The sequence below is a fragment of the Magnolia sinica genome, chromosome 5, assembly GCF_029962835.1.
Source record: "Magnolia sinica isolate HGM2019 chromosome 5, MsV1, whole genome shotgun sequence".
Classification (NCBI taxonomy): domain Eukaryota; kingdom Viridiplantae; phylum Streptophyta; class Magnoliopsida; order Magnoliales; family Magnoliaceae; genus Magnolia; species Magnolia sinica.
The window spans coordinates 110,083,104-110,222,426 of NC_080577.1; the positions used below are offsets into that span (position 1 = coordinate 110,083,104).

Below are 139,323 nucleotides of genomic sequence, written 5' to 3' on the forward strand. Positions count from 1 at the left end.
AATTAATAGTAACTTTTGAAAGAATTTAAAATGTAATCCAAGCCGTCAAACCACCTCTTGAGGAGATTTGAAATCCGGTTACCTTATAGTGCTAAACAATTAGAAGATATGAAATTGTCTCAAATCTCTACAAATTTATGGTGCTCAACGACTTCTAAGGAAATTCATGGATTGATTGGACACGTGATAATAAATAAACAACTTTCAAACATGATCTGCTTGACTTATTTGGGAAAATAGACATGTCATGTTGGCAGTGGTAGTGACACCACTCAGAAAATTGCATAACAAATCTGGCCACGTCTCACCACGCAATCCCATACCCGAAATGTCCACATTCAACAAAGACGGCCCACCGATCTGATTAGTCCACTTCAAGCACTGCTCAGATCTTCAACGTACTTTTCAACGCTACACGTGTGCCACGTGTAAAGTTACATGTGTGCCTTGGATCAGGTACCTCCTGGACGCGGATTTCATGGAAAGCCTTTCACGTGAAGTTCCTGCGCAAGGATATTGTGTGGGACACACCTCTATGCTAGTGAGAAATCCACTCCGTCCATCCGTCTTGCGAGCTTATTTCAAGACATCCAACCAAAAGTCAGGAGAATTCAAAACTCAAGTGGGACGCACTAGAGGAAACAGCGGGTTTTCAGCGAGCACCGTTGAAACATTACACAGGGCATAAATTTTTTATATCAGATTTGTTGTGTTTTCACTTCATCCAAGTGGGAATAACCTTATAAGCGGTTTGGATGACATATAAAAATCAATGTGGAGCCCGGAAAAGTTTCAACGGTAGGAATTTCTTTCTCCAATTTTCCTCTGGTGTGACCCACTGGAGTTTTGAAACCTCCTGAATTTTTGTTTCTAACCATGAAATGAGCTCGCAAAAGGGATGGACGGAGTGGATTTCTCATAAACATAGCGGTGGGTCCCACCGATCATCCTTGCGCGGGAACTTTGTGCGAAAGGCTTTAGCAGTAAATCCGCATCCGAAACTCCTTCACCACATTTATTCCTTTCAACAGTACTTTGACTGAGTGTGTTGGATGATACGCATGCAGCTGGAAAGTACTAAGAAATTGCTTACGTGGCCTACAAATAAAATAAACCGTTCAAATAATGTGTCCCACTTTAGATGTATCAGGAACAAAAGCCTACTCTTATCTGGTTTCTAATGATAGATTGTAGGACGGTTAGGAACGAAAGTATCCAATGGTCTTAATTTTTTTTATAAAAAACTAGTGTTCGAGAATCAGAGGTCATCATCATCTGATCAATCTGTTTTTCATAATGTGACTTAAATACAGTGGGTTCCACAATTTAGACGGTTTGATTTGGCTAACACGTGCCACCTGTACGATTTATAAGTGTCTGCGCATCAAGCATCATACGCAGCCGGAGAATCAAATAAATCCCCAATACGATTTTCGCTTTTCCAGAAAAGAATCTCTCTCTCCAAAGAAGCAGAGAGGGAGACTAAAAAAGCCGCTTCAATTGTGCTTTTCTTCAGCATCTCTCTCTTGTTAGGGTTTCTCTCCCTCTCCCCCACTCTCTCTCTATCTCTCTCTCTATCTATCTCTCTCCATCTGTTTGCAGAGGGAGAGAGGATCTCGACCGTTGGATTCGAAGATGCTCGACGTCTCGCGCGTGCAGAAAGAGCTGGTGGAATGCAATCGAGATAAATCGACGTCGGGCGTCAGCATAGAGCTCAATGGCGATGAACTCTCGCATCTCTCCGGGACGATCAGTGGGCCCGTCGCTACTCCTTACGAGGGCGGCACCTTCCAGATCGACATCCGATTGCCCGGTAACAGAAAATAATCCAATTTCTTTACTTTCTTTGTAATTTCTTGTGATTCACCATCAATAGATCGGTACCAAATTCGGAGAATTTGATTGCATTCTCGTTAACGAACCCTTTCGAGAAAGGACGAGGAGGGAGATGGGTGGAGGTGGATGTATCGACAAGATCTGGACCGTTCATCTGGTGGGTGCTGCCATTGGAGTGTCCAAAGCTAAAAATCACACTCACTGGATGATCCTAAATGTCCAAAGAGGAATTTTTTCTCATAATGCTACCTAAAAGAAATTTTTTTAGTGTCCGTTTGTAGGCCTTTCTGTGTCCTCGATCTGAAATTGTATGCGTGGCGTACTTGCACGAGGTCCTGATTGTTCATCAAGTGGTCCTTCTATGAAGGTTTGTTAGTTATAAACATGGATTGCCAGGTGGTTGGGATTGTCTGTTTGCTTTGACATCTATGGACGCTTGGGTAGCTTGTAATATTCAGGCACATGCAGCGTGGGACGTGTTGGCTTGTGGCCGGTGATCAATAAACATGGATTGGTGCACTCCCTATTATGTGCAACCAACTGCTTGATAATGCACTCGATCATTACCCTCCATGCCCAGTGGGTTCCTTGTTATTAAGTGCAACCAACCACTTGAAAATGTACTTGATCGTAACCCATTGAGCATGCATGCCTGTGTATGATTCATTCTTGTATGCTTGGTTTCCATAACCCTTCTTTGCTTGCTTGCCTCGTTGGGGTGTGTGTGTGTGTGTGTGTAGTAGTTGGGATGGAGGTTAGTATTGGGTGGGATGGTGTTCGCATTCAAGTGTTGTCATTGTGAATGTCTGCTATAGTTTCTTGAGTGCAAAGTGAAGCAGCAACATATTCAGATGTGGGAGCGAGGAAGCATCTGATTCAAAATGTATGTATAAATAGGTAGGAAGTGGGGGTGGGAGCGAGAGTCCAAAATGTGATTCAAAGAGGGTGGGAAGGATCCTGCAACTAACCATGGCTATTTTCCAAGAGCCCAGCTAAAAGAGGAAGGTCGATGCCTTGCAGGCAACTGATCCTAGAAAATTTGCCAAGCTAAGATGGCGACTATGGAACTCAGATTGGTATTTTTCTGTCGAACTTTAGATTGGCATTTTTAGAATTCTAGTATGCGGCCTGTGAGGAAAAAGCTATGTTTTCTCAATGCCACTATTTATTTGGTGATCAGAGGGTCTGGTCACTGGTCTTCAGCAGAGCTCTGGATGATGAGTCGTCAAAAGGATTAAGTAGTTGTCATGGACCGGTTGCCATGGTTTGTCCTAGGTTGTGGTGAAAGGGATAAATGGTGAAGTCTTAAGGGTAATAATATTTTCGTGATTAGCTTATTTTATGGTCATTTGGAAGGAGGGTCCAATGGGACAAACATTTCTTGCTTGGTGCACATATGGTACTATAGGGGCGCTCCTTGAGTCATTTTAAAAAATGAGAATTGGCCCTCCTTAGAGTTATTGCCTTCTGTTGTTTGCCAGGGAAAAGTTTGCTACTATTGACCATCTAAGGCATACAATATGATCATTACAAATGTTTGCTATCTCTACCTTTGAGCTGAGGAGTCAGTGGCCTATTTGTTTATGTATTGTCCTTCTCTGCAGATTATGGTGGAAAACAAATTCTCAGTCACTTGGGGTGAATTGGGTGATGCCTAGTACTATCCAGGTCAATTCGGAAGGAATGAAATAATAGGGCGTTTGTTAACTTGTTAATGTCCAAAGATGATGCTTTCCAGTGGTCAGAGGCCTGGTCATAGGTTGGGTGTCAGGGCTGGGTAATGGCAACTTTTTGATGTTTAGTGGACTCTATGGGCTATGGCTTCTAGATGATCCCTTGCAAAATTCTTTTGTCTATTGCATTTTGTGTGTTCTTTTAATAAACAATCATTGTTTTTTCCCATATTTTTTAAAAGTCTATGGTGTTGTTGTCAACATTGTGGTTTCAACTTTCTTCATTTCAGCGTCCCGAGCAGCCCTACTTGCATTAATACTGTTTTTTCCTTACAAATTCTTCAATTTAGTGTAGGGAGTTGATTATGTGATTTTATTGGAGTATATACTGCTTATCTTCTCACTGATTTTGCAAAAGAAAAGAAGAAGAGAGATTTCCAACCACTACATCGCAATTCATTTGAAAATAGGTTCATTCTAGACGTAATAAGATGCTGTCAATGTAAGCCTTTCCTCATATTTACAAATGGACTTCTAGTGTGCTGTGTGTACCATTTTATTTATTTATTTATTTTTTTTTTTTTAAGGGTTCCAAGATTTTACTTATGTATGCCTTTTTTCTTTGAGCCTTTGCTGATATTTACAAAGAGATTACTAGTGCATGTCTTTTTACTTCTCAAAGTATGTTCCCATTTCCCAATCAAGCATTTTAAGGAGGAAGGTTAAATGACTCTTTGGTGCTGACGTGGTTGATGGTTTTGCTTATTCTTTCAGATGGGTATCCATTTGAGCCTCCAAAGATGCAATTTATAACAAAAGTTTGGTATGTGCCAATCACATATTTGCATTCAACGCTCATATTTTTAGTTGTGGACTAGTTTGATTTTTTCCTTACATATTTCTGATACTTCGGAATAGCCGTTTGTTGTTAGTTGGAGCTCATTACTCATATGGTGTCTCACTTCTTGTGGAATCTGTTTGCGTATGACATGTTTTTTTCTGTTTCATATTCCACTGTTGTTCCACAAAATTGCTTAGCTTATGTGTTCTAATGTGGTCTATAGGGATTCCATTTTCTTTATTACTTTTTCTGAGAGCTTTTCTAATGGTGGATGTTGAGGCATCATAGGTGATCTGATTGGAGAAGCCTCATGCTATGTTGTTACATGTTTCTAGGGCTTTGGTTAGAGTGTAGGATGGTTTGCATTTGAATCAACACAATTTTCCCAGCAAATAAATCAGACTTTTGCTTGAGGTGGCTTGCGAGAAAGAGATTATAATCCCACAGGTATGTTGTTCTGTGGATAATCATATTGTGTGGTCACCAACTCTCATGAGAGTCCTTACTGTCGAGGAAATTAATGGATTTATCACATAGTTGGAAAGTTTGGTTACCTGTAACCTGAGAATAGCAGATAGATGGACAGCGGTGGACTCTAGAAAGAAGTGGGGCTTTCTCTGCAAGATCTTTCTATGCTCTGCTATCAGGAGATACTATTAAACAGGGTGACCATCCGATTGCTCATGTTTGGCTGCATCTGGGTCCACCTAGAGTGATTGTGTTCGGTTGATTTTTTGGGAGGGATCAAGTCCTTACCATCAACCATCTAATGAGAATAAACATGATCATTACCACTTCTGCATCTTATGTCTTGGGGATGTAGAGTTGGCGAATCACTTATTCACTGACAAAAGAGCAGCCCAAAAAGTGCGCAAAAAAAGAGCAGACACAATAAAGCTGGACAAAACGGGGAAAGGAAACACACTGATCGTAGAAGCACAGGAAACTCCATATGCAAACAGACCAGCATATATCTACAATGGGCACGCATGCACACAAGAAAAAAAGAAAAGAAAAAGAAAATAAGAAACACGGCAAAATCACCTTTTGAAAGGGAAAAGCTCATGTAAAAGGGGTGGCGCTACTTGGCTCTGATTGTTGTTTCTACCATCGAAGATTTGAAGGCCTGCACTCACAATACCTGCCTTAGCCAGATCATGAGCCTTAAAATTGTCTTCCCTTGGGATGTGATGAAATCTGACGGGCTGATTAGATCATAAATCTGTCTATTCCTTGACAATATTTGCAAGCTTCTAGAGAAATGAGCTGAAGATTGCTCAAGAGGTTGCATTAGAGTCCCTTTTGATAACATCCTGGAAAAAACTGAAGTCCACACTACAGCCATCCTGACTGCTTGAAGCAAAGGCACAGCCTCTGTTAAATATGATGAATCTTTGAAACCAACGGGCCAGAAAATTCTATCATCATTGCTTCATCAGAATCCTTCACTTAGGCTCCAATTCTCCAGCTGGCCTAGGATTACCAAAAGAACAGCCATCAAAATTGATCTTATAAGATGTTGGAAGAGAGGCTAACCAGTGCAACCCATCTTTAGATTTCTGCCAGGAGCAATTAAGAACTTCAGACCAATTGGAATGAGGATGCTGAGAAACCTCTAAGCGTAGAATTGAGCACCCCAAATGGCTAAGAGATTGACATTTGAAGTAGATAGCAAATTGCTTGTACTTGGACTGAGATTTTGCTGAAGCCTTGACGGGTAGTTTCTTTTCCTTATTTGTGGTCTCTTGGAAAGGCTTCTTCCAAGCTTGGCAGAGGGTGTGGTAGGGTTGTAGGAGGATGTCCATGTAGCACCTCGCATTGCTAGCAGGTCTTTGGTTGCTGTGGAAAGAACAAAGTAACAGAACTTACAGTAAATTTATGAGATTCACATGTGGCTGTTTTTTTTAAAAGGTAAGGAATAGGGTTCTAAGTTGGCGACAAGGATATAAACATGTCAGGGAGTCAGGGTTGCTCTAGAGAGCAAATCATTGAAGGTTTGTGGTAGGTGGGGCTAATAATATGTTCCAGATGATCTCTTGCTTTCTCAGCCTTTTTTAAAAAATGTAAATAAAATTTTGTTATGATTCATAAAAAAGTTGTATTTAAGCTTTACTTTTGTGATGGTTTGACCACTCCCAGTCAAAGACTATTTCAGGATATATTAATTCAAACTTTATCATATAAACTTATATCTATATCACCACCAGTATCAATTCATCACCAAGTCCTATTCTAACTAGTTGGGGTTAGCTACACAAATCCTGTTATGCCATTCTATCACGGAAAATATCATCAGTTTTGTCGGTGCTCAACTCTTTTCATATTCCCTCTACCCAAGTCCTTTTGGCCTTCCCCTTGCCCTTTTAGAGCCTTCAACTTGAACCAACTCACTCTTAACCAGTACAATTGTACATGGCCAAACCATCTAGGTTTCTGTCCCTCATCTAATTACCTATTGGTGCTACTCCTAAGCTCCCTTGAATGCGTTCATTCCTTTTTTTTTTTTTTTTTGAAAGATAACTTATATTAAAGAAGAAACAGGAAGAACAAGAGAGAGAAAACTGCTGAGATAGCAGAAGCTAACTAAGCCTCAAGGAAGGCTAGATCTACATTAAGCCCATCCATATGGGAAACCCATTCAGCAGTCAGACATTTAACGGAGGAAGCCACTAAGTGAGAAGGCTTCGATTCGTTGCGGAAACATTGATTGTTTCTTTCTGTCCAAATAGCCCACCAAATTGCCAAAATTACCATCCGCCATAGCCAAGATTTCAATATGCCTATTCTCACACCGTGCCAAGCCTTGATAAGCACATCCACATCTCTAGGGAAACACCAACTGACCTTGAAACAGGAGATGATGTCTGTCCAAATGGAGCAGGCAAACGGACAGTGAATGCATTCATTCCTAATTCTATCCCTTTCTTTGAACTCATCCATCTCAACATTCTCATTTCCACCACACTCATCTTATGAACATGTTGTTTCAACCTTCAAAAAACGAAGAAGAAGAAGAAGAAGAAGAGAACATGTTGTTCCTTTACTGCCCAACATTCTGTCCCATAAAACATGGCTGGTCTTGTAGCTATCCAATAAAATATCACCTTTAGTTTCATCGGTATGTGGCGCCGGCAATCACATAAAACTCCAGAGCCACATCTCCACTTCAGCCACGGCCTTAATTCTATGATAAATAAAACTTCTATCTATTTATGACACTTACTGATCCTATTTACAGTCACATTTGCAATGGACTATTGTGGGACGGATTAAGTTCCTCTAAGATCTGAAACTTGTAGAAAATGCCTAATATAATCTTGGAGAAAGAGAACTTCTGTTAGCCAGCATATTCATATCATGCACTTGATTTGAGGGGCTATGGTTGATGACCTTGACCATGAGTAGCATGCACATATCTATGCGTGATGCTTGACTGGGGCATGCGTGCAGGAAATGACATGCTTATGAGCACCCAGGCCTGTGTTCTCAATTTGATTTGCAGCTCCCTCTTTGATGTAAAATGTTTAAATTAAAGCAAAAGGTGTTAACGCCTAATTTGATTTTTTAGGTTCGAAATCACATCAAACCTAGAACTTCCAGTCGAGCCTCACCACCGTACCGCATAATAATTTAGTCGCATGATTAGGGGAAAAAAATTAGAACTTTATTCCATTCACCATCCATTCACAAAAAGAGAGTCGTTACTTGTGCATATATTATTCCCAAAACAAAAGAAACCCTATCTAACTGCAACTAATTCATTAATCTAATCCTAGCCGTCTTTTAATAAAATGTCAATGAAGAAACTGCGTCTCATTCTGGTATTCCCATTCATGAATCACTAACTGTCCATGTCACAAAATCATGGTATTGGGCCCTTCAAAAGATAACTGAATCCAATTAGGACCAATTATTTGCCATGGTGATGTTGTTTGGCACCTGCAAAAAAAAAAAGTGTTTGACACCTGAAAAGTGGTTGCCAAAATAAGCAATTGCTATGAGTGAATTTTTCCAACAAATCACTAGCTAGAATTTGTCCAAAATTAATGCAGTATAGCTTATTGAAAACCTTTTTTTTTTTTTTAAAAAGGTACCGGATGTAAATTCTATAATAAGTAGGTGGTTTTTTTTTTTTTTTTTTTATAGTGTGAAATTCCCTTTCGAAAAATGGATTTCAAAAATTCAAAATTTGAAATGCTTACGGAATCCTGCCAACAGGTTTCTAAATGGTGGGAGATAATTTCCCACCAACTTTTTGTAGTTATTGAGCTCCATCGATGTCGTGCTGTCATATGTTTCTTTTGTTAGATTTTAAAGGATCGTTGGCAGGCATCCTGTGACATGTCCTTCACACTTTGCAGTAGGGCTGCAACTTGGGTGGTTTGGGTTGGGTAGAGGGTAAACCTGGAGGACCCAACCCACAAACTGGACTGACCTGAATTCCAACCCGATGTGCCCAACCTGAACCCAACCCGAACTCCTCTATACTCAACCCAACTTGACCCACACAATCCAATCCGACCCAAATACGCATGAGCATTCCCAACCCTGGCCTAACCCGACCTGAATTTGATCAGCATGAACCCAACCCAAATTCAAATTGGGCTGGTATTTTCCAACTGGAAACCAGCCCAAGGACCTTGACAACTTCATCCGATCTGACCTGAACTTGGGTTGGGTCAATTGGGTTTGGGTTGACTCGAACCGAAGTTGCATCCCTACTTCACAGTTGAAATCAATCAAATACATTCAGCAAATAATTTTCTTCTGTTTTAATCATCGTTATATATCCATAAATCAAAATCACAAGCTGCCAGATGATTATTCCTCTGTTTTCTCCCCCCTTTTGTATTGAAGGCACCCCAACATAAGCAGTCAAAATGGAGCAATCTGCTTGGACATTTTGAAAGATCAATGGAGCCCTGCCCTCACTTTGAAAACAGCACTGCTTTCTTTACAAGCATTGCTCTCTGCTCCAGAGCCTGATGACCCTCAAGATGCTGTGGTAGCTCAGCAGGTATGTCTGGTGGTCCCCACCTCCAATTCGCTTGATTTTCTTATCTTCTTATAATGCTCTTATTAGTTTGTGTTTGTAAACTGCAGTATCTCCGTGATTACCCCACTTTTCTTGGCACAGCTCGCTACTGGACTGAGGCTTTTGCCAAAAGGGCATCAGTTGGAACTGAAGAAAAGGTAGGGGACCCTGAGAACTGATCACCTATGGCTGTTTGGTGAATTTAAAATCCTGCGCATGTTACTCTCTACACCCCCCAAAAAAGTTTGGTCACAAACCAAAAAAAAAAAAAAGAAGCAAAAAACTTTTTGTGGAAATTTCATGAAGTTGTATCCCCCACCATATATATGGATTGTGCAGGGTGATTAGGACCATTGATCTGGTGGCAAGTGGGTGTGTTGTTCTATCCTCTGACCATATAATTATGCAGGGCGACTAGGACCTGTGATCTGGAGTGCCAAGTGGATGGGCTGTGGCCCAAAAATACAGTGATTGGACAAATCCTAATTGGCTGATTGTTGTGACCATCAGTTGTTGAAAGCCAACCACTGCTCTCAGCTTTGTTTTAACAGTATATTTGCAAGCCCTTCGATTGGATAGCTTCCTTGTTCTGGTCAGCCTGATTTTTGTCCATTGCCCATATGCATATGCCACATATAAGCTGGATATGTATAAGTCTCCCAGTCGAGATCCATGAAAGTGTGTGGCTGTGCGCATCACAATAGGCATTCATGGGAATGTTTTTAATGTCATCATAACATAGGGGAAAGTTCATGTGACCCTCGACCCAAGGATATGCATGGTTATCCTTGGCAGGATAACGCAGAACATTGATTATGTGGGCCACACTGTGGATGGACTTGGCTGCCCCCTAAAATCTCTCAGTATTATACATCCCCAATCATCTATTTGTTAGGCCATTCCAATTGAGTGGGGACTCTTTTGCTTCATTCCTCTCTTGACAGTTTATTTTCAGGCAACCACTCAAGGAGATTTTGGGCCATGGTCCATCCACTTTGAGGCCCTCAGGTCAACTGTCTGGCTCATCAGACCGTGGGCCCGTGCTTGTACAAACTGAAAAGTATCATATAGTTCCTTACTGAGCACAATACCTTAGTAAAATCAGAGAATCCAATAAATCCAAACCGTTCCTGCCTACAGGTACAGAAGCTGTTAGAGATGGGATTCCCGGAGGCATTGGTGAGGGCGACTCTGGAAAGTGTTGGTGGCGACGAGAACATGGCTCTTGAAAAGCTTTGCTCATGCTAGGGCAAGAGTTGTCTCAACTTGGAATGTACAGTTTGCATGTTTGCTGCAAAAGAAAAAAGGTCTTACACGCTCTCTGCTTTATCAGTCTGTGCGCTAGTCAGCTTCTCTTAATCTCTTTGGACAGCCTAAAATTATTACTGATGTATTCAGACCAGGGAGAGAAAATCCCACGTATATTTTCTAATATCATAGATTTCATTGTCCATTCTTATTTCAGATCCATTTCATCAGTATTCAGATTGAAAAACTACATTGTTTACAAGCTTACTGTGTTACTGGGCGATTGTGGGGCCCATGCGATGCATTTCCACTATCCAACTTGTCTATCAGATACGTCACCTTGGAAAACCCCTATTACTTGATACTCTGTCTGATCCAAAACTAATGTGGGCCACAGGAAAGATGAGCTTTGAGGGAAAACCCACCCTTGAATTCCACAGGGGCTTTCCTGAGTGGCAAAACAGCCTGGATATCGGATATCCCCTCGGGTCTGAACTGAATGGCCTCGGTTATATATAAACAACACTGTTGGGCCCCCATGCTAGTCAAAGATGAGCTTTCCCTCTCGATATTTCCTCTGTTCTGTGGTCCATTTAGTTTTTGATTGATCTTATTTCTGGCTCTGAAAGTTTGCCGAGGTGACGCATCTTAACAACGGTTAGGTTTTTGAACTCACCACAACGGAGCATGCCCCTTAAAAAAAAAGAAAATGATGGCCAGGAGAAGTGGTTGGTGCCATTTTTCTTAGACATTGGATGCTCGTCTGCGGACATTTAAAAACCAATCACCCAGAATCCAAGCATTTGAGGAAATTAAATAAGATCCATGTTTCATATGGCTTTTGATTTTGCATGGCTTCCTTGTACAGCTCAGTAGCAAGCACCTGGGTTGACAAGTGAAATACTAGCTAAAGGACATGGTTGATGGTCCACTAACAAGTCCATTGAATGGAGGGTCAGGATTGCCATTCTGATGATCCCCAAGTTCATCCCATCTTATGGGTTGTTGCTATTGTTGCTCATTGTTATTGAAAATTGACATGGCGGAATACTAATTACACTGGCTTGAGTGCACTCATGTTGGACTTGCTCATCAGGCAATCTTCACTATTTGGATTCTATACAGCAGCTAAAATCATGCAGATTGGATCATCAGGTGGGCCTCCATCCGATAAACGTTTCTGATCTCACACGCATTTCAGCGAGTGCAATTGGCATCTAGTGCCGGTTTCAATTCACATTGCCAGCTACAGCCTGGGATACACCTGGCCTATTGCTATAGCCTTTGGATCTGGACTCACCTTTGGATGATCCAAAACCATTTACATGATGGGTCCCATCTCTGATTGTTGACGCTTCTCCTCTGTATATGGATGGTCTTACATAAACTTTTCTATTTCAATCTGAGAGTTCTTATGAGTCTCCTCCACAAAAGTCCTGATCTATCCTATCGCTACATTTTCTCTACGGCAAAACTCGCCACAGGTACCGTTTGATTGTTCCCAGTCCTGAGCTGGATGTTCAGTGGATGGGTGAAATACAAAAGGCACCTTCTAAAGCCTAATCCAGCTCTCCCAACATGTGTCATCTGTGTGCGAGATGAGGGCTATTCATCAGATGGTCCGGTCATTGGCTGCGCTCAAAGTTGAATATGAACCCGTTGATCAGATGGCCCGGTCATTGGCCGCGCCCAATGTTGAATATGGACCCTTGGTCAATTGGATATAACTGTCTTTTTTCTTTCATACATATAACTGTCCTTTGGGTTGTGGCGCGCATGTGCGCTGTGGGGCCAAATCAGATGGACGCGGATTTCCTGCGAATGGCTTTCGCAGGAAGTTCCAGCGCAAGGATTCCGGGTGGGGCCCACTGCTATGTTTGTGAGAAATCCACCCGTCCATCCGTTTTTCAATCTCATTCTAGGACATGTGAGAAAAAGTAAGGTGGATCAAAAACTCAAATGGGCCACAAGAGATGAAAAAGTGGGGATTTAGTTTTCACCGTTGAAATATTTATATGGCCACAAAAGTTTTGTATCCGTCTAATTTTTCGCTCTTTTCATTTCATCCCAGTAAAAATGACGTCATAAACGGTTTGGATGGCATATAAACATCAAGGTGGAGCCTAGGAAAGTTTCAACGGTAGGAGTTCCTTTCCCCACTGTTTCATCTTGTATGGCCCAGTTGAGTTTTGGATCCTCATACTTTTTGGTCACATCCTAAAATGAGCTCGAAAAATGGATGGACGGGTTGGATTTCTCATAAACATCACATTGGACCCCACCTTCCATCCCAGCACAGGAACTTCATGCCAAAGCCTTTCACAGGAAATCCGCGTCCAACTCAGATAAACTGTAGGTACAGATATCATCTTGATATAAAACTTTTGTGGACCCCAAAATGTTTCCAATGGTGGGTGTTCAATCTCCGGTTGTTTCGTGTGGTATGTTCAACATGAGTTTTGGATCTGCCGGATTTTTATGATTCTGTTCTATTGTGGTCTTTTGAAACTGATGGACGGAGTGGATTTGTCACGGAAATCTATGTGGGCCCCACAAAGCTTCCGGGGACTGACAATCCCCGTCCTGAGCAGATATGCCCGCGGTAGCATGTTATCCTCTGCCACACTGGGACCCGATTACTTACAATAAATTACGGTCCTCTTTAATAGTAGTTTGGGAAAAATAAGAAAATTAATCTTTTGTCATTTACTAAAAGCTAAGGGGTAGCTGACGTGTCTACTTTTAGACCGTCTGATCTGGATCCACCACAAATGTCGAGGCTCTAAATTCTCATTGAGAATAGATGCATACGGGTCGATCTGTATTATATACAGACGAAATCTATTCAAGCTCAGGTGAAATTTCTCACGCCTTCTTAGGCCGTAGACGTAGTGCAGCCATGGAAGCGTATGGCAAAGGAGAATACGGGTTCGTATACGTATACTTAGTACTCACACTAGAAGTTCTATGAGTATTCAATCCAGACCGTCCAATTGATGGGCTCGATTGTGAGTTAGTCCTGACCGACCATTTCTTTCCATGTCGCTCTAACGGATGGTTGGAAAGACAAATTGCAGTAGTTGAGATTCAGTAAGCAATTGTCTGTTAATTCGACGGTTTGGGTTTTCTATTGAATGAGATTATTGGGTTCCACCCCAATCAAAATGGGCCTATGTTTTGGACGGCTCTGATCGAGTTGCCTGTTATGGTAGGTGCGTTCGTACGTATCTATGCACGTTACTGCAGCTTGATGTGAATGTGTTTTCTTTCTGTTGTTAGAAAATTTTCAAATTGTGCAGAACATCCAAACCGTAGAAAGGTGGGCCATATCATTAAAGATCACCTGGGCCGAAAGTCAGATAAATCCACTCAGTCTGTGGGCTATACCTGTGGATCGGATCAGATCATCATCATGCCCATTGATTTTGACGGTGATGCCTGCTGATAAGCAGACCGTCCTAGTTTTAGTCACAAACGGTCTTCATAGTGAGTCCCACCTTTTGAACGGCTCGGATGTTGTTCAAAGGTAATGCGTTAGCAGGAATAAAGTGTTGTATGTAAAAATTCAAATACAATGTCGTATCTTAACGTTTCTGTTCCGTTTAAATTCTCTTTTATGTTTATAAAGAAATGCTCCAGTGCTATTACTGCACTCTAATCTGATAACTTTGAAAGTTCAAACAGATCGATCTGAACCGTCTGTTAGGTGAATAACAGAATTCATGTTTTCGACGAAAAAATAGAACTGATCTGATGGTATCACGTCTTTGATTTCTCCTTATTATTTATAGCCGTCCCTTTTCTAAGCCATTGATTGGATGGTTATGATTGCCTAACAAAAGTGTTTCTTTTGAATCATAAGCAATCCATGATTGCCCCTAACAACCAGCATTATCAAATTACTTTTTAGACCTATTTTTGTGTGAACAATCTTGACCGTCCATATTGAACTCCGTTGATAAAATGGTTAACTACTGTCAGAATGACTTGATCTTTTCTTGTTGCCAATGAAATGTGTATTGGACCTAATCAACAGTCTGGATCAATTGATTGCACTGGCTAATTTTCCCAATCTGGATCTAATCATGTTTTTATTAAAAATACACAGATGCAAGCATTACAAGAGGAATTGCAAAATAAGATCACCTTGTTGTGGTGAAATCTTTCCCTGTAGGCACTGCCACAACGAAACTAAGGTGTGGTTGTTTCTTATTTTCTTACTTTCTCATCTTTTCTCACTTTAATTTTCAGACATCGAAGAAAAGGGTAGTTTTGTAAAATTTACTAACGTTTGTACATTTGGCGTATGTGCTTCAGAATCTGTTGAATGGAGGCAATGGACATGAGCTGCCCAGCCATGATGTGCAACTTGTAATCAACTCCTTCCCTTTTCTTTTTCATGATTTTTATGATGCTCTGGCTATGAATGACACTTGATACTCAGGCACTCAAATGTGGTAGACCTGGCATCCATTAAATTGCACGTTCTCTCTAATAAAACTATTGGATTGGTGGACATTTATTGGACGGATGAAATGAAAAACTTCCAACGTTCTTATTTCAGCAAAAAAACGTGTCCACGACTCAATGGTTAGGATTGTTCAATCAACTGGATTTTTCGACTGTGATTTCTAATCTCTGACCGTCCATGAATTGCTGGTGGGAATCTCAACAGTGGGATGCGGATATTCAAAATTGGAGTGTTGAGATTCCTGGTCCTCTCTTTCTCAGGTGGGCCACATCTGTACCTGGAATTACAGCTGAAAGTCTGGTGGGATGGGCTAGGTTAGCGCTCAACCCTAGCCCAACCCAAGGTTCCTATACTTCAAACCCAACTCAACCCAAGCCCAATCCAAGTGAGCTTAGTCTGGTTGGTCAGGTGGATACATGTTAATATTTTTGTTATTACATTAGTCTATTATATTTCAAAACACATCTTCTTTTTTTATCTATGATTTTATTATATATATATATATATATATATATATATATATCATAGAGAATTTCATTTTTTCTTAAAAAACAAGTTAAAATACAGGACAACTACTCTTTTAAAAGTCGTGTTGGGTAGCACCCAAACTATTTAGGAGAGATAAATACAATGTATTTTGTTAGCTTGAGTAATTGGAAATAACATGGATTAACGAGGCTCAACAGCAATGGAATTTTCTATGCCTTCAACACAAATGATCTGCACTCAATTATAATTTATAAATAGCTTATATATTGACCGGGTTCAAGTTGGTTTAGACAACCCGGGACCTTAATCCAAGCCCGACCCAAGTTTTATCGGGTTGGTGTTTGTATAGTCCAAGCCCGAGACTGAACCCAATACATCCTGCCAAGCCCTACCCAACGATGGGGTCGGTCATGGGTTGGTCCGGTTGAACCCGCCAGAATTTCAGCCCTACCTGGAATCATACAATATGTTATCTTGTGACAACTGTACATTTGCCTCCACGTGATATGGTGGGCTATATATTTTGTGGGCCCCACCTTAGTGCATGGCCTCAATCTCACATTCTCCTTGCTGGAAGGTGAGTCTGATAGGATGATTGGTTTGTTTTCAGGTCATCTGTTCGAACTGTGAGCATGAGCAACCGGTTTGTTCACTTCCAAATCTAGAAGCACTTGCATACGTGCTTATGGAACGCACGTGCTTGAGATGGGCTGTTCATCAGATGGGCCCCCAAAAGCGGCTGGTCTGATTCTCAGGTGGGCACCTGACTACGAGAAAATTTCGATGTTGAAAAAGGATAACCGACGGTATACATTAGACTAACGTGATTGGCCCACCTGATCAATTGACCAGCCTGTTTTTCAGCCTATGGTACATCCACTTTGGAGAATGCCACTTGAACGGCTCGAATCTGCACACACTTCCAACAGTGGAATAGTTTGTACATTAGGGTAGTTTCGTCTTTTCACGTTGACTACGTGAATAATTTCAAAGCAGGTTGTTAGATCGTGCATGGGATGTGGAACCGTGATGGGGCATTACTTCTGCGGCATATGTAAATTCTACGACGACGATGTGAGTACTCTTTTGGCATTCTTAGTGGTAACTCGTCAACCGTACACGTGGCCTAGTTGTACGGAAACTGTACCGTTGGAATCTCTGATCCAATATCGGACGGAGCGTAGCCAAAAAAATATCGCGAGTTGTTTAACGTAGCCATCTGATTTGGCACCTGGAATTTGTACCACTCACAGTTTTGATCCTAACCATCTATTTGGCATCAATCAAATGAATGGTCTTGATTTGTTGTGCGGTGTGATATTTGAGATATGCTCAATCTGCAATGTGCCCCACAATTCGGATATTTGAATATCACTACCATTTTGAAAATGATTGTGAAATATTCTGCTCATTACTGAGTCTAGCCCAACTTTGTGATGCTTTGGACACGTGGCACAATCCAGACTGCCCATAATGTTGGCCATACCACAAAGGGCACATCATTGAACCATCTGCCCACAGGAAATATCGACCGTTGAATGTGTGCACTCATTTCTCCTTTTGGTGTCCATCTGTGGTCAAATCTAGCAGTTGGTGTTGGCGAAATTAATGAGATGGGCCTCATCTAAGGCCATGACATGCGTAGGATCCTGGATCTCAGGCCTGATTGATGAATGATCTTTGCTGCGGCTGGCCTTGAATCTGGTGCGTGAACTTCTCAGTTTCGATTCATTGTTTAGTAGGCCCACCTCATTAACAGTCAGGATCTACCCAATTATGCCACATGGACAGTATTCTTTTCATCTGCTGATGACATGGAATCCATCTCTTTCACGCAGATCTCAAAGAGGCAATTTCATTGCAGCCAATGCGGCATCTGCAGGTAATATATAGAATGCTGACATGCGGACCAGTTCTCAACATAGCTCGTGAGAATATTTATGAGAACTTATTTCAAGTGAAACGAGTGCAAGATTCGAACCATCAAGTGATGCAACAACGATAGGCTCAACTTTGGGTAAATACTCAGGAAATGGGTAATTATTACCATGAGCTTGGTTAAATACGCAGGAAATGGGTAATTATTACCGTTTCATTCGTTTGAAAATCCAGGAAACTTCTGCATTGGGTACCAGTTCAAATAGGTATTTAAAATTTTTGAACCTCAAGGTACTGTATATGATATATCAATTCTGTCCATATGTTTTACCACAATATTTTGAGGCATGAGCCAAAAAATGAGGATGATCCAGCACTCAGGTGGCCCGCACCAAAAGAATCAGTGGCCTCACAAAGTTTTTAATAGTAAGTATTCTATTCTTGTTTTCATATGGTGTGGTCCACTTGAGTTTTGGATATATCTCATTTTTTTGCCCATGCTATAAATTCAAAAGGCATAATGGATGAACAGCGTGGATAAGTGAAATGCATCACATAGGACCCGTATATATTTTGTAATGTTTTCGGATTCCTTGTCAAAAAAGTAACTAATCAAATCGGGTTCCTTATAAATACACGGGTAATTATCGTTTCACCTGGAACCGGTAAACATCCTGGGAATGGGTAATTATTACAGTTTCACTTATAGGAATTGCATTTATTGGAAACCGGTTCAAAAGTAGTAGTGTCCATTTTAGGACCATATCTTGATTTATATGATATATCTGTTCCATTCATCCATTTTATCACATCATTTTGAAATATGAGAAGAAAAATGAGTTAGATCCAACACTCAACTGGCCCATACCAAAAAAAACAATGGCCTTAGAAAGTTTTTAACGGTAATTATTTAATTCACATTTTTCTATGGCGTGGTCCACTTGAGCTTTGGATATGCCTCCTTTTTTAGCTTATATCATAAATTCATCTGACATAATGGCCGAACGGTGTAGATATATGACATGCATCATGGTGGGTAGTACAAATATTTCACAATATTTGCCATTTTTACACCTAAAAAGTAAGCCGTCAAATCAATTACGGGAAAGAGTGCGGCAATTAACGAGGGAAATATTTATTACCGCATTTCCCCGTGAATTGGAAAATCAAACACGAAACTCCCTAAGCTCAACTTTGAGAAAATTATCACTGTAGACCCCACCTTTTATCCAGCGTCTTTTATGAAGCATCCAAACCTTAACTTTCCAACTTAGACTTTTCACATACAGACAAAGCATTCGAGGGCAAAAATACCCTTGCTCTTCACTGCCATCGCTTTCACTCTCTTTAACGGATAACCCATGCGTGCATATTCAAAACACATTCCTTTCTCACTCCATTTCAACGAAAAACACTCGTAAGCACGTTTTTCTTCCCATTTCCTTACTAAAATCTCCGTTTATTATCTACATATTATCATTCTACATTTACCATTTTCCATCTTGGTTAGGGTTACGTGAAATTCTCCACATTGGTTGTAGCTGCAATCTTTGAAAAGGTTCAAAATATTCCCTCACCTCAAAGCACCCTTTCTCAACTTGCATTTAACCAGTACTACAGTTGTTGAAGGTATAGATCTTTAAAAAAAAAGCCTAGTGGGGTTTATAGTTACTTTCCTTTGTAGTATTGAATGACAGTGCAATGACAATTCACTAACTAACTGTGGAAATTCAGCTAGTAATTTGCTGACGGTGCTTGGTCAAACTTAGCCATTGCATGGTTGAATTTGAATAACTCAAGGAAATTGAGACGAGCCTAAGTTGATGACAATTGATTGGCTACTCATTTAATTTCATGTGAAGTTCGGTCAATTCCATGTTAGGATCGGTGAATTTCATGTCAGGCTCGTACAATTTCATTTGTTAGGCTTAGTCAATTTTATGCGTTGATCGTTCAAATTCATGTGAAACTTGCTCAATTCCATTTGAAGCTCACTCAATTTTATGTTAGGGCTCACTCAATTTCATGCCAAGATCGCTCAATTTAATGTTTGCCCAACTCAATTTCATGCTAGGATCGCTCAATTTCATGTCTGCCCAGCTCAATTTCATGCTAGGATCGATCAATTTCATGTTTACCCAGCTTAATTTCATGTTAGGCTCCCTCTATTTAATGTTTGCCCAATTGAATATCCTGCTAGGCTTGCTCTATTTAATGTTTGCCCAGCTCAATTTCATGCCAGGCTTGCTATATTTTCAGTTTCCCCCGCTGAATTTCATGTTTGCCCAGCTCAATTTCATGTCTGCCTCACTCAATTTTCAGTTTGCCTCGCTGAATTTCTAGTTTGCCTCGTTGAATTTCATGTTTGCCCCACTCAATTTCATGTTTGCCCTGTTTAATTTCATGTTTGCCTTGCTGAATTTCATGTTTGCCCTGCTCAATTTCATGCTTCCCCGCTGAATTTTCAGTTTGCCTCGTTGAATTTCTAGTTTGCTCGCTTAATTTCATGTTTGCCCTGCTGAATTATCTTTGATAGGAATTTGAAAGAACCAATGATTCATTGTACAAATGTTACAAAAAGATAAACTTGTAAATATGAACACATCAGTCAACCATAAAGGTGCTAGCCACTACAAGATATTCTTGTCAAACAATGAACTTGCTATGATAAAGGCTCCTGCTTGTTGTGGGAGCGGGACAGCCAATGAAATTGACCATAACAAGAATATTGAAAACTATTTACAATCATGTCAAGGGAAAACATAAGGAGCATTAGATCCTTCCATATAATTAAAAATTCATGATGAATGAAGTACTGTTACCTAAATCACAGGTAAAGACGGGAACAGCTACATAGTACACTACTTCCTCCAATACGTGGTATGCTAGGCATAGGATCATTTGGGCCACTCAACTACACACGCTAGGCATATCCATAGTATTGTATTATATGCATGCTATTGCATGCATCAGAATGTAAGGAAAATGAAAGATTGTGGTCTCATACATATCCAATATCGTTTTATGTATGAATCAATATGCGTACTATTGCACATAGTATTGGAACTTTCAGTGAAGCTTTAGCAAGAAATCCATCAACAATTGGAAGGAAAATGAAAGATTGTGGTTTTAATATCGCGCATGTTGTGATACTGATAAGATCGAGATATTATCAAGCACAACTTGAATTGGGATAAATGAGAACATGCAAAATAACATGAAGTGCATAAAAAAATTTCATCATAAAGCCATACACTGTAATCAAAATAACTACCCCAAGTTTGGGTAGTAAAATCATCAGTCAAAATAATATTCACGCCACTATCTAAGGAAACAGTTCGAAAATAAGATACGTCTGGCTTGACATCCCAAAAAGATATTGCATGCGCAAGCGAATAGTCATGACTAAGCACAAGTTGAATTGACTAGCCGGACGGACCCCCCTCCGACAGAGCGACATCATCACGCTGCAGGTGATTGTGGCAATAAGGGTCTGAATCTTCTACTCCACCCACTCCAAACTCTTCTTCATAGCTTCAGAAAGCCGCTCCAGTCGCGTAAGTCGTCTGTCCTGCTCATTCAGTCGTAAAAGAATGGATTCCCTGAGGCCACGGTATGGCATCCGCCGACTAGTATGACTATATGAGGGTCGTGGTACCTCACGTTGCTCTCCCTTTGTATGATAGTCGGTGTCGGCTAATTCCGTCTCAATTACATTCGTCATTGCTGCCTCTGCTTCTATTTCTCCTTCAAAATCTTCACTGCACACTCTTAATGTTGATGCCCTTTTCGTCCCCAGTTTCATTATTTTTATCAAACATTCGAACGGGTTTGGGTAGGTCAGTAGTGGGCATCAGGCCAACATGGCGATAGAGTAAACATAATAGGTATGCGAATGCAATACATGTGCATCTTGTGCTGTGAATGTAGTAGGTAATGAGGTGAACCATGATGCTGGGAAGACACAAAGGAATACCCTTACAGATGCTGTAGAGAATATCTAACATACAAGGGGTAATGTCAGAATTATTTGTTCCCCTCTGATAAACATTCAAACAGAAGATATTGTAGAGTACCTTGTACTTGTCTTCAATGTTTGATGCTTTAAGTGCATTACCCTCATACCACGACACATTCTGTCCCTTACAGAAATACTTGATGATTTGTATTCGTACATCTACGAAATCAATGTAGTGATCAGTTAGCCCTCGAAATGAGGCTGGAATTCCAAAAAGCGAGGCAATTACCCTAGGAGTAATGGTAGTGGAGGTCTCTCCAATGGTGACTACAAAAGAAGCAGGGTGCAACACCAGTGAGTGACAGTAGTATAGAATCTGATCATTTGTTCATTTCTAACCGTCCCTCCAAAATTTAGGATGTTACTCCAACTAACTTCTCTAAAATTTCAAGTATCCCAAATGGTCGGATGCACTCTCGATCGATCTTTTTCTCGTACACCATTTTTCTGACACGAAATTTGTCATACAGGTTCTTAATAGGAGGAGGAACCTGTGGGATCAAGACTTCTGGTTGAACAGGTGGAGGAGGAGCCTGAGTGGGAGCACTCCATTGAGTACGAGCTCATCTAGCAGGCTATTCAGTTGGGGAAGTTGGTTTGTCCGCCCGTTCCGATGTAGGTCTTGATCGGAGTTTAGTTCGATCTCCCCTCAAGGACTCTTCAATCGTAGTCTTTTTCCCTTTATCCTTTGGTATTACGACTGTTTGGATGGATTGAAGAGAGATAAAGTAAGAAAGAACTCCAAAACTCAAAATCGGTTGTAGCAAACTAACGATATGTATGAGGGAATCAAGAATATAGAATTAGAATCTTACCTAAACAATACGAATACCATGAGGAAATGCTTAGAAGATGGCCTCCGATACTCCAAACGGCTTTGAAGAAGGGCTTAAAGAAGGGCTTAAGAGAAGGGCTTGAGAGTAGAGGCAATGCAAAGTGAGGATGAAAACGGCTTGAAAGAAGGGCTTTGAAGAAAGGCTTAAGGGGAGGGCTTGAGAGAAGAAGCAATGCAAAGTGAAGATGAAAACGCAAATGCATGAAATAAGGAAGTGGATATTGAAAACACTAAATGCAAAAAATGAAGGGTCAAAATAAAAATCCGGCCCCGTTCGATATTATCGAAAAAATGTTCGATAATATTGAACACTTCTCGATAATATCCGAAAACTTATTTTCCCACTAGCATGAACTATATGACACAATTTTATAGAGCAATGCTCAATATATCAAAGTTTGAATCTCGATATTATTGAGAATCAGTCGATAATATCAACAATTCATCCAATTTTGTGTTTTAGCTACTGGACGATTTTAAGTTATATTTATCAGTGATCGATATTATCGATTTATTGATTTCGATAATATCGAGAGATCGTCGATATATGTCGATACGAGCTATTCCAACTACCTCACTGGACCAAAATGAGTTAGTTATCAATATTATTGATAAGTGCTCGATATTATCGATGACTTATGCTCATTATAATCGGTGATCGATCGATTATATCGTCGGCCAAATTTTTCGTATATTAGAATGTCCTTACTTGATATTATCGAGAATGGCTTGATATATTGAGGTTTGCATATTGATATTATTGAACAGTTGTTGATAATATCGACAATTCATCCATTTTTTTATTTCGTTGCTGGACAATTTTTGCTATCCTGTGGTGATCTTTTCTTTTTTAGAAAAGGATCAAGAGATTAAATTGTTGAATGTTTTAAGGGACCACAAAGGGGCCTTGGGTTGGACCATTTATGACATTAAGGGTATAAGCCCTTCCATATACACTCATTGAATTCACCTCGATGAGGATGCCAAACCAATTAGACAATTTTAAAAACGTCTCAATCCAAAAATGATGGAAGTTGTAAAAAATGAGTTGATCAAATTGTTGGATGTGGGAATCATCTACCCAATATCTGATATTGTTTAGGTGAGTCCAACCCAAGTAGTTCCAAAGAAATCTGGAATAACTATCGTGCAAAATTCTAATAATGAACTCATACCAACACGTGTCACCACTGGTTGGCGTTTGCATTGACTATAGAAAATTGAATACGGTCACAAAGAAGGACCATTTTCCTCTTCCATTCATTGATCAAGTTTTAGAGAGGATAACATGTTACTCCTTCTATAGCTTCCTTGATGGATATTCCGGATATAACCAAATAGAGATAGCCCTAGAAGACTAGGAGAAAATGTTCACTTGTTCATTTGACACGTTTGCTTTCAAACGGATGCCATTTGAATTATGTAACACCTCAGTAACTTTCTAACGGTATATGATAAATATTTTTTTAAATATGGTTGGGAAGTTTCTTGAGATTTTCATGGATGATTTCTCTGTATTTGGGAGTAGTTTTGAGGAATGCCTTAACAATTTATCTCTTGTCTTATCTAGGTGTGAAGAGAAACACCTTGTCTTAAATTGAGAGAAGTGTCATTTCATAGTTCAAAAGAGAATTATTTTGGGCCATGTTATCTCCAAAAATGAAATCGAGGTAGATCGCTCAAAACTGGACATTATTGCTAATCTACCTATTCCCCGAACTGTTAGAGATATTAGATCACTTCTAAGGCACGCCGGTTTCTATAGAAGATTCATTAAGGACTTTAGTGCCATTACTAGACCCTTAACAAATATTCTCCAAAAGAATGTCTCATTTAAGTGGACAGATGTGTGTGCAAATGCTTTTAATAAAATTAAATCATTCATTACCAATGCACTTATCATGCGTCCACTAGATTGGATACTTCCTTTTGAACTAATGTGCGATGCAAGTGATTATGTCATATGGGCCATTTTGGGCCAAAGGAAAGATAAACGGCCTTACGTTATTTACTATATGATTAGAACTTTAAACTCGGCCTAAGTGAACTACTTAACAATTGAAAATGAGTTACTTGCAGTAGTTTTTGCTTTGGATAAGTTTAGGTCCTACTTGGTAGGATCCAAAGTGGTCATTTTCACGGACCTCTCGGCTTTGAAATATTTGCTATCTAAGAAGGATTCAAATCCGAGACTTTTGAGATGGATCCTCCTACTCCACGAATTTAATTTAGAGATAAAAGATAAGAAATGATTAGAGAACTTAATGGCTAGTTACCTTTCCAGATTGGTGTTATATGATTCTACTGAGTAGGTGCATATCCATGATTCTCCAGCAACAAAATTGAAAAATGGATAAATTGTCGATATTATTGACAACTGTTTAATAATATCGATATGCAAACCTTAATATATCGGCCATTCTCGATAATATCGAGTACGACATTCTCATATACAAAAAATTTGGCCGTCGATATAATCGATCGATCGCCAATTATATCGAGCATAGGTCATCGACAATATCGAGCACTTATCGATAGTATCGATAACTAGCTCATTTTAGTCCAGTGAGGTAGTTTGAGTAGCTCGTATCGGCATATATCGATGATCTGTCGATATTATTGAAATTAATAAATAGATAATATCGATCATTGATCGATAATATCGAAATATAACCTAAAATCGTCCAGCAGCTAAAACAGAAAATTGGATGAATTGTCGATGTTATTGATTGATTCTCGATAATATCGAGATTCAAATCTCAATATATCAAGCATTGCTCGATAAAATCGTCTCATACACTTCATGCTAGTGGGAAAATACGTTTTCAGATATTATCGAGAAGTGTCCGATATTATCGAACATTTCTTTGATAATATCGAGTAGTGTTCGATAATATCGAATGAGGCCGTATTTTTATTAAGACCCTTCGTTTTCTACATTTAGTGTTTTCAGTATCCACTTCTTTGTTTCATGCGTTTGTGTTTTCATATCTACTTTGCATTGCTTCTTCTCTCAAGCCCTCCTCTCAAGCCCTTCTTTAAGCCCTTCTTCAAAGCCCTTGTTCCAAGCCGTTTGGAGTATCGGAGGCCATCTTACAAGTCCTCCTCACAATATTCGTATTGTTTGGGTAAGATTCTCACTTTATATTCATGATTCCCTCATAGATATCGGTAGTGTATTACAACCGATTTTGAGTTTTGCAGTTATTTCTTACTTTATCTCTCTTCAATCCATCGAAACAGTTGTAATGCCAAAGGATAAAGGGAAAAAGGCTATGGTTGGAGAGTCCTCTAGGGGCGATCGAACGAAACTCTGATCAAGACATAAATCGGAATGGGCGGACGAACCAACTTCCCTAACTAAATCGCCTGCTAGACGAGCTTGTCCTCAACGGAGTGCTCCCACTCAGGCTCCTCCACCTGTTCAAGCAGAAGTTTTGATCCCACAGGTTCCTCTTCCTCTTGAGAACCTGTATGACAAATTTCGTGTAAGAAAAATGGTGTACGAGAAAAAGATTGATCAAGAGTGCATTCGACCATTTGGGATACTTGAAATTTTGGAGAAAGTTGGTTGAAGTAACATCCTACAATTTGGAGGGACAGTTAGAAATGAACAAGTGATCAGATTTCTATCCTACTGTCACTCACCGGTGTTGCAGCCTGCTTCTTTTGTAATCACCATTGGAGAGACCTCTACTATTATTACTCCTGGGTAATTGCCTCGCTTTTAGGGATTATAGCCTCATTTCGAGGGCTAACTGATCACGACATTGATTCCGTAGTTGTACGAATACAAATCACGAAGTATTTTTTTAAGGGACAGAATGTGCCGTGATATTACGGTAATGCACTGAGAGCATCAAGCATGGAAGACAAGTACAAAGTGCTCCACAATATCTTCTGCCTAAATGTTTATCCAAGGGGAATAAATAAATCTGACATTATCCCGTATATGTTAGATATTCTCTACTGCATCTGTGAGGGTATTCCTTTGTGTCTTCCCAGCATCATGGTTCACCTCATTGCCGACTGCATTCACGGCGCAAGATGCACATCCATTCCATTCCCATACCTATTATGTTTACTCTCTCGTTATGTTGGCCTGATGCCCAACATTGACTAACCCAAACCCGTTCGCATATTTGATAAAAACAATATTAAGCACATGAAACTAGGGATGAAAAGGGCATCAACATCAAAAGCGCGCAGTGAAGATTTTGAGAGAGAAACAGAAGCAGAGGTAGCGGAGACGGATGCAGCTGAGACGAAAGCAGCCGACACCGACTATCCTATAGAGAGAGCAACGTGAGGTGCCACGACCCTTATATAGTCATACCAGTCGGCGGATGCTACACCGTAACTGCAGGGAATCCATTCTTTTGCGACTGGATGAGCAGGACTGTAATGCCCTGGAAATCTAGGGTCGCGGATACGCTTAACTCCCGAGTTCTCGAGAGTCACTTATAACAGATTATTTTTATTAATGTGCATTTAATCCGGTTTAGTTGCGCAGCCTGGAATTTTCTAGAACATGAACATAATCACACAAGTCTACTAAAATGAAAGAGGTCATATATACAAGTCCAAAAATAGAAATGGGTCGTACAAGGCGTTGCCCAACCAAAACAACAAAAGAATGTTATGTCCAAAAAATGATACTGCTGAGCCCACAGCCCAGCAATCCCAATCCTGCTCATCAAGCCGATGGAGAGCCGTCCATCAACTGGAAATAAGATAGCTCGTCCTCCTCATCGAAGCTCACCTTGTCAGGCTCCTCCAGCCCTGAATCACCTGTATCTATGAATGGGTCTGGTTAGTGTTTTAAAATACCGTCCCAGAGTAGGAGTGAGTGATCAACTTAGTGGGTGCTATTAATCTTAAGTTATCACAGGCATCAATTATAATATGACCTTAATGAAAAACAGCCAAGCATAAACATCTAACTATTCTTATTAATGCGCGTGCAAGCAGGATGACATGATGCATGTCCTCACTGCAACACTCCCTCGAGCGACTCCATCTAACGATCGCGTATGACAACACTCCCTCAAAGTGACCTCGACTACCGAGTCGCCACCCTAACTAATGAGATGCAATGCGATCGTGTTAGCTGAGTTATTAGTTAAGTCCATTCATCCAGCAGGTTGGGGATTCTGATACACCACACGTATCAATGTCCTAAATTGGTTGGGAGGCCAAGACCCCCCAATGCGTGAGGCCGAGACCTCGCGGTCCGTGATTCCGTCGGGTTCCTCATCCCCTACTTCAAGCACATGAGGAGTGCCGAGGAATGGGATCGCTCACGGTCACTACGGGGAGGCACGGTACCCTAGCATAAGCTGACAGCTCGGACACAATATCCTATTCTACCATGCCCGGCTCACGAGGCTATGGACCAATTTCAAGTGGGTTATTGATGGGCTACAATGGTTGTAGGGTGTTCCAAGTTCTAAACATGTGTGAGTAAACAGGGTTAACAAACAAGGTTGGTCAGACAGCAGACAAGAACGCACGAGTCAGGCGAGCATGAGACGAGTGACATCGGGAACAGTGGACCTATGTAGTCGAACTACAGCCACTCGAGCACACCCGCCCAACCCACGGGTCTAGCCATAGCATAGTCCTACCGATGGGACTACTGTGTCTCCTCAAGTTCCTGACCAACCCAAGGAGGTGAGAGGATCCAAGCATGTCAACTATCTAAGTTATCAACAAGCATAATAATATCATATTCTCATGCATCTTAACCATACAAAAAATAAATATTCCTACAAGCAAGCAAACATTGTCAATAAAAAAGGTGTGTGTGAGTGTGTGGGTTTGTGAGGAACTTAAGCACTTTCTCCATCTTAAGAAATCATGTGCATAAGGGTAGTAAATCATACACATAATGAAGCACCACATATGAAGGAAAAGAATCAAACAAACATAAGCATACTATTATCCATACATCATATCATGTGAGAGACAAGATCAACACCAATTTGAGGGCTAAGCATGCACATCCATACAACTCCAACGAACATATAATTCCTAGGGTTTTCTCTAGAATTTTAAATACAATATCCAAGCAATTAAAATTATTAAGCTCGTACTAAAATTGGTGCTAGGCCACCTAAGAACAATAGTCCGCACCTATGGGTCGTTAGAGACTTGGAGAGCGACCTAGGAATGAGGGCTTTGGGTCGGACGACCGAAATCCCTAAAACAAGTTCTTGCATGTGAGAATACAAGCAAATCCTTTCTCAATATATGGATTTCAAGGAAAAGAAGGTAAAGGATCTTACCTAGATGTCCCAAGAACGATTTTTGAGGTTATGGTGGAGAGTTTCCTTTGGAGAAGGGATAGAGAGTTGAAAGGGTTGATTCCCTTGGGCACCACTGATCTAGGGTCCACCTTATCTCTCTTCCACTCTCCCTTTCTCCTCTTTGCTCTCCCTTAACTCCCTTGGTAATGATAGTTGTGGTGGGAGTTATGAGATAAGGGTTAGGGATTTATTTCCTAGACTTGGGCCCTTTGGCCTTAAGTTTCCTCAAATTTTCAAAATAGCCTACTAGAACTTACTATTGGTGTTGGGGTGACCCTAACACTCCTTTGGCCACCAAATTTGGTGGGTAGGTGCCCTATGGACCAATGAGGGGCCATATAAAATTTGAAAACAAACGGAGGAACGGTTATGGGATTTGAGTCAACGGTTCCGATATTTAAATGGCCTTGTGGGGTCCATTCTGATGATTGGAGTAGTTTTTGTAGCCCCCCTGGCCATGAAACTTATAGGATAGGTGTTCCATGGCCCGATGAAGGCCCATGCAAAATTTAGAAACGATCGGATATGGAGTTTGGTCGCACGGATCCGATTCATGAACAACTGTCGCCGTTCTTCGATCGGGTACCAGAGTTTGTGGACGGCTGTAGGAAAATCCATTAGACCGTCACCGTAAATGTAGAACAGATCCGATGGCTGGATAGCCCGGTATCTCGGTTTCATTTACGAGTGCCAGATTCCCGTCCTGGCATTGCTGGGGGTGCATTTAGCCAGTGCCAGATCCCACTTCTGGGTGTCCACTGGGTCCGTGGTACACGATGGTCCACAAGCCCAGTGAGCTCTATGATTTCTTAAATTTTTAGATTTTTCTAACCTTCCCGCGTCGCGATATATCCCGCACGGGCTGTTGCTAAGTGTAAACGGCCATTCGGCTTGGCGGCCCACACTTGGTCTTGCCATGACCGGCTGGTCTACTCAATTTGGCTAATCCTTGATAAATTTTTATTTATGATACCTCACCGAGAATAGTATAATTGAATGGTCCTGCGGTGAATTCTACGTGGACGCCCCAGGACGCTGTACTGGTTAGACGGGATTTTATAAGGACAGACAACTTACGTGACTGGAGCGACTTTCTGAAGTTATCTAGAAGAGTTTGGAGCGGGTGGAGCAGAAGATTCAAACCCTTATCGTCACAATTAGGGGTGTACACGAGTTGATCCGAGTCGAACTGGGCTCAACCTGGCTCGGCTCGGTCACTAGCTAAACTCAGCCCGAACCTGGCCTGGCCCGGTCACCGAGCCAACATGTCCAGCCCGAACTCGGCCTGTTCAGCAATCGGGCAAGTTCGGGTCAGTTTCGGACCTTACAGTAAGTTCATGGGAAGGGCTTTAGTAGGTAATTCGCGTCCCATTACAAGGCTCTTGATCAACGGTTTAGATAGTTGAACTATAGACTCCATAAAAAATCTAACTAGTCAGGACATTATAATTCATTTTTGTATTTGGATGAATCTAGACTGTTCAAGTTATACGTCTGTGAGGTGGATGAGTCACTGTCACTTCAAAGATGGGCGGTGAACTATCCCAGAAGGGTAAAGGGGAAAGGGACGGGTAGGGTTTTGAAATATATATATATATATATATGTATGTATGTATGTATATATACATACATACATACATACACCACTTGACCGAGTCGGGCCAGGTCGAGGCAGGTTTCGAGCCGGGTCGGGTCGAACTGGGACCTATCCGAAGTCGGCCTAAACTGAGTTTCAGGATGAAGAAAATGGCCCGTCCCGACCTGAGCTCAGTTCCAGGGCGGGCCGAGTCGAGCTTTTTCGGGCTGAGTTGAGCGAGTTAACCGGGCTAGCCCGGTTCATGTATAGCCCTAGCCATAATCACCTGCAAGTGTGATGATATCGCTCCTCTGGAGGGGGGCCGTCCAGCTAGCCAATTCAACTTGTGCTTAGTCATGACTATTTGCTTGCGCATCAAATATCTTTTTGGGATGCCAAGCCAGACGGATCTTATTTTCGAACTGTTTCCTTATATAATGGCATGAATATTATTTTGACTGATGATTTTACTACCCAAACTTGGGGTAGTTATTTTGATTACAGTATGTGGTTTTATGATGGAATTTTTGTATACACTTCATGTTATTTTGCATGTTCTCATTTATCCCAATTCAAGTTGTGCTTGATAATATCTCGATCTTATCGGTATCGACAATCTTTCATTTTCCTTCCATTTGTTGATGAATTTCTTGCTGAAGTTTCACCGAAAGTTCCAATACTATGTGTAATAGTACGCTTATTGATTCATACATAAAACAATATTAGATATGTATGAGACCACAATCTTTCATTTTCCTTACATTCTGATGCATGCAATAGCATGCATATAATACAATACTATGGACATGCCTAGTGTATGTAGTGGAGTGGCCCAAATGATCCTATGCCTAGCAGACCACGTATTGGAGGAAGTAGTGTATTGTGTAGTTGTTCCCGTTTTAGAGTTACCTGTGATCTAGGTAACCTTGCTTCATTCATCATGAATTTTTAGTCATATGGAAGGATCTATTGCTCTTTATGTTTTCCCTTGACAGGATTGTAAACAGTTTTCAATATTCTTGTTATGGTCAATTTCCTTTGCTGTCCTGCTCCTACAACAAGTAGGAGCATTTATCATAGCAAGTTCATTGTTTGACAGGAATATCTTGTAATGACTAGTGCCTTTATGGTTGACTGATATATTCATATTTACAAGTTTATCTTTTTGAAGCATTTGCACAAGGAATCATTGGTTCTTTCAAATTCCCATGGCTTTTAGTGTTCTAGATTATTTTCATTGCCTAGTCGAAGATAATAGTCCTAGTGGTGATAATTGGGCCAAAACTGAATTTCATTTCAGCAAGGCATGTCTTCTTGTTGCTTTGCCTATTGATTGTAGCATGTCATGTGAAGCTTGAGGCTCCTCATGCTACAAGTTCCTCGAGTTCAGGGTGTTTCTCATCTCTAACGCCTTGACTCTTGTGGAGCTCTCTCCAGCTTAATATTCTATTGCAATAATTTTGTGTTTGCTATAAACTTTAACAAATATTTTTTATGGAGTAAAAAAAAAATGCTGCCAGAGTCATCATCCTAACAACTAACAAGTACTTCTTACAACAAAATGGAAGGGGTAAGCCTTGTGAGGTGTATTGTTATACATTGGTGGATAAAACTAGTGGAAGAAAGTTGCTGCATTACTCAATCAATCCTTAGACGAAGCTGGCATTGGTTCCATCTTAGAATGAGTTTTGAATCTCCTGGTTCTACCTTGAATCTCTCTTAGAATGTACATATTAACATCTCATGAAGTTTCGCTGAATGTTCCACAATTTTTCCAATGTTTTCCCATATTTCCGGTTATCAGTGATATCGACATTGTTTCTGCATTCCTGGCCAACCAAAATGTCCAGCGATACCGATTTTTTGAACACTGGTTGGTAATAACAACTTAGCACCCTATACTTTATCTGTTTCTAACTGTTCTGAAATTTGTATTAACAAACCAAGCTTCCTATGCGTTTAAGCAACAAGCACGAGAAAGTATACTTTTATAACTAACATGTTGCAAACCGAAATTAGGAGTTTTCATACATGACATCTGCTTTTGTTAATAGACATTCAGCGGTCCAAACTAGACATTTAGTGGGGCAAACAGAAAATTGAACGGGGCAAACTAGAAATTGAGCGGGGCAGACTGAAAATTGAGCCGGGGAAACTAGAAATTCAAGGGGGAAACTAAAAATTAAGCGAGGCAAATGGAAAATTGAGCAGGGCAAACTAGAAATTCAACGGGGGAAACTAGAAATTTAGCGGGAAACTGAAAATTGAGCAGGGGAAACTAGAAATTCAGTAGGGCAAACTAGAAATTGAGCATGGCAAACTGAAAATTGAGCAGGATAATCTAGAAATTCAGCGGGGGAAACTAGAAATTGAGCGGGGTAAATTGAAAATTGAGCAGGGCATACTAGAAATTGAGCAAGGCAAACTGAAAATTGAGTGGGGAAACTAGAAATTCAGCGGGGCAAACTAGAAATTCAGCAGGGCAAACTAGAAATTGAGGGAGGCAAACTGAAAATTGAGCTGGAAAAAATAGAAATTCAGTGGGGCAAACTAGAAATTCAGCAGTGCAAACATGAAATTGAGCTGGGCAAAAATGAAATTCAGCAGGGCAAACATGAAATTAAGTGGGGCAAACTAGAAATTGAGTGGGGCAAACTAGAAATTCAAGGGGGTAAATTAGAAATTGAGAGGGGAAAACATGAAATTGAGTGGGGCAATATGGAAATTGAGCAGGGCAAACTAGAATTTGAGTGTGCCAAACTGAAAATTAATTGAGGCAAACTGAAAATTGAGCGGGGCAAACTAGAAATTTGTCGGGGCAAACTTGAAATTAAGCGAGGAAAACTAAATTTTGAGCAAGGCAGCCTAGAATTTGAGTAGGGCAAACTGAAAATTGAGCGGGGGAAACTAGAAATTGAGCGGGGCAAACTAGAAATTGAGCATGGAAACTTAGAAATTGAGCGGGCCAAACTGAAAATTGAGTGGGGCAAACTTAACATTGAGCGAGTCAAATTGCAATTTGAGTGAGGCAACCTAGAAACATGAAATTCTGCGACGCTAACTTGTAATTTAGTGATGCTAACATAAAATTCAGCGAGGGTAACATGAATTTCAATGAACTTGAAATGCAATTGAACTGGCCTAACACCTAATTGAAATGCAATTGAACTAGCCTAACATGAATTTCATTGAACTTGAAATGCAATTGAACTAGCCTAACATGAATTTCATTGAACTTGAAATGCAAATGAACTAGCCAAACATCAGATTTATGTATTACTCGGGGAATTCAGCCAATCATGAACCGAGAATGTCGGCGACAACTCGAGCATATTGCCGAGAAGTAGGTCAAATAGACCAAGAACTCTTGAAATTTGAAATCATTTTGATTAGTATGCTTTTATCATGCTGAGTTAACTGATTTGGGCCCACCTTGAATGTATATGGACTATCCACGACATTCATCCATTTTTTCATCTATTTTAAGGGTTTGAGCCCAAAATCGTAGCATATCCAAATATCAGGTGGATCATACGAAAGGAAACAGTGATTCAACAGTAGAAAGCTTGCTACGCCCCACAATGATGTTTTATTTGTAATCCATCATGTTCATCGGATGATGTATACATAAATGAACCAAAAGCCCAGATGCAAGCTTCATCCAACAAGCAATATATTAAAATATACCTATGGTGCATGCTTTCTTCAGTGGACCGACCATTTTCAGAAGATGAGAAAACGCTGATGTATGGAGAGGATGCAATCCAATGGGAGAATGGAGCGATCCAATGGAGGAATTTTCGTGCTGGAGAAAAGGGTTTTTTGAAAGCAATGTGAGTGAAAGCAACTACAGTGAAGAGTAGGGGTATTTTCATCCTTAAATGCTCTGTCCGTACATGCAAAGTCTAAGTTGGGAAGTTAAGGTTTGGATCCTTCGTAAAAGACGCTGGATAAAAGGTGGGGTCTACAGTTATAATTTTCTCCTCAACTTTTATATGTGTGAAATGGTTTAATGCGGTCGAGCTCATGGGAACTTCCCATGGGGCCTAGCTATGTGGGCCCCACCGTGATGCGTGCCAAACATCTACCCCATAAGAAAGGTACAACATTCCATGGTGGGCTTCGTGCTTAAAAATCAAGTCAATCCATGACTTGTGTGGGCCACAGCACATACAAAAGTTGAGAGGGGTTATCCTTGCATTAAAACATTCATAATCATTTGTTGGGCTCACCTAGGTGTGGTTCACAAATCCAGCCCATCCATTATGTGTGTCCCACTAGGACGAATGGTCAGACCAAGTTTCAAACGCATCCAAAGTTTAGGTGGGCCCCACCAAGTGCTTTTATACATTTTAAGCATATATTCACATTATTTTAGATGGTACTGCCCACCTGAGTTTCTTATACGGCTAATTTTTAGGATATCCCATCATTTAAAGGGGACCCATAAAAGGGACCCATCAAAGCATGATGTTGATGTTTGACCTCATGGAAAGTTCCCATGAGCTCGACCACATAGAACCATTTCCATATATATATATATATATATGGTATATTACATTTGTTGATGCAAAAATCTGGTTCGTCCTCTTAGACCTTCGTATACCTGCACGGAAAGAGGACAAAGGAGACCCTAGCTTGAGCAGGGGACCCCCCGATGCTAAAGTCAGGCCTGGATTCTGGGTCTAAATGTATTGAGGGGTATTGAGAAAGAATTTTTGCCTACCTCACAAGACGATGGAGGTTCCTCTTTTATAGCTGCTGGAGCGTTTAATTGTACGAGGGGACGACACATCAGCGATCCGGGCATGCATCGGGCCGATCTTCTTATCAGATCGGCCAGCGCAAGATAAAGCCTCATCCCGAATATCTTGGGATAAGATCCCCGACCCCGAAGCTCACGGGATCGGATGAAGACTGGAGATGGGCACGATCCTGTTTCCGTGATACCAGGAGAGGATCCCGCACACGATATCAGGAGGAGAATCCTCGTACGATTAAACGCTCCAGCAGCTATAAAAGAGGAACCTCCATCGTCTTGTGAGGTAGGCAAAAATTCTTTCTCAATACCCCTCAATACATTTAGACCCAGAATCCAGGCCTGACTTTGGCATCGGAGGGTCCCCTGCTCAAGCCAGGGTTTCCTTTGTCCTCTTTCCGTGTAGGTATACGAAGGTCTAAGAGGATGAACTAGATTTTCGCATCAACAGTTTGGCGCCGTCTGTGGGAACCGTACAAAAAAGCCATCTCATATTTCTATATTGAATTCCATGGTGATGACTAGAAGGACGGTCCCAGAAGAAGAGATTGCGATTACAGGGCCAGCGGGTCCAGTCGCGGTCCCCGCAGCCCAGAACCCACCTAACAACCGCCAACGAGGAGCGACCAGAACAAGCAACAATCAGCGGGGTCGCAACGATGGGCGGTTGGACCAGGAGGTTCAAGAAATCCGGTCTGATATGAATATGATGAAGCAGATGCTGGAACGAATGTATCAGCAGCAAATGCGGCCACTCCCGCATCCTCAAGGGGAGACAGCGAACGTACCGACTGCGGCGGTTGATCCTCAACCCTCCGCGCCGCAGTCTTTCCGGCCGAGCCAACCCCAAGGCGAATCAGAACCATCTCCAGCGCAGTCGGCCAACGCTTCCCTGCCCCCGACCGATCTTCGACACGAGATAGAGCGAAGAAGGCGCAACCGCCCTTCCATGGAAGGCACGGCAGAGAGCAATGAACCTTGGAAAGCCGATATTCAAAATTTTAAAAGAGAGGTGCGGGAAGAAATGGCGAAAGAGATGGCGGACATGAAGCATGGCCGGAATATGTATTCGACCAGATCCGAGGCAAAGGCGTCCCCCTTTGTGGACTCGGTAATGAAGGCTCGGTTGCCCGAGAGGTTTCGATTACCTCAAATCACTCCTTTCACCGGCAAGACCGACCCGACGGAGCATATCGAATGCTTCAGAACCTATATGGAGCTCCACGATGCCTCGGATGGGGTAATTGTGCCTTTTCTCTTACATCGACCGATGTAGCTCGACCGTGGTTCAAACAGTGAAACCAAAATCCATTAGCTCATTCGTTGGGAGCGACGCCTTCCTCACCAACTTTATCGGTGGAAAAAGAAATTGAAGCCCCGCACATCCGAACAACATAGTTCAAGGGAGAGCTATTGAAAGATTATATCAAGCGTTTCAATTTCGAATCTCTAACATTTGAAAACATTCAAGAAACCTTTCAAATGCGCTCATGCAAGGAGTTAGAGATAAGCCATTCTTGGCATCTCTAGACAAAACTCCGCCCGATACTCAGAATTTATGGCACGGTCGGATAAGTATGCAAACGCCAAAGAAACCGAATCCTGCGTGAAAATAAAACTTTGGTCAAAGAGTCCGCCAAAAAGGAAGCCGGGAGGAAGGAAACGCACGGATGATCAAGCGCATGATGAGCGAAGGTCGGGCACCGGATCGAAGATTTTCCACATATACCCCCTGAACAGAGAAGGTATTGATGGAAATCAAAAGCGAAGGCTTTTGTCAACTGAAGCTCAGGAGTAATCCTAATCGGCGGGACAAGGATAAATACTGCCATTATCACCGTGATCACGGGCATAACACAAGTGATTGCCGTCACCTAAAGGAAGAGATCAAACGACTCATAAAGGACGGCCGACTCAAAGAACATGTGGTTAAAGCTGGGGTAGCTGAGGGACGTCCGACCGAGAGTCAGCCTATGGAAGAAATCCGGACAATTATCGGCGGTCCGCGAGGTGGGGGCGACTCAAAAAATGCTCGAAGGAATCATGCGAGAAAACTTAGTCAGCCTAAGTCCGAGCTTATGATTATAGATCGGCCACCGAAGGAGAAGAAAAAGGAAAGATATTGCATTTCGTTCACAGAGGAAGATGCCTGAGGTATCTATCACCCCCACGATGACGCATTGATTGTCACCCTGACTATCGCTAACCGAAAAGTGTTCCGGATACTCGTCGATAAGGGGTCATCTGCAGACGTGTTGTTTACTCAGGCATTCGACAAAATGGGGATCGAACGATCCATGCTACGCACAGTTCGGACCCCGTTAATCGATTTTTCTTGAGGACAAGTACTGCCCGAAGGGATTGTCTCATTACCACTCACTGCTGGTAGTGGCCCACATCAGACGACGATGATGGTCGATCAGTATACAACGCAATACTCGGCCGACCTTCATTGAGTCTCCTCCAGGCCGTGGTATCCACATATCATCTTTCACTGAAATTCCCGACTGAGTCGGGAGTAGGAATTGTCAAAGGAGACCAACAAGATTCGAGGCGTTGTTACATGATAGCTGTAAAGGGAACCGCCGACAAAAGTCTGATCAACATATCAACGATCGAATCATTGGACCCTAGGGGGGAGAGTCATGAACGAGGGCAGCCGGTCGAAGATCTTATCTTAATCCCCTTGGTCGAAACAGATGGATCCAAGACGGTACGATTTGGCTCATCTTTACAGTCCCCCTTGAAAGAAAAGCTGATAGCCCTGCTCCGTAGGTACGTCGACGTATTTGCCTGGTGTCATGAAGATATGCCCGAGATCGACCCCTCTGTGATGACTCACTGACTCAACGTCGATCCGTCATATCGACCGATCCGACAGAAGCGACGACCGCTCGGCCTTGAACGATACGCCATCATTGAAGAAGAAGTCAACAAACTCCTCCAGGCTAATTTCATAGAAGAAATACACTATCCAGAATGGGTCGCGAATGTCGTGCTTGTAAAGAAATCCAACGGGAAGTGGCGAGCTAGACTATACCGACTTAAATAAAGCTTGCCCGAAGGATAGCTTTCCGCATCCGAGGATAGACCACTAGTAGATAGTCGGACATGAGCTCCTTAGCTTCATGGATGCATATTGGTATAATCAAATTGCAATGCATGAAACAGATAAATCAAAAACTACCTTTGTCACACAAAAGGCTTTATTGTTACCGAGTGATGCCATTTGGTTTAAACCGGCGCAACTTATTAAAGATTAGTTAACAAAATCTTTGCTCGGCTTATAGGCCGAACCATGGAAGTATACATTAACGACATGCTCGTCAAAAGTATACACGCGGCAGATCATGTGAATGATTTGGAAGAAATGTTTCTCATTCTACGGAAGTTTCGGATGAAGCTGAATCCGAGTAAATGTGCTTTTGGGGTGGGCTCTGGAAAGTTCCTCGGTTTCTTGGTTAGTCAGCGAGGAATAGAGGCAAACCCTGAGAAGATAAAAACTTTGATTGATATAGAATCCCCTAAAACCATTAAGGACATCCAAAGGTTGACTGGATGAGTCGCAGCACTTAATCGGTTCCTGTCCAGAGCCACGGATAAATGTCTCCCTTTCTTCAAACAGTTGAAAGGAAGACAAACAATGGGTTGGACGGAAGAATGTGAAGCGGCATTTCAACAATTAAAATCATATCTCGGTTCTCCACCTCTCTTATCAAAACCCGAATCAGGGGAGTCCCTGCTCCTTTACCTAGCAGTATGCGAGGCAGCGGTTAGCTCGGCTTTGATACGAGAATCCGAAGGAAAGCAACTGCCGGTTTATTACGTCTGGAAAGCGTTATTGCCAGCAGAAACGAGATACCTAAGCTTGAAAAAAGTGGTCTTGGCTTTAATAACTTCCTCTCGCCGACTCAGGCCGTATTTCCATGCCCATACTATCATCGTGATAACCGATCTTCCGCTTCGCCAGGTATTGCAGAAATCAGAAGCTTCCGGCCAACTCATGAAGTGGGCTATCGAACTCTGAGTGAGGGACAATGAATAAAAAGATGATCGATTGAGTCTCCATCCTTCATTCACATTAGACATGTTAGGAAGAACCATGGCCCTTTTCTGCAAGTTATCTATAGTGAGGATCCTCTTTTGACCCAGCAACCAAACAAAAGCCATAACACAGGTGGGTCCCATGTACCCTCGCACAGGAGAGACGAGGGACCGGGGTTGGAAACCCCAATCATGCTAAATAATGACTTCATTGAGAATGACTCGTTGGGGCTTTTTGTTCAAACCCCGCTAGCATAGGAGTCATGCACCTAAGTGTTTTCAGCGATTCTCAGTTGGTTGTTAATCAAGTTACCGGTGTATACCAGACACGGAAAGACCAACTAAGAGCATACATGGAGAAAGCGAAAGAACTTATCAATGGATTTCAACTCGTCGTGTCACTCTCGTACAGAAAACGGCAAAGCGGATTTATTAGCAAAGCTCGCCTCTGCCGATGAAGATGATATACCCAGGTTCGTCCCTGTCGAATACGTCGATAAGCCGAGTATAAATGAACCAATTAGCGAGGCCGTCAATGCAATCGACTCAGAACCATCCTGGATCGATCCAATCCGCCAATACATTGACAAGGGAAAGCTGCCTGAAGATCGTGCCGAGGCTCGACGAGTTAAGATCCGAGCCTCCCGTTACACCATACTTAACGGAACCCTCTATAAGAAAGGTTACTATGCTCCGTTGCTGCCTCAAACCAGTGAGGCGAACTATGTACTACGTGAAATCCATGAAGGAATCTACAAACTACTCGGGAGGGCGATCTCTCGCCCACAAGGTCCTACGAAGGATATTCGCCCACTATCCAACACGGCGCCGGCTCGCCCAAAATGCGACAAATGTCAACGGTTCGCCGAATTCCGAGGCAAGCCCCGAGGCACTGACGCCGATGACTGGCCCCTGGCCCTTCGCACAGTGGAGATCATAGTACCGCTCCCTATGGGAAAAGGTCAGACCAAGTTTGCTGTGGTAGCAGTGGATTATTTCACGAAGTGGGCCGAGGCAGAGCCATTAGCTAAAATAACCGAGCAGAAGATCACCGAGTTTGTATGGAAAAACATTATCTGCCGATTCAGAGTACCCCGTACCATTATTACAGATAATGGAAGACAATTTTATAATAGGAGCTTTCGCGAGATGTGCGACAACCTCGAAATCAGAAACGCCTATTCTTCACCTCATCATCCTCAAACTAACGGACAAGTTGAGGCGGTTAACAAGATTATCAAGCAACATCTTCGGACCAAGCTTGACCGGGCCAAAGGAGCATGGGCCGAAGAGCTCCCAAAAATTCTTTGGGCTTACCGAACTACAGCTCGAACCGTGTAACACCCCATACTTTCCAGTACTCGGGTGTTACCGTGTAACTAAACTTAGCATAAACACAAGCCAGACTTAAGTAAGCACTTACGTTCATCCTAGTTTAAATCCGACCGTTGAAAAATAATCCGCACCTCTATATTTAATGTACATAAAGTATTATGAAAATAATATTATATTAACTAAGCATGATGGACAATAATTTTACGATGTATAATTAAATTATAAATATCAACGTAGTATTAAATATTCTATACAAAAATTATGAGATATTTTAATAAGATGGTATATTATTTAACAATGAAATTTTAAAAGAGATATTGTAAAATTTTCAATCCATACACATGTGTAATAGGATATTTTATGTTGGGGAATTAAATATTAATAAATACATAATTAATAGCATGTAAATAGTAGCTTGTTAATATTAGAAATTGTATTTATATATATTTGTATGAGTTTTTAATTATTTTAATCACAAGAAAATCCATATTAATATTAGTATTAGTTAATAATGCATGATGAAGGCCTTAAATGGACCCTTGAACCCTTTTAACCATCAAATTTCAATTGTGGACTGATCTGACCAGCAGATCATCAGGGATCCACCATTAGGGCATGAAATTTGAGTGTATGGCCCACCTGGACCTTGGGTCTGCCCCATCTTTGGTCTAAGGCCCTAAGTGGACCCCTAGAACCTAATGCATGGTGTGGATTTCTGGAAAACATCTCTGTGGGCCCCACAGCTATTGCGTGCGTGCACCAGAGGGAGTGCACTCGAGGTGCACTGGATTACATCTCCAGTCAAATCGGGCTTGACCCGAAATCCCTCCAAAAAGAGGAGATTTTCTCTCTTCTGCTGTTTTCACAGCGGACGGACGCCGTCCGTTTGGGACGTGTTATGGCCCACCATGAGGGACCAAATCAGTGATCTGGACCGTTAATCATGACCAGATGATGACCCTAAACAAACCCCAGGTGGTCTCGTCTGCTAAAGTACACTCTCATGCACACAAGAACCGAGCCAAACGAAGCCTATAAGCACATAGTTTCCAGAAATGGAAACTGCCTCCATTGTTGCCAGCTCAACGATCCGAACAAAGAGGGTTCCTCTTATCCCAGACGTCCGTTTGAGGGCATCTCAACCGTCCAAACTCGGTTTCCACCTCAACAAGGAAAACCACGACCGGTTTTCATTCCTTCCCACGCTTTTGAGAAAATCGAACGGCTGTATTCAATCCGGGCCATCCAGTTCTCATCCAATGGCCCTAGAGAGCTAGGGTTTTTCCATAAATGAGGAGGATCGAGTAGCCGCAGCTGCTCTCCACCTCTTACTGTACCTCGAACGAAAAATGACCGTTTCCCTTCCACCAGCGAACCCACCACCCAAATCATCCTAAAGCTCTCCATTACACCCCTAGAAATTCTCCCATGTTGCTGGAATGGAGAAAGAATCATCAAAAAGAGATCTGCCATTGGAGCTGTCTCCTTCTTCCTCGTTTGAGCCACACCAAACTGAGTCGATTCGGGTTGAATCCGGGGTCCCGTGACTCCACTGGACCTGCAGCAGGAAAAATAAGAAGAAGAAAAGAGAAGAAGGAAGGGAGAGAGAGAGAGAGAGAGAGAGAGAGAGAGAGAGAGGGAGGGAGCATCTGCCACTGTGGCAGCTACCCAAACTGACCCGAGTCAGCTGGGTTCCGATTTTTACTGGGGTTTTCCAACTAAATCAGGAAGAGAAGCAGGGGGAGAGATGGGAAGAAAAGAGAAAGAAAAGAGGGAGAAGAAGGTCAGAGAGAGTGTTGGAGCGGTGCAGCTGCACCATGCACCGTTCAACCACCGTGCTTGCTGACTCGGGCTAGTCCAAGGCGAGTTCCCAACGAGTCAGGCCGGGGAGTGAGGGGGTTTGGGTGAGTGACTGCTGGGTTGACTCGGCTGGACCGAGTCTAGCCGAGTCGAGTTGAGTTTGGCATGATCCAGACTATTGCTGGATTTCCAGCACGTGGAAGGAGAGGGAAGAAGGAAAGGAAGAAAGAAAAGAGAAGGAAAGGAGGAGGAGAATAGAGAAGAAGAGGAGATGGTGTGGGACGTCTCCTCTTGGTGTAGCTGCCGAGTCGACTCGGTCCACATAAGTTGAGTCAAGGTGCTGGCTGAGTTGGGAAGCACGACAAGATAAGTCCACCTTCTCCTTCCAGATTTAAATGATTTCAATTACAATTCTCATCATTAGATAGTAGTGTTTTATTTTACCATTATTAAGTATCACTATTGTTAGGATCATTAATAGCACATGATTAACCATTAGTAAAATACCTATATTGGTTAATACATACAGATTTTCATGATTAAATAAGAGTGTCTTGCTCTTCATTCTTAATTATTATCATCAATAGTAGATCTTAGTATTTATTATCATCATTAGAGTTACTATAATTATCACAATTATTAAATGTGACTAACCATTGATAGGTTGATTTTGCTAAGTATTGGTTATTATAGACACTAGATATTAACATTAATCATGTTATTCTTATTTTGTCATTGTAGGTTATTGATAATAAGATTAATATTATTAGTATTAATAGGCAGTTATTATTTATTTTTACTCCATTATAATATTATTTTAATTAGGTGAGTTGAACTTCAAACCCTAAACTAAAGTAAAAGATTAGATTAATGAATAGAACCCTAAATCTAAATGATCCAAACCATAGGTCATGATCTTAACCATAGATAACATATGAAACTTGGATCTAACTATACAAAATTTATAATTCATGATAGGATTTGACTCTAAGGGCGCACGTATCTCCTAACAACATAAGTAGGTGATCCTATACGTCAGGTGATGATTCTTCCCCTTGAGCTTTCCATCTTCTCATTAGCTTAAGTTATAGTTTTCATTAAAAATTATAATTGATATCTCTCTCTTATAATCACATGTGTTAGCTGGTAGAAATTGAATTGCTATATTACCTGCTTAATGTTCATCTTATATGATTGTTCATGGATTATTTGTGGATTGCTTATGGAACTTGAATTGGTACACCAGGGAAACCCCCACTTATAAATGTACACCCATGGGATGTAACGGGTGTGATTAAAATGGACCTTCGACTTAGTGGTTATTGAGTAGTGGTCTAAATGGATCATTGATGTGGGCCTACCATCCAGGGTTATTGTGTCCAAATGGTTTTCAAGGATGGTCTTTTATCGCATGGTTTTGACACTCGCCCTATGAGGCCTATTTTGATAATTGCCCTATGTGGCTTGTTTGATATCGCCCTATATGGCTTTGTTCTGATATTTTCCCTATATGGGTTCGATGTTTTATACTGTGTAACCATGCGATGGTAAGCCCCATATAATGTAATATGATTGGCCACTAGTCGACGGGTTTCCATTAAACATCCTAAGATGGTAGCCTCATGAGTCGGGGATAGTGGTAATGGGACACTATGCCCGAGCTGTCGGCCTACGCTGGGCCATGTGACCTTTGAGCTTATCTAAATTGGCTGGTTGTAAATGGACTAATAATGACTTGGCTAATCATGCATGGCATACTACGACGGCTTGGATCATTATGCCCATGCGATTACGCTGCGAGTTGCGCTAATGACCAGCCGATCGATTTATGATGATGACTTGGATCACTCATGCCCATACGATTACGCTGCGTGTTGCGCTGATGACCACTCACATCTTTGGGTGACGACCCCATTGCCTGTCTGGATGTTTTTCCTGGGGCTCCGACCGTCCGGATGATTTACCCGGGTCGATGATTGCATTCATGCATCCATGCACCTAATAAGACTGCATTTACTCTGTTTTGGTTGTCTGGATGTTTTATACTATCTCTTACCTAATGCGGCGGTGTGTAATCTTGAGGAGAATTCACACTGAGTTAGCCACTCATCCATACAACCGTACAGGTAATACAGGTGGCTTTAGTGATATGTATGTTCAGACTTGATGAGGAGCAGGGTACGATCGCCAGGGATGCATGGCTGTATTTACCTGGAGGAGCTGCGTGATCTTGCTATTGACATTTATATGCTTTCCGTCATTCTTCATGTATTAAATTCTTATAAATCTTGTACTTGTTAAATTTAGAGACATTAGTTTGTATAAGTCATTATGGGCAGTTTCTTGTAAATTTGAATGATAATGAAATTTTCCTTTATGTCGATTTGTCTACACTACGCTCATTTGCTTACTCTGATGAAGGAAATAAAAATGTACACTCGAATTCGACCATCCTTTAAAGCTAACACTCGGGTTTTTGGGACACGGGTCATATACTCGGGTCCTGAAAATCGGGGCGTTACAAACCGCCACAGGAGAAACTTCCTTTTTACTCGCGTATGGCTCGGAAGCCGTCACTCCCGTTGAAATCGGATTACCTTCGGCTCGAATCACTTCGTTCAATGCGAAAGAAAATGAAGAACTCCTTACACTCGAGCTCGACCTTCTGGACGAACAAAGGGAAGTGGCACGGCTGCGCACGGAGGCACGGCAACGACAAGTGACTCGTTTCTACAATACCCGAGTTAAGATCAGGAGGTTTCGAATGGAAGATATGGTTCTCCGAAAAGTATTTTCCAATACCAAGGAATTTGGATCGGGCACGTTGGGACCCAATTGGGAAGGACCCTATATCGTCTCGGGCACCATCCGACTAGGAACGTATCGGCTAGAAGATCTAAACGGACAATCATTACCTCATCCTTGGAACGCTGAGCACCTCAAGATTTACTATCCTTAGCTCGGTACTCAATGTTTAAAGACTCTGAACTAAGAAAGATTAAAGCCAAGTCAAATGAATAAAACTAAGCGTTTTCTTTCATTCATCAACCACATGCGAGTACAACATGTGAATACATCGATTTAAAAAAAAAAAAAAAAAAAAACACAAGGGGCCCTGGTTACTGTCCTCCGGTAGGAACGGTACCCGAAGCATTCTCGCATGTACCGGCCTCATCCCCAGCAGTGACTTCAGCAGCGGCGTCCGGATTCTCGGATTCCGAGGCTCCTCCACCCTCGATTTCTGAGAGATCAAGGTCAGGAAAAGATTTCTTTATGTCTTTGACACATTCCAGAAATCCGCTTTGGAATAAGCGATCCCTCTCATCCTCGAACTCCGCTGACTCAAGGAAAGCTTGGACGGCTTGGTCCCTAGCCTTCTCAGCCTCCCGAGTCTTCTCGTTGGCCTGCTGAATATGCCTCGCCGCCTCATGCTTAGCCCGAGCCAAGTCATCTGCACAAGAAGCATGGACTGCGAGAACTCGTCGGTTCTCTTCTTCAGCTCTGGAAAGGAGAGCCAATACCCGAGTAACCTCGGCTTACGCTTCATCAAGGGCTCTCCTGGAGAAAGTCGCTTATGCTTTTGCGTCTTCGGCAGCTTTCCGGGCAAGGGCCGCCTCACCTATCAGAACGCCGACCCGAGTTTCGGCATCCTCGCGTCGCCCTTCGGCTTCCGACAGAAGAGTCTACAGCCGATGAGTCGAAGATAACTCTTTGCTGGCCGTAACCAAGCAGGGAGCGAGTTCAAAAAGCACCCTTACTGCATGGCCGATAGTTTGCGATGAAGGAGCGTTGTAGAGACTGATGAACTCTCTTTCGCTCCCATGGGCTAAGGCCCAGGGAACCATCCCCGACACCACCTTCTGCAAGACGGACGACCCTTCTTGGTTCGTTTCCTCCCCTCTGGAGGATGCAGTCCTCGTCTCTTCTTCCCCTCTGGAAGACGCAGCCCTAGTCTCTTCCTCTTGTCTCGGAACATCCGTCGCAACGTGTCCCGATTCGGGTGCCGCCTGAGGTTCCGAGGCTGCGGCCACCGTCACTTCCACCCTTTCTTTCGGGTCAGAAATTACGACGACAGTAGGGGCAGAAGAACTCACAGGCTCATTCTCCTTCCGCACCACTCTTTGTCTCTTCGGCGGCCGAGGCTCCGACAGAAGAACTGATCGCGGAGGAGCCTTTAACTTCGAAACCGCCCTAAGAGGAGGACGAGCTCCAGTCATTTTCGAGGGGACCGATTCGGGAACAATCCTGAGATGGGGTCGAGCTTCGGGCAAATCTAAAAATAATAATAATAAAAAAAATGAAATAAGTCAGGAAAAATTCAGAAGATATACGAAAATACATTTTTCATTACCTGTGACGGCCGAGTCTAGACCTGCGAGATGAAGACGCTCCGGCTGTAAGAGCACCTTCCAGGACCTATCTGCCGGATCTAACGTCCTCAACTCTTTGATCCGAGCTGAAGCACTGGAGCCGAGCTTTTGCCGCTTCCCCGTCGGACTCGAGATATTACAAAAATAAAGAAGGGCAGAGATAAGACCCAAGTCACTGCTCTCGGAACGCCCAGGAATACGAGCCTCGCGACCGGACTTAGCCGTCTCCCACCAAAGGCCCAAAACCAACGTTCTCTCCAATGTTTGTTGGAAGTGGGGGGGTCGGTTATTAGGGAGCTGCCTCCGCCCCGCCAAGACATAAAAGCCGGGGTAGTTCGGGTTCACGCGCACTTGGTATAAGTGAAGAAATTCGTCGACTGTTAGCGGTGGCTATTGCCCACAACACCGCACAACCGAATAAGTTCCTCCACCCATTCGAACTATTTGCCCGGCAATGCGAATACGAGATAAAACTTCCGGAAGGGCGTATGGCCGTATTGCATTGAGACTTTGTAGATCGCGACCGCCCCAGCGGGAGGATGATCCGGCAAGTCATTCGGAGGGGAGATAAGTGATAAGTCGGGATGTGATACCGATTTGGATTACTGCTAAATCCGCCTCGATTAAACGAAGCGGGCGCTTAGATCATCCCCGATTCTTCTCCTTGACTCGGCGTGTTGACTTATCAATAGGACAAGGTTCCCTCGGCAAGCAGTATTTCCTCTTCCTCCTCCTTTTCTTCCTCCATGCCCCTTGGAAGATTAGGCCTTCCCGGGCGGGTTATTAAAGACGACCCACCACGAGAAGGATCAACGGAAGCAGGGCGCTCCGCCGGAGCCTCAGTAACCCTCTCAGAAAGAAAAGCAGCGTTCGCATCAACTGCTATCTCTGTCAGTAAGGAAGGCGATTCCGCAACATTCCAAAAACGTTGCGCTTCGCCTTCATCTCTGGAAACTCCCTCCTGGGGACTTCGAGAACCTCTAGCCGCCATTATCACTAAATAAAGAGGAAGGGGAGACTCACCGGAGGGAGGAAGGAAAACGGAAATGGCGAAAGGAGCCGCTGACAGTTAAAAAAGAGGAAAGGAAGAAGGACTGAAAAAGCTCTAAAGGAAATGCAAAGCGGGAATGGCAGTAGAAGTTCGAAATGCGGGACCCCCACCATTTTATAAGATTGCCATGTGGCGGAAGCGATTAATGGGAAAATGATTCGAGGCCTGCTTCGACTCCCCCACTTCGACTGACGACAATAATGCCCTTGCTACGTGTCCAACCCTCATTGGCGGGGTGAGCGATTTGGCTGTCGGCGCATGCGATACCGTCTCCCGTCAAAAGCGACACAGAATGCATTAAATGACTACTTATTGTCTCGGACTAAGTTATGAACCGACTCAAAACTCGCTACTCTTAAGTGTCATATGAAACACACGGAGTAAGGGGGCTTACTGTTGGGGACAAACGACACAACGTTCGGAGACTCGGACGTAATGCCACGGGTCGCCAACGGACGTGTCCGATCCGAGGCATGGTTCACTAAACCGAGACAGAAGATAAGTCGGTTCGGACGACACATCGGCAATCCGGGCATGCATCGGGCCGATCTTCTATCAGTCAGCGCAAGATAAAGCCTCATCTCGAATATCTTGGGATAAGATCCCGATCCGAAGCTCACGGGATCGGATTAAAGATGGGCACGTCTCCCTGATACCAGGAGAGGATCCCGCACACGATATCGGGAGGAGAATCCTCGTACGCTCTAAAAGAGGAACCTCCATCGTCTTGTGAGGTAGGCAAAAATTCTTTCTCAATACCCTTCAATACATTTAGACAGAATCCAGGCCTGACTTTGCCATCGGAGGGTCCCCTGCTCAGGCCAGGGTCTCCTTTGGCTCTTAGTTGATCTTTGATGCAAATATCTGGTTCGTCCTCCTCTTAGACCTTCGTATACACCGGAAAGAGGACAAAGGAGACCCTGGCAGGGGACCCTCCGATGCCAAAGTCAAGCAAGGATTCAGGGTCTAAATGTATTGAGGGGTATTGAAAAGAATTTTTGCCTACCTCACAAGACGATGGAGGTTCCTCTTTTATAGCTGAGCATTTAATCGTATGAGGATTCTCCTCGATATCGTGTGCGGGATCCTCTCTGGTATCACGGAGATAGGATCGTGCCCATCTCGAGCTTCATCCGATCCGTGAGCTTCGGGTCGGGGATCTTATCACAAGATATTCGGGATGAGGCTTTATCTTGCTCCGATCGATAAGAAGATCGGCCCGATGCATGCCCGGATCGGCGATGTGTCGTCCGAACCGACTTAACCTTCTCGGTTTAGTGAACCATGCCTCCGATCTGACACATCCTTTGGCGACAGGCATTAAGTCCGAGTCTCCGAACTCTGTATCTTTTGTCCCCAACGTAAGACCCCTTACTCCGTGTGTTTCATATGACACTTAGGAGTAGCGAGTTTAGAGGTTCATGACTTAGTCCGAGACAATAAGTAGTCATTTAATGCATTCTGTCGCCTTTGACGGGGAGGGGATTTCGACATCACATGCGCCGCGTAAATCGGTCACCTCGCAAATGAGGGTTGAACACGGCAAGGGAATTATTGTCGTCGGTCGGCGTGCGCCACGTGTCGTGTGGGGGAGTCATGCAAGCGTCGAATCATTTCCCCATTAATTGCTTCCGCCACATGGCAATCTTATAAAATGGTGGGGGTCCCGCATTTCAAACTTCTACTGCCATTCCCGCTTTGCATTTCCTTTGGAGCTTTTTCGGTCTTTCGTCTTCTTCCTTTCCTCTCTCTTAACTGTCAGCGACTCCTTTCGCCATTTCCGTTTTCCTTCCTCCCTCCGGTGAGTCTCCCCTTCCTCTTTATTTAGTGATAATGGCGGCTAGAGGTTCTCGAAGTCCCCAGGAGGGAGTTTCCGGAGATGAAGGCGAAGCGCAACGTTTTTGGAATGTTGCGGAATCGCCTTCCTTACTGACAGAGATAGCAGTTGATGCGAACGCTGCTTTTCTTTCTAAGAGGGTCACTGAAGCTCCGGCGAAGCGCCCTGCTTCCGTTGATCCTTCTCGTGGTGGGTAGTCTTTAATAACCCGCCGGAAGGCCTAATTTTCTAAGGGGCATGGAGGAAAAGAGGAGGAAGAGGAAATATTGATTGCCGAGGGAACCTCTGACCAGTTCCTGTTGATAAGTCGGCACACGCCGAGTCTGAAGGAGAAGGATCGGGGATGATCTAAGCGGCCGGTTCCTTCGTTTTAAGCGAGGCGGATTTAGCAGAATCCGAATCGGTTATCGCATCGCCGAATCGGTTATCACTTATCTCCCCGTCCGAATGACTTGCCGGATCATCCTCCTGGGCGATCGCGATCTACCAAGTCTCGATGCAATGCGGCTTGCGTCGGCCCCTTCAGGCCATCGTCCGGGATTTCTTTCCCGACTCTGAATTGCTCTCGGGCAAATAGTTCCGAATGAGTGGAGGAACTTATTCGGGTGTGCGGTGTTGTGGTCTGAGATGGAAAGACCGCTTACAGTCGTCGAATTTCTCCACTTATACCAAGTGCGCGTGAACCCGAACTACCCCGGCTTTTAGGAGCGATAGTCATGGTGACAATCAATGCGTCATCGTGGGGGTGATAGATACCTCGGGCATCTTCCTCTGTGAACGAAATGCAATATCTTTCCCTTTTCTTCTCCTTCGGTGGCGATCTATAATCATAAGCTCGGACTTAGGTTGACTAAGTTTTCTCGCATGATTCCTTCGAGCATTGTTTGAGTCGCCCCCACCTCGCGGACCACCGATAATTGTCCGGATTTCTTCCATAGGCTGACTCTCGGTCGGACGTCCTTCCCCCCGCTTTAACCACATGTTCTTTGAGTCGGCCGTCCTTTATGAGTCGTTCGATCTCTTTCTTTAGGTGACGGCAATCACTTGTGTTATGCCCGTGATTACGGTGATAATGGCAATTTATCCTTGACCCGCCGATTAGGATTACTCTTGAGCTTACTGGGCTAGTTGACAAAGCCTTCGCTTTTGATTTCCATCAATACTTGTTCCTTGTTCATGGGGGTATATGTGGAAAATCTTCGATCCGGCCGTTTGCCCGACCTTCGCTCATCATGCGCTTTATCATCCTTGCGTTTCTTTCCTCCGGTCGGCTTCCTTTTGGCCGACTCTTTGACCAAAGTTTTAGTTTCACGCATCGCGTTTCTTCGGCGTTTGCATACTTATCCGACCGTGCCATAAATTCTGCCAGAGTATCGGGCGGAGTTTTGTCTAGAGATGCCAGGAATGGCTTATCTCTAACTCCTTGCATGAGTGCATTGAGAGCCGTTTCTTCTGAATGTTTTCAAATCTGAAGGGATTCGAAATTGAAACGCTTGATATAATCTTTCAATAGCTCTCCCTGCTTTTGAACTATGTTGTTCAGATGTGCAGGGGGCTTCAATTTCTTTTTTCCGCCGATGAAGTTGGTGAGGAAGGCGTCGCTCAGCTCAACGAATGAGCTAATGGATTTTGGTTTCAACTGTTTGAACCACAGTCGAGCTACATCGGTCGATGTAAGAGAAAAGGCACAACACATTACTGCATCCGAAGCATCGTGGAGCTCCATATAGGTTCTGAAGCAATCGATATGCTCCGTCGGGTCGGTCTTGCCGGTGAAAGGAGTGATTTGAGGTAATCGAAACCTCTCGGGCAACCGAGCCTTCATTACCGAGTCCACAAAGGGGGACGCCTTTGCTTCGAATCTGGTCGAATACATATTCCAGCCATGCTTCATATCCGCCATCTCTTTCGCCATTTCTTCCCGCACTTCTCTTTTAAAATTTTGAATATCGGCTTTCAAAGGTTCACTGCTCTCTGTCGTGCCTTCCATGGAAGGGCGGTTGCGCCTTCTTCGCTCTATCTCGTGTCGAAGATCGGTCGGGGCAGGGAAGCGTTGGCCGACGGCGCTGGAGATGGTTATGATTCGCCTTGGGGTTGGCTCGGCCGAAAGACTCGGCGCGGAAGGTTGAGGATCAACCGCCGCGGTCGTGCGCTCTCCCCTTGAGGATGCGGGAGTGGCTGCATTTTTGCCGATACACCCACAGCAACGGTCTCTACCCATGTTTTTATCATATTCATATCGAGCGAATTTCTTGAACCTCCTGGTCCAACCGCCCATCGTTGCGACCCCGCGGATTGTTGCTTGTTCTGGCCGCTCCTCGTTGGCGGTTGTTAGGTGGGTTCTGGTCTGCGGGGACCGCGGGACCCGTTGGCCCTGTAATCGCAATCTCATTCAAATCTTCTTAGACCGTCCTTCTAGTCATCACCATGGAATTCAATATAGAAATATGAGATAGCTTTTTGTACGGTTTCCACAGACGGCGCCAAACTGTTGATGCAAAATCTGGTTCGTCCTCTTAGACCTTCGTATACCGCACGGAAAGAGGACAAAGGAGACCCCGGCGAGCGGGGACCCTCCGATGCCAAAGTCAGCTGGATTCTGGGTCTAAATGTATTGAGGGGTTTTGAGAAAGAATTTTTGCCTACCTCACAAGACGATGGAGGTTCCTCTTTTATAGCTGCTGGAGCATTTAATCGTACGAGGATTCTCCTCCTGATATCGTGTGCGGGATCCTCTCCTGGTATCACGGAGACAGGATCGTGCCCATTTCCAGTCTTCATCCGATCCCGTGAGCTTCTGGGTCGGGGATCTTATCCCAAGATATTCGGGATGAGGCTTTATCTTGCGCTGGCCGATCTGATAAGAAGATCGGCCCGATGCATGCCCGGATCGCTGATGTGTCGTCCGAACCGACTTAACTTCTGTCTCGGTTTAGTGAACCATGCCTCGGATCTGACACATCCTTTGGCGACCCGAGGCATTAAGTCCGAGTCTCCGAACTCTGTATCTTTTGTCCCCAACAGTAAGCCCCCTTACTCCGTGTGTTTCATATGACACTTAGGAGTAGCGAGTTTTGAGTTGGTTCATAACTTAGTCCGAGACAATAAGTAGTCATTTAATGCATTCTGTGTCGCCTTTGACGGGAGACGGTTCGGTTTCTGACATCGCATGCGCCGACAGCCGTCAAATCGCTCGCCCCGCCAATGAGGGTTGGACACGTAGCAAGGGCATTATTGTCGTCAGTCGACGTGCGCCACGTGTCGAGTGGGGGAGTCGATGCAGGCGTCGAATCATTTCCCCATTAATCGCTTCCGCCACATGGCAATCTTATAAAATGGTGGGGGTCCCGCATTTCGAACTTCTACTGCCATTCCCGCTTTGCATTTCCTTTGGAGCTTTTTCGGTCTTTCGTCTTCTTCCTTTCCTCTTTCTTAACTGTCAGCGGCTCCTTTCGCCATTTCCGTTTTCCTTCCTCCCTCCGTCTCCCCTTCCTCTTTATTTAGTGATAATGGCGGTTAGAGGTTCTCGAACCCAGGAGGGAGTTTTTGGAGATGAAGGCGAAGCGCAACGTTTTTAGAATGTTGCGGAATCGCCTTCCTTCCTGACAGAGATAGCAGTTGATGCGAACTCTGCTTTTCTTTCTGAGAGCCGGCGGAGCGCCCTGCTTCCGTTGACCCTTCTCGTGGTGGGTCGTCTTTAATAACCCGGGAAGGCCTAATTTTCCAAGGGGCGTGGAGGAAGAAGAGGAGGAGGAAGAGGAAATATTGATTGCCGAGGGAACCTCTGGGCCGGTTCCTGTAGGGCACACGCCGAGTCTGAAGGAGAAGGATCGGGGATGATCTAAGCGGCCGGTTCCTTCAGTTTAACTGAGGCGGATTTAGAAGAATCCGAATCGGGTATCACATCCCCGAATCGGTTATCACTTATCTCCCCGTCCAATGACTTGCCGGATCATCCTCCTGGGGCGGTCGCGATCTACCAAGTCTCGATGCAATGCGGCTTGGGTCTCTTCAGGCCATTGTCCGGAGAGTTTTATCTCGTATTCAGATTACCCCGGGGAAATAGTTCGAATGGGTGGAGGAACTTATTCGGGTGTGCGGTGTTGTGGTCTGAGATGGAACAGCCACCGCTAACAGTCGACGAATTTCTCCACTTATACCAAGTGCGCGTGAACCCGAACTACCCCGGCTTTTATGTCTTCGTGCTTGGCGGGGCGGAGGCGGCTCCCTAATAACTGACCCTCCCACTTCCAACAAACATTAGAGAGAACTTTGGGCCTGTGGTCGCTGGGAGACGGATGAGTTCGGGTCCTGCGAGGCTCGTGTTCCTCGGGCGTTCTAGAGAGCAGGTGACTTGGGTCTTCTCTCTTGCCCTTCTTTATTTTTGTAATATTCAGAGTCTGACGGGCTTGTGTCTGACAGATATTCCAAAGAAGCGGCAAAAGCTCGGCTCCAGTGCTTCAGCTCGGATCAAAGAGTTGAGGGCGTTGGATCCGACAGATAGGTCCTGGAAGGTGCTCTTACAGCCGGAGCGTCTTCATCTCGCAGGTCTTGACTCGGCCGTCACAGGTAATTGAAAATGTATCTTCATGTATCTTCTGAATTTTTCTTTCTTCTTTTTTTAATTATTATTTTTAGATTTGCCCAAAGCTCGACCCCATCTCAGGATTGTTCCCGAATCGCCCCCCTCGGTGACTGGAGCTCGTCCTCCTCTTAGGGCGGTTACGAAGTTGAAGGCTCCTCCGCGATCAGTTCTTCTGTCGGAGCCTCGGCCGTCGAAGAGGCAAAGAGTGGTGCGGAAGGAGAAGGAGCCCGCGAGTTCTTCCGCCCCCTCTGTCGTCGTAATTTCTGACCCGGAAGAAAGGGTGGAAGCGACGGTGGCCGCAGCCTCGGAACCTCAGGCGGCACCCGACTCGAGACACGTTGCGACGGATGTTCCGAGACAGGAGGAAGAGGCTAGGGCTGCGTCCTCCAGAGGAGAAAGACGAGGACTGCAGCTCCCCAGGGGGAGAAACGAACCAAGAAGGGCCGTCTGTCAGGTGGTGTCGGGGATGGTTCCCTGGGCCTTAGCCCATGGGAGCGAAAGAGAGTTCATCAGTTTACAACGCTCCTTCATCGCAAACCATCGGCCATGCAACAAGGGTGCTTTTTGATGCTTGGTTAAGGCCAGAAAGAGTTATCTTCGACTCATCGGATGCAGACTCTTCTGTCGGAAGCGGAAGGGCGACGCGAGGATGCCAAAACTCGGGTCGGCGTTCTGATCGGCGAGGCGGCGAAAGCTGCCGAAGACGCCAAAGCAGAGGCGGCTTTCTCCAGGAGAGCTGAAGCGCAGGCCGAGGTTACTCGGGTATTGGCTCTCCTTTCGATAAGAAGAGAACCGACGAGTTCTCGCACCATGCTTCTTGTGCGGATGACTTGGCTCGGGCTAAGCTTGAGGCGGCGAGGCATATTCAGCGGCCAACGAGAAGACTCGGGAGGCCGAGAAGGCTAGGGACCAAGCCGTCCCAAGCTTTCCTTGAGTCGGCGGAGTTCGAGGATGAGAGGAATCGCTTGTTCCAAAGGGGATTTCTGGAATGTGTCAAAGACATAAAGAAATCTTTTCCGACCTTGATCTCTCGAAATTGAGGGTGGAGGAACCTCGGAATCCGAGAATCCGGACGCCGCCGCGGAAGACTGGGGATAGGCCGGTACATGCGAGAATGCTTGGGGTACCGTTCCTGAGGACAGTGACCAGGGCCCCTTTTTTTTTTTTTTTAAATCGATGTATTCACATGTTGTACTCGCATGTGGTTGATGAATGAAAAAAAACTTAGTTTTATTCATTTGACTTGGCTTTAATCTTTCTTAGTTCGAGTTTTTAAACATTGAGTACCGAGCTAAGGATAGTAAATCTTGAGGTGCTCAGTTCCAAGGATGAGGCAATGATTGTCCGTTTAGATCTTCTAGCCGACGTTCTTGGTCGGATGGTGCCCAGACGATATAGGGTCCTTCCCAATTGGGTCTCAACGTGCCCGATCCAAATTCCTTGGTATTGGAAAATACTTTTCGAGAACAATATCTCCCATTCGAAACCTCCTGATCTTAACTCGGGTATTGTAGAACCGAGCCACTTGTCGTTGTCGTGCCTCCGTGCGCAGCCGCGCCACTTCCCTTTGTTCATCCAGAAGGTCGAGCCCGAGTGTAAGGAGTTCTTCATTTTCTTCCGCATTGAACGAAGTGATTCGAGCCGAAGGTAATCCGATTTCAACGGGAGTGACGGCTTCCGAGCTATACGCGAGTGAAAAGGGAGTTTCTCCTGTGGTGGTTCGAGCTGTAGTTTGGTAAGCCCAAAGAATTTTGGGAGCTCTTCGGCCCATGCTCCTTTGGCCCGGTCAAGCTTGGTCCAAAGATGTTGCTTGATAATCTTGTTAACCGCCTCAACTTGTCCGTTAGTTTGAGGATGATGAGGTGAAGAATAGGCGTTTCTGCTAGGTTGTCGCACATCTCGCGAAAGCTCCTATTATCAAATTGCCTTCCATTGTCTTAATAATGGTACGGGTACTCGAATCGGGATAATGTTTTTCCATACAAACTCGATGATCTTCTCTGTTCGGTTATTTTAGCTAATGGCTTTGCCTCGGCCCACTTCGTGAAATAATCCCCCTACCACAAAACTTGGTCGACCTTTTCCCATAGGAGTGGACCTTATTGAAAGTGCGAAGGGCCAGGGACCAGTCATCGGCGTCAGTGCCTCGGGGGCTTGCCTCGGAATTACAACGAACCGTTGATATTTGTCGCATTTTTGGACGAGCTTGCAAGCGTCGTGTTGGATAGTGGGCCAGTAATATTCCTGTCGTAGGACCTTGTGGGCGAGAGATCGCCCTCAAGAGTGGTTTCCGCAGATTCCTTCATGGATTTCACGTAGTACATAGTTCGCCTCACTGGGTTTGAGGCACCGCAACAACGGAGCGTAGTAACCTTTCTTATAGAAGGTTCCGTTGAGTATGGTGTAACGGGAGGCTCGGATCTTAACTCGTCGAGCCTCGGCACGATCTTCAGGCAGCTTTCCCTTGTCAATGTATTGGCGGATTGGATCGATTCAGGATGGTTCTGAGTCGATTGCATTGACGGCCTCGCTAATTGGTTCATTTATACTCGGCTTATCGATGTATTCGACAGGGACGGACCTGGGTATATCATCTTCATCGGCGGAGGCGAGCTTTGCTAATAAATCGGCTTTGCCGTTTTCTGTACGAGGGATCCGAGTGACACGACAGAGTTGAAATCCATTGATAAGTTCTTTCGCTTTCTCCATGTATGCTCTTAGTTGGTCTTTCCGTGTCTGGTATACACCGGTAACTTGATTAACAACCAACTGAGAATCGCTGAAAACACTTAGGTGCATGACTCCCATGCTAGCGGCAAGTCGAAGGCCGAGTAACAATGCTTCATATTCTGCTGTATTGTTCGACGCTTGGAATCCAAGTCGTAAGGCATCGTATATAGGTATGATCGGGGTTTTCCACACCAGCCCCACTTGCCTTCGAGTTGGAAGAACCGTCGAAAACATTTCAGGGAAGGGTAGGGTCGGGGGAGCGGTTGTTGTTAGAACCGCAACATCCTTTGGCATATCGTTGGCCGGGAGTTCGGTTGGTGGTGTTCCCTCGCAATAAAATCAGCTACGGCTTGCCCTTTGATTGCTACCTTTGGTTTATTGAATGTCAAACTCACTCAGAGTTCGATAGCCCACTTCATGAGTCGGCCGGAAGCTTCTAGCGGAAGATCGGTCATCACGATGATGGTATGGGCATGGAAATACGGCTGGGAGAGGAAGTTATTAAAGCCAAGGCCACTTTTTCCAAAGCCAATAACGCCGTAATAAACCGGCTTGCTTTCCTTGGATTTCGTATCAAAGCCAACCGCCTCGGATCTCTAGGTAAAGGAGCGGGACTCCCGATTCGGGTTTTGATAAGAGAGGTGGAGAACCGAGATATAATTTTAATTGTTGGAATGCCGCTTCACATTCTTCCGTCCAACCCATTGTTTGTCTTCCTTTCAATTGTTTGAAGAAAGGGAGACATTTATGTGGCTCTGGACAGGAACCGATTAAGTGCTGCGACTCGTCCAGTCAACCTTTGGATGTCCTTAATGGTTTTAGGGGATTCCATATCAATCAAAGCCTTTATCTTCTCAGGGTTTGCCTCTATTCCTCGCTAACTAACCAAGAAACCGAGGAACTTTCCAGAGCCCACCCCAAAAGCACATTTACTCGGATTCAGCTTCATCCGAAACTTCCGTAGGATGAGAAACATTTCTTCCAAATCATTCACATGATCTGCCGCGTGTATACTTTTGACGAGCATATCGTCAATGTATACTTCCATGGTTCGGCCTATAAGCCGAGCAAAGATTTTGTTAACTAATCTTTGATAAGTTGCGCCGGCATTCTTCAGACCAAATGGCACCACTCGGTAACAATAAAGGCCATTGTCGGTGACAAAGGTAGTTTTTGATTTATCTGTTTGATGCATTGCAATTTGATTATACCCTAAATATGCATCCATGAAGCTAAGGAGCTCATGTCCGGCGGTACTATCTACTAACCGGAAAGCTATCCTTCGGGCAGGCTTTATTTAAGTCAGTATAGTCAATACAGACTTGCCACTTCCCGTTGGATTTCTTTACAAGCACGACATTCGCGACCCATTCTGGATAGTGTATTTCTTCTATGAAATTAGCCTGGAGGAGTTTGTTGACTTCTTCTTCAATGATGGCGTATCGTTCAGGGCCGAGCGGTCGTCGCTTCTGTCGGATCGGTCGATATGACGGATCGACGTTGAGTCGGTGAGTCATCACAGAGGGGTCGATCTCGGGCATATCTTCATGACACCAGGCAAATACGTCGGCGTACCTACGGAGCAGGGTTATCAGCTTTTCTTTCAAGAGGGACTGTAAAGACGAGCCAATTCGTACCGTCTTGGATCCATCTGTTTCGACCAAGGGGATTGAGATAAGATCTTCGACCGGCTGCCCTCGTTCATGACTCTCGCCCCGAGGGTCCAATGATTCGATCGTTGATATGTTGATCGGACTTTTGTCGGCGGTTCCCTTTACAACTATCATGTAACAACGCCTCGCATCTTGCTGGTCTCCTTTGACAATTCCTACTCCCGACTCAGTCGGAAATTTCAGTGAAAGATGGTATGTGGATACCACGGCCTGGAGGAGACTCAATGAAGGTCGGCCGAGTATTGCGTTGTATACTGAGGGTTGATCGACGACCAAGAATTCAACCATCATCGTCGTCTGATGTGGGCCACTACCAGCAATGAGTGGTAACGAGACAATCCCTTCGGGCAGTACTTGTCCTCCGGAAAAACCGATCAACGGGGTCCGAACTGGGCGTAGCATGGATCGTTCGATCCCCATTTTGTCGAACGCCTGAGTAAACAACACGTCTGTAGATGACCCCGTATCGACGAGTATCCGGAACACTTTTCGGTTAGCGATAGTCAGGGTGACAATCAATGCGTCATCGTGGGGGTGATAGATACCTCGGGCATCTTCCTCTGTGAACGAAATGCAATATCTTTCCCTTTTCTTCTCCTTCGGTGGCCGATCTGATAAGAAGATCGGCCCGATGCATGCCCGGATCGCTGATGTGTCGTCCGAACCGACTTAACTTCTGTCTCGGTTTAGTGAACCATGCCTCGGATCTGACACATCCTTTGGCGACCCGAGGCATTAAGTCCGAGTCTCCGAACTCTGTATCTTTTGTCCCCAACAACATTTACAATGCACTTCATGAGAAGAGTTCGATTGGATGGTGTGGCGGATGGTCTAGCTGTCTAAACCTGGGTGAGGAATCTTCAAGTCCAGCCTATAATCAAAGGACCCGAGCCCAGTCCAAGCTCTGGCTGTGATTATGAAATCAGGCTTGAACCATGCTATCATCATGGACGATTTACTTCAATTTGCAACACTCCTATTTAGACTGTGGGAATAGAAAAAAAAAAAGTGTAATGATCATTCCATATAGGTTATCCATGGACTCCCATGCTTTGAGAGTCGTGTTTCGATAGCAAGTAAAAAACTCATAATTCTTTCAAATTTTGTAACCTTGTATCTTTACAAGTTTGGATAACAAGTGAAAATTTTATAATTTTTTTTTTTTTTTTTTTAAAAATTTTCTCACATTCTAAATGGACACAGAATTTTAATTTGTACCAGACATCTTACTTAGATGCCTATTGGTAGTCTATTTTAAAGATTACTAACCAATAATTTATTATTTTCAAAAATTTTAAATTTAATTTATACATCATATCCGTAATTTCCATGTGTTGCAGAGTTGGTGGACGTGACAACTTCTTCCATTGCAAAAAATGCGGTGTGTAATCTTTTTTAATTTTTGTATTTGGATGTGCACTTGTATTGAATTTCAATTCGTTCTTTTTATCGTACCATGAAATGACCAGGAGGGAGTACCTCCAATTTCAGTTTCACGTGTTTTGAGTTGGGCTTAAAACGAATTATTACATTTCAATTTTACTTAACATCCAAACAGTCCTAGAAAATGATTTTATATATTGATGGAAAATGTTTTTTTTTTTTGAGTGTTCTTTCTTTAAAGAAGTTGTTTTGTTAGAAAAAGTCGTAAGAAAATTTCCTAGTGTCCCATTTTTCTTCTCTTAAAATGATTTCTTGGAAAATGATTTATGAAGAAACTGTCACTCTCTCCTTTCATTTTACAAGTCTCAAATTGTCTATTTTCCTTGACAATGTCACTATGTTGTAGGATGATGTTATTCAAATGACCTGAAAAACAACCACATCTGCATTGAGAATTCCCTTCGCCATGACAGTGCAATTTGCTTTGAGGTCAGATAATCTCATGAACTTTTTTTTTTTTCATTAAATACTATTCAACTGCATTTCCAGATTAGCTGCTTGTTGGATAGGGGGAAAAGGAAAAAAGAAAGAAAAGAATGAAAGGGGTTTCATTGTTTGGGCCTTTTGCATTATTTGGATATAGAAGGAAATAATGAGATCTGAAAATAGCAATCATTAGCTTTTTTCATCAATAAATTGCCTTGCGCAACATTTGATGTGACCGTTGTTTGAGGAATATGTGATTTCTTCCTTCCATCCAAACAAGATTCCTACAAATAGAATCCGAGGGATCCATTTTTCAATAGTGCTCATGGAATCCATGGGAATCTGTCATTGGATAACCATTAGACTTTTGTTCCTTTTTTCTCTTTACACAATCCAAACAGGCCATAGCTTTGTCCTTGTTGATTGAAGGTGTATTTTTCAATTACATTTACTTTTATAGTATAGTTAAAATAATGGTTCTAACTGTCAGATCATGTCTATTATCTTCTGCATGGTTGGATATATGATTCATTCTCTCCAACCACCAAAAAAAAAAGAGGTCATCTTGTGATCTTATGGAAACTTTATTTTGATCTATGATTAGGAGTTCTCAATTCCAACAATTCCAAGTGGTCGGATTGCATGTTGTTGTCAACCCAGTGGATATTTCCATCCTATTATGCGCATGCAACATCCAACCCTTCCAATTGATTGGCTCCATTATGAGCATTATCGCTACATGAAAAAGCACTTGAAATGACAAAAAAATTAAACGGTATTTATTGTTGAATGCGATTTTAATTATTTGATGGTAAATGTTGTCAAAATTTTAAATTTAGGCATTAAAAAATCAGATAAGAAAGAGGTTTTCTTCTTCTTCTTTTAATATCTAAATTTAAAAATTCAATGACATTTGCCATCGATTTTTTTAATCGTTTTAACCGCTTTTTCACATATTGACATTGTTTTCTATGGTGAATTTTGTCGCTAGGTATACCTATGGTGACATCTATCAATGTTGTGCCATTGATAGATGTGAAATACAAGTGTAGTCCACTTATCAAGTGAATGTGGATGAGGATGTTTTTTGCATCAGGTTATCCTCATCACGGGGCCAACTAATTGGATGGTTTGGATGTTGTGCACAAACGAAAGGTCAAAATTTATCTATTGGGTGGATCAGAACTTTTGCTCCAATCAGTTGGACACTTCAGTCTTTCTTGTTCATCAGAGCTATCCCATTTAAGGTGTTTTTAAGCTGGGTGCATTAAATCATCTCAGGAGGATGAGAACCTATGCAAGGAAGAAGATGAAGTGGAATTGCCATTTTCTATCATTGAGAAACTGCGTGGCTTGGGTTATTTAGATTCGGAGGACGAAATTCAAAACCTTGCTCAGGTTGGTAGGAAAGGGAAGGGCAAGAACAAACCAAAACGAGTGCACCATGAAATAGAGAGTACTAAGTCCGAAGTCCCAACAAAACAGAAAGGCAGACGGAAAAAAGAAGAAAATGAAGCAGAATTGCCAGATTCTATCATTGAGAAATTGCGTGACTTGGCTTATTTAGATTCGGAGGTCGAAATTCAAAACCTTGCCCGGGTTGGTAGGAAAGAGAAGGGCAAGAACAAGCCAAAACAAGTGCACCATGAAAAAGAGAGTACCAAGTCCGGAGTCCCAACAAAACTGAAGGGCAGACAGAAAAAGGAAAAAGATGAAGTGGAATTGCCGAATTCTATCATTGAGAAATTGCATGACTTGGGTTATTTAGATTCGGAGGATGAAATTCAAAACCTTGCTCGGGTTGGTAGGAAAGGAAAGGGCAAGAACAAGCCGAAACAAGGGCACCATGAAATAGAGAGTACCAAGTACGAAGTCCCAACAAAACAGAAGGGCAGACAGAAAAAGGAAGAAGATGAAGTGGAATTGCCGGATTCTATCATTGAGAAATTGCGTGACTTGGGTTATTTAGATTTAGAGGACGAAATTCAAAGCCTTGCTCAGGTTGGTAGGAAAGGGAAGGGCAAGAACAAGCCAAAATGAGTGCACCATGAAGTAGAGAGTACCAAGTCCAAAGTCCCAACAAAACAGAAGGGCAGACGGAAAAAGGAGTTCGATCTAGATCCCAAAGCTTCGTTGGATTATCTTTACCTGATTTCTCAAACATAAAAATGAAGATTTTTTCATGGAATGTGAAGATTATCTTTTGAATTGTAATTAGTGCATTTGTCCAAACCAAGAAATGATACTTGTATTCTCTACTAAGTCATACACACAGTGGGCCCCACCAGTGGTTGGTGTGGATATCCCACATGTTCAAGGTGGTAATATGAACTTCCTAATTTTGTAGTGTTCTCAACTTGTGTTTCTTCATTTGTGCAGCACCTTTTTGATACTCTCAAGCCTATTACAGTCATGAAATGTGGACACACCATGCATTTGGGTTGCTCGAAAGATATGAAGAGAAGAGGGTAAGTTAGTTCGAATGCACGTGCACTTGTTTGCATGGTGTCCATCTACTTACACACGTTGGATGCTGACAAATCATAATGTTTCTTTTTCTTTAGCAGATCTGAATGTCCCATGTGCAATGGTCGGCTGTGATTTCACTCCTGCTGGGCTCTATGGAGAGAGACTAATTGTTTTGTGTTTTTGCATTGTTTTGCTAACTATTGGGAGATGATCCTTATAGCTTATGTTAGATGTTTATGATTTAGGGCCTGCTTAGGTGCACCCCAAATCATAATTTTAGTGGAATAGGACATGATACATTAGCATTTACAGAGGCAGATTCTTTCATCTTTCATGTAAAAATGCGTTTAACAGGCTTTCTTGGAAGCTATGGCTGATGGGGGTGAATGGATTAGGTGTTAACCCCATAGTGGGCCCACCTTGATGTATATGCTGTATATCCACACCGTCCATCCCTTTTGCTCATTTTTGGGCATGAACCCAAAAGTGAAGCACATCCAAATCTCAAGTGGACCACACGGTATGGTTGGAATAGAACTTATTGGGGGCCACAAAAGTTTTGGAACAAGCTGATATTTGTGTTCTCTTCATCCATATTCTCTACATCTCAAGATAATGATTCTTCCCCTTCTAGTAGAGCTTACTCTTTCCCCCCTTTCGATTTCATTGAATTCATTCGACGGTTGGTATATTTTACCTCTCAGATTCGGTTAGTGTATACTTGACCATTGACACTGACTTCAAATACCCGAAAACTCGAATCATGTTGAGTTGGTTGTGTTGACTCAGAATCTCAGCCTGCCTTGACTCAATATTTAATTAGTGAAAATAGTGGGAATGTTGAGAAATATTTCTATCTGAAATGAGGATGTTGGGATGGATGAGTGGCCAAAAAGAGAAAGGATGAAGCATAAATGAATGTATTCAAGGAAATTTATGAGCAACAGCAATAGATAATAAGACGAAGAAACTAGACTGGGATGGTCTAGTCATGTGCAATAGAGACCAAGAAATGTACTGGTTAATGACTAAAATGAAGAGTGTAAGGCTTAAAAGGATGTGTTGGAGGTAGTAAGAAAATAACTTATTGTTTTATTCTAGTTATGGCCGTTGATCCAGTGAAATGGCAGAAAAGGATTCATGTAGTTGACCCCAATTGGTGAGGACAAGGCTTAGATTATGACAATGATGATAAGAATAAAATAAGTGAAACAAAGCAACATTATTGCAATACACCTTGATAGTTAGGTGTTTCTTTGCTTGTTTGAGGCCAGGTGTAGCATCACACCCTTCTTAAGGCGATTCCATTCCATTCGAAGCATTTTAGCTTGAAAATCTAGCCACTCAGCCAAGACCCCATTTCATCATCTTTTCTAGTGTTGTTGAACTTATCATGATAAAACTGGGCCACTGATCATGATAAGTTCAAGAACACTAAAAAAGATGTGGGTTTTTGACCACTGCATATAAAGGTTCAAATCTTTGATTGAGCCTTTCAGCTGTCCATTTCCACACTAAGTGGATGGCTTATACTCACTGCTGTGAATTGTGGGTCAATGCCTATCCATCTGGTCGCTCACTGGATCAAAGCTCTAGACGACTTTAAATGTGATTGAGATTCAAGTTTCACAAAACACAATATCTTGGTGCAAAACAGACCACCAATTGATGCGATAATGCTGTTCTTATCATAGTCCATAGCCAAGAAGAAACAAAGCTTATAAGAGGAGAAGACCAGTAATACACATATTATTTACATAGACTGGATGGGAAAGAGATTGCTCACAACAACAATCATCTTTGGAAGAAGAATCACACAAAAAGGAAATCAGTGACGCGGGCCAATATATCCACACCTGAAGTCAGTGAAGATCTGTTAGCAGAGTTTAACCAGAAAAATGGTTTGACAAGAACATCGTGGAGGAATCATAGGATCCTATGGAAAGCAAAAGGGTTAAGAGTTCGATGACGTTCAAAATTTCATACATAGTGTATGTATGCACGTTGATGCAGACCATTGAGCTGATGGGCCCTGCTCTGGATCTGGAATTGACCCAAAACTCTACCAGAAGATCACCAACCTTTAACCTTTGGGCTATTTTATGTTGAATGTTCACTTTCCTATATTTTTCTCTACCTGGCCATCTATTTGTGGATCATTGTTGATTGAAGGGTTAAGATCTACCAATGTAAGATTTTTGAGGCATTCCTCATCTGCTGTTCGACCCATCAAATCAACAGCTTGCAGGTTCCTTAACCATACAACCACCCAATGAAGAAAAACCATATGATTCTGGCCTACAGCAAGATGCATGAGCTTGCTGGTATTGTTGGATCCCAGGAATGTGGTGTATCTAAAATTCAAAGATGCAGGCCTACAAAAGCACGTGTTCAATTCAGACTAAACCATCCTATCTTCTCGCTACAAGATGCTTGTTATCAGCCCATCAGGACCTTTGGATCATCAATCAGGATCCCTTAGTTGATCCCACTTCCAGCCAATGAAAGTTCAAGCCAGGATCTATCATTCGACTGAACTGTGGGGCCCATAAGTTCAATAGTACACCATTATTGCCTCCAGATACATGGACTCTGTGTTCAAATGGTATGGAAGTATATACCACCCATAAGGTTAGCATAAATAGAGACTAGGGAGTTTAGTTTTCAAGAATCGCTAAGCCCACATGCGTGTTCAATAATGCTAATACACATGCCACCACGTGTGCTACTGTGACTGACAGGTGCAATATCCAAGCCGTCTATAAGGTGGTCCTGACCACGTGTATTTCCCCTCCCAAAAGTAGACCTGGCCCATTAAGTAGGTGGGCCACAATGTCAGAAACGGTTAAAGAAAACTACAGGAAAGCCATAAATTTATTTTGTAAACTGTAGCCCCTCTGATGATTGAGAATATACTACTGAATAAAAGCTTTGTTTTGGTGTTTCCGTGATTCACGATTCGAAATCTTTCCCTACTAGAAACTAGGATGAGACTCATCTAGCTTCATTTGGTGAGACTCAAAATCTGTATTCCCTTTTCTACCTTGCTTCTATGTTGGTTGTGTTTTGCATTGGCTGAGAAATGTATAGCTCAAAGATGGATCTTCAATCTGTCCACAGCTACTAAAATCTGGAAAAATATGAAAGGTAAGTTTCCAGAGCTATTCTTGGATTGGAATTGAAGTTGGAACTGTTTTAGCTCTAATTCTCATCACTAGGCATCAGCAAACATGTTAAGTTTCCCAAATTCAGCAAACATGTGACCAAGGTTTGAAATGGGCATTCCACCTAACGTATCGTTCACCACCAATACCGTAACGTATTGCTCTGTATCAGGCTGATACAGGGCCAATACACCCATCTCCTTCACGGTTGATATTGGTACCATATCGGGTGACACTTACCTGTTTCCAAAACCTTGTGTGGGACACATAGTTCAATGATCCAAACAGTTTACCTAATGGGACTCACATGGAACACCCCATGCCCTGAAATCTCCCACTGGAAGATCATAAACAATATAGCCACGGTACACATTGAAAGAAAGAAAGAAAGAAAAAGGCTTAATATTGATGGGAATGCTCCATTAATCTGTACCGCCATAAGCTTACAATGGTACTGGGCAGATGTAGGGCCCATGTGATGTATTCACACCATCCGACCTGTTTATCAGATGCTTCAGCTTTGAAAATCCCTATCATCCAAAACCCAGCCTAGTCCAAAACAAAGATGGGCCACAACAAAGGGAACTAACTAATTGGGAGGAAATGCTCACCCTTGAATTCCACAGGGGCTCCCCCTGACTTGCAAAATAGCCTGAATCTTGGCCTGACACTTCATCTGACCTGGATGAAGGGTCTGAACGGCCTTGATTGTCTACACACAACATGGTGAACCCCTCACGCTAATCAATGGTGACCGTTCTCTCTCAATATGTTCTATGCTATGACCCATCTGAGTTTTGGATCGGGCCCCAGGGTTTCCTGAGGTGACACATCTTATGGATGGGTTGGATTCCCTGAATGCATCACTGGGTGTACCTGGTAGCACCATAAGCTCACAGTGGTACCGGTACCAGTGGAGCGCACCTTTAATATCAATGGGTTAGGATCTTTGAATCTGGGAGATTATGAGGCACCCTCATCCACAATGAGGTAAATCAGATGAATGATTTCCAATACCAGGCCACTGGTCCAATATGTGAAAGATTGAGGACCTTGGCAAAATTTACATTTTCTGAGACTCTTTAGCCTATAATTTTATATTATATGACATGATGTTTAACCTATGGCACAATGGGATCCCGTGATATCAGCCATCAGATGCATAAGAAAGAGGCATCTAATGTTGGTACAAAAAAAAAGAAAAAGAAGAGGAAAATAATATTGCATATGCGGTACATGTGATACTTGATGCAAAGAAACGAATAATGCATGGGTTCTTATTTACCTTAAGTTTCTCTTGGTCGAGAGATGGATTCAGAAGCAGTTGACGATGGCTGGACATTCGCAAAAGGAATAGGCGTCAAAGGAGGTGAAGCAACTTCTCGAGTTGTGTCTTGATTCTGAGAAACCTCCAACTTCACCATGTTTATTGGTGTTGCTCCATGACGGCTTGAGGGTATAGAATAACTCCGAGGAAAACTCCCAGGAGGCATTGGTAGCGGAGAAGCTGCCTGGGACACCCTCAAAGGAATTTTATTTGTTGAGGAAAGCTCTTGACCTCTAGACACCAAAGGGGCTGAGTGACCAACTAAAGTTCTTGTGGGGTCCACCAAACTGACTGGGGGCCTTGGAAGCTCATGAAGCTCGCTTATTTTTGGTGATGAAATAAGAGGAGGTGATGTGGAAGGTGATACTTTTGGAGAAACAGATGGGTGAGGCATAGGAATACGTGCAAGCATTGGAGTAACCAGATGAGGGTGCTCTGATGAGGAAATGGGCCCACTAGAATACAGAATGGGCTTCTCTGACCATGCTTTACTTGTTAGTGGGCCAGAGATGGCGTGCCTTTTAACTTTCTTGGTATTGGAATCAGTGTGGAGATCAGATTGTGGTAATTGGAGCCCCTCAGCCAGAGGTGGTGGGATCCTGTTGGAGGCATTGTTGCTCTCTTTAAGTACCATCTCTGTTTTTAAGGTGTGACCGCGGTCTGACAATTGATCACCTCTGGAATCCTTCACATGCTTCCTTGGTTCTAAGGGGGATGAATGCCACAAATTGTGTGGGCGCCCACTCACACTTGCCTGCCTTACAGCAGGAACTGTCTTGCTTGACTGTGCTAGAGATGAGCACTTGACATCAACAGGTGTAGGTAGCACGTAGGCGTGGAACTTTCTTGTTGATGATGGATGCGTGTCTCTTGCCTTTTCAGCTGGATCGAACTTCCTATCAGGAAAGAGTGGCGCCGATTGGCTGCCAGTCCTAGGTCCCCTACCATAAGCATGTAGATGCCCTAGATTTTTATGCATATCTTCCTGCAAAGTATTCTGATAAACAAACAAACAAACAAACAGACAAATCATAAATCTAGCAAGCAGAAAATCAGCACTTTAGTTCCTGAGGACAACATCTGCTAAAAAAACAGTGAGAAACTGGAATAACTTCTGAAATCACAGTTGTAAATTCCATTTTGGTGATCATTTTGTTTTTCCTACTATAAAATAACACACTTCAGTAATGTTAAAAAAAGTAAATAAATAACACTCCAGTGGGAAGGGAACCCCTCTTTTAGGATCTCATGTGTCTATAATTCTCCAATAAGACAGGGAAGGATTACTTTAACTAAAATGCACCCAAAGTCATCAAGAAATGCCAGCTAAAATGCCCAAAAAGAGGGAAAACTGGGGTGGGGGTACGAATAGTTCTGGCTGAATCACAGAAATGGCCCTAAACAGGCCCAAAAACACCAAAACAAACTGGGAGGGAGAGAAGTTTTGGCCCAAACAAAGCAGAAACGCTTCAACTGAATCAAAATTGACAACTATGACTAGAACAATCCAAATATGCAAAACTTGACAAGGTGTAATTGTGTAAATGCTTATGTTTACAACAATTACAATAAACTAAATCAAACCCTTCAAACAACTTCAAGAGGAATGCAGTACCTATGGCAAGGGAGGAAAAAAAAGGGAAAAAAAGAAAAGAAAAGAAATCTAGGATACTTGGATCCTTCAAAATTGTTGGAGTATTTCGTCACTTATTTTGTAAGTCACTTTTTCTGGACCAAACAAATGTTGGAATGCAAAATATTGATTGTTGGATAGCCTATCAAATTATCTGCCCACTGGTCCAAGATTAAGAAATTTACACAAGCACAGTAGAAGTTGTAACCAAAATGGCAATAGAGTATAGGGTTATGACTTATGACAAAAACTAGGGCCTTATTAATGATGTCGTCATGTGGGGCCCACAAGAGTCAAATTGGCTGGTCAACGATTTGGAAAAGGTTTCCATGGTTGCCCTAAAGTTAGAAACTAACCATTGGTTGCGTTAATTGTTTGGTTAGAAATAAAACTACCCACTGTTAGCTTCGTTAGCAAGATACCTTGGTTAAGTCCTTAAAAGTTAGTTTTATTGGTCACAGATAGTCTTAATTTACTCCCAATTTGGACGCAGTTGGGTTTTAATAAAGTTTCAGTTATAAGCAAGTTTTACCCCAACAAACTCTATTTTTGGATGTAATAGGTACTCGAAGTCTTCATCTTATAAGATGGTTGAGTTGGGAGTGTTTTAGACTTAGAAAATGGGTTTTGGAGTTGTTTAGGTGTTATAAACATGACCCTAAGGGCAGTTACGAATTTTAATTATGATAAATTTGATCAAATTAGAGTCTTCTTTGAGGTTTCCTTTTATCTCTGGTTCTAGAAGAGTAATTCTTCTTGATTTTTTACAGTAGCAACTAGAAGGCTGGAGCACCTCCACAGTCCTTTAGAATCAATTTTCTTCTGTCCCAAGGGAAAGTAGTTCTCAGCTCAAATCTTGGTACATAAAATTTCAATTTATCCACCAAGATTTTTAACTAGGAAATATTTTCAATTTACAATCAATTTCAATACCATAATTGCCCCACTAGAGATTTTTAACTAGGAAAATTATTAGGATATAGATAAATTTACCAGAATCCCCTTGCCAGGGACATAAACTCTAAACCTTCTTGGGTTTTGAACACTAGGAAGTTCTAATTATTTAGAAATTAGAGTTGTACCAACTATGCTGTAAGCTCAACTTGTGATGCTATTGGGAAAATGCTTTCACATTAGTATACTAATGAGTATAGCCAATCATTCTTGTACTTGTATCTTGAGAATTTCAAAGTTAGAGCATCTTTTGTACCCGATCATTTATATCCTCGATAATCATAGCCGTATTCACAGGTAAAACATACTAAAATTAATGATATCATCTAAAACTGTAAACATCTACATGCCTATAAACTCAACTTGAAAGTCATTTCTTCCCTATCAATATAATGCAGACCAGAAAAAAAAAAAAATGAAAGAAAGAAAGGAAAAAAAAGTATCAAGTAAGATCAATTGCATGACAAAGAATCATTGCAAGCACAATAGAAAAACTCAAGCGTGTTGATACATAATGCCAAAAAAAAAAAAACTATCAACTAAGATCAATCATGTGGTGATAGCAGTGATAGTACGGTGTACCACTGATATTTACGGATGATAATCAATGAAGGATTCAAATATTTGATTGTTTTACACCATGCTACTTGGAGCGATTAAACAAGCTATGAAACCAATAAGTTTTGGGCCATTTTTCTTTTGAGTATCAAAATGATTCCCATTTTGTCAGAAAATTCCTTAATTTCTATAACCAATTCAGTAACTTTTATACGAATTTGATGTAATTTAGTGAACTTTTTGTGAAAACGGTGCACTTATCAAAGAGGAAAACTGAACTGCAATTTTAACTCAAGAACTGCTACTTCATTATATGATGATTCCCAGAACTTTGCAGATACTCCAGCTGCTACCTACTTGCACACCATTTCTTCCAAAATTCCAACAGACAAGAATTATCCACTGTTGAATACCACACTACGTGCGTCAACCCATAAATTGACTGATTTAGTGGAGTTCACTTAGTGTCAGCAATCAATTCTTCTGCCACTATGATTATAGGCATTATTATACTAATGAGTATAGCCAATCATTCTTGTACTTGTATCTTGAGAATTTCAAATTTAGAGCATCTTTTGTACCCGATCATTTATATCCTCGATAATCATAGCCGTATTCACAGGTAAAACATACTAAAATTAATGATATCATCTAAAACTGTAAACATCTACATGCCTATAAACTCAACTTGAAAGTCATTTCTTCCCTACCAATATAATGCAGACCAGGAAAAAAAATGAAAGAAAGAAAGAAAAAAAGTATCAAGTAAGATCAATTGCATGACAAAGAATCATTGCAAGCACAATAGAAAAACTCAAGCGTGTTGATACATAATGCCAAAAAAAAAAAAAACTATCAACTAAGATCAATCATGTGGTGATAGCAGTGATAGTACGGTGTACCACTGATATTTACAGATGATAATCAATGAAGGATTCAAATATTTGATTGTTTTACACCATGCTACTTGGAGCGATTAAACAATCTATGAAACCAATAAGTTTTGGGCCATTTTTCTTTTGAGTATCAAAATGATTCCCATTTTGTCAGAAAATTCCTTAATTTCTATAACCAATTCAGTAATTTATATACTAATTTGATGTAATTTAGTGAACTTTTTGTGAAAACGGTGCACTTATCAAAGAGGAAAACTTAACTGCAATTTTAACTCAAGAACTGCTACTTCATTATATGATGATTCCCAGAACTTTGCAGATACTCCAGCTGCTACCTACTTGCACACCATTTCTTCCAAAATTCCAACAGACAAGAATTATCCACTGTTGAATACCACACTACGTGCGTCAACCCATAACTTGACTGATTTAGTGGAGTTCACTTAGTGTCAGCCATCAATTCTTCTGTCACTATGATTATAGGCATTATTATACTAATGAGTATAGCCAATCATTCTTGTACTTGTATCTTGAGAATTTCAAATTTAGAGCATCTTTTGTACCCGATCATTTATATCCTTGATAATCATAGCCGTATTCACAGGTAAAACATACTAAAATTAATGATATCATCTAAAACTGTAAACATCTACATGCCTATAAACTCAACTTGAAAGTCATTTCTTCCCTATCAATATAATGCAGACCAGGAAAAAAAAATGAAAGAAAGAAAGAAAAAAAGTATCAAGTAAGATCAATTGCATGACAAAGAATCATTGCAAGCACAATAGAAAAACTCAAGCGTGTTGATACATAATGCCAAAAAAAAAAAAAACTATCAACTAAGATCAATCATATGGTGATAGCAGTGATAGTACGGTGTACCACTGATATCTACGGATGATAATCAATGAAGGATTCAAATATTTGATTGTTTTACACCATGCTACTTGGAGCGATTAAACAATCTATGAAACCAATAAGTTTTGGGCCATTTTTCTTTTGAGTATCAAAATGATTCCCATTTTGTCAGAAAATTCCTTAATTTCTATAACCAATTCAGTAATTTATATACTAATTTGATGTAATTTAGTGAACTTTTTGTGAAAACGGTGCACTTATCAAAGAGGAAAACTTAACTGCAATTTTAACTCAAGAACTGCTACTTCATTATATGATGATTCCCAGAACTTTGCAGATACTCAGCTGCTACCTACTTGCACACCATTTCTTCCAAAATTCCAACAGACAAGAATTATCCACTGTTGAATACCACACTACGTGCGTCAACCCATAACTTGACTGATTTAGTGGAGTTCAGTTAGTGTCAGCATTCAATTCTCCTGTCACTATTCTAACAATAAACTGGGTGTGGCAATTGCCAGACCTGAGAGGTCCACAAGGCCCAAAATTTGAACTGTTAAGCAAGGCCTATTGCCCCAGGCCTATTCAAATTTGGCATTTTTCAGCCCAGATCTCACCAATTGCCAGCCTAATAACAGACCCCAGAAGCATCTGAAGCACGGAAACCACAATACTGTTTTATAACTCTCAAGTCATTTGACGAAATGATTGGAAGACCAGATAGAGGGTGAATTTCCAACTACTGGCTGCTTGCCAAACAGATATGCCCTGAGTTCTAGAACTTTGTCACATAATTTTACTATGAAATCATGGGGGGGGGGGGGGGTTCTTATCCTGCTTGTGTTGAAATCTTTTTAAGAAACCTAGGGTTTCTTCTTTGTTTCTTGTGTTGGGCCTTTTATAATGATCCATGTGTGCGGGGGTGAATGAAGACAATAGCTTCTTCAATGATATCACCTCGTGTATGATTATTGCAAACGCATGGGCCCCATGTTGGATGCCGTGTTGTGATCACATTTGTTTGTGGCCAACTGGAAGTAATGGACGTGTGGTTTGACTCCTGTCTAGGGTGACGCATGGATTGTGTGAAGTATATAAGTGTGGTGTTCATCGATTGTGATAGGTCAGCCCACATTTGTGCTAGTGAGGTACTCTCTCTTTATTTGTTATGAAGATAAAAAAGTGATCCCAAATCTAGACTTATAAACCCATATGACTTTTGAGGGGTCCAGAAAACCTCTATTAAGTTAAATGGGACAAATTATTAACACTGGTCTAAGTAAATCCAAATATTTCTCATAGCTAAGGCAAAATTAAAATATCTGACCACAAAGAAACCTAATGAGGACTCTGGTACTTACAACCATTGTTTTAAATGGCTTGTGCTATGTAAGGTAGCTTAACCTTAACATTATGTACCCCATGAAAATAGCTCAAGTCACGCGTTGCCTACACTTCACACTAATTTTCACTCTCCACACACTGCATAGCCTACACCACTGACTACATAGTTTACATTAAAAGTTATTTTTTTACTAAAACATTGAAATCAATTCAAGTTTCCCATGATTTGTAACATTTTCTATTTTCAGTAAAATTAGATCTTCTTAGTGATTTTATTAAAATAATATAAGTAACAGTGCTAAGTTTAGTTGCCCTTCTTCGTTTTATACTTTATCTATTTTTCCTATTATTTTATGTTGTGTTTGTTGCAACAAATATCACAAAATTTCATAATTAACCAGTCTGATTTGGTGCAAAAATATCATGAAATTTCATGATACTTGGTGCAACTAAGTGCAATTTTAATTAAAAATCTAGAAGTAGCACGTAGCTTACGCTACATGCTATGCGATGTAGCTCACTTCTCGCACTTTAGAGGGGTGAACACTACGTTGCACGCTTTTCCCTATTTAAAACATTGCTTATGAACAAGGGATCCAGGAAAATGCTAAAAAAATTACTTGGTTATGGCATAGTATAGAACCCTCCACGAGTGCAAATGTCATGTTTCGGGATACAACAAAGGAAGTGTGAGATGTATTCATCCGATAAAAACATATCTCGCACTTATCAATCATTTGAAGATTGAATTTTAACAATGTAAAAAGGTCACCCTCTCTCTACTCCTTTTACAGAAAGTATTGGTAATAAAGGCATTTTCCGATTCAGAAATGAGTAGTTGTAGCTTCAAATCTTTTCTTTTTTCTTCTTGAATGACAATGAAAATTTATAGCACCAAACAAAAGGATGTACAAGGAACAAAAAGGTGATAGAGCAAATTTATTATTCAATGAAGATCTTCACCTTTGCAGTTTCCAAAGCTGACACTGGTGCAGATGCTTGGTCCATTTGATCTAGCTGCATATAAAAGGCTAATATCAGAATTCATGCATTGGAATAGACCTACATGAAAACAGTGACACCAAGAACTTCAGCCAACGAAGAAAAGGAAATTCTCAGTGTTCATAAATTACTGAGATGGGAAAGCAAAAGATTGGACACATAAACAAGATGTCCATTGTGGTTAAAGCAGCTACAATAAAAATGTTCCAGTGTGAAGAAGACTTTCAATCTGTACACAAATTTGTATTTCGATTGGAAAAACGCGAGCCTATAAAAGATACAAAAAGGGAAGGTACAAATCCAGAATGTGAGAGCCATAAGCCACAAAAAACAGGTAAGCATCGCAGTATGTATATCTTCATGTCTTAACTCACCCCATGAATCAGCGACTGCAAGAAATAAAGTGAACAGAGTCAACAAGCATGGAGATCAAGCAAGAGACCAAAATATGTTATGTGGATTGAGATTTGAAATGGTTGAGAAATATGCGAAAAGTGAGAGTTGGAATATCTTTTTTTTTTTTTAAAAAGAAGAGGGTATTTTCTGATGGTTGTAGGTCTGTGACAAATAATCCTATGGTATATTTGGCACTTTTTTACTTCTTTCCCAATAATGTGAATAGATGGAGTTGATGTCTCTCTGCTACTAAATTGATAAGCATGGGGGCCTGTTTCTATGGGGTAGAATCCCCAACCTTTTCAAATATCTTAATCCAAAAGGATTTGAATCTGGAAAGGGGGTTTTGTTTCTCCTGAACGCCCCAGGCAACGTCAGGGTCACACTATGAGGGGACACTTCTCAAATTGCTTTCATTTTGTTTTTGACAGAAAAGAAAGGATGCTATCTTATCTGACTGGCAAGAGCCAGATGTTACTGAGAATAAATATGACGAGGGAGGCTACAAACCGGGATTTCCTAGAGGCAAAAGCTCATATAACTGAAAGTCTATCTGATCTCTAATTTGATGATGCTTGCTGGTGGGTAATGGGGAAAGATCCCATTTCAGGTGGCCACCTAACTGGGGGATAAACTAGCAGAGTGGTTAAATTGGAGAGAATACGAACTGAGTTCAATTTTACAACCGGAGCTAAAGTCTTTTTGTAATCCTCTCCATACTTTTGTGTGAAGCCCTTCGCAACGAGTTGTGACTCATACCTATTAATGGATGCATCGGCTTTGTATTTGACGGTAAATACCCATTTGCACCTAACAACGTGTTTGCCCAGGAGAGTGAGTAACTCCCAAGTTTTCTGCTTCTCAAGAGAAGACATCTCTTCCACCATGGCTACTTTCAATTTAAGGTCACCTTGGGTATCTGCAACTTAGTGGGGATAGATACAAAACATACAAAAGAAAGGTATGATTGATAGCGGGATAAGGATTTGTATGAAACATAATTACCAATGGGATGATGAGTACAAGACCGAGTACATTTGTGAAGAGCAATTGGAAGATCCAAGTGTTATGGTTCCAAAGTTAAAGCGGTTTGGTGATTGGGAAGAGTACGATTTTTGAGAAACCTCACCAATGCATGAACCCGTAACGAGAAGAAATTTGAGATTCCAGAGCTCGAGAGGGATGCCCTTGAAGTGATACCAGGTGACCACTGAGCCGAATGAGAAGTTCTCCCATTCTCATATGGAGGTCATTGGGTTGTTCTGGTTCATAGCTCTTGCCATGAGAATGAAATCCATGTAGCCTTTGGCCTAAGATTGAGAAGGATTAATGATTTTCCTATGGGCTCAAGGCCGAAATTCCCATCCGAAAGCTAGCATGATATTTCTAGTGAAGCCTCTATTTGGCAATGGACCATAAGACTATGGGAGTATGAAGTAGAAGCCTATGAGATAAGGGAGTTGTCTGCCAGAATTTCTGGCCCTTTCGAGGTGATGACTTTCTGGACTCAAGACCAATTAAGGGAGGAAGAGGGATGGGGCGTAGGCGTGCAACTAGGACCAAGCGGCATTCGGAGAATCCCCCTCCCACCACATCTTTGAATGAACGACCATCAACCTTATGATTCCATTAAACCCTGGGAGCCGGTCACCTAGGCTTGGAGGGTGTTTCAACTTAAGACCCTTTGTCTTTTGAGGAAGAGCCTCCTGTTGCACCAGTCTTGGGCCATAACGGACCATCTGAATGGAGATATGACGACCATTGAAGGCGGACTGGTGAAGGATGGAGATGGCCTAGGAGGCAGCTTTTGAGGGTTCCATCCGGAAAAAAGCAAAACTTCTAAAAGCTTGGATGAACCTTTCTTCCAAGGGAGAACTATTTTCTTAATCTCCCCTACCTTTCAAAATACCCGGGAGATCATGTACTCATCCCATTCGGCCAGAAGATTTGATACAAACAAACTGGGAAAGCATACGAACCTAGAAGTCAGAGAAAGTTTCCTGACAGTTATAGCTTTCTTTTTGGTGATTGAAGTCCAGCCACCTTCCTTTGAGGCCTGTTGGCTAGCCGAGGTTGTGGGAGATTTCCTTGAAATTCCATTGTGACTTCCATTGAAATGAATTCCAACTCCTCTCCTTTCAGCTTGAAGTAGGTCGTTTGGCTTTTGAGAATCATAACCTGGAAAAGCTCAAGACCTGGAGTCTTTCGCGACGACCTTTGGATCTTCTGGCAGCGTCGCTTCTTCAGGATAGGTGTATGGAGCGAGATCTAGAAGAGTTCCTACCTTTGATGCTAAGAGTATGACCCCTACAATGATCGGAGAAGGGAGCTTGAAACCTTTCTCGAGGAACCTGATTGAGTTGGGGTCCTCAATCATATCTTCTATCTTCGTGATAAAGTCTCTCTCTTGCAACATTGGGACCTCTAACCTCATTCCCTCTTTCTGTTCTTCTCTCAATCTCGAACTCTAGCTCTATACTCTTCTCTTGTTTTCTCTCTCGAAGCTTCTTGCAGGGATTCCGTGGAGAAATATCTCTCTCTCTCTCTCTCTCTCTCTCTCTCTGGAGTTTCTTCTCATTCTTATTTTTGGTTTTCTTAAGTAAGAATCATTGAGTCACTTTTCCACGATTGTGGAAAAGCGTAGTCTAGTTCATTTTCTTTAGTTCATTTAGATGTTTGGGGTCCTGTTTAAGTCTCTAGTTTGTCAGGATGTACGTATTTTGTTGCTTTTGTTGATGACCTTTAAGAATGACTTGGTTTTGTTTAATGAAAGATAGATCTGCGTTGTTCTCTATTTTTAAGATCTTTCATATGGAAGTATGGAATCAATTTAACTCCAAAGTGTGTTTCGTTCAGATAATGTTAATGAGCATATATCTAATTTTTTAGCTTGTATTTATCTGAGAATGGAATTTTACATCAAATATTGTGTGCACACACACCATAACAAAACGGTGCCGTGGAATGGAAAAACCATCACTTGCTTGAGGTCACATGTGCCTGGTTGATTCATATGAATGTTCCAAAAAGCTTTTGAAGTGAGTAGTTTTAATAGCATGCTCCCTAGATGACCACTTGGATGAATGGAATAAAGGACCATATAGTGGTACGGCCCACCTAGGCTAGTATTTTGTCCATTGTGTTTCTTTCCTTGGTCTGTTAGGTACACTGTCATATTGTAAATTCATGAAGGGTATTTTTGAAATATTTGCTTTTTTGACTTAATCTATAAAGGAAGAGAGGAGGGGCGTGTAGCCCTAATTCACTCTCTCTATTCTCTTTTTCTCATCTCCTTTTTTCTCTGTTTTATTTCTTTTTACTTTTACATAATTTACAATTATTATCACTATTATTATTTTGAAAGGAATTTGACATGAGAAACTTCATAAAACCATCAAAGTAAATGGTGATTAATTTCCTCGTAAAATTTTTGAATACATAGATTCCTCACCTCCATTGAATTCCTAGATGGTGAAGGAACATCTTGGCCATGGTCGTTTTGCCCATAGTCGAAACTCAATTCCCCATTATCATTGGCATCATGACCATCATCACCATCCTCCGCATCATCATCTTCAAGCCCACTGAATTGGTAATCAATATGTTGCCGTTCAGCAACTAGTTTAATATGTGGTTCAACTGCCTCAAGAGACCTGAGCCCTTTCTTAAAGAAAGTCAACTGCTTCCATGCAAGAACAAAGGAAAACAGCTTATCAATTCTCGCTTCGACTATGAGAATTAAGGATCGTGTGTGACAAAGGTGTAAATGAAAAGACCTGCGAAGCATGGTACCGAGCTGCCTGTGTTAGAAGACTTCGAGACAGCCCTTGCTTCAATGATTTCAAACGAAAACCAAATAAAGTTGCCTCCTCATTATATTCCTCTTGAGCTCTTTGCAACTGCTGAGCTGAAACACTTTCTCCTTTGGAACTTCTTGACCTTCCTTTTTCTCTCCTTGCCACCATCATGTGCTCATAAATATTTCTGAAGAGCAGTGTGCAATTTTCAGAAGAAAGTTTATCTGAGGCATAACAGGTAATAGGGAAAATATAATGGCTCAGACCTTTTCTCATCACACTGGCGTTTCATCTCCTGTATCAGCAAATAAATATGGTTCATTAAAAGAATACATTGCAGTACACTGCCAATAACAATTCGCAGGCGCTATAGTACTATGAGCATTTTCCGACAATTCTTAAATGGTGCGACTCATCCAGAGTAAACGCGGCATACATGTAAGTCAATCCAGACCAGCCAAAATGTGGGTCTCAAAATGGATGAAGTCACAATAACCATGCTGATCTGATTATCTTAACCATCTAAAAGCAGATGTTGAATTGGACTGCTAACCATTTTCTTTTCACACTACTTTTTTTATGAGTGCATTGGGCCAAGCTGGTCCTGGGCTTAGGAAGATGTTAATGGGTTGGGCCTGGTCATCTCCTCTCAGGCCACTTGTCATGCTGGGGGCTGGATTCTAGACCAGTTCAGTAAATGGGTCAGGGAAAAGTTTGAACCTGATCCATTCCTTGCTCTCCACATTTGCAAGCCCATGAGTGTGTTTGTGTCAGTATATATACTAGATTAACAAATACTTTTATACATTCTAATAAAAAAATGTGAAATCTGAGTAATATTCAGGCATCGGTGCACATGACATCAAAATCCAATACAGCTTTTCTGATGTTAAAGAGATCCAAATGCAAAATAAGCGAACCTCCACTGTCCGTAGTTCGTTGAGAAGAGATTCTGATGGGGTTGTAATTGTCTGGATGATATGAGAACGCTGATATATGCAAACTAACAAGTCAATGCCTGCATCATCTCAAGACATTTATTTCAAATGGTGACTGCACAATAAGTACATTTTATCGCAAAGGAATTGAACTCACATAGCTATCAACAAGTTTCTGAAGTTCAAATTGCACCTTCCCCAGCATTAATAGAACACTACCTGCACACCAAGAAAAGTAACTAGAACATAACCAACAATCCTGTAGAAGAATTAAAATAGACAATTACTTGGCAACAAAGTGATTTCTCTCCACTCTAGAATGGCTTCTTTTGTTAATAGTTGAGCATTGTACTGTGAACTGCATGTTTGACCTTGACAGTAAGCAATAAAAGCTCAGTATCAGGATACGAGAGCCAACTTGGATGACCGGGAAAAAAAAAAAGGTTTTGTCAAGTTCAATGCAACATGGGCAAGCATACATGGCAAAAGAAACAAGTTGACTTACCAAGTTCAATGCAACATGGGAAAGTGTACATGATTTTATTCTGGGGAAGAAAATGTGTGTGTGTGTGTGTGTGTGTGTGTGTGTGTGTGTGTGTGAGAGAGAGAGAGAGAGAGAGAGAGAGAGAGAGAGAGCTATTGAAGCTCATGAATACCACAGAGACATGTCAAACACCAATAGGATGTAAGGCACGTGCGACGCACATGGAAAGAGGAAAGGGGAGAGGGAAAAAAGGGAGAGCCAATGTGAGGGTGCAACTACACACTATAGATGCAGCAGTGGGCGATCCACCACCATTTTTTCTAGCGCTATGGCCCACTCGAGTTTTAGACCTACCTCATTTTCAGGATCACGTCCTAGCATGAGGCAACTCAGTAGATATACGAAGTTGCATAGAGTTATCACGGTGTACTGCACAACATTGGTTGCATGGCTCCTTAGTACTATTGTTGGTGCAGGTTACACACAGAGAAGAGATGTGGAGAAGAGCAGGCTACTCACATTAAGTATGATGCTTCTTGTGGGTAAAATCTAAGCTATTGCAGGCTTTCTGCGGGTGAAATTTGAATCATTTAACTGATAACGGACGCACTTTTTTTTTTCCCAAAACACCCTACCTTCAGTAGAAATGCCGTCCCATGTCTTTTGAATATCCAAAGGTCTCCGCCTACATAAACTAATTGCAGAAAGCTGCTTGCGTTATACCTAGTATAGATATACAATAACTTGTTGCTTAAATATGAAAATTAGAAAAAGAACAAAAGTAAAACATAAACACGAAAAAGGGGGAAAACAGAAAACAACAAGAATAGGCCACAAAACACGCATGCGCACACATACATTTACATGTTTAAAAACTGCATATTTCAAACATGAATTTATTTGGAGGAAAAAATAAAAATAAAAGAAAGAAAATAATAGGAATCATATATCTGTGGAACAACCAAAATAAGTTAATAGCCAGAGGTCCAATCATGTAGAGTATGCTTTTAATTGTAAAAAAAAAGTGTCTGTCGATAATGCTTCCTGTTGCAGTTGTTGAGATATTTCAACGGAAGAAATAGTGCATAGCCAAGGAGAGGATAGGGAATAAAATTTAAAAGAAAAAGTTTATCCAATGGTAAATACTAGGAAAGAGGGTGAAATGGTGAACTGGTGACTCAGTTAATGATACAGAGAAATTACAAAGTGGTTGGTGAAAGAAGGGATTAAAATGAGAAAATGGCATTCTACTAGCTAAATGACGATTCGTCCGCAGGAGGTTCAAATTCAAATTTGAAAGGATTTCTAATGGAGTGGGTGTGAGCAGAAATGGTTGTCATAGGGCGAAGGGAAGGTTGCAGCCTCTGTCAGAACACATAGCGGCAGATTATGCGAAAAAGTGAATGATAGAAAGGGTAGATGTGTACTTCTACAAGAGGGGTTGGGGGCTTGGACAAATAAATTTAGAATGATGAGGGTAATATGGGTATTGAGCAAGGATTGTTGAGAAGCTGCAATGTTCAAGAAGATATGGGGACAGGTGATAAAGTAAATTCACGTAGTCTGTTGGTCTTTCCGTTGAACATCTATCCACAACAAAGACTCCACTGCATCTACCAGGGCAGTTTTGGAACATCCAAATCATCATGGGGATAGCCAGGCCCTTGTTTTGATGAATGGTATTATTTATTGAAAGTCGCAATGGCAGAGTAGAACGAGGCCTCGATGGGAAACAAGAATAGCTACATGAACCACAACCCAACCCCAGAATAGAAGGCTAAAAGAGGCAACACACAAACATGACAAAAGAGAGATCCCAGACAGTAAAATAAAAAAATAAATAAAAGAAAGAAAGACTTGTATCTTATCTATGACAGTGAGAAACCAGACGTTGGAGCACCAGCTTTATCCAGGGAATCGGTTTCTGAGGATACCCCAGCCCTTTTGCCATGGGATGATCCTTGCCATCTTATTCTCTTTTCATCCAGAGCTGTAAATTAATGTAGGGCTCCCATACACTTCAACATTGGGAGTCAAAGACTGGATTTGAAGCGGATGAAGTTGGGTGTGATTCTCCTCCTTGAAAAGACTATGTGAGCAGTGACCACCATGAAGAGCCAATTCTCTCAGTTGGTAAAGATGGTGGTGTATCACACTTCCGGGGAGAATGCAATTAGTCCGTCACAAGCTCCTGAAGCCAGATCAGTTGCAAGTTTCTCATAATGGAAGCTGTGAGGGTAATTAGCACATCAGATGAGGAGAGGAAAGTTAGAGATCTAAGAGGGTGCTTGGAGCATGGGATTAGATGGGTTTAAGTGGGATGGAATTACCAAAATGTAATGATTACACTGTGTCAGGGATTGTCGTCTAATCCCATAGCTTGGAGGCCATCCCACTTCATGTTTGGGAAACGGATTGGCTACTCATCTTGCCACTACTGGTCGGTGCTATGTGGGCCCCACCATGATGTATGTGTTTCATCCATGCCATCCACCATTCTTCCATGTCATTTTATGGTATGAGCCCAAAAATGAGTTTGATCCAAATCTCAAGTGGACCGCACAGTTGGCCCTAGGAGGTTTTTAATGGTGTAATTCAATCACTACTGTTTTCCCATGGTGTGGTCCACCTGAGATTTATTTCTACCTCATTTTTGGGATCAAGCCCTAAAATTATATTTCAAAATGGATGGACGGCATGGATAAAAAACATACATCATGGTGGGGTCCACATGGCACCAACCACTAGCCACACGAAACCCAAAGTAGGATTGCAGAAACCCTTGCCACAACGCTGATTCCAAGACGGGGCTTCACAGCCCATACCTTATGTGAGTCCCAAACAGGACATTGCAACCATCCATGGGATCTTAAAACCCACTCCCACCTAATTCCATTTAAACCCATGCGCCAAACACCCCCTAAGGCTTCTGAATTGCTGAATCATGTGAATATAGCGGTGAGGCATCCCAGACGGCGGAAGTGGTACTGCAAATAGGTAAACTGGATGAATTGACCTGTGAAGAGGTGGTAGATGGTGCGAAGGCCCTAGAAAAAAACCTGGGAGTTGGGGAAATGTAAAACAAGGCAATTGTGGTCCTGCAGCAAGCACCAGGAACAATAGAGGTGGACAATGAGGAGAGGAAAGTTAGAGATCTAAGGCTTCTGAATTGCTGAATCATGTGAATATAGCGGTGAGGCATCCCAGACGGTGGAAGTGGTACTGCAAATAGGTAAACTGGATGAATTGACCTGTGAAGAGGTGGAAGATGGTGCGAAGACCCTAGAAAAAAACCTGGGAGTTGGGGAAATGTAAAACAAGCCAATTGTGGTACTACAGCGAGCACCAGGAACAACAGAGGCAAATGAGCGAGGAGTCCGTATTCATCAATTAAAGGGCAGTTGTCAGCATCAGCAGCTGCTTCTGCGAAATCAGCAAAGGCAGGTAAGGGAAAGGGGAGTGGCTTCATCTTCCCAATGATACTTATGATTTCATCTTCCCACTGGAAAGAGCACAATTAGAGGGAGTTTGTCAGCATCAAAAGGCCCAGATTGTGACTCTGCAAGAAATGACATTGTGAAAATGGGATGATAGTTCGGCTCCTGCAGTTTGGGAAGGAAGGTGAGCTGGTTGGATTAGTGTGGATTCACAAGGTGCTTCTGGGGAATGGTAATCATGTCGGATACTGCTTTACTCTCAGAGGAAGATAAGTGGTGTGTCTGTTTTTAGCTCAAGCCATCTTCAGGGACTTGGTTTCGGGCAATCAGTAGGAATCCACATCAGTCTTATGGCCCCAATGATCCTAGCTTGCACTAGGATTCTAGAATGAGCTGGACTTGGTAGCGGGGAAATGGTCCCACAGTGCAACGGCGGGGATTTTAATATTACCCAATGGCCCTCAGATAGGAGAGGTGAGGGTATAATATCGCTGTGTATGAGATGCGTCTTAGATTGGACACTCATATGGTCTAATTGATCTTCCTGTCAAGGGGGCTGCATTCACATGGTCCATGAATCAGGAGATCAATCTCTTTCCAGTATTTTACCTTTTCTTTTTTGCCTTCACAAGCATGGGAGATATACCCAGAAGTGCTTCGGCAGGGAGTGAGGCATCCAACATCCAACCATTGCCAATTAGCTTGTCCTCCATGCCGGACGGGGGTGTTGGTCGAAAACTGGGCCAGAAACTTGAAGAGCTTCTCAAGTCAAGAATAAGAGAATAGGACAAAGATCAATTTAGGGAATTTAGGAGGTAATGTAAAAAATTCTATCAGAAATCCAGGACAGAGAGGAAGGAGGCAGTGGATAGTCTTTTTGAAGAGGAGATTTCTAATTTCTAGGAGGAAAGCTTTGCAGGTTGAATTTAAAGTCAAGGAAAAGTAGCGGAAATTATGTAGAGGCAAAGGTCTAGACTCTAGAGATCTATGGCGAAAAGAAATGATAAACATACAAAACTCTTCCCCCGTGTGGTGAAGGGCCGCAGTCAAATGGATTGTATTCAAAGTCTTGTTCTTGTTGTTTTTCATTTCTTTTTTTCTTTTTTGAATGGTAACTTGAATTTTATTAAAAGCAAGAAAGTAAGAAAGCAAACAAGATGAGGGCAGAGACAAAATAAGGATAATGAGGAATCATCCATCTTCCCCGAATTACACAGGAAATCAGCAGGAATTTTGTTCTTCAATGGTGAATATCTATCATAACCTATCCCAAAAAGAAAGGTGTGGAAGCATCCAAGCTTGAAGAATTAACTATATTGAGCATCCAATTACGGAAGGAAAGGTGGTGGCAGAAATTTCTCTAAAAAAATCGCAGGCCCCAATGGCTTCCCAATGGCCCTTTTCAATGAATTCTAGGATGTGGTGAAGGAACATGCCATGAGCTTCATCAGAGGATTATATGACATGAGGGATTAGCTAAGGACTTGGGAGCTTCATTCATAGCTCTAATTCCAAAGAAGAATGATGCTAGAGACTTGTCGAGCTTCCACAGCCTATTAGTTTGATTGGAGGTCAGTACAAAATCTTAGCAAAGGCGCTCTAGCTACTAGACTTAGAGCAGTGTGGAGCACTACCATCTCTTTCTCTCTTTTTTCTTCTTGAAGCTTTTTTTTTTTTCACACACTCACACCAACACACACCACAATGGGTATTTGAACCCATGACTTCAGTATTAAAACTCTTGTGAGTCTACCATCTCTTTCTCACAAGGTGCCTTTTTGTCTAGGGAGATAGGTTATTAGTGGGGCATTGATAGCACCAATGTTGTCGAATCGCATATGTGATCATGTGCAATCGCATATGCCTATGCGCATATGCGATCGCACAATCGCAGATGCGACTGCGTATTTTTAATTAAATTTTTTTTTTTTGAAAAATTTAAAAAAAAAATCGAAAAATATGGAAAATTTAAAAAAAATGTAAAAAAATATAAGAAATTAAGGGTAACTTTCTTAAGTTAATAGATAACTAATTTTACATATTTAAAATATATTTGAGAGAAATAAAATCAATTAAACAATGAATTAAACATCAAGTGCTTGAATCTTGATCTTCCAACTTCTAAGAGAGGGAATGTGGGGGAGAGAGAGAGAGAGAGAGAGAGAGAGAGAGAGAGAGATTCAGACCACTTGGAAGTAGGAAATGTAAGAGAGAGAGAGAGATTAAGACCACCTGGAATTAAGAAATGTAAGAGAAGAAGAGAGTTTTGGAGTGAGAATAATGCAAATGGGGGAGGTTTGGAAGCCCTTTTATAAATAAAAAGATGTTTTTTTTACAAAAAAAAAAAAAAGAAAAAGAAAAAGAGCCAACCGTTGGCCAATATGCGATCGCATACATCACATATGCGCTCTGCATATGGATATGCGCATATGCGGTCGCACATGACAACGTGGGATAGCACACAAATGCATCAACTTGAGACATAAGTTGGGTAAACCAGGATAACTATGCATGATTGATCGAGAAAAGGCTTAATGTTGGTGGCAACTTCTCCAACTGTAAGTTGAGAAGAATGGGCTTTGGTATCCAGTGGATAAGATGGAGTGTGGGATCAGCTAACGTATTCAATTCTTGTTAACTAATTGCCTAAAGGATACTTTGGAGGGTCAAGACTCAAGAGGTATCAAGGAAGGAGACCTGTTATTGCCATTTCTCTTTGTGATGATGATGATGAAGCATTATGAACGATCTACTACATGGCAAATGGCTTTGCATATTTGAGGAGGAGATGCTTTGGCAGAAAGTCATTGTTGCTAAATATGGATCCAAGAGGATGGGAGGTGCCTGACTAACTCTTCAAGATATAGATGTTCGGGATTGTGGACAAAATTATGCCAAATAAAAGCATTGTGAGCCATTCAACATAAGAGATGGAGCAGCAGCCAGCTTTGGGAAGGATATATGGATTGGTGATGTTCCTTTGGGAAGCAGATTCGCCATGCTTTTATAGTTTGGTGATGTTCAAGGAGGCCAAATCTCAGTTATGTTTGAGCAAATTGGCCCCCCACTTTGAGAAGAAATCCTTGCAGTCTCCAGGAGCTCAGCGCTCTTATGTGGCTTCCCTGGGATGTGGTTCCGGATCTACTGAGGGAGGATAATGTTATGGAAATGGAACCCACCTCAGCAATTCTCAGTCAAATCAGTCTAAGATGGTTGATACTATATCACTGCTTGTGTTGGGAATGCGAAGCCACACCCAGGATTGCCGCATTTGGTTGGTTGGTAGGTTGCGTAAAGTGTTAACTATAGATCATCTCAAAAGCAGAAATACAATCGTTGTTAGTGGTTGCTGCCATGCTTGAAAAATGCTGACAGCATGTATCATTATTCATCCGTTGCCTTTTACAGCAGCCGTGTGGGCCTGGTCTATTGGTCAATTTGGTACATCATGTATGTTTCCAGGCATCACTGCTCTGCTGTTTGAGGCTTGGGATCTCGGTGTGAGACATCACAAAGGAAAAGATAGTTTGGAAGATACATTTTGTGTTGATTTACTGAGTTAACTGTAAAGAACATGATGATAGAACTTTCAACACTAAAAGCAACTAGATCCTTTAGGAACTTGAAAGATTCCGATGCCTCGAGGTTTTAATACTAAAGTTCTTAGCGTTAAATAGAAATGTATTCTACAGGGATTGGTCAGTAATTTTATTGTAGTGAGCTAGCTTTGTTTGCTGCCTTCAGCCTCTTATTAATAAAAGGGAATTTTACAAAAAACCACCTACCTGATATGGAGTTTGCATTCTGGTACCATTTTCAAAAAAGTTTTAAGTAAGCTACCCTATTAATTCAAGTAATTATCATTGGAGTACCTTCCATTAGATTTCCTAACAGAAGTTCGGACGGCCATGAAAGCAAAAGGGCTGGCAGCTTGGGTGGGCCCCACCATGATATTTATCCGAATCCACCCCAATCGCCAAGTGCTTGCCCCATATTAGGCCTAGGGCCCAAAAATCAGCCCCATCTGTGGTTCCAACGAACACGATTGGAAACAATATACAAGGTAACCCTCACCCTCTAAATTGTTTCCTTTGGTGCGGCCCACCCGAACATGGATGGACCTGATGTTTAGGCCCTAGGCATAAATTTTGGTGTGGGATCTAATGGTTGGAGTGGATTTCACATCATCATCATAGTGAGCCCTATAAAAATCAAGAGTGGACATCTATCTCCCAACTATTTCATTTAGAGTGGCCCACCTGAATCATAGGTCAACTTGATTTTTGGCCCTGGGCCCAACGTGGGATCACACATCTAAGGGCTGGGGTGGATTTCACATACACATCACGGTGGGCCCAAAAAAAACCAAGGGTGGTCGTCCCTCTCGCAACTGTTCTAGAAAAACAGAGATTCAAAAGGAATTTTACAAGACACCCACCCTTGGTTTTTTACACGTCCACCTTGATGTGTACATGAAATCCACATGACCATTATATGTGTAATCCCACGTTGGGCCCATGGGGAGAAAAAGGCTGACCTGTGATTCAAGTGAGCCACACCAAAGGAAACAATTAGGAGAGAGGCGTCCAACCTTGATATTACAGGGCCCACCACGATGATTATATGAAATCCTCTCCAACCATTAGATGCCACACCAAAATTTAGGCCTGGGGCTCAAACATCAGGCCCATCTATGATTTAGGTGAGTCACACGAAGGGAAGTAGTTTAGAAGGTGAGGGTTGCCCTGTACATTATTTCCAATTGTGCGGTCCGCCTAAATCATGGATGGGACTGATTTTTGGAACATGGGCCTAACATGGGGTTGTGCACCTAGTTGTCGGGGTGGATTTTTTCACATAAACATCACTGTGGGGCCCACCTGAGCTGCCAACCCCTTTGCTCGCACGGCCGACCAACTTCCATTAAGAAATCTAGTGGAAGTTACTCCAGTGATAATTGCTTAATTAATGGGGCAGTTCATTGAAAAACCATTTGAGAAAGGTAATGGAATGTAAATTTCTATATTAAGTAGGTACTAGGTAGTTTTTTGTAAAATTGTCTTTATTTGCTGATCAAAATATTAAACATCCACATCCCTTATTTTAATGGCATTTACTCAAATCCAACAAAAAAAGCCTTCCCTGTCTCCCCTTGTCTAATGGTGTTTACCCTCCCTACCTTGTCTCCCCTATTCTAATGATGTTTACTCAATTAAAAAGAAAATAAAAATTCTAACACAAATTATAAAACAAATTTAAAAAAACAGTTGAAAGTAAATGTGATTTCATTTAGGGAACCACAAAAAATGGAATGGGGATTTCACACGTAATCAGCCAGTTGGTGCTTTGATGGCCACTGAAATATGCATAATACAGTGTTCTGATTGCTACATATGGGGTTGGAATTTTAAAAAAATAAAAACCTGATTCCTCAAGAAAAAGAAGAATAAGGAATAAAAATATCAAAAAAGTGGAGTAGATGTACATTAAAAAAGATCAACTTAAGTCAACCATGTGACCCAGCCAGGACCACAATTCGGCTGGTACATGTGACTCGGTGCAAGTCAACTGAATCCTGTGATTTTGGCAGGATCCATGAACGTTGGGTGACCCAATGAACAATCTGTTTGGGACCCTTGTACTGACGTGCTTTCACCTTCGTATTATGGAAAGATTCAGCAGTTGGTTTGCTCACCACAACAAGCTTGGGAGAATGATTTCTTGGTTTGGCTATGGTTGTTGTTGGGTTGTTGCACTCAGCACATGGATTTTGTTGCAGGTGATTTTGGCAGGATCCCTGAATGATGGCCAACCCCCAAGTCAATCAGATAATTCTGTATTTGTGATCGATTGACTCACGTATCAGGTGATCATTTAGGCCTGCTTTGGGCCTACTATGTTCAGAGGTCAGCCAGCAAGTGGGCACATCTCTGAATCAGCACCTATATGCTTAGGTGATCGGGGATTACTGCTGCATCACTAAGATCCTAAGTTCCAAATGCAGTCTTTAAAATTTGAGCTGACTCTACAAACTCACATCATTCAAGCATCTTTACTCCACACACTGTATGACAAGACATCATTTACTTGTCGAAATGAATTCCTCCATATGCTACAAGAAAAAAGGAAGCTCCACGAACTAACCACTTTCTTCATCATCATTTAATGCAGCTTTCTCGAGGAGACAAGCACCCATATCCCGCAGTGACTCCGAGAATTCTGCAAGCAGAGAGATCAATGTAAGGGGGGACTAAGAAAAAATGTTGCTTTGGACTGATGGTCTACAATCAATTCATACAACAAAATTAATCTATTAAATAAAACATAATATATAATTGTGTTAATTTCAAACTTCAAACCCGGAATTAAGTTCTCTGCCAACATCTACAGAGCTCCTTGTTATTCAACTGAGTTCTCAGAACATCTAACTACAGTTACAGTCTATGCAGTTATCCAAGATCACCATTATTTTACAGGATAAAACGATCAGTTTGACATATTCATGTTAAGGCAACATTGTATCTTGATAAAACACCAAAACTGACCCAATTTAAGCATGAAAAATGTTCTATGAGAGGTTTCAGCAAACAATAAATAAACTGAGGTTTCACTGATCTGGTACGGTTCCCTAACTCATTATTCAACACACAACAAATAAATGTGCGAAGGAAACATGGACTGGTAGAGGAAATCAGCAACAGTATAGATGATGATAGAGTTCAATACAACACGAAGGCAATTGATGTACCAAATGCACCATTTATAGCGGCAGCGGCAGCGGAAAGTAAGCTATCATAGCAGTTTCTCATATCCTGCATGTCCTGGAAAAAAAGAAAACACTCAATCAAATCACGGAAATCAAGATCTTCCAAGTCAGGCACTGGAAAGAATACAAAATCCCATAATCCGGACAGCTCCAGCTATATAGGCCAAGAGTTGTGTCTCAATTTGCATTCAACAAAAGAAAGATAATCTCATCATCCTCTGAATCATTGTACCCAGGGTCCCAGATGCTTCCATTATTTGGTTTTTTCCATGCCCAACATTTGGGACACTTTGCCACTCCTTGATACGAGACTCAAAATTTGTTGTACACACAAATGTCCTGGTAATCTCATCGAGAAGTGCCACATGTTGGACACTTCAAGTGAGGTGCCCAGATCCTCCATAAAATTTTCCTTGCACTGTTTTAATTCTTTTGTCATGCAAATTACATTGTCATTTCTTCTTCCCGGCTGAGAAGCTTGCCACGATTCTCTCAAAGCCAAAGAAACTATTCACATAGACTCACTCTGATTCTCAAAGCCTAAGCTCATTTCTATTATGAGAAATGTTTGTGTTTAACTTTCATATACAATGCTTTCTTTCCTACCAACATGTCGCTCATGTAGAACATCCGAGCCATACGACACCTGCGGCAAAAATCAGACGGATCAACTCAGTAAGTCGGCCATGCCCATACATTGAGTCAAATCATCGGCTGTCTATTGATTTCAATCAGTGTAGAGCACCTCATGAGGGAACCATCCTAACATTCAACCCAGTGATTTTTATGGCGTGTTCCACCTTTTTCACAGCTCACAAGTTCTACACAAGTGACACGTGGGCAGGAGAGGTTGTCATGCAATTCCTGTTTTATTATAGGCACATGGTGCAAAAACAAACGACAGCAGCAGCAGAAGCCTTATTCTTTTCCTTCTTCTTCTTTTTTACTTATTTTGTTGTGTTTATATGAACCATTTAGAAGAAAAAGGATCATACATTGCAAAAAAAAAAAACCGATTATTTATTGAGAAGATTATTGATTGATTTTCAATGTCTGTAAATTGACTTAATTTTAAGTTTGGACCACTTCTAATTTTGTTGACCAGAGCCATGTGAATGTTCTTTTTAAATTCCCTTTTGATTTATAACCAACAAAAGACCCTAAGAAAAAGATTTTTTTTTTTTTCTTTTTTGAAAGATGAACCCTCAAAAACATTTATATCTGACAAAAGTATTTCCATTGATTTTTTGTGTTTTCATTATTCTCTTTTATTTCTGTTTACTTGTTGATTTATTTATTTTGTTAAAAGTTTGCTTATTTGTGTACGAAAGTGTCTGCATGTGTAGATTTTGGAGTTAGAAAGTGTCAGACAGTTGAAGACTTGACACCTATGCCAATCCAGAGAACACTGCACCTACAACATGCCATATTGCTCAAAATCAATTGTGTTTTGTAGCCCTCAATATAGTAGCGGTGAACAAAACTGCCCAAAAATGCTTGATCATGAAGAAGAAGGGCAGCAAACATGCACCATATGGCTGAAAATGGTAAGACTTATGAACTTCATACAGAGAAGAAAGAGGAGAAAGACAACCATACATTGAAAGTATTGAAGAGATATATTGGCCTGACAACCATACACAGAAAGTGTTGAAGAGATATAATGGCCTGACAACAGCTTATGCTGCATGACTATCGACAACCTTCAAAAGAGGGGTACGGTATTGCCTAAAATATGCATTTTATGCATGCATGATGAGGAATCGGTTGATGATCTCTTTGTGCATTGCCCTACTGTGGGGTTGGTGTGGGCAGATATCCTCTCTTGCTTCCAAGTTTCGTGGGCCATTCTGGATTTGGTGGATGCTTTGCTTGTCTTGGTATGGAGTGGGGATAGGAAAGGGCATGAGAAGACTTTGGAGGACGGCCTTACTTGCGGTTTGGTGGTCTTTGTGGGAAAAAAGGAATGCAAGATGTCCGATCGTTGCTACATTTGCAACAAAAAAGGGCACTTCTCAAAGCAATGCCCCAAGCGACACCAGCCGAAATATGCAAAGATGATTGAACAAGCATTCTCTCTTCTTCCACAAAAAGACGATGATCTTAAATCAGTCTTCTCCTTTTGTGACGAATATGATCCATCGGCTGTCATGGCTATTGGATATGATTCCGAAGAAGATTCAGAAAGTCATTCTAATTATTCCTCTGAATCAGAAGATGACAAACAAGAAATTCCTGAAGTTGACGACATCTTCGAAGCCATAACCTTTCCCTCCATCACTTCAGCCAGTCCCACTCCATTGATCCGAGTTGAACTTGTTCCACATCCAACCTCTCACCCAATCCCTGTCATTGCCCTTGCAGATACAGGCGCAGCCAATTCCATTCTCAATCCATCCATACTACCCAAAGATTCTTGGCATTCCCATTCCCAGTACTTCAGAGGAGCCAATGGAAAAGTTTTCCATGTTGATAAAATCACACCCGTTATCCATAAAAATCTTTCCCAATCTCACAATCTCCCATTCATTCCTTGGCTCCTCCTTGTCTGGAAAAGATTTGATTCTTGGTTTTGACATTCTCCATAAAATCAAGGGTCTTTAGTAGTTACCAAGTGGCTTGCATACAACTCCTTTTTCCCATGGTCCCACATTCCAAATCTCCATTTGGCACAACCCATTACAGACATCAAAGCTCTCCTCACTGAACAATGTTCTGCGAATTTCCACTCTAAGTTTGCTAAAAAAACATCCTTCTCCTTTGTGGACACGCCCTGAATTTTATGTAAACCTCTCATTCAAGCAACAAGTGGTGGTCACTCCAACAAAAGCAAGTCATTAAAGAATGAATCCCAACCATCTGAAACTCGTACAAGATGGGCTTGCTGGCCTTCTCAGCGAAGGTCTCATTGAGCCCACTGATTCTCCATGGGCTTGTGAAGCTTTCTATGTCAACAAGTACTCTGAACAAGTGCGAGGAAAGCTTCGTCTTGTTATCAACTATAAACCATTGAACAAATACCTCCAAGATGACAAGTTTCATCTACCATACCGAGCTTCTTTGTTTCAACACTTGGCAAATGCACACCTTTTCTCCAAGTTTGAACTCAAAGCAGGCTTTTGGCAACTGGGTATCAACCCAGATGATCATTACAAGACGGCCTTTACTGTTCTAAATGCACACTACCAATGGACAGTCATGCCATTTGGATTGAAAACTGCCCCGTCACTTTTCCAAAAAGCGATGGTCTGGATCTTGCAACTCATCCTTTACCACTGTTTGATCTATATTGATGATCTCCTGTTGTATTCACCAGATGAAAAAACTCATAGTGAACTCCTCCAACAGTTCGATGCAATCTGCGTAAAAAATGGCATCATGCTCAAAAAGAAAGATGCACATGACTCAAACAAATATTGATTTCCTCGACATGGAAATCAAGGACGGTCGTTACTCTCCATAGCCACACATAGCTGAACATCCTCTTCAGTTCCTCGATGTCCTCACCACAACAAAACAAATCCAGCAATTTGTGGGCATCATCAACTATGTGTCCGATGAAATCTCCATGGGCTTGTGAAGCTTTCCCCTTCAATCACCACCGAAAAACCTCAATCCCATGTTATCCCAATCTCCATCTCAAATATCTTCCCCTTAGAAAGAATTGAAGCACTTCCCCCAAAAATCAAGAACCATATTTCCAATCTTTATTTCGCCAACCGACCATCCCATAATCTCAAGACCTTCCTCGATATACATTTGTTCCGAAATGGCCCCGTCTTCTTCCATATACCAAATCCTCATTTTACCCATACCTCACTCCCATGTTTTTCCGAGATTTATACTACTGTCCAAATGAAGCTCTTTGTTTTCTCTGGCATCTCGTTAAGATATGGATTGCCATGTTCATCTTCGACCAGGAAAAACTTGTTGCCTACCTTTGTCACATCTAATGGGAATGAGATAATGGATTCCACCAGCTTACACAGTCCAACAAAAATGTAATTAAATTTTTGGAATGGTTTAAGCCACTTCCTATGTGCAATCCCTGCTCTCAGATAATAGGAATGTATATGTTGAAATCACTTTCAGAAATCCAAAAGATCTCATCGAACTAGACAGCGGTGAAACTACTATATCACTTTTGCTCCAGACAGAGCAGTCATCCGGCAATGGAGAATGTTTAATATAGCCCAACAGTGGCATATTTACACAGCCATATTTCATCTCTCTTCAAAAAATCCATGTATGACATGAACAATGTCCGAGTTGAGGATATCCCTACATCTGTATGGGAAAATTGTATCACACAAATGAATGGTAATCTCAGTCTCAACCACTTCGCAGACTATATTGAACGCAACATGGAAGCTCTGTTGGCACACTATTCCATCAAAAGCGACAGCTCGTCAGACGACTAAAGTAAGAAGAACGAGCTGGATGAGACATCAACATCACTTGTCACCATCCAAGTCACTTTCAGTCAGCATCCCCCTGATAAGTCGCCATCAAGTCACTATCAATCGCTGTCACAATGGCTTCGATAATTGCCATTTTCAGAAGCAAAGTTCCAGCTGTCCCATTGTATTATACCCGTTGTACCAGGACCTCTTACCAGACGTCCCACGCGATGCCAGGTGCCCCCATACGTGGCCTGACAGCCGTCACATCCACACCAACAGATAAGGTTTTGAAGATTTGAAGCATGTTTTAAAGTCCGCAAGCAAGCAGCGAGTCGCCTATAAATACCCGTCGTCACTCTTGTAATAAGTAGAGTAGAAGAGTTAGAGAGAGTAGAGAAAAACTGAAAAAGTCTATTTGAGTTTGAGTCTTTATTTCCTTATGCAATGTTTGCAAGAAATAAAAATTGTTTTAAGTTTAGATTTCATATTAAGAGATTATCAGCATTTTGTGTTTCTCGGTTTCATTTTATTAGAGATATTATTTTTTACGCGGAATAAAAATTAAACCCTAAACCAATTAAACCCTAAACCCTAAACATTCGACTGTAGTGTAGCAAAAGTATTGTAGCATGAGTACTGTAGCTAGAGTACCGTAGCAAATTGCTTGGGATACCTGAAACGGATGAAAACACTATTTTTTCATAAAACATCGAATTACAAAACTACAAAGCATAATTATAAGACAGATGGTAAAAACCTAAACAAGCTATAATACTTGGCAGAGACATTGGTATGATGAGAGTTGATGAGGGTGTAAATAGATAGTACGGGGACAACGTGCGTAAAAAATAATATCTCTAATAAAATGAAAGCTGGAAACACGACATGCTAATAATCTCTTAATACGAACTCTGAACTTAAAATAAATTTTATTTATTACAAACATTGCATAAGGAAACAAAGACTCAAACTTAAACACACTCTTTCAATTTTTCTCTACTCTTTCTAACTCTCTTCTGCTCTACTTATTACAAGAGTGACGACGGGTATTTATAGGCGATTTGCTGCTTGCTTGCAAACTTCAAAACATGCTTCAAATCTTTGAAACCTTATCGGCTAGTGTAGATGTGACGGTTGTCAGGCCATGTATAGGGGCACTTGGGCGTCGCGTGGGACACCTGGTTTTCGCATGGGATGTCTGGTAAGAGGTCCTGGTACAACAGGTATAATACAATGGGACAGCTGAAATTTTACTTCTGAAAATGGCAATTGTCGGAGCCATTGTGACAGCGATTGATAGTGACTTGATGGCGACTTATCAGGGGAATGCTGACTGAAAGTGACTTAGATGGTGACAAGTGATGTTGATGTCTCATCCAACTCGTTCTTCTTACTTCAGTCGTCTAACGAGTTGTCGCTTTCGCTGGAATAGTGTGCCAGCAGAGCTTCCATGTTGCGTTCAATATAGTCTGCGAAGTGGTTGAGACTAAGATCACAATTCATTTGTGTGATAGGATTTTCCCATACAGATGCAGGGATATCCTCAACTTGGACATTGTTCATGTCACACATGGATCTTTTGAAGAGATGGAATATGGCTGTGTAAATATGCTCTTGTTCGGCCATATTAAATATTCTCCATTGCCAGATGACTGCTCTGTCTGGAGCAAAAGTGACACCACTGTCCAGTTCGATGAGATCTCTTGGATTTTTGAAAGCGATTTCAACATATACATTCTTATGATCTGAGAGTAGTTACCACACAAGAAGTGGCTTGAACCATTCTAAAATTTTAATTACATTTTTGTTGGACTGTGTGAGCTGGTGGAGTCCATTATCTCGTTCTCATTGGATGCGACAAAGGTAAGCAACAAGTTGCTTCAACATCTCCAAGACGATGAGTGCAATATCTTCAAGGGCAAGAACTCTGCTTATTGAATGGGCTTCTTATTCTAATCTTAGGGGGGTTTAATGTATTGCTTTTCTTCTTTAGCTTGGGTCCCCCCCCTTGGCACCCCTTCCTCTGTGCTTTGCTTCTCTTAGTTTTTTAATAAAGTTTTAGTTTTCTTTCAAAAAAAAAAAAAAAACAGCTTATGCTGCATGACAACACCAACCTCTTGCTAATTATGGGATTGAGAGGTTGAATTTCTGGCTCATGAGCAATTGAGTTGTAATCTCATCAGAACAGTTTTGGCTAAGCAAGCATAGAAAATGTCTATATAACTTGGAGATGTAAGAATTCTATAAGGTGGGCCTTATTGATTAATGGTATGGATTGCCTTAAGGGTTGGATAGTGTGATCGGGAGTACCAGTGGACCCCACTCAGTTGTGATTCATCTAAAATTGTGTAAGGAGTAGTGTGCTACAACTGTGTCACACACACAGTGTTCTAGTTGGAGTAGGATTACCAAATTCGTGTGGAGCCTATAGGGAGAGGAGTTTTGATGGTTTTCAAACTCCTCAACCCTCTAATCTATATAAACAAGGTTGGGTCTCCAAGCCTACATATGACTGAAGCTTCAATTCTAAAATAATGGCGTCACAATCAGGTACGGATTATGATTAAGGCTTTGCCAATTTCCATCTTCGATGCACTGAACAGTCCTTTGCAATTCCGCATTAAGGTTCACAGGAGATGCATACGGTGTTCGGATGAGTGATGTCTGACAGGAAGGCTTTAAAAAGTCAGATTTGGTGACATATCCGTTCAAATACAGGAATTAATAAAACAGTAAATGTGTATAGAATACGGATATAATTTAAAAGTAAAAAATATCTGAAAAATAAAATCATAGTCGTAAATCTAAAAAACAATTATCTTTATATAAAGAAGTAACTCAATCGTAATAATAGTTAAACATACAAATCAGTTTTGGTATGATCAGTGTCCAAGATCATCAGACACATGTCCAACCGGCATAACTTCAAGGGTGTTGTGTCCTTGTTACAGATTCCACCTTACTCGAAACAACAATATATAGCCATCTATTCATTGCATCAGCACATCTAAGGAAAAATTCATGTTTGTCATTTCACACCCCACCAGTGCAACAATGCCAAATGGATGAGAAATGTGCATTTAATCTGCCTAGAGTAGCAGCTTTTTGCTGAATGATAATGCAGGATAAAATCCTAAGCTGGATCGCCTTACCCCACCCCCCATCTACAACATTTCCCTAGCATCTGTTCAACATGCCGTGAAGTAGAGGAAATAGTGTAACACTTTTCAATTGAAACATGGGAAGGTTCAAGTTGGAATTTCTTTGTCAAAGCTCTTTGGGACAATCATCATCATAGATGTTGCTGTTGTCACCATCATCGTCATTGTCATCATCGTCACCGCCATCATCATGGTCTTTGGGACATTCCAAAAGACTGACTCAAATGGTTGGAGGACGTCATTGGGTCCATTTCAAACTAGAAGAAAGATACAGTAATGGGACATTTGGAAAGAGTGCAGCTCAAATGATTGAAAGACAACAAAAGTATATTGTAAATAAGCACCAAAAAGGCAAAGGAACTATACAAAAGAGGGGCAAGCAGCTACCCAGACTAACTACAGGATAGAAGAATAACTCCAACCTCTTTCCCCGCCCCCCCCCCCCCCAGCGAGCATTCTTTCCACCCTTTCTACCACCACATCCCATGAGTGCTCAACCAGTTTGCCCACACAAAGAGGCAATCCAAGATACGTAGATGAGAAATCACCCACCTTGCAGCCAAACACCATAGCAAGCATTGATGGGCTGGACCTATTCCAACTTAGAACAAGAATTATTGTCGTAGAATTGTATTGAAATCCCACCCTACACCTTTGGAAGTAGGACTGGGAACAGGCCGGCTTGGGGTAAGTTCAGGCCTGGATTACTGGGCTGGACTATGCAAAATATGGATTTTACCTAGCTCAGGACTGGCCCCATTCCCAGCCCTATTTGAAAGGGTCCACTGGAACCATCCTCTTTCAAGATAAATTACTGGAAATGGAGAATGTTCACTAGCCATTTCCATCACATCATTCTTCCAAACTGTTAGGTACCCTCTCGATTTTCTGCCAATGAAAAAATAGACCAACTGACCAAGTAGTAGGCTCCATCACCCATAGCTCCCAAATCATTAGCAAAGAAATATGATCTACTTCCACTTTCTGAATAAGGGAAACGCCCTTCTTCTTCTTCTTCTTGTTTTCTTTTTAACAAATTCTTCGATAGCTATCTTCTCCCCCAAAGCCCCCCTAATATTCCACAAGAGGATTTTCATTGAGAAATACTGATAATAAAACATTAAAACTCAATCTTCTTGCAAGACAGAATTCCTCTCATAATTAATCAAGCGCATAAGTTTCTGAATCTCCCTCGACCCCTTCACTCATCTTGCAAGCTCTAGCTGATTCACCATTACGATATTCCAAAAGCTAAACAAGAAAATTGAGGATCAGTAAATACTTCTGCTACAAAGAAGGATTGTGATAAGAAATGCTCAATTTCTACAGTTGAAGGATCCTCTTCGGATAATTCGTCCGAGGCAAAGATTTCATAAGGGTTGTCCTATTCGGATATTCATGACCAAGAGGTTCCTCCTCCGGCCCATCATAAGACAATCCCACTGATGATCCTGATCTCAACATCTCCCTGGTTATCCTACCAGCAACCTGAGGCCACTATTGTTGTTGATCTGTAACCTGATGACGAAGGGGACTTGCCGAATTGCCACCTAGCTACCACAAAGTCCCATTGAATGGAACACATAGGAGTGATGTCTGCACACATGTCAAAGTCCTGAAGTTTTCAATTCAACAATAGCCTATTCTAAATTTTGTCCATCGTGGTTGACTTCATCTTTCCTAGGGGTGGCAAAGGGTCGAGTCTGCCCATGCGTCAACTGGCCTGACCTCCTACTGAGGCGGGTACAAACCAATCTAAATAGGTGGTGGGTTGGGCTTCGGCTGGAAAATGTGGCCCATTTAATACTGGGTCGGGCTTGGGTGAACCCAACCTGCCCATATAGGTTATCAATAGGCTAGGCCAGATGACCTGCCTTAACCCTACTCAAAAATAATAATAATAAAAGATATAGGCACATGGATATGGCATATGCATCTAGAGTATGTATCCAATAATTGAGCCAAGTTGGGCATACCTTTTGCCCCATATTCCCTTCCTAAACATGAGTTGGTCATGCTAGGTTGGGTTGGTTGGTTGAGCCTAACCTGACTACAATTAAATGGATGGAGTCGTGCTTGGGTTTGATGAATTTTAAGTGGGCTGGGTTGGGCCACGGGGTAATGGATCATAGGTCAGTTTTGGCCAGAATTCTTGGTTTGTTCAACAAACAGGTCAGACCCCAACCCATTGCCACCTCTATCTTTCCCCACTAAAAGCCCCCGACAGAATTGGAGAGGGGATCAAAATCTCTGCTTCCCCATTTTTCATGACTTCAATCCCCCCATCAGCCCGCTTCAAATTAGAAGCAGTCTCTAAAATCAAAGACTTAGGCACCTTAGGTTGTAATGATGACTGCAAAACCATGCTTTTTTAATTCTATCTTCCCATGTCTTGCCACACATCCATCTCAAGAGCGTCATTTTATCTATGCTCATCCTATGAGCATGTCGTTCGTTAACTGCCTGAGATTTTGTCCCATAAAGCACAGCTGGTCTTATAGCTATCATATAAAATTTCCCCTTCAATTTGATTGGTACTCAGCAATCACATAAAACTCCAAAGGCACATCTGCACTTCTTCCACCCAGCTTGAATTATATAAGCAACATCCTTCTCAATCTCTTCATTCTCATGAATTATCATCCCAAGATACCGAAAATCGTCATTTTGGGGTACCTTTTGGTCAACAATCTTAACTAATTCCTCGTTTCCACTTCTATTGTTACTAAAATTGCATTCCATAGAACTCCAAAGGCACATCTTCACTTCTTCCACACAACTTGAATTCTATAAGCAAAATCTTTCTCAATCTCTTCATTCTCATGAATTATCATCCCAAGATACTGAAAATCGTCATTTTGGGGTACCTTTTGGTCAACAATCTTAACTAATTCCTCGTTTCCACTCCTATTGTTACTAAAATTCCATTCCATAGAACTCCACAGGCACACCTCCGCTTCTTCCATTCAGCTTGAATTCTATAAGCAACATCCTTCTCAATCTCTTCATTCTCATGAATTATCATCCCAAGATACCGAAAACCGTCATTTTGGGGTACCTTTTGGTCAACAATCTTAACTAATTCCTTGTTTCCACTCCTATTGTTACTAAAATTCCATTCCATAGAACTCCACAGGCACACCTCCACTTCTTCCACTTAGCTTGAATTCTATAAGCAACATCCTTCTCAATCTCTTCATTCTCATGAATTATCATCCCAAGATACTGAAAATCGTCATTTTGGGGTACCTTTTGGTCAACAATCTTAACTAATTCCTCGTTTCCACTCCTATTGTTACTAAAATTCCATTCCATAGAACTCCACAGGCACATCACCACTTCTTCCACACAGCTTGAATTCTATAAGCAACATCCTTCTCAATCTCTTCATTCTCATGACTTATCATCCCAAGATACCGAAAATTGTCATTTTGGAGTACCTTTTGGTCAACAATCTTAACTAATTCCTCGTTTCCAGTCCTATTGTTACTAAAATTATATTCCATATACTCTATTTTAGTCTGACTAATTTTCTAACCATTTTTCGAACATTTGAAGGCCATCCATCATGGAGCCTACCTACTAAAGTGGGCTTACACAGCCCAGATGGAAGACAATGATTTCACTTCGGTAGTGATCACCTACAACCAGTTGGAGGTTAGCTCAAGCCGCAACTCATCATACGGACCATCATGTCAAGCTTGTAGAACAACCAAGCTGTGCAAACGGTCATCGCCATGAAGATCCCAATGCACAAAAATCAGAACGGTGGATGATCGGAGTGGCCTGATTTCCAAAACAGGCAGGCCGCCCGGCATGGAAATAAAGAACTATTTAAAACAGGCCTCGCCAACCGTCCAATTCAACACATACTGTGGCCCACCCGATGATCGGAGTGGCCTGATTTCCAAACCCGAGACCTTCTGCACTGATCAGATGCCAGACCTACAAGAAGATTGCACAGAGAGAAAGAGAGAGAAGGGAAAATACCAGAGTTGCCTGAGAGAGCTCATCAAGAGGAGGTGAAGGTGGATGGACTGAGATGGCTTTGGTGTTGGGATTGGACTCCTGAAGCGCGAATCCTCTCAGCTTCTTCAAAGACGATTTCATCGTTGCCTTTGCAGAGGAGAGAGAGAGAGAGAGAGAGAGAGAGCTAGAAGCAGCGGAGTCGGGAAAGAAGAGAGAGGGGACGGGATTGGGTGGATCTAAGGAGCACCATTTCAGAAACTCGCACGCCTCTGTCTGACTGTCTGTATGAATGTCTGAGCAGATGAGAGAGAGATTGCGTGCTCCGCCACTTCCTGAGTTAGTGACACAGGACTCGTTAACAACGCCCTCAGCCAAACTCTGTGGGGTCCATCATATTCTGTATATAAAATCCACTCTGTCCATCAGGTGAGAGCCAATATTTTAACCGTAAATACATAAGATAATCCTTATTTATAACATATATTTTCCACAAAAATAATAAAAATGTAAAATAGCTCCCAAAACTTCTTGATTCATATTGTATGGCCTACATGAGTTATATATCAGTATTTTTATGCATTATTATCTTGATATATGTGAATTATACATGATTAACATCTTTGATGAAGCAGGAACAGTATGATCTCCCCATGCACAAACCTACGGTTGGCATCTCATCCCCATAGTACCATGTAGTGTGGCCCAATAATCTTTGAATATATCTTATTTTTTTCAGGATAGATAAAATTGAGGATCGAACCTGACAGACAGAGTGGATTTTACGTACAACACATGGAGGGCCCCACAGACTTGGGCGTCCTACGCAGGCGCCGGGTAAAACTGGTGTTGTAGAGAATTCCAGTGCGGGCGGGTATAGGGCAGAGCAAGGAAGAACCGGAATTTTGTAAAAGCCATCTCCCTGCAGTACACGTGGCAACTGATGTGTCGATCGGGACTCTCCATCTAGTGGACCACTTTTTCAATGGCCAAAAATTTTCAATTCGCAGAAATCAGATGACTACAGGCATTAATATTCTTTACTTTAAGTTACTTAATATTGACCGTTAAAAATTTTCTTTTCTACCATCTCTTTAAGGGATACATTCCAGACGGATAAGATCATCCGGTCCACGCGTATATTGAATCATTTAAAATCCATGGTATGAAACAAAGGATGAACGGTCCCGATTGAATCATTGACTAGATGGATGTACTAAATTCAGGTCCTTCGAGACCTACTGTACCATCTCCCGATTAAGATGTGCGTTGTGTACTTGAGGATGGTCATTGGTCAACCGGGGAGATGAATAGGTTATGCTTAGAACAAAGAACCGGAAAATGGTGGACCATCTCTCCACCGTACACGTGTCAATGTGATTTATTATTTCGAACCGTCCATATAGTTATCCCTACTTCTTAAAGTGAATAAATCAAAATATTCATGATTTAAGATATTTTAACCATATGATCAGTGGCCCTCAAGGCAAATATAGAAAAAGAAGTTTTTAACGGTCATATTCTGAGGGGGAGAAATTGAAGAAAAGAGGTGTATAGATAGTCTAGTGGGTGTGAAATTTTAGTGGAAAAACAATCCATGATAGGGCCCAATATATGGATGGTGTAGATTAACAAATAGCCCTGCCACGTGTGCTGTGGAGAGATGGCTCCACCATATTCCGGTTCTTCTAGATCCGGTTCTCCCCACGCGTGCCAATGTAGTACGGGCGTGTAAAGTACGTGTCGTGCACTAGGTAGGCCCCACGTATTCTGCTTTGTGGATGGAGAATCAGGCCAGCGTGTGAAGCTAGTGGGCCACGCTTGTATCATTTGAAAAAATGGACGCCTATTATGATTCCTGTTCCGACCTTTTGACTGCCACAGAGGCATAGGGAGAATAGAGAGGTTTCTATGCCCACACGCGTGTAAAAGAGAGACCATATACCTCCTATCTAATATGTTAACGTGGTCCACTTTCTGAGATCCAATCCGTCCATCGGGTGGGTCCGATCAATTAGATAATATATTTTAAATATCAAAACATTTTATTAATTAAGATGGCCACGGTGTTAGAAAAAGAAATGAAGGCTGAGAAAAAGCTTAAGTCAGCTTTTCTTAGACTGCCATTCGTTTAGAGATCCAGTATAGAGGCCTGATTTCCAGGCAAGTGCATCTTCACGGTGGGATCCATCTGATGGACAGCTAATATCACACACACGTGTGACCAACGATTCATAATCAACACATAACGTGGAATGCAAACCATGCTGACTATCAAGCTGGGCATCAATAGGCTACAGCACGACTTCTGGTGCCGGGCCCGAACCGTCATTCCCGCCAACACGCCACTTGTTTTGGCCGTCCTTACGTACTCGGATTGCCTACTGACAGTGCTCCGTGGGCCTTAATATGATGTATGTGTTCTATCCACGCCATCCATCCATTTTTTTATACTATTTTATGGCATGATAACAAAAATGGGGCAGATATAAGTCTCATATGGACCACACCAGGAAAGAGTGGTGATTGAACACTCACCATTAAAAACTTATTATGGACCACTGGAGTTTTGGATTAAGCTTATATTTGTGTTTTCTCTTCGTTCAGTGTGTGTGACCTAATTAGAGCTGTATATGAGTCGAACCGCATTGAGCTTGGCACGGCCGACTCAGCACAGCTAACCCCAGCTCAAAGTCGGCTAGGCCTTGAACCTGGTTGGCTCGACTGGGTTCGGTCAGCAGCTGGGGCAGCTCACGCCTATTTGACATTTTCTCAAACATGGAATGCATTTTCAATGTTTCAGCTAATGCAAAATAGCAGCAGCAATTTACATGTAATTCATCAAACACTTTACTGGCAACATCAAAATAAAAATACAAAGGTATAGTTTTATCAGGTAAAGGTTTTTTGGTAGTGATTTGTTTCATATCATACTTTTCCCCCAAAAGCCGATCCCATGGAGAATGTATGCACCCAAAATAATACTTCGTTGAGTCATTTCATCAAATACTTGGTGAGCAACGTCAATATCAAAATAAGCAAGTCACCAAAATCATTCTATCTAAGTTTGATTCGAGTTGAGGTTTGATCCGAGTGGATTTGAGCTTAGACAAACTCGAACTTAGCTCAAAATTCTTTCGAGCTCTAAAAATCAACTCAACTCAGCTTGAACTTAGTTTTGAACCGAGTTGAGTCAGGTTTTTCGAGTCGAGTCGTGCAAGTTAACCCAGCTAACACAGTTCATGTACACCTCTAGGCTTAATCAACAAGTTGGGTAACAGAGAAACATTGCAGTGAGCCTTAAAAAGTTTTCAACGGTGGGCATTCAATCACTACTATTTTCTCATGGCATGGTCCACCCGAGATTCAGATCACCCTCATTTTTGGGCTCACGTTCCATCTGGAAAAATGAATTCATGAGTGGATAGGACACATACATCATGGTGGGGCCCACATAGCACTGTCAGTAGCCACCTTGCTACTGATGCTGTCAGTAAGCAATCCGCGTCCATCCTAACCATGAGATGGTGGCCCATCGTAAAGATTACCTGTTACAATAATATGTACACTCATCAGATGATCCACACCGTTGGATTCAATGGACAACCCACGGTACGAATCCACATAGAAATGTGGCCTGCGCAGTGAGTGGATCATCCTGATTTTTTGAGAAGGACGATCTTAACGGTGGGACCTACCATTTTCATGGTACTGATGCCCTGGACAAGTAGCATATTAGCTGGAAAGATGGGACATCACCACACGTTATGGTGCCCTTGGTTGCAGTTCTCTTTTTGGGACAGAGAAATGCTCAGTGGGTCGCACTCAATGGATAGTCCGGACGTAAACGACTCGGATTTGCAATAGCAGTATTCGATATTTGACGTAGTCCTTAGTCATGGATGCGGATTTGGATGCTTTTCAAAAAAGTTAAATATAAATGGGATGGTGTGATAATCATATATTCGACTAATTTCTATTAAAAATAAAATAAAGTTAAATATTTAATAAAAGTAATTAAAAGTAAAATTAAATAAAAAATAAAAAATAATGTAGTATAATTAACTAATATTAAGCTATAAATTCTAAAATATTTAAACACAAAATTATCATCTGTAACAAAAGACATGGTCAATAATGACAACAGTCATTACATATATCAACCTCACATAAATGCAAGTCAATGTTAGGCAATACTTTATGAACCATGCTTTTCAATAGCAATTAAATCTTGATTATGAAATGGCAAAAAAATGTAGTTTTCATGTTTCAATATCATCATGCCCTAAATTTATCATATGCAAGTAGTTAATATTTTAATAAAAGATCTTTTTAGTGAAGTAAATTATGAAAATATTATTGAATAATTGCATAAACAAATATGGATATGGTCATATGTCACCATCTTAATGGTTTAAAGAGCCGAACCTTACGCGCTCCACCAGTCCTAAGGATTTTGGTGTATTGGTTAGGTTCTTAACAATTAGTATCCGAGCCAACACCACGTGTGGAAAGATAACTTGAACTAAAGTGACGGCCGCCATAGCATGAAAGGAATTACCTAAGCAATCAAAGTGCGACCGCTAAGTGGAGAAGGCTACTCGAATAACCACCAATCATGTGAATTTCTTTTAACCGGATAAAAATTACATGTGTGTCCGACTATCTTAGAACTGGCACACACCTACCAGTTGAAGGAGGAGATCACCAATATGTAGTAAAGTGAATTAGTTGTTGAAGAGTACTATGCTACTCTCCACTAGTGATGGGAGGATTTGGATCATTATATGCTAGTTGTTTCTACTCTAAAAGGATTTCATAAATGGCATTAACTAGGCTACATTGAGATTTCCAGCCTCAAAGTGCACAAATTAATTGAAAGGAGTACCTACATTTCCTAGAGGCAGTTTATAACTACTACGAGACCAAGACAGGTCATGAAGCATTATTATGGGTATAGAAACATGCCTGCCGAAGAGAGATTAGCCATTATATTTCGGTCCAAATCATCTTGAGGAAGAAATCAAGCAAAGGGTTGTATGGATGGCTATAAAGTTTTAAGTTGTGAACACATGACACTTGAAAAGAGTTTCACAAGTATAAACGATTTACATGCTATTCTATTTGGCTTTTAAATGGTAATCTATTTACAGGTAAACAAATTGTATGTTTAAATAGTTTGTAAAATATTTACAATGGATAAAGTAGATATTTATATCATAGAGCTTGGGTGATGAGCTTTTCAAAATTTTGCAACTCATATAAGGACATGATTTTTATTTTTATTATTTGTCTTAAGAAAGCATTAAAGCATGCACACAGTAAATGAATTAAATGTCTTCCACCCATCACAATAGACCCCAAATATAATCTAAGAGTTTTTAATGGTGGACGTCCCATCATTCCCTCATGTGATCCATTTGATAATTAACGACTTGTTTTTTTTAGAGCCATAGGAGAGCATTAAGGAAAACACATAGTGGATAAATTGGATGTGCCATGCATATTATGATAGGCAGTACACATCATGAGAGTATATCAACAATTGTGTTCAAATGTGTATAATGTTTTTTTTTTTTAACATAAAGACTTTACTTGTAATATGAAACATAGCTTTTTGCTAGGTTAATATGTTTACAGCTTGTAAAGGCTTTACAAGTATAAACATGCATCCAAACAGCCTCTATAATCCTTTGACAGCTTAAGGACTTTACAAGCATCCAAACCACCTGCAGCAACCACATTTAGCTTCTCTGAACAACACCTAAGAACAAACTTGTGCATTCTCATTGTGGTTGACATTGACACAATCGTAAGTATTTTTATAACCTCTAACCCAATATTTACCCAAAGCCCGTGAATGAGGCTCTGTGTTGAAGTTGAGTCCCAGAGGTCGATGCCCTCAACAAGCTTCATCAAGAGGTAGCCAGTCTTCAAGCTTGCCAATGCATTAAGCGATCGATTAGGTGTTTCTGCAAGCCATGTGTCTAGGCATGTAACGCATCCTTCTTCATATTAAATATTGATTATGGCGCCACTGATTACATGACCACATGACTGGTAATGTAAGATGTTTTCTTTTGTTGCCACTCACCAACATAAAAAGGGCTTATTTGGGAGCTTATAAATGTAGGTAAATGGAAAATGAAATTGGAGGCAAATGAATTGAAAGTAAATGACTTGCTGAGCATGTGTTTGAATGGGAGTAAATAAAATGTATTTAAAATTCAAATATTTTGTTTGGATAATAGTAAATGAGAGGATTGAGAATGCGTTGGATTTTTTCAATATACTCATGGTAATATATGTAATATATTAAATCAGTTTGAATATCTCAAATTAGTATACATGTGATATTTAATATATTGATTATAATAAGCCCATCGAAATATATAATTTAGCCAAAAAAAAGTAAAAAAATCTTAAGCCTTAAGTGAGCCACAAACATATGATCATAAACTAACTTACCAATGCTTTTTAACCGTCCATTTAGATGTCAGCCTTTAGACAGTTTTAATCATTTTATTGGTGTGATTTTAGTGATATAGCCAGTATTTGAATGATTTTGAAACTTCACTAAGCATGTCATGTGTATGATGGACACGTGCATAGCACCACCTTTGGTTAGTTGCACGACTCTCCAAGGAAGCTCAAAAAGGAATTTCATTCCGTTTATTTCCAAATCCCTCTTATATAAGGAGGATTCCAATTACAAGCTCATTTACTTCGATTTCATTTCATTTGCATGCATCTACTTCTATTCAAATGCACTTAAAATATTATTTATTTTCATTTACTTCTAATTCCCTCCATTTACTTCTATCCAAACAAGCGTCAACAGTCATTGAATTGAATGACCCACCATTGAAGAACCACAACGATCAAGAAACCCCAGCAGCCCACTCTGCCGCCATCTAATTGATGATGAATATTCAGTGTATTTGCCATCAATTCATGTTAGAAGCAGAGAAGTCCAATCATGGATTGCCGACTCTGAAATGGTCAGGGACCTGTATAGAGACTCGACTCGAATCTGAACAAAGTCAAGATGAGCTGCCTGGTCAAAAACCACGGACCTGTATAGAGATTCGACTCGAATCCGAACAAAGTCAAGATGAGCTGCCTGGTCAAAAAACCACAAGTCCAATAGCAGATGGCTAGCAATGTTCAAACAACATGGTTTTTATAGTGCAGAAAATGCAAGGTAGGGCCCATCAGATGGACAATTCAGATTCGCAGACCGTACAGCAAGCCATACCTGTAATGGTGAGAGGCAATGCATCAACTAAAGAACAGCTTCCGAATTTTAATACAATCACCAACATCTTGACCCATCAGATGATAACTGAAATACCACCTAATTTACTACTTCCATCAAATCCTAACCATCCACCACCAATCAACATTTAAAAAACAGCACGAGCAAATAGATCAAATCAGAATTCAGACCTGTACTTAGTCCGATGGACCCGAATTGATGACACGTGGGTTCCCTTCCAACAGTTGATGTAGAGTGGGTCGCAAATATTTTCATGGCAAAGATGGACCACAGAAGGCCTGATCGGAGGTGGAAATGATCCAGACTGTTAGAACTTTAAAACAGTCATATCTCACAAGATGGGATGAGTTTTTCAACATATCATGTATAATTTTAGGGTAGGAGAAGCTACTTTAGCCAACCAATCCTGCTATGCCGGGTTGCCCATGCTGGATTTGCAAGATTCTATCAGATCGACGGTCAAAAGCCCTTGTAGGAGTCGTGTCCAACATGAAGAGGGCTTTTAAAAAATTAGGAGAATAACATGGTTAGGCCAAATTGGACACTTAACTATTTTTTAACAAAAACCATGAAGTCTAAGTAGAAATGGAGACATAAGTTTATTATTTATAGTAAGTCACCTTTTTTAGGGTGTTTGAGTCTAAAATTCCATCCTAAGTTTGAGCTCATTATTTAAAGGATTGTAATTTCATTTTTTTTTATATCATCAATCAATTTATTTTCGAATCTATTATAAATTATTTCTATTTTATCCCTTGTGGATTCAAGGAAGCTTTGTGAGGAATCTAGAGAGCTCCATGGATTCAAAGTAGTTATTCCTTGAGGAAGACAGTGATCAACCTCATCATGTCCCTCCTTACGTCAACAGTGAATAGAAGTCAATAGCTCGTGTTGGTAGCAAGGGTCCATAACGTCCCAACATATTCAGATTGAAAAGGCTATCTTCTTTTTTTTTCTCTCATTGTTTTTTTTTTTTTGAAAAATGCTCTTATAAAAAACTAAAATTTTAGAAATCAATTGCATCTTGTGCACCTTTCATTTATTAAGATTAATTACAACACCAATTAAATAATTAAATAAATAAATCATCTCAACAGCAGTATAATCAACTAAAATAGAATCCCCAAGTAATAAACAAATAAAGAAGCCATCATGACATCAACACAACCTTCATGGCCTTTACAAGTTACAACCATGGTTACCTGTACCATGGGGAGCTATAATACATGGAATGGGAACCTGTACAAAGTAACCTACTTCTTCTGATATGTGGTACACTTTATATATGACATTCGTATTCCAGTTTATATATGAAATGATGAATCTTATTATTATAGACCTGCAGCTAATGAATTGTATTATATGCATGCTATTGCATAATCAAAGTACAAAAATCTGATTTTAAATCTAAAATCTTTCCAGGGTTGGCCCAGTGGGGCCAGGGACAGGGCCATGGCGGCCTATTCCTGATCCCCTAATCCTAACCAATACCAATTATGGGATCCTTTTTTTTAACATCTGAATTCAGACCACGTTAAGAGTATAGAATCATAATTTTAGATTTATGTAATATTGGCTAAAACATTGACTTAAATAAACCTTGGTAAATGCCAAAAATAGATCAGCGGTCCATCTAGTCGCCATATCTGGAAAGGCATTCAAAATAGTAGATGATCAAATAAATTCCAACAGGTCAAAAGTTGAAGTTCATGTAAGAAAATGTCTTAAAACTTAATAGTTACAGCAATTCATTTTGGAGGAAAACTACGGGGTCGGGATCTCTGATAGTAGTTTTTAAGTGGCCTCGACCATATTCTGCTGAGGACAAGGCCATCATTTTCAACCCAGGCAGAAAGTATTCCAAGCTGCATAACATTACAGATGATCTCAAAAAAAAAAAGAAGAAGCACCTGTTGGAAGTTATACAGATTAATGTATTTCTGTATAATATGGAAACCGAAAAGTGCAAAATAATCAGAAATCAGGACAGGCTGAAGCACGTCTGAAACGCTGTCCTTAAAGCATTATTTGCCCCTACTCAAGTGAATTGAGTATGTTGGTAGGTTACAGGCAAATAGCTTCTAGGATACGACGAGCCTGATGTGGGTCTGCGTTCAGCAAACATGAAGGCCCACCAAATGGAACTCAATTTCACGCTTTCTGATAGTATTACAATATAAAGGAAAAAATCCCAAAAGAATAAGAAAAGAAGAGAAATTTCTGCACTGGTTAGTTCAAATCTTCAGCTACTGGTTCAGTTGAACCGTTCTAGACCACACCGCTGGTCTGTTCTTCAAGCTAAGGTTTAAGCCTTGCTATGTTGCTGGAAAACACTAGAATATTTGAGTGGAGAGGGGCTGGCTGTCTCAGTTCGTATGGGTTTGCTGGAGTGAGTTGAGATGGATTGGAAACCCATCTAGGTCCTCCTTTTATAGACTAGGATGGCTAGGGGGTTATGGTCCAGAGACTTAAATTCCATTAAGTCATTTCTAGCTGTTGAAAAACTAGCCGTTTTATGGCCGTTTTTTTACTGTTGTGCATGGACCATCAAGCTGCTGCATGCTGACTGTTGTGAGACAACAGCTAGCCATTTTCTAGCTGTTGGGCTAGCCATGCAGCAGTTACAGCTGGACCCTGCACTAATGGCTCAGCTGTTACAGTTTCTGCTGCAACAGCTCTTTTCAGTCCCTCTATTTATACTGAGAGATTTCTCTCTCAATCTTTTAGTCTCTCTACTAACCACCCACCCGCCATAGCCACTTAGTCGCACCGCGACTCGCACACGTACGAAGTGCAAAGTGCACCACTAGCTCCTCTATAGCCACACTGCCTCACATGCCCACGCCCTCGCACCGAGCCCGAGCCCGAGCCCGAGCCCGTGCCCAAGCGCGAGCGCGCGCGCGGGTGTTCCAGTGCTACGCACTAGAACACGCAAGGTCCATAGTCCACGGACTAGGTAAGTAAATATTATAATACTCCACTTCCTTCATATAAACCAAAGGTTTTTCTCTTCTCTTTTCCATGTGGGACTATTCCAAAAAACCCGTAGAAAAGTGTTTTTTCAAAACAACTTTTTATTTTATATTATATTTTATTATTAAAATCAATTTTTTGCAACAACACCGTCTTTATAATTCTTACTTGTTCCCTTATATTTTGTTCCTTTCTAGTTCTAGTTAATATATCAATTGCCATCTCTAAATTAAGAAGGAAGCTTCTATTAATACGTTCCATTAATTTACACTTTCAAAAAAATAAAAAATAAAAGAGAAGAAAAGAAGAAGAAAAAGATCCATTAACTAGTGATAATTGTAGCTTGCCTTTTCAACTAACATAATAAAGGTATTCCGTAACAGTAATGGTGGCTGTTACGGCCACCACTGCTGGCTGTCACCGTCTCTTTTTATTTATTTATTTTTTTTAAAAAAAAACCCTGAAAAACCTAAATTGGCCCTATAATAGACTATTATGGGGCCATTACTGCCTTTACGACAGGCGTAATGGGCCATTAGGGGGCTATGACGGGTCATTTTTTCTATAACAACCATTACGACTATTACGACTCTGTAACATGTAACGGTTGCCACCATTACCTTTACATAACGACCATTATGGTCTGATAACGGCCGTTACAGCACACTATATATGAACATAATGTAAATGGAAGATTATTTATTTATTTACTATAGATCAAACAAAAATTATTTTGGCTGCAGTCAAATGGGCGAATTACAAGTGTTAGTAGATACCAAGTGGACACAACCCAATGACAGGAGTGAGAGAGGGAGAGGGAACAGGTGGGGAAACAAAATGGGTCAAATGTCCATATTCAACTGGAAGGTCTATTTATGCGGACGACAAGGATTATTGGCGCAGTTGGTATATCTTGGGAACAATCAATGGCAGAATTCATTAGAGAGAGAGAGAGAGAGAGAGAGAGAGAGAGAGAGAGAGAGAGATGCATGTGACAATGCTAAAACATGGAATGAATTAAATTTCCTCAAGCTTTTTGGAGCAAAGCCTTCATGAATACACATGTATCTATTTCTTGCTTCATTTGAGAGACTGTTAGATTACCCACCTAAACTTTGAAAGTCTTCTCTGTTGGGAGGCATGGTTTGGAGGCTTTTATAAGAGGAACTAGCCTCTAGGGTATTGTTGTATTCCATCTACCATCCACTCTCGTAAGGGATAGATTAATGCTCATAATAAAAAGGAAAAATAAAATAAAATGCAGACTTGAACTTATTAAAGAAAAGAAGATTTGTAAAAAAAGAGCCATGTATTTAGTTTGATTTATACTATTAGCATCATAACGTTGAATGCTGTTTGCCTATGAAAAAAAAAAAGCATCACTATTCCATTGTTTGATTTTTGTCATCGTGGTCGCCTTTAACAATCTTTAACATGTTTTGGAATAGAATGAAAATGTTCAGTCAGACCAACAAGCTTCCTGTTATTTGGAGAAGGCTGTTGACCTGGTGTGTTTCTTACTTAGCCTCAAAATCATCTTCATTGCATTTTTTGAGCACATGTCCAGTTTTTTGCTTTGTGGTTTATATACAAGTTAATTTCATATACAGGATACCTTGTGCATTCATGTATATCTTCTAACTCCAACCAGGTTCAGAAATCATAGGATGGGTCTTATGATTTCTGAGTTTGAAACAGGTGAGTCCATGAAAAGCTCACCAATTGAGTTTGCTGATCTTTTATTAAATCATAGTTTGAAGTACACTACCAGCTAAGGTGAGTTGAACTTGCTGAGTTTCTAGTTGATTGGTGGGAATTGGATAAAGAATTTCCTTACTTACTGAAGCATGTCTGGTTCTAGTTGCATCGAGGCGATTTTATATCTTCTAGGTGTTGTATATTTGACTGGAGACTGTGTGAAAAGAGATAATTGATTCAGTTCATTGGCAGTTTAAACTCTTGAAAGAGAATACTTTGTGTTTTGTTTTTGTTTTTTATTTTTTCGGTTACTAATTCAGGCATCCATCCACTGCATAAAACTCATCTGAAATATGATCTTTCAGTTTTTTAATGCAATTTGGTGAAGTCAATGAAAGATTCTCCACTTTTAATCTGTGTTTGGATGCTCAATTGCTTTATATATGTGTGTGTGTGTGTGTGTGTGGAATGACCAAACAGAGGCTAGGCTGGCTCACTCCATTCATAATGGACTAGCCACTCTAACATGAAATGCATGGAATTGGGGTTTGGTCATCATATGCGTTGAAATGATCCCAACTCCATTTTGGTCATTTCCTACTTATCTGGTTGAACTATTGCAAATCCTTTCAAGCGACTATTGAAAACCGTCTTTTTTTTCTTTTTTTTTTGTTGTAAAAAGTGCTTTACCCTATATCTTTGTTAATTAGCAAAATGAGATATACAAAAACTAGACATTCAGGAGGGCTCCACAGATCTATCGAGCCTCACCTATCGTATTGCCAAGATAGGCAGCAGGAAAAAGAAGAAAGGAAAAAAAAAAGAAAAGAAAAAAGAAAATTGGATAGACAAAATGGGCACTTCTCGAGGATGAGAAGAGGGAGACAGGGGATCATGTAGGATGAGAGGATGAACCTAGTTGCGAAGCTCTCCAAACTCCCTGTTGTATCTTATACAAATTAATATATTTCTGTATAATATGGAAATTGAAAAATTGCAAAATAATCTGAAATCAGGACAGGCTGAAGCACGTCTGAAACGTTGTCCTTAAAGCGTTATTTGCCCCTACTCAAGTGAATTGAGTATGCTGATAGGTTACAGGCAAACCGCTTCTAGGATACGACGAGCCTGGTGTGGGTCTGCGTTCAGCAAACACTGCACTCGTTAGTACTTCAGCCAGTGGTTTAAATGAACCGTTCTAAACCACACCGTTGGTCTGTTCTTCTAGCAAAGGTTCAACCCTTGCTGTCTTGCTGGAACCACTGGAGTATTGGAGAGAAGTAGTGAGCTGTGTCTCAATTTATATGGGTCTACTGGAGTGGGTTGAGAGATAGTTTGAAAACCCATCTAGACCCTCCTTTTATAGGCTATGATGGCTAGGGGTTATTGTAAGACCCGTATTCTCGCCCGTACTGTTCCGTAAATTTTCGCTGTCCTCCCAGTCTAATTTCAACGACCCGCAGGTAGCATTTGCACACGCTCTTGGGTCATATCCTGTAAATCCGAGCCGACTCAAGCCGAGAGCTAGCCATGCAGCAGTTATAGCTAGACCCTGCACTAATTGCACAACTGTTACAGATCTGCTGCAACAGCTCTATTTTCCAGTCCTCTATATATTCTAGAGGACTCTCATTCAGTCCTCTAGTCTCCCCTTCATCCAGCTATCCGCCTTAGTCGCACACATCTCGCTCCGGTTTGCCCAAGGTCGTGAAGGAGCGACCCTCTGCGATACGATGCGGACGTGCAAAGTGCACCACTAGCGCCTCTACAGCCACACTGCCTCACATGCCCACGCCCTCGCACCATGCCCGTACCCGAGCCCGTGCCCGAGCGCGAGTGCTAGTGCGGGTGTTCCAGTGGTCCATAGTCCTTGGACTAGGTGAGTAAATATTATAATACTCCACTATTTTCATTTAAACCATTTTTTCTTCTCTTCCCTTTCGCATGTGGGACTATTCCTAAAAACCCACAAAACGATGTTTTTTCAAAAACAACATTTTTATATATCGTATATTATTTTTTTTATTAAAATATATTTTATAAAAATTAATATTTTTGCAACAATCCCCCACTTGATTTTTTATAACATATATTTTTTCGGTTAAACAATTCTGCCAGAATAATTAGCTTATATGCATAAAGAAAGATACCTTTCGATTTTAATATTTCCTTAGTGTAAGTATCTCAAAACTCTGTCGAAATGACTAGTAGTCGTAACGTTGAACCAGTTATTCCTAGATAACAGAGTCGGAGAAACCACACACATATTCGCTATGTGTTTGTTAGAGTTCCCACAATCTTGCTTAACACATTTAATGGCCACGTGCTTATCCTAATTCGTGAACGATCTTGAGAGAAAAACTCCTAACTCTAATGAGCGACGGCACCATCTCTACATTCATATAAGTGAAATTCTTCCAGTGTCTCCGTTACTATAAGACATTTGTCCTTATAGACTAGATTCCATTAAGAGTTCTAAGACTCAACCCTCTTTCGTAACGCTCAGCACTTATCTATTATAGATGATGTTATATTATTTAGTGCTAAAAACTTTCCACATATCAATGACTTGTTCTTACCCATTAAACCTAAAATTAGAGATTTTCTAACTTTAGGTTGGGTTACCATCACAAGTGGAACTTTGGTTGAAGAGTTTCAACCCCATTCCTCTAAATGTAGCCTTTACTGCCTCTCTCGGTAGAGGTTTAGTGAAACGATCTGTCAGGTTGTTGCTGGATTTCACATAGGAAATAGCAATGATTCCATCTTGAATCAATTGTCTAACATAATCATGTCGAAGACTGATATGTCTAGACTTACCATTGTAAGTGCCGCTATAGGTTCTAGCTAATGCAGCTTCACTATCACAATGTAGTGACACAGCTGATATAGGCTTTACATAGAAAGGGATTTCTAATAGAAGATCCCTTAACCACTCAGCTTCTTTGCCTGTTACAGCCAGGGCTATGAATTTAAACTCCATAGTCGAGTGCGTTATACAAGTCTGTTTCTTGGATCCCCAAGATACAGCTGCACCTCCTAGGGTGAATATCCACCCTATAGTAGACTTGTTGTCCCCTGCACTCGATATCCAGCTCACATCGGTATATCCTTCCAATACAGCAGGAAACTCTGAATAAAATAGTCCTAAGTCTTTGGTTGCTTTTAAGTAACCAAGGACTCTACTGATTGCATTCTTGTGTTCAGTACTGGGGTTACTAGTAAACCTACTAAGTTTACTCACAGCATATGCGATATCAGGTCTAGTACATTGCATAACATGCATAAGACTCCCTATCGCACTCGCATATTCTAATTGTGCAACTGTTCTTCCAGTATTTTCTTTTAGCTTAATAGTTGGATCAAATGAGGTCTTTGCTTCTTTTATACTTAGATGGTTAAACTTATTTAGTATCTTCTCAATATAATGAGATTGACATAAAGCATAACCCCCACAATGTTTTTTAAATTTGATACCTAGGATGGTATCAACTTGTCCAAGATCCTTCATTTTGAATACGGAAGATAGAAACCTCTTTGTTTCAGTCACATCTTCTATTTTATTACTTATTATTAACATGTCATCAACATACAGACAAATAATAACGATACAACTATCATCTACTTTTGAATATATGCATTTGTCAGGTACATTATGCATGAAACCATGAGAAAGTATTTTAGAATCAAACTTCTCATGCTATTGTTTTGGTGCTTGTTTTAATCTATACAAAGATTTGACTAATTTACATACTTTATTTTCATTTTCTGGTAGAACGAAACCTTCAGGTTGTTTCATGTATACCTCCTCATTGAGGTCACCATTCAGGAATGCGGTCTTTACATCCATTTGGTGGATGTAAAAATGATATATGGAAGCTAACACAAATAATATCCTAATAGATGTTATCCTAGCTACAGGTGAGTATGTATCAAAGTAATCTATCCATTCTTTTTGTCTAAAACCCTTAGATACTAGTCAAGCTTTAAAGGTTTGGATAGTCCCATCAATGTGATATTTTTTCCTAAATACCCACTTACAACCTATGGGTCTAGAACCTGGAGGGAAGTTCACTAGTTCCCATGTTTGGTTTGACAGTATGGATTCCATTTCATCGTTTGTAGCTTCTTTCTAGAAAGCTGAGTCTCTAGAGGATACAGCTTCTTTATATGTTTTAGGATCATCTTCTATAGTCATAACTATATGTATTTTTCTTATAATATTTTCTCTATCTCCTTCTACAAAATGGAAAATGACGCGTTGTGAGTTTATGTAGTCATCTCCTAGACTCTTCTTTATTCTTGTCCTTTGACTCTTACGAGGTTCAACAGGAGCTTCCACTATCTGTAGAGTTGTGCTATATGATTCTCTATTAGGAGTTTGAATTTCATTATCCTTTGACTTCAAGGATAGTGAGTTCTCAAAGAACTCAACATCTCTTGATTCCATTATTGTATTAGAATATATGTCTAGAAGTTTATAAGCTTTACTATTTTGTGCATACCCTACGAAAGCGCACTTAATAGCTCTCGGTCTTAACTTAATTCTTTTTGGATCAGGGGTTTTACAATACGCAAGACACCCCCACACTTTTAGATATCCTAGGTTAAGTTTTCTACCTCTCCATGTTTCATATGAAAATATTTTATATTTTTTAGATGGAATTCTATTTATTATATGGCATGCTGCAAGCAGTGCCTCTCCCCATAGATTTAGTGGCAACTTTGCTCTTATCAGCATTGAGTTGACCATTTCTACTAATGTTCTATTTTTTCTTTCAAATATTCTATTTTGTTGAGGTGTGTATGGCGTTGTACATTGATGTATCAGTCCATGTTCTTCACAGAAGTTATCGAATTCATTGGAGAAGTATTCTCCTCCTCTATCACTACGGAGAACTTTTATCTTCTTATTTAGTTGATTCTCTACTCCTGCTTTATATATTTTAAACATGTTTAATGCTTCATCTTTGCTCTTTAAAAGATAAACATACACATATCTAGAGCAATCATCTATAAATGTTATGAAGTACCGTTTACTTTCACAAGTAAGAATGCCGTTTAACTCACACATATCACTGTGCATAAGATCCAATATTTGAGATGATCTTTCAACACTTAGAAATGGTTTCTTCGTCATTTTGGATCTTATGCACACTTCACATTTATCGGTTTCATAATCTATGTATGAGATTAAACCATTCTTAGCCATGAACTTCAAGGTACTATACCCTATATGGGCTAGCCTATCATGCCACAGTCCAGCAGATTCAACCATATACGCAGAAGTGCTACTTTCATTTAGAGAAAACTTAACCATCCCATTACAAGCATATCCATTTCCGACAAAATTTTCATTCTTGGACAAAATCAGTTTACCTGACTCGTATACCACTCGTATGCTTGGTTTTCCCAGAAGATCCCCAAAAATTAAGTTTCGCCTCATGTCTGGGACATGCAGTACATTAGTCAGAATCACTTTCTTTCCAAAGGTGAATATCAGTTCAACAGTTCCTTTGTCGACAACCTTCGATCGGACTTCATTACCCATTTGGACTTCTTGACCATCGGTCAATTCCTCATAGGTTTTGAAGGCTGATTTGTCGTAGCACACATGTACAGTAGCGGCAGTATCATACCACCACCTTGGAACTTTACCTTGGATGGTATTCACCTCAGTGATCATAGCTACGATATCGCCTTCTTCTACTGCACTTACCTCTTTTTAGATTTGCGATATCGGCATACTCGAGCATAGTGCCCGGTTTTTTCACAGAAATGGCATGGGCCTTTGGACTTTCCGTTATTCTTTTGGGTGTTTTTCTTGAATTTCCCTTTATTGGGTTTTAGGGAATCATCCTTCTCGGGATGTTTGTTATTAGTATTCTCTACCACATGTACCTTGAACGAGGCATTCCCGTTATTATTCTTTCTGTCGCGGTTACTGGATTCTTCCTCAATTCTGAGGTATTTCTGGATTTGTTTTAGTGTATAGTCCTCAGTTTTATGCAACAACTTCTTTTTATAGTCTTTTGACATCGGTGGCAATTTGGCGATTATAGCCCGACTTGGAATGATTCAGGAAGATCAATTTTTATCGCTTTGATTTTGTTTACTATTAGCTGCAGTTCTTGGATTTGAGGCAACAGCGGTTTATTATCTACAATGCTGAAGTCAAAATACCTGGTGATGAGAAACTTGTTGGTACCTTCTTCTTCAGCCTTGTATTTGAATTCCAAAGCGGCCCAGATCTCCTTTACTGATGACGTTTGTTGATACAGATCATACAGGCGATCGGAGTGAGCGTTCAAAATGTGTCCTCGACACAAGAGTTCATCTTCGGCTCGTTTGGTGCAGGCAGCCACCTGTTTAGGTGTGTCTTTGTCGGATGCTTCAGGTAGCGCTTGCAGATTTGGATCTAATATGTAATAGATCTTCAGCGCCGTCAGGAGAAATTTGAGCTTGTCTTGCCATCTTCTAAAATTGGTTCCATTGAACCGATCAAGACGTATCAAGTCCTGATTCATCAACTTGATGGATGAAACACTGTTGGCTTCCATTACTAAATAATGCTTTAAGATTATTGTATCTTATACGGATTAATATATTTTTGTATAATGTGGAAATCAAAAAATTACAAAATAATCTGAAATCAGGACAGTTTGAAGCACGTCTGAAACGCTGTCCTTAAAGCGTTATTTGCCCCTACTCAAGTGAATTGAGTATGCTGATAGGTTACAGGCAAACCGCTTCTAGGATACGACGAGCCTGGTGTGGGTCTGCGTTCAGCAAACACGAAGGCCCACCAAATGGAACTTTTATACACTCCATCTGACAGAATTATAATATAGAAAAAAATTCCAAAAGAGAAAGAAAGAGAAGAAATTTCTTTTGATTTAGAACACTGCACTGGTCAGTACTTCAGCCACTGGTTCAGATGAACCGTTCTAGACCACACCGTTGGTCTATTCCTCTAGTAAAGGTTCAACCCTTGCTGTCTTGCTGGAACCACTTGAGTATTGGAGAGAAGTAGTGAGCTATGTCTCAATTCGTATGGGTCTACTGGAGTGGGTTGAGAGATGGTTTGGAAACCCATCTAGACCCTCCTTTTATAGGCTATGATGGCTGGGGGTTATGGTCCAGGGAATTAAATCCCATGACTGTTTTCTAGTTGTTGGAGAAAACTGCTGCATGCTGACTGTTGTGAGACAGCAGCTAGCCGTTTTCTAGCTGTTGGGTTAGCCATGCAGCAGTTACAGCTAGACCCTGTACTAACTGCACAGCTGTTACAAATCTGCTGCAACAACTCTATTTTTCAGTCCTCTAAATATTTTGGAGGACTCTCATTTAATCCTCTAATCTCCCCTTCATCCAGCCATCCGCCTTAGTTGCACCGCGACTCGCACATGTCTCGCTCCGGTTCACTCAAGGACGTAAAGGAGCGACCCTTTACGACATGATGCGGACGTGCGAAGTTCAAAGTGCGCCACTAGCACCTCTACAGCCACACTGCCTCACATGCCCACGCCCTTACACATGCTCATGCCCGAGAGCGAGCACGAGCGCGCGTGAGGGTGTTCCAGTGCTACGCATTGGAACACGCAAGGTCCATAGTCCTTAGACTAGATGAGTAAGTATTATAATACTCCACTGTTTTTATTTAAATCATTTTTTCTTCTCTTCCCTTTCCCATGTGGGACTATTCCTAAAAATCCACAAAATGGTGTTTTTTCAAAAATAACTTTTTTATATATTGTATATTATTTTTTATTATTAAAATATATTTTATAAAAATCAATATTTTTGCAACAATCCCCCACTTGATTTTTTATAACATATATTTTTTCGGTTAAACAATTCTGCCAGAATAATTAGCTTATATGCATAAAGAAAGATACCTTTCGATTTTAATCTTTCCTTAGTGTAAGTATCTCAAAACTCTGTCGAAATGACTGGTAGCCGTAACGTTGAACCAGTTATTCCTAGATAACAGAGTCGGAGAAACCACACACATATTCGCTATGTGTTTGTTAAAGTTCTCACAATCTTACTCAGCACATTTAATGGCCATGTGCTTATCCTAATTCGTGAACGATTCCGAGAAAAAACTCCTAACTCTCATAAGAGACGGCACCATCTCTACGTTCATATAAGTGAAATCCTTCCAGTGTCTCCGTTACTATAAGACACTTGTCCTTATAGACTGGATTTCATTAAGAGTTCTAAGACTCAACTTTCTTTCATAATGCTCAGCACTTATCTATTATAGATGAGGTTATATTATTTAGTGTTAAAAATTTTTCACATATCAGTGACTTGTTCTTACCCATTAAACTCAAAATTAGAGATTTTCTGACTTTAGGTTGGGTTACCATCACTGGTGGAACTTTGGTTGAAAAGTTTTAACCTCATCCCTCTAAATGTAGCCTTTACTACCTCTCTCAGTATAGGTTTAGGGAAAGGATCTGCCAGGTTGTTGCTAGATTTCACATAGGAAATAGTAATGATTCCATCTTGAATCAATTGTTTGACATAATCATGTCGAAGACTGATATGTCTAGACTTACCATTATAAGTGCCGCTATAGGCTCTAGCTAATGTGGCTTCACTATCACAATGTAGTGACACAGCTGATATAGGCTTTACACAGAAAGGGATTTCTAATAGAAGATCCCTTAACCACTTAGCCTCTTTGCCTGTTGCGGCCAGGGCTTTGAATTCAAACTCCATAGTCGAGTGCGTTATGCAAGTCTATTTCTTGGATCCCCAAGATACAGCTGCACCTCTTAGGGTGAATATCCACCCTATAGTAGACTTGTTGTCCCCTGCACTCGATATGCAGCTCGCATCGGTATATCCTTCCAATACGGCAGGAAACTCTGAATAAAATAATCCTAAGTCTTTGGTTGCTTTTAAGTAACCAAAGACTCTACTGATTGCATTCCAGTGTTTAGTACTGGGGTTACTAGTGAACCTACTAAGTTTACTAACAGCATATGCGAAATCAGGTCTAGAGCATTGCATAGCATACATAAGACTTCTTATCGCACTCGCATATTCTAATTGTGCAACTGTTCTTCTAGTATTTTGTTTTAGCTTGATACTTGGATCAAATGGGGTCTTTGCTTCTTTTATACTTAGATGGTTAAACTTGTTTAGTATCTTCTCAATATAATGAGATTGACACAAAGCATAACCCCCACAATATTTTTTAACTTTGATACCTGGTATCAACTTATCCAAGATCCTTCATTTTGAATACGGAAGATAGAAACTTTTTTGTTTCAGTCACACCTTCCATTTTATTACTTATTATTAATATGTCATCAACATATAGACAAATAATAACGATACAACTATCATCTACTTTTGAACATATGCATTTTTCAGGTACATTATACATGAAACCATGAGAAAGTATTTTGGAATCAAATTCTCATGCCATTATTTTAGTGCTTGTTTTAATCCATACAAAGATTTGACTAATCTACAAACTTTGTTTTAATTTCTTGGTAGAACGAAACCTTCAGGCTGTTCCATGTATACCTCCTCATTGAGGTCACTATTTAGGAATGCGATCTTTACATCCATTTGGTGAATGTGAAGATGATATATGGAAGCTAGCGCAAATAATATCCTAGTGGATGTTATCCTAGTTACAGGTGAGTATGTGTCAAAGTAATCTATCCCTTCTTTTTGTCTAAAATCCTTAGCTACTAGTCGAGCTTTAAAGGTTTGAATAGTCCCATCAGTGTGATATTTTTTCCTAAATACCTACTTACAACCTATGGGTCTAGAACTTGGAGGTAAGTGCAAAGTGCACCACTAGCGCCTCTACAGCCACACTGCCTCACATGGTTAAACTTGTTTAGTATCTTTTCAATATAATGAGATTGACACAAAGTATAACCCCCACAATGTTTTTTAACTTTGATGCCTATGATAGTATCAACTTGTCCAAGATCCTTCATTTTGAATATGGAAGATAGAAACCTCTTTGTTTCAGTCAAACCTTCCATTTTACTACTTATTATTAACATGTCATCAACATACAAACAAATAATAATGATACAACTATCATTTACTTTTGAAATATGCATTTGTCAGATACATTATGCATGAAACCATGAGAAAGTATTTTGAAATCAAACTTCTCATACCATTGTTTTGGTGCTTGTTTTAATCTATACAAAGATTTGACTAATCTACATACTTTGTTTTCATTTCCTGGTAGAACGAAACCTTTAGGCTGTTCTATGTATACCTCCTTATTGAGGTCACTATTTAGGAATGCGGTCTTTACATCCATTTGGTGGATGTGAAGATTATGTATGGAAGCTAACGCAAATAATATCCTAATGGATGTTATCTTAGCTACAGGTGAGTATGTGTTAAAGTAATTTATCCCTTCTTTTTGTCTAAAATCCTTAACTACTAGTCGAGCTTTAAAGGTTTGGATAATCCCATCAGTGTGATATTTTTTCCTAAATACCCACTTACAACCTATGGGTATAGAATCTGGAGGTAAGTGCAAAGTGCGCCACTAGCGCCTCTACAGCCACACTGCCTCACATGGTTAAACTTGTTTAGTATCTTCTCAATATAATGAGATTGACACAAAGCATAACCCCCACAATGTTTTTTAACTTTGATACCTAGGATGGTATCAACTTGTCCAAGATCCTTCATTTTGAATACGGAAGATAGAAACCTCTTTGTTTCAGTCACACCTTCTATTTTATTACTTATTATTAACATGTCATCAACATACAGACAAATAATAACGATACAACTATCATCTACTTTTGAATATATGCATTTGTCAGGTACATTATACATAAAACCATGAGAAAGTATTTTGGAATCAAACTTCTTATGCCATTGTTTTGGTGCTTGTTTTAATCTATACAAAGATTTGACTACTCTACATACTTTGTTTTCATTTTTTGGTAGAACGAAACCTTCAGGCTGTTCCATGTATACCTCCTCATTGAGGTCACTATTCAGGAATGCGGTCTTTACATCCATTTGGTGGATGTGAAGATGATGTATGGAAATTAGCGTAAATAATATCCTAATGGATGTTATCCTAGCTACAGGTGAGTATGTGTCAAAGTAATCTATCCCTTCTTTTTGTCTAAAACCCTTAGCTACTAGTCGAGCTTTAAAGGTTTGGATAGTCCCATCAGTGTGATATTTTTTCCTAAATACCCACTTACAACCTATGGGTCTAGAACCTGGAGGTAAGTGCAAAGTGCGCCACTAGCGCCTCTACAGCCACACTGCCTCACACTGCCTCACATGCCCACACCCCGTGCCTGTGCCCGTGCCCAAGACCGAGACCGAGCGCGAGCGCGCCCGCGGGTGTTCCAGTGCGCAAGGTCCATAGTCCTTGGACTAGGTGAGTAAATATTATAATACTCCACTGTTTTCATTTAAACCATTTTTTCTTCTCTTTCCTTTCCCATGTGAGACTATTCCTAAAAACCCACAAAACGGTGTTTTTTCAAAAACAACTTTTTTATATATTGTGTATTATTTTTTATTATTAAAATATATTTGATAAAAATCAATATTTTTGCAACACTCCCATCCCACTCCCAAAGATCGAATTTCTCAACCCACTCCCTGCCTCACTCTGGAGCTCCCGATAAAGCCCATACTAGCGCAATCTAGCATAAGGAAGCCTTTAATGTGTCTTAGGAGATCGGCTCTAGAGCGATAAAGAGAGTCAACTTTGCTAGAGCATTTGCGACAGAGTTACCTTCATGGAGGGTGTGGGAAAAAAGCAGGTTAAGCGGCAGAATCATGCTATGAATGATGCCCATTTGGGTCCAAATGCTTCAACGACCTGAAAACGCAAGGTTAATGGCCGCTTCTATAATGATGTGAGAATCAGATTCGACTAAAATGTTGGAAAGGCCCATCTCTCTATGTAACTTCATCCAAAACCGTCCTTAATATTGGAAGTAAATCATATAAATACATACATCATACATAGAAAATATTGCTAATCAGTTCCAGTGAGCATCCAAAACCATATGTATATATATGTATGTACGGCATACAACCATACATATGACAAAAGATCTCATAAAATTAGTCAGATCTAAAACTCAGGTGGGCAAGAAACAATGTAAAATCATGCCGAAAACCTATAAGATCATGTGGTGTTGCCATGCTGATCGTGGTGGCCCGATGGGCGTTGAAATCCTTATTTCCATATTAAAATTCATAATAGTTTATGATGGGGGCTCAAGGAGAATCATTACAGCATACTTGGAAATGATAAATGTAATCCCAACCAAAATTAGGTGTATTGTGTGAGGTTAGAATTAGTAAATCCCTAATCACAACAAAAAAGTGGAATTATGATCCTCACCAGAAAATATTTGTACTTGGGTTTTTGGGCTTGGATCTTGACCGTCGATTTGTTGGGTCATGATGTAGAGCGGGTCACAGACAGTTTCATGGCCAAGATGGACCAGAAGAGGCCCACGGAGGTAATCTGGACCGCCAAAACTTAAAACAGACATATCTCGCAAACTAGAATGAGCTATCGGATATACCATATATGATTTTAGGGTAGGACAAGCTACTTTAGCCACCCAACCTTACTATGCCAGGTTGTCCAAGCCGAATTTGTGAAATACTATCAGATTGACGGTCGAATTCTTATTCTAATTTCATTTTTACTATTTATAGTAAGTTTTAGTTTGATTATAACTCTTCATCCGTTGGGCTTTAGGAGTTGTGTCCAATATGAAAATTGTTTAGAATAATTAGGTGAATGGTATGGTGAAGCCAAAGAGTATGGCCAAAAACCATGTGCACTAATAGGAATCATGACCATCTACTATTTATAATAAGTTGCGATTTATAAGAGATTTAGCTGTAGTTTAATTCCGAAACTTCTCCCTAGGGTTTATAGCCTTATTTAAAGAGTTGTAAACTCATTTTTCATCATTGATAAAGTTATTTTCGAATTTTCTAGAATTAATTTCTAATTTTACTCATGGATTCGAGGCATCTGCGTGAGGAGTCCAGAGAAACTCCGTCGATTCGGAGTAGTTATCCTTGAGGAAGACGGTGCTGAACCTCTACACATCTTTCTCTGATGGACCTTGATTCGAAATCTCCTTGGTGGGACCATCCTATCCTTGCAATTGTGGCCTACAAATAGCCTACTCAGAAGAGAGATATCGATGGTCTTGGTGGCTAGGATCTTAGATCTTGCATATTTCAGGCATGGTTCTTCATGAGTTTGCTAGGCCCACATACACTTGCTAGGCTAGCAAGTTTGTGGTTCATTGGAGCCGTGCATAAGGTGGAGCCCATTGCAAAGCTAAACATATGGAAAAATCATGATCCGTTGATGTTGAATGTGGACCATCAGTTAGTTTTTCTTTACCGTCCATTCTTTTTTGTTAGGGGTGCCCCACTTGATGAGTGATTTTTTGGGTGTCCACCTACACTGGAATCGCATCATGCACTGTCAGATGCTGACCCCATTGAAGGTGGAGCCGATCACTAAACCATGGGCCCACTTGTTTAATGTAGTTCCTGATAAGCCAAGGGAGAGGAATTTTTATTTTTATTTTCTTGGAAGGGAGAGGAATTATATGATGGGATAAACTTGGGTTTTAATTCTGACAGTTGGGGCCCATGGTATAGTAATCCAGACCGTTGATATATTGCATCCGACCTTGGATGGATACCCCAAAAGTTTCCTTTTGATGTTAAAACCCTAGCCTTTCCAAATCATGGCCTATAAAGAGACGGTTAAGAAGAGAAATAAGGCATGGTTCGGATTCAACTGAGAGAAATCTGAGGATTTATTAGTGGTCAGGATCTTCCAATGTGGAAGGCTTTGAGAACGTGGTCCATCCACGATAGGTTGGAACAATCTAATGGTTTGGCCCACCGAACCATGTGCCATACTTATCATGTGGAACCATCCCTTTCTGTTGATAGAAAATGGCTAAAATTCGCCATAGATGGATGGGCCCAGCTCAGATCTCACAAAATCAAAATGTTGAATAGGTCCGGACCATCAGGCCTGACCTGAATAGTTCGAAGTCCAACCCCAGCCCAGCCCATCAGGAGGCCTACCCATACATGGTTTATCTTGGACATCTGACTGGTGGCCTTCACATTCGGTGAGAAAACGTACAAGAAAAGTGATGGTTAGGATTGCGTGATGGGTGTGGTTCCCAAGCATGGGCCATCCATAACACCCACCAAGATTGATGGTCCCAAATTATGCAAACCTCAGGGTCCATGCTTCACACCTAAATAGGAACTAGCCTATGTTTCCATCACTTTTCATGCATGTTTTTTTTTTTTTTCACTTAAGAAATGGACGGTTTTGATAATCAAATCTCTTTAGTGGGCCTTAACAATGCAATACATGATTTTGATATTGAGTCGTGACAATGTTAGACTGAACATGGACCAAGTCAGCCTGAGCCCATACCCAATTACTTACCGGGTCCAAAAGTTAGGCATGGCCCCACCTTATTTCATTTGGCCCAAAAGATCGGGCCAGGCCTGTTTATTAATTGGACTTCAAAACCTGGGATTGGGCCTGACCCTCTCCCAAGTGTGCAATCCCAGCCCAGCAACACCGTGATCTTGGTGGGCTATACAGTGTATAGGGCTGTACACGAACCTAGTTAGCTTGGTTAGGTCGATCGGCTCAACTCGAAAAAGCTTGATACGACTCAGTTTGGAATTGAGTTCGAACCGAGTCAAGCTGATTTTTTGAGCTTCAAAAAATTTCGAATCGAGTTTGAGCTTGCCCAAACTCGACTCAACTTGGATCAAACCCTAGCTCGAATCAAACTCGGATCGAGCTAGTTCGGTGACTCGGTTACTTCGATATTGATGTTGCTCACCAAGTGTTCGATGAAATGACTCAACGAAGTATCGGCTGGTGGCAAGGAAGGTATGTATATGAAACAAATACCTTTTTTCTTGATTTTAATGTTACCTACAAGGCGTTTGAAGAAATACTTGTAAAACTGTTGTTGTTGTCCTACATATATAGTGAGAATATGAAGTTGCTGTTTATGCGTTTGTGAAAATGTTGCACAGGCAAACTCGGCTCATTCTTAGCTTGGACTCGGCTCAAACTGGCCTGAGCTGCTAACCAAACTGAGCCAAGCTGGCAGTCAAGCTCAAGGACCGAGCTGAGGTCAGCTAGCGGACGAGCCGAGTCAAGCTGTGCAAAGCTCGACTCGGTTGGACTCATGTACACCTCTAACAGTGTAGCAGGGAGAAACATATATGATAGAGCCATCTCTCAACAATGCAGATGCAGATTTTGTGGTGACCCCAGTACCACATGGTTTGGTGCTGTTAGGATGCGGCGAGATTTGATTGGATCACGCGACGCGGTTAAAAATGTGCCAGTCAAATAGGTACTCAACCTAACAACTTTTATTTAGCCTGAGGCTGTCCAAGACCGAAGAACGACGGGCCAGTCCAAGTCACCGACATCCCTGTGATGATCTGATCCAAGTCATTCATCTGTAAGGAACCGTAGCTTATGGGCTACATGGTTAAAATCTAAGAACATCCGAGATCCCAATGTCCACACAATGTGAGTCAGAACAAGTGTAGAATAGCAGTTTATAGCTAGCCTTTTTATGGACGGCTAGGATCTATTATAAGCGAGATTCTTCTTTTATGGCTCTATGCAATGGGACTTTCCAGTTGAACGGTTTGGATCACCATCTAGGTGGGTAGAATGGGTGAGCATCCATTTACTTATGTTGAGGTTATAAGAGAACACGAACTCGCACGTGCCAACATGGCACGTGTGTGTGAGATAACATTCGCTGAAACGGTCCCCTCACCGGACGTAGGAAGAACGGTAATACGATATAGCCATCTCCCCACAGTAGACCTGGCAGCATGGTTAATTAATCCGAGCCGTCCATCTAGTTGCATCTATGATAGACACTAGGGCTGAAAGTCCGGCGGGGCGGGGCGGGGCGGGTCCGGTCGGGTCGGGTCGGGTCGGGTCGGGTTGGGTTGGGTCGGGTTGGTGCTCAACCCTAGCCCAACCCAAGGTTCCTATACCTCAATCCCAGCCCAGCCCAGCCCAGCCCAACCCAACCCAACCCAGCCCAATCTCAGGTGGAGTTCTCAACCTAAGACCAACCCAAGTGGGTTTGGTCAGGTTGTGCTAATATTTTCATTATTACATTAGTCTATTATATTTTTAATCAACACACACACACACACACACTTTTGATTTTATTAAATATATATGTAATTATTTATCATTAAAAAATTTCATTTTTTCTAAACAATCAAACTAAAATATAGGACAATTATTCTTTTAAAAGCTATATTGTGTAGCATGCAATCTATTTGGGAGAGAATTCCGGAATATCTTGTTAGCGTGAGTCATCAGAAATGACGTGGAATAATGAAATCCAATGGCATTAGAATTTCTTGTGCACCATTTGCACTCAATTAACTTTATAAGTAACTTATATATCGATTGGGTTCGGGATGAGTTGGGCAACCCGAGACCTTAACCCAAGCCCGACCCAAGTTTTATCAGGTTGGTGTTTATATAGCCCAAGTACAAGACTGAACCCGATACATCACACCCGAGCCCAACCCAATGTCGAGATGGTCACAGGTTGGTCAGGTTGGACCCGCCCGGCTTTCACCCCTAAAATACACCATTTGATTTTAGAGGCTTTAGGTATGATTTTACATGGTGTGGCCCACGTGTACTTTAAATCGGTCTGATTTTTGGGCACCGAAGAGAAGACAAAGGGAGCAGATTATGGACGAATTGGAAATCATGCAAACATCACAGCAGAGCCACACATGACCGTTCTTGTTTATGCTTTGCAGGATAAGATCATGCATTCCCAGATTAGTTATGGGGCCTGAAAAACTAGACCGGGCCCAAATCAGCTGCCTCTGAACTAGGATGCAAATGGGTCAGACCCGACTGTGTCAATGAGAAATCCGGATTGGACCTGTTGTCAGCCACAGATATGATTCATTAGTATATGGGTTTGGCCTAGAGCTTTACTGAACCGAGTTGAGCTTGGCTCGGCCAACAACCAATCCAGCTCAAGTTCAGCCTAGCTCAAATCTTGAACCTGACTAGCTGACTCAGTTCAGTCAGCAGCTCTGGTTAACTCAAGCTGAGTTCAAGCTCAAGTAGGTCTAAGGTAACGCGTTCTCACCATTGATGGTTTCAATGGTGAGAACACGTTACCTTGGACTGGAATCCTCTGCCCCATCTGTTTTTACGCAGTATAATAAATCAGGTGGGTCCACCATGATACTAGTCCTAGTGGGAACTGGGAACGCGTTTCCTTGGACTGGAATCCTCTGCCTCATCTGTTTTTATGCAGTGACTGCAGCAATAAATCAGGTGGGCCCACCACAGTGCTAGTCCTACATCTACTCGGAGGTGGTTTCCTCGATGCTAGGCCTTGCAGCCAAAAGTCAATCAGATACACCTCAGGTGGACCACACCATAAGAGGAAATTGGGATGGAACGCCAAGCATAGGCTTGTTGTGGGGTCACAATGGTTTTTACCTTTCATCAAACCCGTTCATCACGTGAAACTCACAAGGATGAAGTAAATATTCAAAAATTAGCCTGATTTAAAACTCAGGTGGCAACACTACATTAATGTAGAGGTTTTAGGTGCATTTTTTACATTGCTCCCATGGTGTGGCTTATATGATTATTATTTTTCACATCCACTCAACCTAAGAGAGTTCTCACCTGATGGACGGACTGGATTTCATCTATAGGTCACAGACAACGTAGTGGGGCTCACATAGATAGGGTGTTTTTTGCGCTTCAGTATAACAAATGCTTTGAAAGAAAAGTCTTTTAAAAATATTGATGGTATGACCTTGCAGGCTTTTTAAAAATTTTAAAGGGACAAAACTGCTCCTGCCTTGAGCCAACCATGATTGGATGTGGATTTCTTTGCACAAAGTTCCTGCACTGGCAATATAGGTGGGACTCACCTTGATATTTGTGAGAAATCCACTCAGTCTATTTGTCATCTGTGCTTATTTTAAGAAATGCAACAAGAAATGATCGGATCCAAGAAAAAATGCCTACTATAAAATTGGAGAAAGAAGGTGTGCCCACTTGATTCTTTGATTCCTCTCATTTTTATCTCATATCCTAAAATGAGTTTGCAAAATGGATGGACAAGGTGGATTTCATGGTGGACCCCACCTAGATTGCTAGGAGGGCGGGGGTAGGACACAATCTGCTTCCATCCACTGAGGGAAGGGGGTGAGACCCGCCGCACCCAAGACGGTGCAACCCTTACCGTGGGCCCACCTTGATGTATGTATTTTGTATTCAAGTTATCTATCCGTCTTTTCATATCATTTTAGTGCAATATTCCAAAAATGAATCAAATCTAATAATCAAGTAAATCATACCATAGGCAACAATGGTTATGGAATGTCGTACCACTGGAAATTTCTTGGGGTGAGGGAGGCACCTTAATGTTTCCATAGTGTTTATTTCCCATCCAATTTTTTGATAACATCATGTCAGCCAAGATGAAGGGAAGAAATAAATATCAGCGTGATCCAAAACTTTGGTGGCCCATTAGTGGTCAATCACCACTGTTTCCTATGGCATGGTCCACCTGATAATTGGATCTACTTCATTTTTCGGGTAATGCCTTAAAATGATTTGGAAAAACAAATGTACAGTGAAGATATAGAATACATACATCAAGGTGGGCTCTATGGTAAGGGCCTCTTAGTTTTGGGTGAGGCTAGGGTTTCACCTAATCCGCTCCACTTCCCTCTTGTTTACATGATTGTCGAGGGAAAGCCTTCTATAGGAACTTCGTTGGGAACCTAGGTGGGGCCCACTATGATGTTTGTGAATTGTGAGAAATCCAACCCATTCATCCATTTTACAAGTTCACTTTAGGACATGAGATGAAAATGAGACGGATCCAATACTCACAAAACTTGACAACCATGACCATTACTGTCAACTATCTCCTTGTGGTGTGGTCCACATGATCGACGGATGTGGCTCGATGTTTGAATCATAGTCTTTTATAAAATTCAGACGAGAATGAACATAATAGATTTGACACATACCCCATGGTGGGCCCTACAAATGGTGTCCAAAACCCCGCAACCCTTAACACATAACAACCTCGACCCTAACAACACATACATTTAACACATGATATACCTCGACCCTTAACACATGACGGGAACGGCCCTGACAACCTAGACCTTTAACATACGACAACCTTGCCCTTGGCCCTTAACACTAGAAGGACGTCGTCTATTGGGCCCACCCTCGAGTATGTGTCACGGGTCGAGGGTGTCGTGTGTTAAGGGTTTGAGTCATGGTTGTCATGTGTTAAGGGTTTAAGTTGTCATGTGTTAAGGGTTATGGGACCCATTGTGGGATATGTATGGAATCTACTCCGTACATTAGATTCAAATTTTAATTTAATGCCATGGGCCAAATAATGAGTTACATCCAAAAATTATGGCCCCTAGGAAGTTTTTAACGGTAGGTTTTTAATCTCATTGATTTCTATTGTGTGGTCCACTTGAGCTTTTGATATGCCTCGTTTTTTAGCTCACGCCCTAAAATGATCTTTGAAAATAGATGGACAGCATGGATAAAAAATATATATCATAGTAGACCTCATAGAGTATGTAATAGGTTCCGTCAGGTGTTACCCAATCCACATCATGTCCCATCCATGTGGATTGATAGCGAATGCCTTTCGCGGAAAGTTCCTGCCATAAGAAACTATATTGGGTCCACCGTGATATTTGTGAGAAATCCACTCCGTCTATCCATTTTGTTAGATTATCATGTTAACACATGAGACAAAAATCAGTCAAACTCAAAACTCAAGTGGGTCGTTCGACGGGAAACAATAGAAAATGGGTTGCCTACCATTCAAACCTTTATGGGCTCTACGTACCATGATGTTTTTATGCAATCTAAACCATTCATAAAGTCGCCCAAATGTTCATAAGGTCATTAGTGTTGGGATAAATTGAAAGAACAAACATATTAGCTTGATCCAAAGCTTATGTGCGCATAAATGTTTCAATTATGGGTGTACAATATTCATTGTTTGTTTTGATGTTGTGTGACCCACTTGAGCTTTAGATCTACCTCATTTTGGACTTATACTATAAAATGATTAGGCGAAACGCGTGGATGAGATTATTTCTCACAAACACTATAGTGGGCCCCATATAGTTTACTTAGTATGCACAATCTGCTCCATCCCCGCTTCAATGGTTTGATGGGCATGGAGGAATAAAAGTTTAAAAAGACCTTCGTGGAATTGAATGGTATTGAATTGTATTAGATGGGATTAACATCATTATCGCACAATAATTGTATGTCTGGAAATTCCATGGTATTGTAGCCAACCAATCCCATGTTTGGGATAAAAATTTTGCTACCCGAAAACACCGGATTAAGCAAAATCATGGTTGGTGGACCATAGAATTGTGATCGATGGACCAAATTCAAAATGGATTTGGCTCACTCATATACGTATATAACTAGAATGTCATGTGTAAATGGTGTATGTAGATGGACAATATGGATAAACGCATGCATCAATGTGGGGCCCACATGTGTAATGGATTTCAAAATCCATGAAAATCCTATATGGACCAAATGCAATTCCATGGGACTAAATGAAATTCCATTCCACTTAATCCCAACCTCTTCAAATGCTAGATGGCATTGAATAGTACCAAATGCAATTCTGTCCCACCTGATCCCATCTAATACCCTGTGCCAGACGCCCCGTTAAAGACCATGTATGGAATATTTTAGAAAAGCTTTTCTTCGGAGCACAAGGCTCTTTGTGGGCTCAAGGTGAATGGCGCTAGAGAGTATCTGTATCTTCAGCGTTCATGAGCAGCCATGGTACGGCAACGTAATATTTGGAAGTGGATAAAGTGTTATCGGTGCTTTTATTTCCCATCCAACCTTTTGATAATGTCAAAAAGTCCTGGACGAAGGAAACGTACAAATATGAGCCTGATTCGAAGCTTTTGTGGCTCACAAAAAGTTTTTAACAGTCATTTATTACCTTTTCTAGTGATATGGTCCACATGATATTTGAATCTTTTTAAGGTTTAGGATAGCATACTTAAAATGAGATGGAAAAACAGATAAACAGAGTAGATAAAAAAATAATAATACATCAATTTGTACCCCACACGGCCACACGTATGGGGTTGCGCCTACAAAGGTGATACTCTGGTAGCAGCTAACGTAATAACCCATGTGATTGACGTCCCCATGCCTACGGTAGTCACCAAAACGTAGGGAGCGGATTATGTGTTACCGGTTTCCTGGGAAAGACTTTGGCAGGAAGTCCCCACGGTAAGATGCAAGTTGGGTTCACCATGATGTTTACGAGAAATCCAACCTGTTCATCTGTTTTGCAAGCTCATTTTAGAATATCTGACAAAAAATTAAGAGGATCCAGGACTCAAGTGGGCCATACGAGATGAAACAGTGGAAAAAGAAACGCCTATCGTTAAAACCTTCCTAAGCTCCACTTTGATGTTTATATTCCATCGAAACTGTTTAAAAAGGTCATTTTCATTGGGATGAAGTGAAAATACCAAAAATTAGACTGGTACAAAACATGTCCGGTCACATAAATATTTCAAAGGTAGTCACTAAATCCTCACTGTTTCCTCTCATGTGGTCCATTTGAGCTCTAGATACACCTAATTTTTTGCCGCATGTCTTAAAATGAGGTTTAAAAACGGATGGACTGAGTAGCTATTTCACAAACATCGCAGTGGGCCCCACCCACCCAAATTCTTGCGAGGAACTTCCTCAAAAGGCTTTCGCGGGAAATCAGCGTCCGGTGTTACCCGGGGAACACCGAAATCGGATTGCATGCTGAGTTACTCAGTACGCTCTTATGGTACTGAGTAAACTCTGTTGGGCCCACTGTGAAATCATGTTGTTTATCCACCCTGTCTATCCGTTTTTTCAAATCATTTTACGTTGAGCCCAAATTTAAAGTGCATCAAATCTTAAGTAGACCATACCAAAGGAAACAGTAGAAGTATTGATTTCCACCGTTGAAACCTTTCTAAGGACCCAGTGATGTTTATTTATCATCCAAACTTTTCATAAGATCACACAGACATAGATGAAGGGAAAAAACAAATATCATCTTGATCTAAAACTTCTGTGGCCCCCAAGAACTTTTCAATAATAGACTTTAATTCACACTGTTTCAGGTAGTGTGGTCCATTTAAGTTTTTTATATTGTTAATTTTTCCTTTATATTTATAAAATTATATGATAGAACGGATGAACCGAGCTAACACAATGCATGGATGACGGTGGGCCCTACACAGTTTACTCAGTACGCAAACCGATTCCGGGAACACCCACTATGGCGTTATCCTTACCATACGAGTCTACCTCGATAAATATTTTGTATATCCACGCTGTCCATTTATTTTCCCGGCCCATTTTAGGACGTGGTCCCGAAAATTAAATATCCAAATTATGGATGACCCATACCAATTGAAAAAATGATGTATCACCAATCAAATCATTTTTTAGGCCACAAAAGTTTTAGATGAAACTGATCTTTATCTTTTACATTCATCCGGATCTTTTTGACCTTTATCAAGGGGTTGGATGGAAAATAAACATTGTGAATTTACTTACAGTGGGCCTTTGGAAGTTTTTAATGTTGATAGTTCAATAACCACTGTTCCCGTGGTGTGGTCCACCCGAGATTTGGATCTACTTAATCTTTCAAATTTCAGCCGACATCTCCCTCAATTTATAAAATGGACGGTGAAGATTGACATACAACTTTATCCTCATTCTGGGATGAAAAACCACGACTTAAGCACCTGTGGTAGACTTTCAGAGTTTCAACACCTGGTCAAGGGTTCGAGCACCCATGAGTCCTTACTCTTGCTCGAGTGGTAGACTCTCGGGAGTTTCAACACCCGGTCAAGAGTTCGAGTACCCATAGATGGTGAAATTCCCCTGGGTGTGTGGGGGTGTGTGTGCGTGTGTTGAAAAAAAAAAAAAAAAACAACTTAAGCACCTGATTTTAGTTTGAACAAGCGAAGCTTATGGTTATATGATCCAAACCGTTGATATGGTGGGCTGGGCCGTGGATGTGCTATGCATAAGAAATATGCCACGTGTAAAAATCCTAACCGTTCACGTCTGGGATTTCGTTATTGCATGGGACATCAAAGGGGTGCCCATCATATTAATGGTTTTGATCACTGAAATATTTGTTCCATTGTATAAACTGAAAACTAGAGCGTACTGAAAATCCTACGTTGCAAGTGTATTATGGGAATACAGTGAATACGTGCCAGCGTATGGATGGAGATACTCTGCCTTTTATATTCGAATACAGTGACTACGTGCCAGCATAAGGATGGAGATACTCTGCCAGAGTATCAAAAGGCATGGAAAGGATTCAAGTGAGAAGTTGCTCCCTCCGCGGGCCGCGGGACGTGGATTTCCTGCCAAAAGCGCAGGAACCTTCGAAGGAAGTTTTTGCGCAAGCATTCTGCGTGGGGCCCACCGTGATTATTATTTGAAATCCAACCCGTCCATCTATTTTTTGACCTCATTTTACGACATCGGATCAAATATTACGAGGATAAAACACTCAAGTGATCCATACGAAATGAAACAGTGGGAAAGGAATGCTTACCGTTGAAACCCCTATGCTCCACCTTGATGTTTATATGCCATCCAAATGGTTTATAAGATCATTTTAACTGGTATGAAGTGAAAACACCTAAAACTTAGACCGATACAAAACTTTTGTGGCAGTATAAATATTTCAACGGTGGTCACTAAATTCCCACTGTTTCCTCTCGTGTGCCCCATTTGAGCATTATACATACATTATTTTTTGGTTTCAGTTACTAAAATGATCTTAAAAAACGTATGGATGGATTGAATTTATCACAAACATCAAAATGGTCCCCCCCGGAATCCTTTCGCAGGAACTTCCTCGTGGAGGCTTTGGAAGGAAATCCGCGTCCCCCCTCCGCGTATCAGAAGTTTAGAACTCGAAACTTCGCGGGTGAGAAACGGAGAATAAATTATATGGTACATGACCTCTTTATTTTCACAGTATATGCTTGTGTTCAATTCTGACAAGTAGGTCCCACAATTTCATAATCTAGACCATTGAAATATTGAATTACACTTTAAAATTACAATTTCTATTCGTTTTTCTATGTAATTATTTCAAAAAAATAAAATTTTAATCTTATTTAAATTTCAATTCTTAACCTTCTTTATTTAGCCTATAAATTGAAATGTTGAAATATTTATGTGAAATTAGTTTCTATTAAACCGTTCATTACAGGATGAAAAAACATACCAACCGTCTAGATTACTGAATTATGGGTCCCTGTTGTCGTAACTGAAACCCGCATATACTGTTGATGATGCAATCGCGTACATGCAGATAACTTGAAGAAGGAATGCAGAGCGATACAAGCGAGGAAAGGTTGAAGAAGTGAATCTCGGGACGCTAGCTAATTTAGCATAATTATATAAAGAGTCATGCTCACCTGCACAGTCATGCACGTGGGCACCTTTGCACATGTGTTATGGGTGTCTAATCTGAACGGTCCATGTGATGCGGAATCACATAAAACTTCAAAGATAAATTTTCACCCTGATCTAAAATTCTAGTGGGCCATAGCAAAGAGAAATGCAAATCTCATGGCCCACTAAAGTTTTGGATCAAAGTAAAACTTAGGTCTAGGGGGTTTCATGAGGTAGATGTCCGTCACACATTATGGTAAGGCACACGGAGCTAGACCTCGTGGGAAGCTCCCAAGAACTCGTACTATGATTTCTCATATATATATATATATATATATATATATATATATATATATATATATATATATATGAGAAATCCGACCCATAATAGTGTTAAAATTCCAATAAAAATATTTATTTGTGCACGTCTATCTATTTTTCCACATATCAAACGCTAGATCTAATGTATTGGAAAAGATTTATTTTTTAACCGTCAATTTTCCTCGCATGATGATTTATAATGTAAATGAATATATTTTTATTTATTTTGATAAGGGAATTTAATAATATTAAATTAATGGTCATAATCTCGTATAGATATTCTGATTTGGCAAGTATGACGAAATCCGCATATGCAATCTCTCACGCGATTCTCTTTATTGCCATTCTCCTTCGAAGTCTGCCCTTTCAAACAGTTTGGATCATTTCAATCCTTTGAAATGTGGATCTTGTGTTGAAAATGGACGGCTAGTATAATCTTCAACTTGATAAAAATTTCAGAAATCTCCAATCCAAAAGAATCATTATCAAATAAACGGCTTGGATCATTGAAAAGAACTAGAGTCCAATGGCTAAAGTCCCGACGCATGATATAGCAATCCGTCCAGATGTATACGAGTGTACCACTTCACATAAATTTGATCACCAGGTGGGCCACGCATGCTCACAGATATTG

The 139,323-nt window shown here is 41.2% G+C and overlaps 2 protein-coding genes and 1 pseudogene across 3 annotated transcripts; 2 read left to right on the forward strand and 1 right to left on the reverse strand.

Annotated features, from left to right (window-relative positions):
- Positions 1 to 1,463: 1,463 nt before the first annotated feature.
- LOC131246673 (ubiquitin-conjugating enzyme E2 27) lies at positions 1,464 to 10,849 on the forward strand. The gene is made up of 5 exons (XM_058247027.1): positions 1,464 to 1,813; positions 4,284 to 4,332; positions 9,208 to 9,367; positions 9,454 to 9,543; positions 10,526 to 10,849. The coding sequence occupies exons 1-5, from the start codon at positions 1,636 to 1,638 to the stop codon at positions 10,631 to 10,633; spliced, it is 585 nt and encodes a 194-aa protein (XP_058103010.1). The 5' UTR covers positions 1,464 to 1,635; the 3' UTR covers positions 10,634 to 10,849.
- A 2,403-nt stretch (positions 10,850 to 13,252) lies between these two features.
- On the forward strand, positions 13,253 to 63,243 carry LOC131246674 (E3 ubiquitin-protein ligase MIEL1-like; annotated as a pseudogene).
- Positions 63,244 to 64,373: 1,130 nt separating this feature from the next.
- On the reverse strand, positions 64,374 to 102,115 carry LOC131246675 (uncharacterized protein At2g33490-like). 2 transcript variants are annotated; one of them, XM_058247029.1, is made up of 11 exons: positions 101,845 to 102,115; positions 90,273 to 90,345; positions 89,669 to 89,743; positions 79,761 to 79,822; positions 79,586 to 79,654; positions 78,932 to 78,960; positions 78,645 to 78,852; positions 78,320 to 78,547; positions 74,434 to 74,487; positions 67,180 to 68,206; positions 64,374 to 64,586 (listed from the first exon to the last, which is right to left on the reverse strand). In XM_058247029.1, exons 1-10 carry the CDS (start codon positions 101,962 to 101,964, stop codon positions 67,181 to 67,183), a joined length of 1,944 nt encoding a protein of 647 aa, XP_058103012.1. In that variant the 5' UTR covers positions 101,965 to 102,115; the 3' UTR covers positions 64,374 to 64,586; position 67,180. The 2 variants fall into 2 exon arrangements, with proteins under 2 accessions (XP_058103012.1, XP_058103011.1); XM_058247028.1 differs by having other exon boundaries at positions 67,180 to 68,218; positions 101,845 to 102,114.
- Positions 102,116 to 139,323: the final 37,208 nt, after the last annotated feature.

Bases quoted from the DNA above. Each gene is read 5' to 3' on its own strand.
- LOC131246675 (XM_058247028.1), bottom strand. From the start codon at position 101,964: ATGAAATCGTCTTTGAAGAAGCTGAGAGGATTCGCGCTTCAGGAGTCC. The intron at 78,548-78,644 runs GTCTTTTCATTT...GCATGGAAGCAG, and splicing joins CTCGGTACCATGCTTCGCAG to TTGACTTTCTTTAAGAAAGG. The intron at 74,488-78,319 runs GTGAGGAATCTA...TTTTATATGCAG, and splicing joins CATCTAGGAATTCAATGGAG to CTAGATCAAATGGACCAAGC.
- LOC131246673 (XM_058247027.1), top strand. From the start codon at position 1,636: ATGCTCGACGTCTCGCGCGTGCAGAAAGAGCTGGTGGAATGCAATCGA. The intron at 1,814-4,283 runs GTAACAGAAAAT...TTATTCTTTCAG, and splicing joins GATCGACATCCGATTGCCCG to ATGGGTATCCATTTGAGCCT. The intron at 9,368-9,453 runs GTATGTCTGGTG...TGTAAACTGCAG, and splicing joins ATGCTGTGGTAGCTCAGCAG to TATCTCCGTGATTACCCCAC.